This window comes from Hevea brasiliensis, chromosome 7 (assembly GCF_030052815.1).
Source record: "Hevea brasiliensis isolate MT/VB/25A 57/8 chromosome 7, ASM3005281v1, whole genome shotgun sequence".
NCBI lineage: Eukaryota > Viridiplantae > Streptophyta > Magnoliopsida > Malpighiales > Euphorbiaceae > Hevea > Hevea brasiliensis.
In genome coordinates this window covers 8,938,696-9,065,702 of record NC_079499.1, presented here as the reverse complement: position 1 = coordinate 9,065,702, position 127,007 = coordinate 8,938,696, and the positions used below count along the sequence as shown (strand labels likewise).

Genomic DNA, 127,007 nt, shown 5'->3' with positions numbered 1-127,007 from the left:
GTGCCTGTACGACACCGTTTTGGTCGGAAAAGTGGTTTTGTAGGGTTTTGTGAAGAGATCTCCATAAGCGTAGTCATTTTCTAGCGATGTTTAGAAATCCTTAGGCTAGAGCTTATATTGGGGTGAAGAGACATGAGGATAGTTCTTCAACCCGTATGGAACGAATGAATTCACAAAATTTGGTGGAATTAATTTTTAAATTCAAAATTTTACATTTAAAAATTAAAAAAAAATAATAATTAAATGTAAAAAAGAAAAACAAAATCCTTAACGTTAATTAAAGGAATCTGGAGTTGATTAAAAATGAATAATTTTTATAAAAAATGGCTATTTTTTTATATACAAAATGACTACTCTTAATATTTTTGGTGTTGTCCTTTCCTTTTATTTTGTTATTTATTATATAATAAATATAAATAAATAAAATCTCTCTTTTAAATTAATTTTTAGTCATACAAGTATTTATACATATAATTTTATTATTTGTATATTTTAATTATTATTTTCATAAATTTAGTGAATTATTTTTGTATTTATCTGCATATATATAATAGTGTGCTTTTTAATTTTAAATTATTAATAAATATTGATAATTAATTTAAATTCAATGTATATAAATTATGTAAGCCAAATCTTGATAATAAAACTCATAAGTCAATTTTTAAAATTTCGATTTTATTTTTTTAATTAATAAATTTTTTAATTAATTATTTTATTTTATATAATAAAATAATTTTACTTTAATGTAATAATAATAATAATAATAATAATAATAAAAGAGCGTTTAGATTTCAGACGTTAACTGGGCTAGCGCCCATGGACTTCAAGCCCAAATTGGCCTGCACTATTAGCGATTAAAAGTGTCATGTGAGAGTAAGAAAGAGCTTGGCTGTGAAGTTTTTGCCAACGCTCAACTAAACCCAAATTTTTATAATATATGGAAATTAATGTTTATTTTCATTATCAACTTATTGGATTAAATTAAGCTGAAAAATTCAAAATAATTTGTAATAAATTCTAGGGATAACTGCTAAAAAAAATCTTATATTTTTAAATTTTTTATAATTTTATTTTATATTATAAAAATTACCAATTAAATTTTGAACTTTTTAATTTTTACTAATTCTATCTACCATTAAGAAAATTATTATATTATTAACAAAAAAGCCACGTAAAACACAATGTAAGCATGATATAGTTGCAGTCAATATAGAAGAGAAAGATATACCTTTGAAAGAAATAAAAAAATCTATATATATTTAATTAAATATAAGTATCTTATATTAATATATATTTGACAAGTATGCATTTTAACAATTCTTTAATATTAACGAATGAAACCGTTTATGGCATTTGAAGAGATTGAGAATATGTATTTTAAGGTAAAAAATATATTATTTAAGTATACTAATATAAAAGTACGCTTATTATTAAAGTTGCATTTTTACGTAGTTCTTATATTACATATAAAATAACAGTTTTTCGGTGTGATAGAATTGATAAGTGTTAAAAAATTTAGATTTTAATGGGTAATTTTTATAATATAAGATAGAATTATAAAAATTTAAAAAGTACATGATTTTGTTGACTGTTTTTCCTAAATTCTAAATCAATTTTCAGCTTAATTAATTAAACGATAACTTGTAAAGTTCTATCCAACACAAGGCCTAGTTCTCGTCCTGCTAACACTATGCTTTATAGGGTGTAGAATCTGGCATGTCTCTGTGGCTGTGATCCCACTCCAACTCAGCAGTAGCTTTCTTCACTTGAAAGGTAAGCTTAGCTAGGTTTGCTTTGACACACACATGTTGGCCATTTTCCATGCATTTAATATGGCCCCAACCGTGGGTTAAAACCAAATACTTTACAAAAAAAAAATCCCTTGGAAGAATTTTCAAACAGGATAATTAGCTCAATTACCTCCTTATACTTATTAGAAAGTTCAATTTAGTAGACTTTTAACTTTTTCAACTTATCTATGGAGAAAGCACCGAGGCATTGGAGAGTGGAAGAGAGGAATCACGTATGGGTTCTCATCATAATCTTCTTCTTCTCAGCTTCTTTCATCTTCCTCTGTAGCTAGCCATTGGTTCAGCTCGATCAAAGCAGCAAACAAAGTTCAGTGGATATGAAGGATGTGGATGGATCTGCCCGGCTCCTTGGATGCCAACTAAGATATTTGTCGATAGGAGTTAGAAAAATTATTCAATAAAACTTATGTATATATAATGGTTTCATTATAATCGTTGATTATAGTAGGTCCCACGTAGATCCCACCATAATAAGTGATTATAATTAAACTGTTGTATTTACAACATTCGTACTAATGTAGTCGTGTCCATAAAAGGAAGCTTTATAATTAAGTTCTAATTTGTTTGCTTTCTCATCCCCAATTATTACCCCTTTTTCCTCCGTCGACTGCAAATTTGGGGAAATTGGAAAAATTTTAGTAATCCTTTTATGTTATTTTGGAATTGTTATGATTTTAGTATCCATTTATATTATTAGTCAAAAATGCTGATATTCACTTTATTTTAAACTTGGATTTCCTATTAAACATGTAAAAATATAGCATCCCTGATGGAGTAAGGAATCACAAAACAGTAATTTAACTAATGAAAACAGAACAAGAAATGGTAGCAGGATGAAGAAGAGAATTCTATTCAAAGAACCCAAAGGATCCAGGTGGAACAAGATACAAACTAATCCCTCACACCCCAGCAGTATACAAACTGCTCCCAAGCTTACTAAGCTGGAAAGAAATACAAATTTCCATTTCATACCCACCCCTCACTCTTCTACTCAATTATATAGAACTTTAAGCACCAATATTTGTGTTTCCTTCAAACATGCGTTGCTTCAAAAGCACCAATATTTGCTGCTTCAAGCCTATGTAAGCAGGACTCACATTGTATAGAGAAAATACCATTACTTTGTGTCAGCTACATTTCTTTATACAGTTGGCCTTGAACTGGCTAATAGCATGCACAGGAGAATGTAGTTTGAATCCCAGGAGCCAAAACTGCAGAACAGGCCAAGGAATTTGCTTATGCACTTGGGTGGAGACTCATAAGTGAAGAGATCAATGAGCTGTGATCAATGGCATTGGAGATACAACTTGTTATTAGCTTCCTTATTGAAAAGTAATAAATTTTATTCATGCATTTAAATAAATGCAAGTCTCGCAATTCTCTGTTAACTCATTGATCTCCGACATGACTTTCTTATAAAATAAGAAGAAGAAAAAGAAAAAGAAGAAGTATTAACAGTGGCGTAGGCAAAAACTGACATTAGGAAGTGATTTGTAATTTTTTTTTTCTTTCAAAAAAATAAGTGATACTTTCAATTAGAGTTGAAATAATACCTTCTAAATCTTCAGAACCCTTTTTCATAAAAGATGTATCAATAATTTTATTTTTCTCATTATGTCAACTTCTTAATTTTATTAACTTAAAAATTTTATTAGTTAATAATTCAAACAAATACATTATTATAAAAGTAATAATTTAAAATTTCATGAAAAATTTTATAAGTTACATATATATATATATATATATATATATATATATATATATATATATATATATATATATATATATATATATATATGTAATTACAGAAAAGAAACATAAGTTGATAAAAATTAATAAAACTTTTTAACAAAATTTTTTTTTCATCTATATTAAATATCAAAGCTTAATAAAACCCTATAAATGAAATATCGATTTTAATTATGAAATAAAATAAAAAGAAAAAAAATTAGAAAACAGTAATAGAGAATGGATAAAAAAAGAAAGTTGAGCAATGACAAAGAGGAGGTCGCTGCAAGTTTGTAGCAACAATAAAATTCTCCTTAATTTTGTATTAATTATGACGAGTTTAGAAATATTGAACTTTTAAATTTTTAAGAATGTATATATATATAAGTATAACCAAAATAGACTTGAATATATGTTAGTTACAGCCAACTAAGCTGTGTTTGTTGGTAAAGGAAACCACTCTGGCAGGACCATAGCCAAGTAAAAGCTATATAAATGCAGATCTTGCAATATTAGTAGTTAGTACATCACATTTGTTGAAGACTTGAAGCTTGATATTGATTTTATGATAAGGCAAGTCTATATCAAAGGCATCTGCAGTCTGCATAGTTACAATTAAAAAATTAATATTGAAAGCTCTCTTACATAAACTGATAAAAGGTTACGTATATATAGTTTTTAAATATATAAAATCAGATTTCAAAACGAGCTGTCTTCCTCTTGCACTTAGGTTCAAGTCTACAGGTGTCGGGCTGGTGTCCATGAATGGGTCGAGTTTTGAGTTGGCCAAGGAGATTTTACTGAGACTCAAATTTAGTCGTGCATCTGCTTTTTTTTTTATTTTTTTATTCAAAACTAATCCACACTAAAGCTTTATTTATTTTATGAAAAATATTTTTTAAAAATATTTTACTTTGGAGAAATAATTTTCTTGAGTACGAGAAAATGTTTTTACAGTTTGGGAAAATAACTTTATTTTATTTTTTTCAATGTTTATTTGACTGTCTTTAGTTTTGTTTTTTGAGCCCACTTAGGCTTTTAGATCATCACGACCAGTGACCAATTAATATCTTTATTTTTTTTCCTTTTTATTTAGTTTTTTAACGATGAATTTAATTTTTTTTCCAATTAATTTTCAATGTTATATCAAATAATAAAAAATAATCATTTTTTCAAAAATATATTTAACAAACAATTTTTTTTTTTGAAATAAACAAAATCTAAATTGATTAGTAAACAAAGCTTTGACAATATCCGGTAATAATATCAATCCAAGATGAATACTAGAAGGAAAGTAATCGAAGAGGAAGGGAAGTAACTGGATAAGGAGGGGAGGGGTCGTGGGTAGGGGTGGCCACGGTCTGGTTTTGAACCGAAATAGAATCAGAATTGGTTCGATCAAAATTGAACTAAAATCGGTTTAAATCAGAATCGGCTTCGAATCGGACCGAAATAGTCATTCTGCGGTTTGGTTCAGGTTCATATTTTTTAAGAATTGTGAACTTGTGGTTTCAAATCGGATTGAACTGACGATTTCGAACCGGATTAAACTGGCGATTTAAATATAAAAAAATTCAATAAATATGTTACGTCACTTCTAATTCATTTATATATATCATTAATTCTCTACACAATTATTCTCTGCATTTTCTTCAATTCTTAATATTTTTTTAATTTTTCTCAAATTCTCTAAATAATTATTTTCTACATTCATTCTAATTTCCAATACTCTCTCAATTTTCCTACTTTATTATTTTATGTACTTACTGAAATTTTTAATACTACCTCAATTACTTTATTATTACTTTAAATCATCAATAAAATTCTCAATACCCTCTATTTTAATTTTTTTTTCTCTTTTATAATTTTTAATTATCAATTATTATATAATTTTTTAAAAAAGGCAAGTAATATAACTAGAAATTTTTATTCCTCTAAATCCTAAAGGGATATATAGGCAAAATTAAGTTCATATACTTTTTGCTAATTTCTTTCAAAAACAATTAATTTCATCTCTAGTTTTTTAATCAGGGTCAAGTCTTTATTTATTAAATTTTTCTTAAAGATAAATTATTTTCTTTCTTTTTTTTTCTTATTTTATTTGGATTGAAAGATTTCTAAGAAAAATTAAAATACTTTTATAAATATAACTTAAATTTTGAATCAATAAAATTTTTCTCTAATTTTTTTTTTAAGCTACCCTTAAACTATCCCTAAACCTCTTCCAAACCGTCCTCCAAACTATTTTGAACCGTTTTTTTTCGAGCTGCCCTTCAAACCGTTTTAAACCTAGGCTCAAATCAAACCAATGTTCGAGAATCATTCAAACCGTCCCCTGGCGGTTTGGTTCAGGTTCATGATTTCATTGAACCTAAATCGGTGGTTCAAGAACCGTAACCAGCAATTCCTGAAGCGTGGTCACCCCTGGTCGTGGGGACAGAATAAGGGCGACACATAAGGGTAAAGAGAGAAATTTTTAAAAGAAATAAATCTTGAGTACGTTAGAGCTCATTTAAAAAAAATGACAAAAAAAAATTTGAACAAAAATTTTGATATTAAGCTTTAATAAGGCTTGAATTGAAAGCAGATAAAAGTTTGAATATTGGATAAATTTTAACAATTGATGTTGAACTTATATGATTGTAATACTATAGTCATTCAAATTTAAAATGTAACATAAAACCCCTTAAATTTTTAAATTTTACACAGTAAAATCTATCTAACTTTTAATTATTAATTTTTCAGTTAGAAACTGACGTGAACAGCTTTCACATGGTGCTTAGTTAATATTTCTCTCTTCTCTCTTATGTAAAGTGTAAAATTATTCTCGCTACACGTAAAAAATTATTCTGTCTATAGAGAATAAAATGATTCAATTTACACATGGCTTGAGAGAAAAGAAAAATACTGATTAACTCCATGCTGAAATTGTTCAGATCAATCTCTAGCTGAAAAACTGGTAATTAGATATTAGAGAGATTTTACTGTGCAAAATATGAAAGTTGATAGGGTTTTATGTTACATTTTCAAGTTAAGAGAGACTGTAATATTATAACTAGATAAGTTCATGGATGATTATTAAAATTTATCCCTTGAATATTACACAAGGATGTTAATTCAAGGATGTTACACAACTATTTTGGGTAAGATTACAGCCAATCACATTCATTTGGAGTTTTCTTATATAGGATACAAGAAAATACCACCTTTTCCGCGTACAAATAAAGGCAATTTATACAATACACCAGACTTGAATTTAGGAGGTGGGGTCTACATATTAGTGAAGGTGCACATGCATCGGAAGCACACAATAATTTGCCTAGCTTTCTGATGCATACATTTTGCATAATCATTGAGGTTTAATTTCATAGCCATTTTATTTGATTATTAGTCATTTTTAGCTAATTTCATTAGTTAATTAGTTAGTTTTTCATAATTGTCGATTTTGGATTAATTTGTAATTTTTACTTTGTTTTGTAGGAAAAATGGTGTTTTTGAAGGACTGAAGAGAATTTTGCCATTGAGGAGTGTCTTCTACAGCCAAAGATGTCAAAAACAAGTTTTCAAGCTGAAATATGCATTGACCAAATTGTGCATAACTTGCCGCATAAGCTATGCAGATTTGCATAAGGAGAAACGTCTAAGAAAGAGATTTGCTACTAAAACTTCCTGTCTGGAAAAACGAAAGGAGTTTGCAACGCTGGTAAGTGTAGAGGAGATCAAGAAGCCACCACCAAAACCACCTGAACCCCCAGCCAAAGATAAGCCTAAGCCGCCCGGGCCAGTGTGTGGGCAATGTGGGTGCTGCATGCCATGTCCATGCGGACCATGCCGTCGTCCTATGTATGTGTGTGTGGAGGAATATCCCAAGTACTGCTCCAAAGACTGCGATACTTGCTCAATCATGTGACAAATATGTCTCTCCAGTCCATGCTCCGTGTCACAACGGTTTAGCCCATGAATAAGAGAATAAGATAAAAGAAAAAAAAAAGAAAAAAGAAAAAAAAAAAATATATATATATATATAATAATGGTAAATTGAAAGCTGACATATATCCACGGTCAATTCTCCATGTCCAGCCTTCCAAGTTATTGCTTTTTTTTTTTTTTTTTTCATGAAGTGCTTTGTAATTTAAGGATTTAGTTTGTAATCAAACTATACAAATATTTAAGTTCGGGATTGTTATAATGTGGCCTGAATCAAATGCAAATATTCAACGGCGGAGTGGACATTTTCAACGCAAGTTGTGCTCGAAGGTGATTTTATGCAAAATTAATTCAACTGAAAAATAAAATGAAGAAATGAATAGCTAAATAATAAAGCAATACAGCAGACCCTCAATTTAGGAGTTTGAAATTTGTCCTAGCCGAGAATTAAAGAAAAGGCCAGTAGCTGTGCCCGTACGACGCCGTTTTGGTTCGGAAAAGTGGTTTTGTGGGGTTTTGTGAAGAGATCTCCATAAGCGTAGTCATTTTCTGGCGATGTTTAGAAATCCTTAGGCTAGAGCTTATATTGGGGTGAAGAGATATGAGGGTAGTTCATCAACCCGTATGGAACGAATGAATTCACAAAATTTGGTGGAATTAATTTTTAAATTCAAAATTTTGCATTTAAAAATTAAAAAAATAATAATTAAATGTAAAAAAGAAAAACAGAATCCTTAACGTTAATTAACGAAATCTGGAGTTGATTAAAAATGAATAATTTTTATAAAAAATGGCTATTTTTTTATATACAAAATGACTACTCTTAATATTTTTGGTGTTGTTATATCCTTTTATTTTGTTATTTATTACATAATAAATATAAATAAATAAAATCTCTCTTTTAAATTAATTTTTAGTCATTCAAGTATTTATACATATAATTTTATTATTTGTATATTTTAATTATTATTTTCATAAATTTAGTGAATTTTTTTTGTATTTATCTGCATATATATAATAGTGTGCTTTTTAGTTTTAAATTATTAATAAATACTGATAATTAATTTAAATTCAATTTATATAAATTATGTAAGCCAAATCTTGATAATAAAACTCATAAGTCAATTTTTAAAATTTTGATTTTATTTTTTTAATTAATAAATTTTTTAATTAATTATTTTACAAAAATATTATTTTATAAAAATTTAATAGGATAAATTATAAATTTTTTTAAATTATTTTATTTTCTATAATAAAATAATTTTACTTTAGTGTACTAATAATAATAATAATAATAATAATAATAATAATAATAATAATAAAAGAGCCTTTAGATTTCAGACGTTAACTGGGCTAGCGCCCATGAACTTCAAGCCCAAATTGGCCTGCACTATTAGCGATTAAAAGTGTCATGTGAGAGTAAGAAAGAGCTTGGCTGTGAAGTTTTTGCCAACGCTCAACTAAACCCAAATTTTTATAATATATGGAAATTAATGTTTATTTTCATTATCAACTTATTGGATTAAATTAAGCTGAAAAATTCAAAATAATTTGTAATAAATTCTAGGGATAACTGCTAAAAAAATCTTATATTTTTAAATTTTTTATAATTTTACTTTATATTATAAAAATTAACGATTAAATTTTAAACTTTTTAATTCTTACTAATTATATCCACCATTAAAAAAATTATTATATTATTAACAAAAAAAAGCCGCTTAAAACGCTATGTAAGCATGATATAGTTGCAGTCAATAGAGAAGAGAAAGATATACCTTTGAAAGAAATAAAAAAAAAATATATTTAATTAAATATAAGTATCTTATATTAATATATATTTGACAAGTATGCATTTTAACAATTCTTTAATATTAACAACAGTTCTTTAATATTAACAAATGAAACGGTTTATGGTATTTTAAGGTAAAAAATATATTATTTCAGTATACTAATATACAAAGTACTGCTTATTATTAAAGTTGCGTTCTTACGTGGTGCTTACATTGCATAGAAAATAATATTTTTTCAGTGTGATAGAATTGATAAGTGTTAAAAAAATTTAGATTTTAATGAGTAATTTTTATAATATGAGATAGGATTATAAAAATTTAAAAAGTACATGATTTTGTTGACTGTTTTTCTTAAATTCTAAATCAATTTTCAGCTTAATTAATTAAACGATAACTTGTAAAGTTCTATCCAACACAAGGCCTAGTTCTCGTCCTGCTAACACTATGCTTTATAGGATGTAGAATCTGGCATGCCCCTGTGGCTGTGATCCCACTCCAACTCAGCCGTAGCTTTCTTCACTTGAAAGGTAAGCTTAGCTAGGTTTGCTTTGACAAACACAAGTCGGCCATTTTCCATGCATTTAATATGGCCCCAACCCTCTTCGAACCCAAATACTTTAAAAAAAAAAAAAATCCCTTGGAAGAATTTTCAAACAGGATAATTAGCTCAATTACCTCTTTATACTTATTAGAAAGTTAAATTTAGTAGACTTTTAACTTTTTCAACTCATCTATGGAGAAAGCACTGAGGCATTGGAGAGTGGAAGAGAGGAATCACGAATGGGTTCTCATCATAATCTTCTTCTTCTCAGCTTCTTTCATCTTCCTCTGCAGTTAGCCGTTGGTTCAGCTCGATCAAAGCAGCAAACAAAGTGCAGTGGATATGGAGGATGTGGATGGATCTGACCGGCTCCTTGGATGCCAACTAAGATATTTGTCGATAGGAGTTAGAAAAATTATTCAATAAAACCGATGTATATATAATGGTTTCATTATAATCATTGATTATAGTAGGTCCCGCGTAGATCTCACCATAATAATGATTATAATTAAATTGTTGTATTTACAACATTCGTACCAATGTAGTCGTGTCCATAAAAGGAAGCTTTATAATTAAGTTCTAATTTGTTTGCTTTCTCGTCCCCAATTATTACCCATTTTTCCCTCCATCGACTGCAAATTTGGGGAAATTGGAAAAATTTTAGTAAACCTTTTCTGTTATTTGGAATTGTTATGATTTTAGTATCCATTTATATTATTAGTCAAAAATGTTGATATTCACTTTATTTTAAACTTGGATTTCCTATTAAACATGTAAAAATATAGCATCCCTGATGGAGTAAGGAATCACAAAACAGTAATTTAACTAATGAAAACAGAACAAGAAATGGTAGCGGGATGAAGAAGAGAATTCTATTCAAAGAACCAAAGGATCCAGGTGGAACAAGATACAAACTAATCCCTCACACCCCAGCAGTATACAAACTGCTCCCAAGCTTACTAAGCTGGAAAGAAATACAAATTTCCATTTCATACCCACTCCTCACTCTTCTACTCAATTATATAGAACTTTAAGCACCAATATTTGTATTTCCTTCAAACATGCGTTGCTTCAAAAGCACCAATATTTGCTGCTTCAAGCCTATGTAAGCACGACTCACTTTGAATAGAGAAAATACCAGTACTTTGTGTCAGCTACATTTCTCTATACAGTTGGCCTTGAACTGGCTAATAGCATGCACAGGAGAATGTAGTTCCAATCCCAGGAGCCAAAACTGCAGAACAGGCCAAGGAATTTGCATGTGCACTTGGGTGGAGACTCATAAGTGAAGAGATCAATGAGCTGTGATCAATGGCATTGGAGATACAACTTGTTATTAGCTTCCTTATTGAAAAGTTATAAATTTTATTCATGCATTTAAATAAATGCAAGTCTCTCAATTCTCTGTTAACTCATTGATCTCCGACATGACTTTCCTATAAAATAAGAAGAAAAAGAAGAAGAAGTATTAACAGTGGCGTAGGCAAAAACTGACATTAGAAAGTGATTTGTAATTTTTTTTTTCTTTCAGAACCCTTTTTCATAAAAGATGTATCAATAATTTTACTTTTTCTCATTATGTTAACTTCTTAATTTTATTAACTTAAAAATTTTATTAGTTAATAATTCAAACAAATACATTATTATAAAAGTAATAATTTAAAATTTCATGAAAAATTTTATAAGTTATATATATATATATATATAATTACAGAAAAGAAACACAAGTTGATAAAAATTAATAAAACTTTTTAACAAAATTTTTTTCATCTATATTAAATATCAAAGCTTAATAAAACCCTATAAATGAAATATCAATTTTAATTATGAAATAAAATAAAAAGGAAAAATTAGAAAACAGTAATAGAGAATGGATAAAAAAAGAAAGTTGAGCAATGACAAAGAAGAGGTCGCTGCACATTTGTAGCAACAATAAAATTCTCCTTAATTCTGTATTAATCATGACGAATTTCGAAATATTGAACTTTCAAATTTTTAAGAATGTATATATATAAGTATAACCAAAATAGACTTGAATATATGTTAGTTAGAGCCAACAAAGCTGTGTTTGTTGGTAAAGGAGACCACTCTGGCAGGACCATAGCCAAGTAAAAGCTATATAAATGCAGATCTTGCAATATTAGTAGTTAGTACGTCACATTTGTTGAAGACTTGAAGCTTGATATTGATTTTATGATAAGGCAAATCTATATCAAAGGCATCTGCAGTCTACATAATTACGATTAAAGAATTAATATTGAAAGCTCTCTTACATAAACTGATAAAAGGGTACGTATATATAGTTTTTAAATATGTAAAATCAGATTTCAAAACGAGCTGTCTTCCTCTTGCACTTAGGTTCAAGTCTACAGGTGTCGGGCTGGTGTCCCTGAATGGGTCGAGTTTTAAGTTGGCTAAGGAGATTTTACTAAGACTCAAATTTAGTCGTGCATCTGTTTTTTTTTTTTTTTTTTTTAATTCAAAACTAATCCACACTAAAGCTTCATTTATTTTATGAAAAATATTTTTTAAAAATATTTTACTTTAGAGAAATAATTTTCTTGAGTACGAGAAAATGTTTTTAAAGTTTGGGAAAATAACTTTATTTCATTTTTTTCAATGTTTATTTGATTGTCTTTAGTTTTGTTTTTTGAGCCCACTCAGGCTTTTAGATCATCACGACTAGTGACCAATTAATATCTTTATTTTTTTCCTTTTTATTTAGTTTTTTTAACGATGAATTTAATTTTTTTTTCAATTAATTTTTAATGTTATATCAAATAATAAAAATAATCATTTTTTCAAAAATATATTTAACAAACAATTTTTTTTTTGAAATAAACAAAATCTAAATTGAAGTCTTATCCATTAGTAAACAAAGCGTTGACAATTTCCGATAATAATATCAATCCAAGATGAATACTAGAAGGAAAGTAATCGAAGAGGAAGGGAAGTAACTGGATAAGGAGGGGAGGGGTCGTGGGTAGGGGTGGCCATGGTCCGGTTTTGAACCGGAACTGAATTGGAATTGGTTCGATCAAAACCGAACTAAAATAGGTCAAAATTGGAATCGGCTTCGAATCAGACCGAAATCGTCATTCTGCGATTTGGTTCAGGTTCATATTTTTTAAGAATTGTGAATCGATGGTTTCAAATCGGATTGAACTGACGATTTCGAACCGGATTAAACTGGCGATTTAAATATAAAAAAATTCAATAAATATGTTACGTCACTCCTAATTCATTTATATATATTATTAATTCTCTATACAATTATTCTCTGTATTTTCTTCAATTCTTAACATTTTTTTAATTTTTCTCAAATTCTCTAAATAATTATTTTCTACACTCATTCTAATTTCCAATACTCTCTCAATTTTCCTACTTTATTACTTTATATACTTACTGAAATTTTTAATATTATCTCAATTACTTTGTTATTACTTTAAATCCTCAATAAAATTTTCAATACCCTCTATTTTATTTTTTTTTTCTCTTTTATAATTTTTAATTATCAATTATTATATAATTTTTAAAAAAAGGCAAGTAATATAATTAGAAATTTTTATTCCTCTAAATCCTAAAAGGATATATAGGCAAAATTAAGTTCATATACTTTTTGCTAATTTCTTTAAAAAAAAATTAATTTCATCTCTAGTTTTTTAATTAGGGTCAAGTCTTTATTTATTAAATTTTTTTTAAATATAAATTATTTTCTTTCTTTTTTTTTCTTATTTTATTTTGATTGAAAGATTTCTAAGAAAAATTAAAATATTTTTATAAATATAACTTAAATTTTGAATCAATAAAATTTTTCTATAATTTTTTTTATCTAAGCTACCCTTAAACCATCCTTAAACCGCTTCCAAACTGTCCTCTAAACTGTTTTGAGTAGTTCTTTTTCGAACCGCTCTTCAAACCGTTTTAAACCGGGGCTCAAACCTGAACCAGCGGTTTAGGAATCGTCTTCCAAACCGTCCCTTGGCGGTTTGGTTTAGGTTCATGATTTCATTGAACCTGAACTGGCGGTTCCTGAACTGTGGCCACCCCTAGTCGTGGGGACAGAATAAGGGCGACACATAAGGGCAAAGAGAGAAATTTTAAAAGAAATAAATCTTGAGTACGTTAGAGCTCATTTAAAAAAATGACAAAAAAAAAATTTGAACAAAAATTTTGATATTAAGCTTTAATAAGGCTTGAATGGAAAGCGAATAAAAGTTTGAATATTGGATAAATTTTAACAATTTTCCCTGAACTTATATGATTATAATACTATAGTCCTTCAAATTTAAAATGTAACATAAAACCTCCTAAATTTTTAAATTTTACACAGTAAAATCTATCTGGCTTTTAATTATTAATTTTTCAGTTAGAAACTGACGTGAACAGCTTTCACATGGTACTTAGTTAATATTTCTCTCTTCTCTCTTATGTAAAGTGTAAAATTATTCTCGCTACACGTAAAAAATTATTCTGTCTATAGATAAGAAAATGATTCAATTTACATATGACTTGAGAGAAAAGAAAAATACTGATTAAACTCCATGCTGAAACTGTTCAGATCAGTCTCTAACTGAAAAACTGGTAATTAGATATTAGAGAGATTTTATTGTGCAAAATATGAAAGTTGATAGAGTTTTATATTACATTTTTAAGTTGAGAGATGCTGTAATATTATAACTAGATAAATTCAGGGATGATTATTAAAATTTATCCCTTGAATATTACACAAGGATGTTACACAGCTATTTTGGGTAAGATTACAGCCCTACTCACACATTCAGGCAGAACAAGATAATATGATATTTCCTCCATATGCTATGGCATGAATGGCGTTGAATTGTGAATGCAGTCAAAGTCTTGCTAGTTCCAAGCTTACAACTTGCAAATTACAATTCTATGCTTCCCCTCAAAGTCCAAACCCATGACGAGGATCCTTATACACCATATATACATGACTGGCTGGATTACATTGGTCACCACCTGGATGGACTGTGTATGTATGCTCTTGGAGCATACGCTCCTTCTATATAAAATCATGGTTTCAATATCTATAAATATAAAAAAAAAAATGAAAAATCATATTTAAAAAAACACTAAAAATCAGTGCTATCAGTGTATTGTATAATTAACTCTCATATATATATATATATATAAACTATTCTCATTAATTTGATTCTTTCATAATCTCTTTTGAATATTATAGAGAGTATGGATACCCATATTCAAGATCTCTAATTCAAAAATTAATATAATGACATTTTTCTGTGACCAAAATTATAAAAGGGAGATGCATACTCCTTTATATAAAAGAAAATTTATTATTTAGTCTTAATATTTTGATGAAATTAACTACTTAACTTATTTATTTTAAAAATTATACTATTTGCTCCTCTTATTTCTAATTCATTAAATTGTGTATTCCCCCGTCAATTATTCTATTGGTTGATAAATTTTAGTATCAGTCAAACTACTATCATTTTTATTTTAGTGAAACTAATTAGTTGATTCTTATATTTTAAAAAATACTACTATTTGATTCATCTATTTTAGTGATTAGTCCCTATATTTTGAAAAACGGATTTTTAAATGAAAATAGAAATTATTTTGTGTGAAGACTAAATATAAATCTATATATTTTTTTTCAATTATTCAAGTATTTTTATTTAACTCTTTGATCCTATTTTTGTTTTATTTTTTCTTTTAGAAAATAATAGTTGATCAAGTATTACTTGATATAAATCTCTACATAATCAAGATGATTATTCTGCAACAAAGAGAACACAAAATAAGTAAGTTATATTATTATCCTTAAGCAAATAAGGATTTAATTCTTGAAATTTTACAAAAGTAATAAGATATTATATTTTTTGAAGAATTTTTAACATATATATATCAAAGAAAATATTTTTAAAAAATATTTTTGTTGTTGAATATTATGAATATTTATTAACTTTAATTTTGAATTTTAAGGTGAGATTAATAGAGACAATAATGAGTTGACAATATTTTTTATTTTACAATAATTTTATTTTAATTTTTAATTAAATTTTATTTTATGTTATTATTATAATTTTTTTAAATATATGAGACAGAGTAAAAAGGTAGAAAGTATTGATAGAGATTTAGCCAAATTTAATTATATCTTTTATCCCATAGATCTCACGTCACTTACTTGCATAGTATATGCCGATCCAAGCGCATCAAATAAGAAGAAAGCTCTCGATGGACCCACCCAAGTCCGCATTTTCGGTGATTTCATAGACGGTAGCATACCCGCAATGGCAAATTAATAATAAATAATATATATATATATATATATATATATATATATATATATATATATATATATATAATTTTACTTGTATAATAAAATTTATTTATTAAATATATAAATTTTATATATTTATAATTTAAATTTATAATAAAACGAATTTATATAAATTTTTTTTAATAAAGTTTAAAAATTAAATTATTATTATTTTTGAATTTCATTTATATATTTATTTATTATTTATTGCTTTATTATTCTATGTATTGTGCTGACATGAGTTATCGTTTTACTATTTATTCTACAGTGATGAAGTAGCGTCAATTCATGATTGGCCAATTAGGCCATCCTCTCCTGTCTTACTGAATCTTCGCACCTTCCAATCAACAGAAATATATGGCGTCAAAATGAAGACCTTTAGGCTCACTGTTTGGCATTTTTTTAATACTTTTTTAAAGCTAATAGAAAGGTTAAATCTGGAAACTGAGTAATGCTTTTAGCATTGCGCCTTACGAGGAGGAGAGTTATCAATCCAAGTTCTATTCCATGCGAATGGCAACGGTATGGGCGACACTGATAATCGCTCCACTCATTCTCACCCCACAGAAATTTGAATCGGGACTATGAATTTCTCACCAGAGTGCAGAGTGGGGCAAGTTTTCTCGTTGGAGATTTTTTTTTACTTTTTTTTTATTTTAATATATTAATGTGTAATATAAATTTATTTATTAAAAAATAAAATATAATTAAAAATATAAATTTTACATATTATTATAATAATATATTTATATATTTTATTAAAAATATAATAATTAAATAATAAATATATAAAAATAAATTATTTTTTAATAAAAAATTATCATATATTATTGTGCGAAGCGAGTTACGAAATTTCGAGATGAAGAGAAAGTCCTCACGTCCTTGCCTCACACAAATTAGGTTCGGGGCAAGGTCGGAAAAAATTGATCTGGTTTAGCGGTGGGGCGAGGCGGGACGGGGCAAGTTAAGTTCGAGAATTAAGATGGCAACAAGGCAAGTAAGGACGCAAGGATCGCTTCTCCCATCTCCACCCGTAAAAGTTAGATATCGGGACGAGGTATTCTCTACTAGGTATTGGCAGGATTAATTTATCTACAGAGAATTTTTTTTATTTTTTATTTTAATTTATTAATATATAATATAAATTTATTTATTAAAAGTAAAAAATAATTAGAAACATAAGTTTTACATATTATTTTAATAATATATTTATATATTTTATTAAAATTATAATATTTAATAATAAAAAATAATAATATATTATTGTGTTGAGCAGATTTTGGAGTGGATAGAAGCTCTTTCCATCTTGCTGCACATAAATCGAGATTGGAAAGAGATTGAGAAAAATTGATCCGATTTGGCGGGGCGGGGCGGGACGGGACGGGACGGGTTCGGAACTTTTACCACCCCTACTATTCCATTATTGTATACAGAAGGGAAGGCCCCTGCAAAAACAGAGGAACAAGCAGAGTTGTTTGCACATTATTTACTAAAACAGGCAGCAAGAAATGAGGCTACTAAATCCTACCATTTTCTTCTTATCATTTATTATTCTCACCTCACTGCACAGACCAACCTTTGCTTTCAAAAAGGCAAGCATTCAATCTTTCTTCCAATTAACAAGATAATTTTTTATGCTTGCACCTTTCCTCTTTCTTGTAATGTGAGCAGATATAATTTTGGTTCCTCTGTGTATGATGTTTCTGTAGTCATATGTTGTGTACTTGGGAGCACATTCACATGGCCAGGAATTTACTTCGATTGATCAAAGTCTTGTGACAGATTCTCACTATGATCTTCTTGGATCATTCTTGGGAAGGTTAATGGATTTTTGAGTTGTATAAATTCTGATTTTCAATTATCTAGTTCCTTATATGATTGCTTTTCCTTCTTTTATCTCGTTCTGGAACAGCCGAAAGTTCGCACAAGATGCCATATTTTACTCTTATACAAGGCACATCAATGGCTTTGCTGCAACTATAGAAGATGAAGTTGCTGCACAAATAGCTAGTTAAAACTATTCTCATTCTCATACTCCTCTGTTCTTGCTCTGTTTTCTCTCAGTTTCTTTTATATTGAACTTCTCAATTTGCTAATTATTGGGCTAATCCTTATCCGATATTGCAGAACATCCAAAAGTAGTTTCAGTCTTCTTGAACACAGGAAAGAAGTTGCACACAACTCATTCATGGAGCTTCCTCGGACTCGAGCAAAACGGATTAGTTCCTTCCGACTCAATCTGGAAGAAAGCAAGATTTGGGCAAGATATAATTATCGGAAACCTTGATACTGGTAAATTATTTATTTGATTATAAATTCAATTTGCACAGATTAGATCTAGCTTTAATTTCCTGTTTTTAGCATTGAGGGAGGGAGGGTAATTTGCCATTGATGAAATGTAGAATCATTGAATTAACCCTGCAATAGAAAATGAATATTACAACGAGTCCATGACATTTATGAAGGACAATGATGTTCAAGTAAATGTCATGATCACGAGTGACTTGAATTGATAGTAACCTGAGAGTTGAATTTGTACTAAATTATGGGCCAATATGACCATGAAACATTTATGTGGCTACAACTTGGAAGAATAGTTTGCAGAATTACAGGAAGAGGATGTGAGGACCAGTAAATAAAGAGAAAATGGTCCAAAAAAAAATATAATTCTGCAATCTGTAAACTATTTTAATATGCATTTTTGTTCATCATCTTTGGAATGATGTTTGTGATTTATTTTCATTTTTACTTTTATCTTTAACTTTCTTGTGAAATGGGTAGGCGTCTGGCCTGAATCCAAAAGCTTCAATGATGAAGGGTTGGGACCGATTCCATCAAAGTGGAAAGGAATATGTCAAAATGGTTCAGATCCTGGTTTCCACTGCAATAGGTCTGCTCTGTTACCTACTCTCTTCATTATATCAGTAGATTCAGTACACTCTACAAAAGGGACTTTCTTTTTCAAACTCCGATAATATTAAAGATAATTATGCCTCTGTAGTCAACTCTTTGTTTCACATTGATTGAGTCCTGATTCCTGAATCCAGATCCTCAGGTTTTATATATTTATAAAAATATATTCAATGCCTTAATTTTTCTGCTGTTGTGATGGAATTTGAGAGTGTTCTTGATGTCCTTGCATATATTCTTAGTCCATTAATCTCCAGAGAAGATCAGATTATCCACTTCTAACATTATGCATAACTGTTTTAAGTGTTCATTTCTATAGAAAACAGAAAGGACAGAAAGGTACACTTTTCTAAACCTGCCAATCAAGGTCCAAACTGGGTGGGGATCATCCAGAAGGCCGACTTTATGGAATCTATGCTGCCATATTTGATTTCCATAAAGTTAGATATTCCATTTTCATTGACAATAGTAAAGGTTAGTATTCATAAAGCACATTCATTTGGAGTTTTCTTATATAGGATACAAGAAAATACCACCTTTTCCGCGTACAAGTAAAGGCAATTTGTACAATACACCAGACTTGAATATAGGAGGTGGGGATTGCATATTAGTGAAGGTGCACATGCATCGGAAGCACACAATAAGTTGCCTAGCTTTCTTAATGAAAAGGCAAACTCGCTAGTGGTCGATGAGTTCATGTACAAATGCGATGAGATTAAAATAAAAACAGTAATTGCAGGACTAATTTCAATGCACAGATTAAGCTGGAAATTGAGCCTAGGGTTTACAATCAGCTATAGAATTTTTAATTAGGACATTGAATTTGTCGTCTGAAAGCAGCAGGAAAAGAGTGCTACCCATTTGGCCATACTCATAACTTAGATTAGAATATTGATTTTCCAGTTCCCCAATTACCACTCTTTTTGATACTGTGCAGCCTGTACTCCAAAGCTAGGACAGTATACAATTTTTTAACCATTGCAAAATTAATTAATGGTTGCCCTAGATCTAGCTTCCCCTTCTCCAGCATTTTCCTCTGTAGACATGCAAGGGTTCAGCATATATTAGTTTAAAAGGGGAACTATTTTTTTAATTGTTAATTTATGTTATCTTGTTTGAGTTTGCACTTCATATATTAGTGTCTTCTTATAGTTTCCATGTTATAAAGTAGGATTTTGGACTGATTCTTGAGCCCTTCATACAGATTTGAGTAAATTATTCCAATGATAATGAATTTTGCTTCACAAAATTTTAAATTAATTGCCATAATTTGGTCATTTTTATTGCAATTAAAATACCCAATTCCAGTGAGAAACCCACCAGGAATCTGATGTAACATTCAATTTACTGTAGAATTTTATTAAGAAAATTGAAGATTATAGTTTTTTTCAGTTGAAAAGCTGTTAGATTAGTTTTTGAGGTTTTTCCTTTTGGTATTGGATTCATTTTCTTTTGAAAATTTCGTATGAATATATGAAGGAAGCTTATTGGGGCAAGATACTTCAACAAAGGGTATGCCTCAGTGGCTGGTCCTCTGAATTCCACCTTCGATTCGCCTCGTGATAAAGAGGGTCATGGAACTCATACCTTGTCGACAGCAGGTGGAAATTTTGTAGCAGGAGCCAGTGTCTTTGGGTTAGGCAATGGATCAGCGAAAGGTGGTTCACCAAAAGCACGAGTTGCAGCTTACAAGGTCTGTTATCCCCCAGTTGGTGGAAATGAGTGCTTTGATGCAGATATCTTAGCAGCATTTGATACTGCAATAAGTGATGGGGTTGATGTCCTGTCCGTGTCACTGGGAGGGGATCCTACACCATTCTTTAATGACAGTGTTTCCATTGGGTCTTTCCATGCTGTAAAGAACGGGATTGTCGTCGTTTGTTCTGCTGGTAATTCTGGTCCTAATGATGCTACTGCCTCCAATCTTGCACCCTGGCAGATCACTGTTGGTGCCAGTACCATGGACAGGGAGTTCCCCAGTTATGTTACGCTTGGCAACAACATGACCTTCAAGGTTTTTTTTAAATTGGTTTCCCTTTCCTGCTAAATTAATATGTTTAGTCTTAGGAACTAATACGAATGTGTTTGATTTTGAAGGGAGAAAGTTTATCAAGAACAGCCCTGCCAAAGGATAAGTACTTCCCAATTATAAGTGCTTCAGATGCTAGAGCAGCTAATGCAGCTGTGGAAGACGCGTAAGGATTGAACAAATTATGTTCGTAGTTTTCCTGATTTTCTTTCTGTGGCACCATCTGCACTGACATGCAATAATGCTGCAGGCTGCTGTGCAAAGCTGGAACACTTGATCCCAAGAAGGCAGAGGGGAAGATCTTGGTCTGTCTCCGAGGGGGAAATGCAAGAGTGGACAAGGGTGAGCAAGCTGCTCTGGCTGGTGCTGTTGGGATGGTTCTTGCCAATGATAAGGATTCTGGCAATGAAATTATTGCTGACCCTCACATCCTTCCTGCTTCTCATCTCAATTACACCAATGGTGTCGCTATCTTCGCTTACATTAACTCCACTAAGTGAGATGAAATCTCTGTAGTCTCTTATGTTTCTTGTACAAGGCCCACGTGTATTTCTTAATTGCAATTAAATCTACAGGTCTCCCATTGCTTATATCACACCTTCAACAACGCAAATCGGCACAAAGCCAGCTCCCTTCATGGCAGCATTTTCCTCTAAAGGTCCCAACACCATTGCTCCAGAGATCCTCAAGGTTTCCCTACCCATTTAGTCTTCTTTCTCTTCAAACACAACAATTTATTTAGATACTAATTAAATAATCATTTCTCTATGTATTTTCAGCCTGATATCACCGCACCAGGAGTGAGTATCATAGCAGCCTACACAGAAGCAGAAGGACCTACAAATGAAGATTTCGATACCCGACGAGTTCTGTTTAACTCGGTATCAGGCACTTCAATGTCATGTCCTCATGTTTCAGGCATTGCTGGCCTTCTAAGAACTCTGCATCCGACCTGGAGTCCTGCAGCAATTAAATCAGCAATTATGACTACCGGTGAGTGGTGAACACTGGACCTTTATTACCTTTTAGATTCAATGATTTGTTGGTTTCACATGAAAGACGCATACTAGAAAGACATTAATCATTACAATGCCTATATATACTTCTCCCTGTACTTGGCAGCAATGACGCAGGACAATAACAGGGAGCCAATTCTGAATGCATCCTACACCAAGGCAACTCCATTCAGCTATGGAGCAGGACACATCAGACCAAACCAAGCTATGGATCCAGGGCTGGTTTATGACTTGTCTGTTTATGATCACCTCAACTTTCTATGCGCCATGGGGTATAACGCAACCCAAATTTTATCATTCTCTGAGACTCCCTACAGATGCCCCTCCAAGGCCATTAATCTTGCCAATTTCAATTACCCTTCCATCACCATCCCTAAATTCAATCGCACGGTCACATTCACTCGAAGAGTTAAAAATGTTGGCAGTAGTCCAAGTACTTACAAAGCTCGTATCATAAAACCAAGTGGGTTTTCCATTTCTGTTGAGCCAGAGGTGTTAAAGTTCAACAAGGTTGGGGAAGAGAAGAGCTTTAGAGTTACCCTGAAAAGCAAACAATTGTCTGCAAGAAAGGATTATGTCTTTGGAGAGTTGATTTGGTCTGATAATCAGCATTATGTTAGGAGTCCTATTGTAGTGAAGTGGTGAAAAGCAGCCAGTGATTTATGAAAATAGCTGATTAATTAACTATTACCATTCAATCCTGCTTAGAGGATATGATTATTCTTAGGAATTGCTAATGTTCCTTGGATAAGAGTAATGAATGAAAGAAGCAAAATATTATCCATTAGCTAAATATTTAATGCATGTTTAGCATTAAAATTGGAAAGTTAGAACTGTTTAAAATAAAAAAAAAATAAAAAAAAACTAGATACTTTTAGAAAAAGTTATTTGAAAAAAAAAATTATTTTTTTATTTTAATATTTTTATAACTTATATTTATCAAATTTTATTTTAAATTATTTTTTTAATATTTTTAATTAATATATTTAAAAATGTGTTTTTCTTAACACTTCTTTGACTTTTTCAATATATAAAATCCTTAAAATTGATTGAGAATTTTCCTTTTTCAGAGGCGACATGCTTAGTCAGCTAAGATGAATATGCTTTTGAATTAGATGAAACCAAATGTTTGGCAATCCATTTATAAAGTAGAATTTAAGAGCAAATTGACTTTATATATAAAAAAAAAATATGAAGAATAAATATAAGTTGAAAATGAATATAAAGAATAAATCATAAGATACCAATAAAATGTGTATAAGTAAATTTTAATAAGATAAAAATTACCTTAATAATATTTATGTAGATTATTTTTCATCTTCTTCTAATGTCTTGGTTAATAAAATATTATTTGACAAGTTTGAGAGAAATCTTAATTGAACATTGTATCTTCTAAGAAGGTAACAAATTTGATTTTTTATTTGTGATGTTGATTTATATAGTTTATGACTATAACTTTTAATTTTTCTAGTATTAATTAAATTGTAATTATTGTTATAATTTTTTTATTATTTTTAAATGCCTTATAGGTCTCTCTCTCTCTTTATATATATATATATATATATAAAGTAGGAAAGTATTACAAAGGGTAGGGGTGGCCACGGTTCAGGAATCGCCGGTTACGGTTCTTGAACCGCCGGTTTAGGTTCAATAAAATCATGAACCTGAACCAAACTGTCAGGGGACGGTTTGGAAGATGGTTCCTGAACTGTCGGTTCCGGCTTGAGCCTCGGTTTAAAACTGTTTAAAGGGCGGTTCGAAAAAGAACGGTTCAAGACAGTTTTGAAGTAGTTTAGGGATGGTTTAAGGGTAGCTTAGACAAAAAAAATTAGAGAAAAATTTTATTGATTCAAAATTTAAGTTATATTTGTAAAAATATTTTAATTTTTCTTAGAAATCTTTCAATCAAAATAAAATAAGAAAAAAAAAAAGAAAGAAAATAATTTATCTTTAAGAAAAATTTAATAAATAAAGAATTGAACCTGATTAAAAAACTATAGATGAAATTAATTTTTTTTAAAGAAATTAGCAAAAAGTGTATGAACTTAATTTTGGCTAAATATCCCTTTAGGATTTAGAGGAATAAAAATTTCTAGTTCTATTACTTGCCTTTTTTTAAAAAATTATATAATAATTTATAATTAAAAAGTATAAAACAGAAAAAAAAATTAAAATAAAGGGTATTCAAATGATATAAACGTTGGGGCGTCCTCTACTAACGACGCGCTACATCGGAGCCCGGGTGTAGTGAGAAATATGCAAGGGTGTAGGGCGTTCACCGAAAACGACACGCTATGCCGGCGCCCGGGTGTGGTGTTAAGTGAGCAAGGGTTCCCACATCATGGACGAGTGTGGGTAAAGAAGTTAGTCCATAGGACAGATAGTAGAATAAATAGTGGAACATAACACAAGATAGACATAGAAAACAATAGAAGATATCATAGAAGGAGACCAATTAGGAAGGAGCAGGACAGGAGGAGGATTAGGGTTGGTACTTAGAATGTTGGATCACTTACAGGAAAATTAATGGAGCTTGTGGATACCTTGGAAAGGAGAAAGCTGAATATTGCTTGCATTCAGGAGACTAAATGGGTAGGAGAGAAAAGTAAGGAAGTGGGTAATTCAAGGTGCAAACTGTGGTTTACCGGAAATGAGAGAAATAAGAACGGAGTGGGCATAATCATAGACAGGACATTGAAAGACACAGTAATAGCTGTGAGAAGAGTAGGAGATAGAATTATACTAGTAAAGCTAGTACTAGAAGGAGAAACAATAAATATAGTTAGTGCTTATGCCCCACAAATAGGACTAGACAGTGAGAGTAAACAAAGGTTCTTGGAAGATATGGATGATTTAATGCAAAGTATACCGAATGAAGAGAATGTTTTCATTGGTGGAGATTTGAATGGGCATGTAGGAAGTCGTAGACAAGGTTATGAGAATGTTCATAGAGGTTTTGGTTTTGGCAGTCGAAATGAGAAGGAAAAAAGCATCCTGGATTTTGCTATGGCATACGACCTAATACTAGCAAATACCTACTTTATAAAAAGAGAGTCACATTTAGTGACTTTCAAAAGTGGGCAACATAGAAGCCAAATCGACTTCCTCTTAACTAGGAAGACAAATAGAGCTCTATGCAAGGATTTGGCTTTAACAATTCAACATCGGTTGGTGGTCTTGGATGTCAAGTTTAGGAACAATTCAAGTAAGGTCAGAAGAAATAGTGTAGCTCGAACAAAGTGGTGGGAGTTCAAAGGAGTAAAGCAAGTGAAGTTCAAAAATGAGCTTCTCGAGTCCGAAGTATGGAAGCTGGATATGGAGGCCAATGATATGTGGATACAAATGGCATTAAAGATTAGAGAAGTAGCTAGAAAAGTACTTGGACAGTCTAAAGGACATGGACCACCCTCAAAAGAGAGATAGTGGTGGAATGAGGAAGTACAAAAGGCAGTGAAGAGAAAAAGGGAATGGTATAAGAAATTACCTAAATGTGATAATAATGAGGCATATGAACAGTACAAGTTAGCAAAGAAAGAGGCAAAAAAGACAGTTAGTCAAGCAAGAGCACAGGCCTTTGAAAAGTTATATGAGAAACTTGGAACTAAAGAAGGGGAGAAAGATATTTATAAATTAGCAAGGAGGAGAGAAAGGAAATATCAAGATCTCAATCAAGTTAGGTGCATTAAGGATAAAGAAGGAAAAGTGTTGGTGAAAGATGAGGACATTAAAGAAAGATGGAGAAATTATTTTAATACAACTCAACTCAACTAAGCCTTTATCCCAAAAATTTGGGGTCGGCTATATGGATTCGCTTTTTCCACTCTGAACGATTTTGGGTTAAATCCTCAAAAATGTGTAATACTTCTAAGTCATGTTGTACTACTCTCCTCCAAGTCAATTTAGGTCTACCCCTTTTTTTCTTTCTATCCTCTAACCTAATGTTCTCTACTTGTCTAATTGGAGCCTCTGTATGTCTACGCTTCACATGACCAAACTACCTCAATCTCCCTTCTCTCAACTTATCTTCAATTGGCACCACTCCTACCTTTTCTCTAATACTCTCATTATGGACTTTATCTAGTTTAGTATGGCCACTCATCCACCTTAACATTCCCATCTCTGCAACTCTTATCTTAGATGCATACGACTCTTTCAGTGCCCAACACTCACTACCATATAACATAGCCGGTCGTATAGCTGTACCGTAAAATTTTCCTTTTAATTTATTGAGAATCTTACGATCATATAAAACTCCCGTGGCACGTCTCCACTTCAACCATCCGGCTTTAATCCTATGACTAACATCCTCCTCACATCCCTCATCTACTTGAAGACTGAGCCTAGATATTTAAAGTGATTACTTTGGGGCAGTGATATTTAAAGTGATACTGCCCCAAAGTAATCACTTTAAATATCTAGGCTCAGTCCTTCAAGTAGATGGGGGATGTGAGGAGGATGTTAGTCATAGGATTAAAGCCGGATGGTTGAAGTGGAGACGTGCCACGGGAGTTTTATGTGATCGTAAGATTCCCAATAAATTAAAAGGAAAATTTTACGGTACAGCTATACGACCGGCTATGTTATATGGTAGTGAGTGTTGGGCACTGAAAGAGTCGTATGCATCTAAGATAAGAGTTGCAGAGATGGGAATGTTAAGGTGGATGAGTGGCCATACTAAACTAGATAAAGTCCGTAATGAGAGTATTAGAGAAAAGGTAGGAGTAGTGCCAATTGAAGATAAGTTGAGAGAAGGGAGATTGAGGTGGTTTGGTCATGTGAAGCGTAGATAAACGGAGGCTCCAGTTAGACAAGTAGAGCACATTAGGTTAGAGAATAGAAAGAAAAAAAGGGGTAGACCTAAATTAACTTGGAGGAGAGTAGTACAAAATGACCTTGAAGCATTACACATTTCTGAGGATTTGACCCAAAATCGTTCAGAGTGGAGAAAGCGAATCCATATAGCCGATCCCAAATTTTGGGAATAAAGGCTTAGTTGAGTTGAGTTGAGTTGAGTATTTAAAATAATAACAAAGTAATTGAGATAGTATTGAAAATTTCAGTAAGTATATAAAATGATAAGGTAGGAAAATTGAGAGAGTATTGGAAATTAAAATGAGTGTAGAAAATAATTATTTAGAGAATTTGAGAAAAATTGAAAAAATATTAAGAATTGAAGAAAATGCAAAGAATAATTGTGTAGAGAATTAATGATATATATAAATGAATTAGGAGTGAGGTAACATATTTATTGAATTTTTTATATTTAAATCGCCGGTTTAATCCGGTTTGAAATCGTCGATTCAATCCTATTCGAAACCACCGGTTCACGGTTCTTAAAAAATATGAACTTGAACCAAACCGCAAAGGACGATTTCGATCCGGTTCGAAGCCGGTTCCGGTTTTGATCGGTTTTGGTCTGGTTTTGACTGAACCGATTCCGGTTCAAAACCGGACCGTGGCCACCCCTAACAAAGGGAATGCTATGTAGCACTTTCTTTATAAAGCTTAACCTTCTATAAATAACTCTTTTTTATACTAATTATTATTCAATTTTTTTTATTTTATTTTAATTATCATTATTATTTATAACAATACCTTAACATTTATTATTTAAATTATTATTTTCTTTAAAATGTGATTTTTAAAAATTAAGACATTTCATGATTAAAAGCAATATTTAAAAATTATTTATATAATTTTTTTTTATAAATTTATTTATGCAAAAATATTATTTACAACATATCATTCTCCATCATAATAATAATAATAATAATAATAATAATAATAATAATAATAATAATAATAATAAATAATAATTATAATAATAATTTAAAATTAAAAATAATTTAGTAGATAACAACTGTAACATCCCCGTTGTATAGCCTAGTATATTTCACTATTCCGGTGACCGGTGTCGGTCCGGACAATTAATGGGATTAGGGTCACACTTAAGACAACTTGAGAAGCCATAAACACAAATAATTAGTAATGTTTAATTAGTTGACTATAAATAAGAAAAACAGAACATAAGAGGTTTAACCAGCCGAGAGTCACAGCGATGAGTGACCTCATCGGGAACGACTGCGAAGTCATTTTAAACTCAAATTTTGAACCGTAAAAAGTGACGCTACGGTCCTTAGGACCCTTATGAACACAGTGGAAAAGAGAAAATCACGAAAAAGAACTGTTAAGTCAGTCAAATAATTAGGTCAGGGAGCCGGAAGAAATATTGGATTATTTGCAAACCGGGATGAACTTCGAGGGGCAATTTGGTCAATTGACCCGAGAGTCGACTTCGACCTAATCACAAATAAAATCGGAGAAAAGAAAATTTCGGAATCGACAATAGAATTAAAGAACTAATAGAAAAATAAATAAAAAAAAAAGAAAAGGAAAGAGGTTGGAAAAGTCAAAGTTGATGACATCACTAATGATATCATAAACAAATTTGTTAAATATTTATTAAAATTGATATTTATGGTCTTCCAAAGCAAAAACGTGTAAAGGAAAAACAAAAGAAAACAAAATAGAAAATCTCTTCTTCTTTCATCTTCCTTGCCGCCCCATTTTCCTCCCAAGTTCCTCCATGAGTGGTCTTCCATGTAAGCTTACTTTTAAGCTTAATTTTCTTCACTTAATTCAAATAACTCCCTTAAAAACCTCCCTAGAGCTTATTGTTACAACTTGAGAAGAGGATTACAAGAAGAAAGAAGAGTTAAAGATAGGGTTTTGAAGCTTTAACAAAAGGTTAGTATGTTAAATTGTTACTTTTCCATTCAAATGCATGTTTAGGTAATTAAGTGAGCTAATAACTTGATTTAAATGAAACAAATATGGGGAAAGAATTAAATTGAAATTTTGGGCAGCTTGAGAGGAGTGTGGTTTGCATGAATATGATGCAATTGAGTGAGTTTAGAAGCTTTACTTAGTGAAATGATTAACATTAAAATTATTAGAATTAGTTAAATGCAAGAGTTAGTGAGATTAGGGTTTCAATGCTAGGGTTTATGAACCAAAATTTGGAGAAATGCATAAATGGCATGTTTAACCTATTGTGACATGAATTAATGGTCAATTATGACCAAATAAGTTGTGTGGGAATGGTGGAAAATTTAGCTAAATTCGTAGGTCAATGGTCATGCTGCTGGCAGCATGACCAAACCTACTTTGAAGGACCAAAACTCAAATTTTACAAGCCTAATGGATATGCCACTAATTGGAGGTGAAAATAGACATAAAAGAGCACAACTTTCATTAAGGAACCATGACCAAAAACTGACCAAAACTTGGTGAAACAATTGACCAAAGTGAGTTGATAGCAGTCGTCAAGATTAAACTGACCAAATGAACAGTGTAACTATTCATTTGGCCATAACTCGAGTTAGACAGGTCAAATTGACCTGAAATTTGGCCAGGGGTTAGAGGGCATATAGATCTAAAACTTTCATGGAGAACATCACCCCAAATTATGCCATTAACCCATTCAAATAATTGAGCAAAGTTAGGGTACCAAACCTGCACCTCTGCAGAAATTTCATTGAGCAGCAATGTTTGGATGGCTATAACTCTCTCTAGGAAACTCAGATTTAGGCGATTCTTAAACCGATGGAAACCTAAGACATAGTAGAACATTTCATATGAAGAAAGTTAGACCAAATTATGAACTTAACTTAATCAAATTATTGACCAAAGTTGGATCAAAATCTGCCAGAACCCAAAAGTGCAGTATGAACAGTGCACGTGAACAGTAAACTTATTTTGGCCATAACTTGAGCTACAAAACTCCGATTGAGGTGATCCAAAAATGAGAATACACTTAAGACAATAAGGAACATTTTCTATGAAGGAAGTTTTGTCAAATTCCAACAGTAGATCGATCAATGGAATAGTGCAACTTCGGAGCACAAAACCGAAAATTGGCAATTTTGCCAAAATGACCTATGCTTTGAAAAAGTGACCAAAACCAACAAGTTTAATGAACAAAATGTGGTATGTGGGTGAAGTTGGAGTTCCCATACCTATTAATCCTTAGAAAGTCAATTATTTGACTTAAATAGTGCAGTGAATAGTAACCCGAAACACAAAATTTCGATAACGTCGAATTTAACACGTTAGAAATAGGTAAATGTGAAGTTAAAATTTATTTTGGGATTTATGTTAAGTTCTAGTACTGAAACATTGTAAAATTTTGTGTTTCAGTTGAAAAGAATATCGGGAAGGAACCCGAGGAAACGAGTCGAGGTTAAGGGACGACTCGCTTGAGGTTTGTGCACAATAAACCCTATTTAAGCATTTTATCCTTGAAAAATTGATTTATTACGCATTATGAATTTATGAACTTTTGTGTTGCCACCTTGTGATCAAATTGTAACTTTGGAAATGGATTTGATTTTTGTATGCAATATTTGAATGAAATGTTTGAAACGAATTTTTGATTCACACTTAGCATGACAGTTACTTATTATTCCTCCTCCATTTATGGGGTTGAGATCGTTTATTTTCCTCCCTCTCTGGCTTGCTAGTTGAGGTTGTAGATCGGATGAGTACTCATTAGCTAGCTAGCCACCTCCCTCATTGGTTTCGATTAATGGGGTTGAGATTACTTAGTCCTGGTGTACAACACGGCATTGATCGGAAATTTTGTGTCATGGCTTAAGTTGTGTACGACTTTGGCAACACTGTGTTTATGCAATTGTTTGACTAAACTGTTGTTTAATATATTATTTGACAAAATGAGTTGTTATGAGCTTTGATATTTGCGAAATGTGATTGTGAAGTATTCAAATTATGTTTCATCAATAAATGATTTATGTATCGCATTTTAAATCTTTATTGTGCACCACTGAGTATGTTTATACTCAGCGATAGTTTAATTTACTGTCGCAGATAAAAGCAAGGAGAAAGCAGCAGAGTGAGCTGCGAGATTGACAATATCTTTTTGATCCCTTTTTGTACGGGTATTGTTTTATACCCTTATGGTTATTTTGATGTAAATACTGTAATGTCATAAGTATCAATGTAAATTGAGCAGTTGTAAATAAACTATAATAATATTATTTTAGATTTTCTTCTGTAAATTTGATATTTGTACATATGGATTTTCTGCCTTATGTTTTGTGAATGGAATTATTGAACATACTGAGTTGACAAATTTGACTTGGATTGTGAAACTGTTTTGAAATGGATTGGCTTGAGTTGAATTGTGAATTATTGGAGGTTGGGAGTTGTAAAATAGTTTTGGAAGTGCTTTTTACAGGTATTTGAAGAACTGGTTTCTCAAAATACAGAGGGAACTCTGTCAAAATTTTTATAAAATTTGCGACAAAATTTGAATGGACAAAAATTTTCACTAGTATTTAAACTCTGAATATATGGTTTTTAATTCTTATCAAAATGCTCACCACTTCCAAAATGTAAGAAAATTGTTTTAAAATCCCTTGTAGGGTACTTAATGAGTTATCGGTAGGTGAAGTTCGGTAGTTCATTAAGTATTCTACGGGAGCATGTTATGCCTTACTGAGGGGTAAGGTGTGACAACAACAACAACAATACTCCCCTTATTCATAAATAATAGCTATATTTGGAGTTTTTACAGTAATTAAGAAAACGATTGAATAACCTCATTTTCATAAAAAAAAATAATAATAATTTACTTAATTGTCATTTCGTGGAAATCTAAAGAAATGAATATCAACGTGACAAACAACTGGTTTAATTAAGAATGAGGTGATAATATTAATTCTAGAAAATTGTATAAATATTTATCATATTTTATAGAGATAAATGATAAGATTAGAAAAAAATAATAATTAATTCTCCTTGGTCTTTTACATCTGGCAGATAATTTTAGATAAAATAAAAAGCCAAATGTGACTATTATTTATATACAGATGGAGTAATAGTAATAAAAAGGTTATTGATGGCTATTAATATAAAAAAAAAAATAACTATTAGTTTGTAATCTCATAATCAATTATCATATAATTTAGTCATTCTTAAATTATTTCATATCTTTAATGTAACAACCCAAACCAGGGACGATTACTAGCGCTAGGAATCAAGTCAACTTAAGGCCGTCGGAACCCGTAGCAAGCCTGAAACCTGTGAAACATATATACATTCCTACATCTCACCATCTTAACATATATTAAACCATTACACCTTGATTTTTTATCCATAAATAAACATTTATAACATAGTAATGGTTCATAATTTAAATCTTAACATACATAAGATTCAAAGTGTAATAGTTCAACATGCATAACCTCAAAAGGGTTTACACAATATAAACATCATTATACAACAATCATTACATTTTTTCTTAAATCACCAATACAGTACTATCCATTTATAAGTTACAAGTCCATCTACCTATAATCATACATAAAGAAGGGCTAAGACAATCCCTGAAACTCTCTCTTTGAAGAACTCTTCTAGTCCTGCAACTTTGCACCTAGGGGTTAGGGGAATGGGGTAAGCATATGCAAGCTTAGTAAGTAAACTAACCATCATTAATTGTAGCATTCATTCAGACATGTGTAATGCATCATTCACATGGAAGTAAACTAACCATCATTAATTGTAGCATTCATTCAGACATGTGTAATGCATCATTCACATGGATTTTCACATCACAAACATTTCACATAAAATGGACATTATCACCAATAACTCTCCAAACTTTTCTTTTAAACATGACCTGTGTCATGTACCCAGGGCAACTATCAGATCTCCCTTGAAGGGCAATGTCAAGATCTCCCCTTAGTATTTATTTATGGATCCATAACATATGTAACATTACATAACATAACATGGGGGGAGTAATGGGTCATCCAATAACCATCAATACATCAATAGCAATTTATGCAATTATGCAATATCTTCATGTTCTAGATATATACATCTTAAATATATATGACATGATGCATAAGGATGCTCATTAATTACCTATAAATGGTTTTATTTTATTAAGGTTAGAGTTACTCACCTCTTGTAGCCTATCAACCTCCTTACTTGAACGGGAGCTATCCTTGGATCCTTACCCTTCCGAATCCCCCAAGCCCGATCCTATAAAATCAAACCCTAGAGTGTTATACAAGGCTCTAAAACTCTATACATAAACATCCTATTCTAGGCCCTTAGGATCCATGAAATTAGGTTTTAAAACTTTGAAATCAAAGGAGAAAATAAGTGGGCAGAACCAAGTTCGACTACTGGAGCCTTGGATTTCGACTGTCGAACCTTGAAACGTTAGGTGCCCATTTTGGGCAATAGCCACTGTGATTGCCGAAGTCTGGGACTTTAGCTATTGAACCTGGAAATTTCTAGATTTTCTTAGAAAATGCAAGTTTCGGCTATCAAACTTTTGGCTTTCGGCAACCGAACTTGGGAATTTCTAAAATTTCTAAGTCAAAAACCTGCAGATCCCTTCTTACATTAATATCTAAACTTATTTCAAAGTTTCAAAACATAACTCCATCACATATATACATCTCTAGGGCTTAAAACAACTAGAAAACATGCTTAATACCCACATACATTTATCAATACTCAAATCTTAGATTTTTCCCAAACCTAACATATATAGCATAAACTTTCAAAAAACTGAACTTGAAACAACTTTTCATGGAATTAAAGCTTTAAAAACCTAATTTCTCATCAACTCTCTTAGATCTATCTGTTAGATCAAGAAAAAAAGAATTTTACCTTCTTTCTTGGAGCTTGGAGGCAGGAGAATCAAAACTTCCAAACTGAAATCTACTCTTTCACACTTCTAAATGGAAAGAATCTACCTCTAGATCTTCAAAACCCAAAGGAATCCCTTCAAAGAACTCCTTGCATGCCTCAATAGTTGAGAGAGAGAGGAAAGAAGAAAATCCTAAGTGTTTTGAGTAGGAATTGAACTGAGTTTCCTTTTATACCTTCTTTATCGAGGGACTTCCGGCTGCCGAAAATTGAACTTTCGGTTGCCGGAGTTAGTTCTGCCCAAATGGACAATTGAACTATAAAAAGGACTTCGGCTGCTGAAAGTCTGTCATTCGGCTGCCGAAACTCCTTTTGCCCAAAACAACCACTTTAAAACTTTTAAAGAATAAAACTCTTAAAATATTTTTTTATTCTTAAATACATTTTGAATACACATACATGAACCTATTTTTACATCTTATCGCCACTCCCTTGTTAGTCAAGTCTCACTCTTCACCATAATATTCTATCAAAGACAAATATTCTGACATCAAAAATGAGGGGTGTTATATTTAATAAATATTTTTATTATATTATTATATTTTTCATTATTTTTATTGTGAAATCTTTGTTAAAAAATTTTAGAAACAAAAGTAAAATCTACATAAAAAGTTATAAAAATAAAATATAGAGATTTGACTTATTTATAATTAGTATGTATTGCTTTTTATGTTAATATTATTTTTATTTCACTTTCCTAATATTAATTAATACTTATTATTATTATTATTATTATTATTATTATTATTATTATTATTATTATTATAGTCAACTTATGGACATTGAATTAAAATGACCAAGTAATTGAGAAATATTTTACTATTATAAAAATTAAATTTAAATGTTTTTGCTATCTTTTTTGAATTAAATAATATTTAATTATAAAATTAAATTTTTATTTAAATGGTATCTTTTTTTTTATCTATATATAGTACATCATATGAAACATTTTATATACATTAAGCACTCTTCTCTCACTAAGTATTTTTATTTTACCTAAGTGCTCTCAAATTTTTTTTATTTGCTCTATTTTTTTATTATTTTCTTTTAAAATTATTAGTTTTCATTCTCAAATTTATTTATTTAAATATATTTAATTAATATTTATTTTATTATTAAATTTTTTATAAATTTCTTATTTAATATTTCTTAAACTTTTTAACATTTTATTTCATTATAATTATATAGCTAATATTTTAATTATTAATTGTCAATAGCATTATTTTCAAATTTTAATTAAGTATCTAAATTTTTAATTAAATATCTAAATATCTAAATTTCAAATATATATTGCAAATATAATTACATAAAAAATTTAACTACATGTAAAAATGATGAAAAAAATTAAAGTTATAATATCAAAATTTTGGAGTCTGCATTTTGAAAAATAGTTTATATTTTTAATATTTATTATATTAATAGAAAATGATAATATTTTAAAATTTTTATTTTATGAAATGTATTTATTTTATATTAAAAATGTATGTAGAATGATAATTATTTTTGTGAAAAAATTATTTTCTAAAAAATATATCAGATTAATAAAAAAATTTCATTTTACAAAAATTTGAAGATATAGTATTTTTAAAAAATGATATAATAAAATGTTATTTTTAATTAATAATAATAATGTGATATATTTTCATTATTATTAAAATTAAATAGTTTAATTCATTATTGGTATTTTAATATATATTTTTTATTATATTAATAACAAAAAAAATTATATTTATATATTTTTAAAATAATATTATTTTCCCATTAATCTAAAATATTTTCTGGAATCTTATAAAAATAAATATCGATTTATATAAATTATGAGATAAAATATAAAAATTTCATGAAATTAAAAATTTTTTTTTGAATAAAGTAATTTTATTACATTTTAAACAAAGTAATCATAGAAACTACTATTAATATATGTATAAAAAAAATAAATAGGTATTTTAATTAATTATACCATAAATTAATTATTATAACAGGTAAAAATTTATTCAAATAAAATTAAATAAAGAAGAAAGTTTTGTTGAAAATTAATTTAATAATAATAATTTATCCGTGAAATAAATAAAATCTAAAATTTTAAAACTTTTAAATTAGGCCGATTCCAATTCAAAACCGCTAGTTACACTACTGATTGAAAGAACAAAGAACCACAACCAACCCCTTAAACCGATTACAGCCTAATTCAAGGACTGGAACCATTAGTCCAATTTAGTCTCACATTTAACCTAAGTCAATCTCAGTTTGGTTTACGATCTAAACCAATACTATCTTATATGTAAATTTTATAAAAAAAAAAAAAAAAAAAATCTTGTGACACTCTTAACTTTTAAAATGTCTCATGACACTCTTTAATTACTGTAAAATAAAATTAAAAGTATCCTAAAGATCCTTAAATTAAAGGGTGTAAACTCTAATTGCACTGACATAATAATATACTAATTAAGATCGGAAAAATATTTTAATTTCAATTTATAAGAGTTAAGATATATTATAGGATGTTTGAAAATTTGAAAAATTTAAAGTATCATAAATTTTTTTTTAATAAAGTTCAGAGGTAATCTTATGTATTCTGCTAATTAATTTATGATTAATCATACCATTATAACGATATATGCAAGCTTAAAAAATAAGGTCAATCTCAAAAGAATAAAAAGCTAGAAAAAGTGTTTAGAAATGGCAGATCAAAATTCTTTGAAATTATATATAATATTGATTTTCTTATATTGTTTTGATTTTCTAGGGAAAAGAAATATTTGGATTGGAGGTAGATGGGATGAGGGTATTCATTAATATATATATATATATATATATATATATATATATATAAGACTATAAAATAATTTACATGCATTCCACTCTGATCATTTTTTGCTCTATGCTGGTATCCAATGAAACTAGCAAATTCTAACTCCACCCTGTTTTTGTTGTCATTAGAGCTGATATATTTTCACTCAATTTTAAATTTAACGATTTAGTTTTTTCCTTTAATTGTAATTAATTTTTATCAAATAAATTAATTTTTTTTCCATTTTGTAAAAAAATTCAAGAAAAATTTTTTATAAAAACAAAATTAATAAAAAAAATAAATTTTAATAATTTTAGCAATTATCAAATGAGATAAATACAAAAATCAAATCGTTCAATTTCTAAAATATAGAGATTGAGTTGTGATATTAGTCCAAATTTAAGGATTAAATAGTAAATTTTTCTTAATTGAATTAAAGGGTATATTTATCTCTTCACTCAAACTAACAATAATATTGAATAGAATGACCTTTAATTTTAACGAAGCATAAATAAAAGATTAAATTATTTATAAAATATAAAAATCAAATCATAATATCAATCAAAATTGAGAGACCAAATAATAAATTACCAAATTACTTAACCGGTAAAAGACAGCAGACGCCACTTTTACCATTTACCAATTACAACCCTACGACTTCTACCTCCCTTTTGTTCTTAAACCAAAGGAAATAAATATGGGATTTTCTCCCTAATGTTGGAGTCTCGTTTCTTCTTATTATTGAGATTTTATTTGTTTATTTATTTTAATATTTAAATGGATTAATTGATAATTTGAAATACAGCGTAAGTCATTTATTTTTTTTTTGTTTGAAACTCAAATATAGGTAATGCTCTTTTAATAGTACAGCCTATTCTTTAATTAACATTTGGTGGTTTAATATATTCTATGGCCACACAGATAATAAATTTTTAAAAAGGACAATATTACAGAAGTTTTCTTTGATTTTCTAGAATCAAGATAAATCAAGCTATGAATAAAATATTTTAATTATCTATATTTATATTTTTTTCTATTATGAAAATATTATAATGTACTCAATTTATTATTCTTATTAATAAATTATCAAACTTTATCTAAAAAAATAAGTCTAATAATCTTTGCCTTGCAGCCTTTAGATCATGTTAATAGCAAATATTATTGAAATGTCATAGGGATGGCAATTATTTTTAATCTTGATACGATGCGCTTTATACCCGGATCAATGTTTTTAGCGTCATTTTGCTTTCAATATTGCACGGGTGAAAAAGTCTCCTAATTTTGAATTTCAAAATTCACTTGAAAATAATATATTATTATTTTTATTAAAAATAATTTATTTTTATGTATTTAAATATTATAATTTTAACAAAAAATTATATATTATTAAGATTATGTTTTAAACTTATATTTCTAATAACTTATTTTTTAATATATAAATTTATATTATTTAATAATAAATTAAAATTAAAAAAAAAAATACCTGCAAGGAAATCTGTCCTGCCCACACCATGGTGAGCAATTTTTCATCATAACCCCTAATCCTTCACGGGATGAGGACAGGAAAGTGATCTCCTCCCTCTTTGCTCCATTCAAATCAACTCAACTCAAATCAATTAAATCTTTATCTAAAAATTTTGGAGTCGATTATATAGATTCTCTTTCTTCACTCTAAACGATATTGGGTTAAATTCTAGGAAATGTGTAATGTTTCTAGGTCATGTTGTACTACTCTCCTCCAAGTCAGTTTAGGTTTACCCCTTCTTTTCTTTTTATCCTCTACCCTAAGCTCTCCTTGTCTAACTAAAACCTCAGTATGTTTACGTTTCACATGACCAAACCACCTCAATCTCCCCAGTTTGCTCTATTGACATCCCTAAAACAATACAATATTAATAAATCGACAAATTAGCAGGTACAGAGTACATCAGAAGTAGGCCTAATAGGAACGCTATGTGGAGTCATGGATCGATGGATTATACATATTTGGATCGTTAGCAGATATCAACAGGGTAATATAGTGGAGTTTTTTTGAGTAAAGACGAATATATTTACTGAATTCTTAATATTTTCTTAAAAATTTTAGCCAATTAAAATGTAATTTAAATTTTAAAATTTAAGTAATAGAGTGCAACTTAAATAAGAAAACTTTAAATAAAAGCAAACTTATTCTAATTGAATAAACTTTATAGAAAAAAAAATTTTTAAGGTAACTAAATATTACAAATCACTGGCTAACTTTCTATTTAAATAGAATCGCCGCATGAAAGAGAAAATTTTGAACGAGAAAATTTTGATCGTTCAATTTTACTTTTTGATAAGCAAAACGTATCATGTTTTGAAACATCAATCGAAATAAATTATTAGAGACTCTCGATATATGTACATTCTCGTTCACAGAATTATGAGTCCCATACTCTTAAATTTAGAAAATAATTAGTTTTTTTTTGTACGTAATTAGTACACTATCTTTTAATACATCTGCCACACCCTATAATTTGCCCACTATGCCACCCCCTAGAAAAGTATTTTACAGATTTTTAGTTTTTACAAGATAAGCACAGATAATCCATTAATTATAAAAATGAGCAATAGCATTACTATTTAATCTACCCAATATTTGATTGAGCGTTATCCAACATTCCTGAAAAGAATTTGAAAAACAAAATCAACAAAAATGTAATCCATTATATATCAATCGACTGAGGGAATTTTCCTGTCTTTCAGAGAGTAACCCATTACATTCCCTCCAAATTTGTAACTGCTCTAAAAAAATTAGTCGAGAGGGATCAAAAGAAACTTATTTATCCCCTTTACTATTGAAAGAAGAGCATGCCACAATGCCGTAACAACCATTTTTAAAGATTTTAGCATCAATTCTTATGTGAATTCATAGAATAACAACACTTGAACTGGGTGTCACTGACTCAAAATTTACGATGAGATAAGACAATTGAGAAGAGAATGATTATGGATTTGTATTTAAATTTTTTTAAAATGAAGACAGAAACCTTTTCCTGTAATTTTTCTTCAAATTGCTCTGATTAAAACTCAAACTCATTAAAGACATTTTAATACCACTAAACTGTTACTCATTCCTTGTCGCTCATGTGAGCGTTAATAAGAATGAGTTCTACTACTTTATTGATCACACTTCTAAAAACACTTTAGAAGAATGCATATATATTTCAAGGACCTACTATAGACTAGCACTTCCATATGACTGTTGTTTTGACCATTAACAAGCGGGGAAGCCCAAAAGCAAATGCACAGACATATATTGGTGATGTAACACTAGCCCTACCCTTTCCCCAGGGGCAAACGAGCCTCAAAGACAACAAACATAGCAATTCCTCACCCTGCTTCATAATTCACTTTAAATAGCAATTCAATTCTCAAGATAGCATACCTCTATGAAGTATCAATGCATAATTTAGCAACTGAAATGTAGTGTAATTCTACTTCACACGACAGTCAAATTTCAGCAGCATCTGCTGATAATATCATCAGCCCATGATGGTAAACTAAGCATTTCTCTTTGATTTTCTCATGCACATAAAATTAGCTACATCCAGATATGCAAGAAAGTTAACAAGGATCCATACAGTATAGAACATTCAGTTCTACACTTGCGATCACTTCCTTTTTGTTTTGAAGTGCTCTCCACCTATACACTAATTGGTATTGAAATCTGATACAAACTGAAATGTACATGATTAGCGACCTCGGCCACGTCCACGGCCACGTCCTCGCCCCCGACCACGTCCCAAAGGCTTCCCTGAATTCATGATTGGTAAATAAGAATAATGAGCTAAAAATACACCATAATTACATATCAAATAATATGATGGAAAGGTAAAAACAGATGAGTATACAATACCAGCAGTTGCCTTCTTGGGCTTAACCCTTGGTGTTTCTTCCACAAGTAGAGTTTCCAAGTTCAAGCTATCAGGAAGGATATAGTAGCGGATGTTGTTTCCTCTCACGCTTAAATGATCAAGAGTAACTGGATTTTTACCCTTCAATGTCAATTTCACTGTCCTCAAGTGTGTATTCATACTGACATCGACACCTACAAGATTTCAGTAAAACCACCACTTGAAAAACCATTTTCATACAACCACACATTTTCTTAGTAATTCAAGGAAAACCAATGGTAAGAAAATATCATAACAAGGGAAACAAGGGAACTAAATTTATCATATGAGAAAAATGAGGTTCAATACAAAATGTGCTATGCAATACAGTTCACATGTCTACATCCTAAATTACTTATCATTCCTGTTGCAACCCACGCTTTACTAACCCTATTATTGTCAACAAAAGATACCCTTCTGAATCACTTATAAAGGTGAAAATGAATGATTTGGCAGGATAAGACAAAGAAAGATCATGTGGGGTATGATAATGAAAAGTTTACAGTGGCATGACCAATATTCAGAGGGCAATCCACACAGCTTGGATGCACAGTATTAAAAATAAATGGATAAAAGACATGGGGAATGTTGAGGCACAGTCATTATAAAAATGGAGAATGCTTTTACATTTTCCCAAACTTCTTACTGGGTCATCTTACACAAAGTGATTTTTTTGGGAGACCCGGCTTAACAGTGGCTATTGAATTAAATATTCAGAATAACAAAAATGTAGGACAAGAACTTAACAAATTCCTTAAGCCAAGCTCAGGTACATATTTCTTTTCTCAACATGGATATAGGCAGATATTCAACTTTGAAGTTTGAACGTTGCACAAGATTTATTAGCTTTGAAAGTGTTTTAAATTTTAAAATATAAGTAGTAAACTGGTACTTAAATGGGAAAACTTTAAGTAAAAGGAAACCTGTTATAATTAAATAAACTTTGTGGATAAAGACATAGAGTTTTAAGATAACTAAATACCATAAATCACCAACTAATTTCCTATTTAAATAGAATCAGCGTATCAAATAGATAAAATTTAGATTGGCCATTTTGACACTTTGGTACATGAACTGTGCGTTCTTGAATGCCATTTGTAGGGGGGCAACTATTTACCTAACCGTTCCACAGAAAAATGAAGGACCAGTCCGTTGGTCATCTTCCCCATAGGAAAATTTAAAAATAATAAAAATAAAAGCAAAACAGGAGTATGCAACAACTAAAACAAAACCAACAGGAAAACTTGGTGACTGTAATATTTCTGGCAATTAATTAAAAAAAATTGCTAAACTGGTGCATCTTGGAAAGAAAATTAGACTTGAGCCCAATTCCGAGAACACCACCATAATCTCTTCCAAATAATCTTGCCCTCATAATGCATCAAAGGTACTTCTCAAACAATAATCTATCACAAACCTTAGCAAACAAAAAGTTACAAATCACTCATTCATACCACCAAATTCCCAGCACAAGTGTTCCTAATTCCTATTAAGAGCTACATAATCCATTGAAACAAACAAAATCCAATTAAACACAAAACAGAGAATATTGCATCCAGAAAATTCATAGTTGTCTACAACATTAAAATTATATTTTCAAAAGAAAAAAGGGAAATTAGGTAGAGGAACCTGTGATAGTGCCATGAACAATACTACCGTTTTTGAGCTCAATCGATATTGTCTCGTTGTTTAATTTCATCAAAAACCTAAACATTTGCATTCAAAATACAGAGAGACCATCAAGTTCAAATTTCTGTAAGCGTAACACCATATTTTAGATTTTCTTCTCCAAAAATATTGAAAAATTAAAAACAGAGTAATATTACCTGACGAGCTTCATCTTGAGCACAGAGATGGAGAGAGCTCTCGGTGGAATCGGTTGGTACACAGAGATTGAGACGGTTTTGCTTAAACCCTATGCGTTCGGGTATTTATTGCTAAGTTATGGGCTGACCCACTATAAGAGGACCGGGTCATTGGATATGTATTTGTGAGTTATGGGCAGACCCGATTACAAGAGGACCGGGTTTATGACCGCTTCTCCAATTCCGTGTAATTCAACGGTGATAGAAATTCTAATTTATTTGACTAAATAAATTTAAATATTTATGTTAATTATTAATTATATTTAAAATTTAATTTTTATCTAAAATTAAAAATTCAATTTAAAATTTTTAATTTTTTACACTTAAATTGTCATTTTATATGTCATATTGCATTTTTCAATTTTTTTATTTTATTAATTTGTTTTTTTCCTTCTCTCTCTTTTTCGATGTTTAATTTTAAAAATTATTATTAAATTATATAACTCTCACTCCATCTTTCTATTTTTTAATTTTAAAAATTATAATTAAATTATATAAAATTAAAAATTTTGGACTCAACAATCAATGTAAAGGCATAAATTTATTTGGCTGTTTGTCACGACCCAACCTATGGGCCGGACTGGCACTAGGACCTAGGCCAGCCTAAAACCCCCGAAGCCCGTAGTAAGCCTAACTATTCACTTAACCCAACTCTAAGGCCCATTTGGGCTCAATTTCAATAAATCAATCAGACAGAGTCCGGCCATAAAATGGACCTTTCAACGGGGAGTTTTTGACTCACCCGACCTGTAAATACAATAAATACTCAATTGGGGAGCTCAGCTCACCCTCCACATACTCATCAGCATAAAAATAAATGGGAGCTCAGCTCCCTCATCCAATCCATCAAATATGTATAGAATATTAAGTTTACAGGTCTAAAATAATAATTTAGTTTACAGACCCATATCAAATAAACATTTCTAACACATGCGGAAATTCTAAAATTTAACAAGTTTATACAAACGTTAATAATCGACCTGCGAGGAAGAAAGCAGGTTAATCTCAAAAATATCCTCCTGTGGCCTGAAAAAATATTGAACAGGAGTGAGCGTTCGACTCAGAGAATAAAATATCAATTTTAACCATAATCTCTATAACTATCTAAAACTAATGCACCCTGTAGAGTGAAATACAACCTCAACAACATTTTTACATCATAACATCCAAAAGGTAATTTGGAGCACTCACACACCCAGTGATATCAATCATAATATATGGGAACTGATCCCCTATACAGCTCTCTTAAATCCAACCTGGTGCCAGCAAAGAACTCAAGCCGGACTTTCGCTTAATAAACCAAAACGGGGGTTCCAGCGAAGAACTCAAGCCGTGACTACCCCCTGAAGGATCGGGTCCCAGCGAAGATCTCAAGCCGTGACTACCCGTCCTATCCATAGTCCACACCACATCACACGCACGCCAACGCACGCACATTGCTCCAAATTACCACAGCAACATACATGGCACTTTCACAATTATGAATGCAACATAAATCGTGCCTAAAGTTTATCTACATAGATATATGCATATAAGTGATGCATGGGCATGTTTAAACATATAATAATAGTGAAATTATAATTAAAATTAATATTTTACTCACAGACTTGACAACGGTCACTGGGGCGACTGGGCGGAGGAAGAAGGCTGTCCCAGCTCACCTGACAATTACATTACAATTATTTAACACAATTGACTCAATACAAATCATGAAAAAACCAAATACGTCCTAAGTCGTGCCGAAAATCCGGCAGAGTCTCCCCTATACCTAGGACCTACCCAACCTGCAAAAGGGCTCAAAACACACTTCTATATTCACAATCCATATATCCACAACTCAATCACATCACACAACCCCTTCTGGGCCCATCAAATCAGTCATCCATCACAATATGTAAAATTTCAATTTAGTCCTTATAATTGATCATTTTTCCAAAAACTACCCAAAAGAGCTCTAAAAATTCTAAAACTTTGCCCCGCGGTCCTTAGCAATATTACTAGGCTATTGCAAAAAGAATCATAATTTTTTGAGCTACCACGAATATTTTATGAATTTTTAATCCTATTTAAGCACTAGAAAATTATGAAAAAGCAAGGTTCGGGTTTACCTTTGCCGATTCCGACTTTGGGAACGCGCTCGGGACGTCTGACAATGGGGGGTTAGCCAAAACCTAGGTCCAATTCGGAGACTTTTCCGGTAACGGGTTTGTTTGGCTGGAAATTCATAGACCTGGTCAACTGTTGAATTTCCACGAATTGAGGATACCTACATGAAGCCCACAACACGGGGGTTAGTACATAAATTTTTTAGAATTTTCTAAGCTCATTTAATGCTCGGAAAAATACTGCGAAGTTCCGTGGGACCCATCGAAAAACGGTGTTGGAAAAATTCGAAATTTATGTCGTCGCGAAGCTCTCGACAAGTGGAGCGCTCTGGTACTCTCGGTTTTCTCGTGGGATTCACGGTTTGCGAGAAATCTAGCCCGAAAGTCAAAATGGGCTAAAACTTCCCGGGCAAAAATTGGACAAACTGCTTATTGGATTTCGGTGTTCTTAGTGTCTATGGAAAGCTCTCGACGAGTAGATGATTTTAGACACAAGACCCGGTCCGATTGGTGGCCGGATCGGCTGGATTTTGGCCGGGAAAGTGAACGGTCGCATACGCTCGCTGCCGCTCGAGCCGCTTTCCGGCGTTCCAGCGCGCCGCCGTGGGGAGGGTGAGGCGCACGCCGAGGTGAGGAGGCAGGCGAGGTGGCGGTGCGGCAAGGGGAGGAGGGAGGAGAGAGAAAAGAGAGAGAGAAGGGGAGGAGGTCGGACGCGCGCGGGGAAGGGAAGAAGAAAAAGAAAAGGCCGGTCTGGTCCGATCCGGTTCGATTCGATTCATGATACAAAATTTTAAATTTTTACTCTGCCTCGGGACCGAAAACGAGGTCCAAAAATTCCGAAAAAATTTCAGAAAACTCAGAAAAATTCGTAGACTCCAAATATATTTTTAGTTTTTCCACGTGGTCTTTAAATTAATTTTTAAAAATCATCAAAGTTTATATTTTCGGAAAATCGAACCCGATTTTTAAAATCCAAAAAATCTCAAAAAAATTCCTAAAATTTAAATAAAATTAAAATACCAAAAATGCTCATAAAATAATAAAATTTAAAATTTTGGGGTGTTACATTCTTTCCCCCTTACAGAAAATTCGTCCTCAAATTTTACACAAGGCAGAATAAAGCACATGATTATACATTGAACAGATAAGGGTACTTGCTACGCATGTCCCGTTCTGACTCCCAAGTGCACTCTTCCACTGACTGGCTCCTCCACAAAACCTTAACCATAGGAATCTGTTTTGATCTTAGCTGTCTCACTTGATAGTCCACTATGGCTACAGGTTACTCCTCAAATGTCAAATTCTCTTTTAGCTCTATTACATCTGGCTGTAGTACATGAGAAGGATCTGGAATGTATTTCCTGAGCATGGAGATGTGAAATACGGGATGAACGTGAGAAAGGTTGGGTGGTAGCTCCAACCGGTAGGCAACTGCTCCAACTCTATCCGTAACCTCAAAAGGTCCGATATACCGAGGTGCCAACTTGCCCTTCTTTCCAAATCTCATGACTCCCTTCATCGGAGAAACCTTCAGGAATACATAGTCGCCTACTGCAAACTCCACATCCCTCCGTCTGGGGTCTGCATAACTCTTCTGCCTACTGAAAGCTGTTTTCAATCGTTCCCTGATTAAAGGAACTACCTCTAAAGTGTACTGCACTAGGTCTACATCATGCACCTTCGCTTCTCCCATTTCTGTCCAACACAGAGGAAACCTACACTTTCTTCCATATAGTGCCTCATAGGGTGCCATCCCTATGCTGGAATGGTAACTGTTGTTGTAGGCAAACTCCACCAAAGCTAGCTGATCATCCCATTGACCTCCAAAATCCAAAACACTCATGCGAAGCATGTCTTCCAGTGTTTGGATTGTCCTTTTGGACTGTCCGTCTGTCTGAGGGTGGAAGGCCATACTGAAGTTCAACTGTGTGCCAAGTGCCTCCTGTAACTTTCTCCAAAACCGAGAAGTGAACTGGGGCCCTCTGTCAGATATTATGGAAGCTGGAACTCCATGCAATCTGACTATTTCTCGAATGTAGAGTCGGGCGTACTGTGCCACCGAATACGTAGTCTTCACAGGCAAAAAGTGAGCTGATTTGGTTAGATGGTCCACAATTACCCATATCGAATCATATCCTCACGTGGTACGAGGCAACCCAGTCACAAAATCCATAGTGATCATTTCCCACTTCCATTCTGGGATAGGGAGCTCTTGCAGCTTCCCTGACGGTCTCTGGTGTTCAAACTTCACCTTCTGACAAGTCAAGCACTTGGACACAAAGTCTGCTATGTCTCTCTTCATGCCATTCCACCAGTAGCTATCTTTCACATCATGGTACATCTTGGTGGAACCTGGGTGGACATTGTACAGGGTATAGTGTGCCTCTTGCATGATTTCATTTCTGAGATTGTCCACATCGGGCACACATATCCTAGAACCATGCACTAGGGCGCCATCATTAGCAAATCCAAACTCACCACCTTCACCTTGCTGTACTCTTTCTATGATCTTCATCAATTGTTGGTCTCTGTGCTGGGAAACTCTAACTCTGTCCCGCAAGTCTGGCCTCACTGAAAAATGAGCCAACAATACCCCCTCATCTGAAAGATCTAGGATTAAACCTTGATCCATTAACTCATGTACTTCTCGAATCAACGGTCTTTTCCCTGTTGAAATGTGCGCCAAACTGCCAGAAGATTTTCTGCTCAATGCATCTGCCACTACATTGGCCTTCCCAGGGTGGTACTGGATAGTGCAATCATAGTCTTTCAGAAGCTCCATCCATCTCCTCTGTCTCAAATTTAAATCCCTCTGTTGGAAGATGTACTTCAAACTCTTGTGGTCGGTGTATATCTCGCACACTTCACCATACAGGTAGTGTCTCCAGATTTTTAGTGCAAAGATTACAGCCGCCATTTCCAAATCATGGGTGGGGTAGTTCTGCTCATGCCTCTTCAGCTGTCTTGAAGCATAAGCCACTACTTTTCCATTCTGCATCAAAACACACCCTAGGCCAACTCTGGAGGCGTCACAGTACACGGTATATCCTTCACCACTCATAGGTAGTGTCAACACAGGGGCGGTGGTTAGACACTCCTTAAGCTTCTGGAAACTCCTCTCACAGTCATCTGTCCAAATGAATGGAACATTCTTCTGAGTTAATTTAGTTAGGGGAGCCACTATCCTGGAAAAATCTTGCACAAAACGCCTATGGTAGCCAGCTAAGCCCAGAAAACTTCGCACCTCGTTGGATCATTGTAGGCCTAAGCCAATCGATTCTGACTTCAATTTTCTTGGGATCCACTTGAATGCCATCACTAGAAACCACGTGTCCCAAGAATGAGATGCTTTCTAGCCAAAATTCACATTTTGAAAATTTGGCATATAGCTGGTGCTCCCTCAACGTCTGCAACACCATCCTCAAGTGCCACACGTGTTCTTCCTCGGTCCGAGAGTATACCAAAATGTCATCTATGAATACGATGACAAAACGGTCCAAAAATGGCTTGAACACCCGGTTCATCAAGTCCATGAAGGCTGCTGGTGCATTAGTGAGTCCAAAAGACATCACCAAGAACTCATAATGACCGTATCTTGTCCTGAATGCCGTTTTGGACACGTCCTGATTCCTGATTCTCAACTGATGGTAGCCTGATCGCAGGTCTATCTTGAAAAAGAATCTAGCCCCTTGGAGCTGATCAAACAGATCGTCGATCCGAGGAAGTGGATACTTGTTCTTCACAGTCACCTTGTTCAGCTGTCTATAGTCAATGCACAACCTCAATGACCCATCCTTCTTTCTCACAAATAGAACAGGAGCACCCCAGGGTGAAGTGCTCGGACGTATGAAACCTTTGTCCAACAGCTCCTGTAGTTGCTCCTTTAACTCTTTTAATTCTGCTGGGGCCATCCTGTAAGGTGGCATGGATATGGGGTTTGTACCCGGAACAACATCAATGCAGAACTCTATTCCCCTTTCTGGTGGCAACCCTGGAAGCTCTTCAGGGAAGACATCCATGAATTCTCTGACAACAGGAACATTTTCCATGTTGACACCTTCTACAGATGTATCTCTCACCAATGCCAAATACCCTTGGCATCCATGCCTCAACATTTTTCTAGCACTAATTGCTGACACCAAGTTATATGGAGCCACGCTTTTGTCACCATCAAAGCTAAACTCATCCACACCAGGTATGTGGAAATGCACCTTTTTGTTCCTGCAGTCTAAAGTGGCATACTGAGTTGCCAACCAATCCATCCCCAAAATTACATCAAAATCCATTACTGGTAGAGGAACCAAGTCTACTGGGAGGATCTTTCCATCCACTACTACTGGGCTACCCGGAAAAACCATATCTACATCTATGTTGTCACTAAGTGGGGTAGCTACCGACAAAGGACATTCTAAGGTTGTAGGGTTTCTACCCAACCTCAAGGCAAACACAGGGGAGACAAATGAGTGCGTAGCACCCGGATCTATTAAAACACGAGCCTCATAGGAACAGACCAGAAGAATACCTGCCACAACTGCATTTGAAGCTTGAGCATCCTGGTGGGTCAGGGTGAAAACCCGAGCTTGACCCCTACCCTGAGTGGCAGAACCCTGATACTAACTTCTACCTCCTGATCTGCCTCCAAATCCATGTCCCCCTTGTCCTCGGCCCTGTTGGCCACTAAACTGACTGCCTGCCATGCTGGAAGCACCCGGATACAACTGGCGAGGAACATTTGCAACAGAACCCTATGACCCCATCTGTGGCTCACTGAACACAGGACATTCCCTAGCAAAGTGACTTGGTTGGCCACACCTGAAGCATACTTCTGAACCCATCAAACAAGGTCCTGAATGTCCTCTTCCACACTGTGCACAAGGTGCCAAGGAGGATCCTGAACCAGACCCAGAACTGCTGTACCCTGAACTGTGACCACTGTTGGATCCGTATCCTGGTCTGAACCCTCGAGGTTTGTGTCTAAAACCACTCTTTTTGTTCCTACTTTTTCCTTTGTAATTACTCTGGCCACCACTGTCTGGAGTACCCATTTGGGGAACATTGGTAGAACCCTCTGCTCTGTTTTTCTTTGCTCTTCCGCTGTCATTCACAGCATAGCTAATCTCAATCTGTCTGGCTCGATCAACCACCACATCAAAAGACTGATCAGACATCATGGCTAGGTTCGCATACCTTCTGTCAAGCCCCTTTAAGAATCTTTTCACCTTCATAGTTTCTGTAGCTACTGCTGTAGGGGCATATCTGTTCAATTCCAGAAATTCTGTAGCATATTCATCTACAGACCTGCCATTCTGTCTTAAGGCCTCAAAGGCCCACTGCTTTTGATCCCTGAAGCTTTCTGGCACAAACCGATTGATGAACAGTTCCACAAACTGAGTCCACGACAAACACTCCATCCGAGGTAATATGTAGTCATTCATCCATTGTCTAGGCATAGGCCCCATGACATGCTGCATACACTCTATGAGTCTTCTCGATCAATCGCAATTGCTCCTGCCGTCAGGAATCCAAAAACCGATACGCATCGTCTGACACATCATAAATACCAGGCACCAACTTCTTGAAATTTATAATCTGTTTGTAAGGTTCCCCTCTTGATGCGGTGGACTGCTGCTGTTGTGGAGGGTGGACCATATACTGCGCCATCATATCGATGGTCCTCTGCAAACCAGCTAGAGTAGCTGCCATGGAGTCCATGGGACTCTGTGCCATGAAAGACTGATCCTGAACTGTTGGCAGCTGCTCTTCTACTTGAGCTGCTCTTCTACTTGAGCAGCTCTAGGCCTCCTACCCCGCCTCCTCGGGGCAGGCCCCTCATCTTGTGCTGACACCTCGTCAGGCACATCTGGTTCTGGTGCAGTGGCAGCTCTCCTGCTTCTACGCATTTTCCTGAAATTCAACAGCATTAGCCCACAAAATTCAAAACTGCACATTACATAGCTCTATAGACTCATATTTACACACAATATATGAAGCAGAAACTAGAAGCAAAGATGACAATGCAAGACGAATGTGGACCCTATTTTTCCACATGTGACTCCTAGTAGACTCTTCCCAACACTTAGACAATTTTTCCCTAAGAATCTGGAGCTTAAGCTCTGATACCACATTTGTCACGACCCAACCTATGGGCCGACTCCAAGACTAGGACACAGGCCAGCCTAAAGCCCCCGAGGCCCGTAGTAAGCCTAATTATTCACTTAACCCAACTCTAAGGCCCATTTGGGCCCAATTTCAATAAATCAACCGGACAGAGTCCGGCCATAAAATGGACCTTTCAACGGGGAGTTTTTGACTCACCCGACCTGTAAACACAATAAATACTCAATTGGGGAGCTCAGCTCACCCTCCACATACTCATCAAAGATAAAATAAATGGGAGCTCAGCTCCCTCATCCAATCCATCAAACATGCATAGAATATTAAGTTTACAGGTCCAAAATAATAATTTAGTTTACAGACTCATATCAAATAAACATTTCTAACACATGCGAAAATTCTAAAATTTAACAAGTTTATACAAACGTTAATAATCGACCTGCTAGGAAAAAAGCAGGTTAATCTAAAAAATATCCTCCTGTGGCCTGAAAAAATATTGAACAGGAGTGAGTGTTCGACTCAGAGAGTAAAATATCAATTTTAACCATAATCTCTATAACTATCTAAAACTAATGCACCCTGTAGAGTGAAATGCAACATCAACAACATTTTTACATCATAACATCAAAAAGGTAATTTGGAGCACTCACACACCCAGTGATATCAATCATAATATATGGGAGCTGATCTCCTATACAGCTCTCTTAAATCCAACCTGGTGCCAGCAAAGAACTCAAGCCGGACTTTCGCTTAATAAACCAAATCGGGGGTCCCAGCGAAGAACTCAAGCCGTGACTACCCCCCGAAGGATCGGGTCCCAGCGAAGATCTCAAGCCGTGACTACCCGTCCTATCCATAGTCCACACCACATCACACACACGTCAACGCACGCACATTGCTCCAAATTACCACAGCAACATACATGGCACTTTCACAGTTATGAATGCAACATAAATCGTGCCTAAAGTTTATCTACATAGATATATGCATATAAGTGATGCATGGGCATGCTTGAACATGTAATGATAGTGAAATTACAATTAAAATTAATATTTTACTCACAGACTTGACAACGGTCATCAAGTGCGGCGGAGGAAGAAGGTCATCCGGCTCACCTGACAATTACATTACAATTATTTAACACAATTGACTCAATACAAATCATGAAAAGACCAAATACGTCCTAAGTCGTGCCGAAAATCTGGCAGAGTCTCCCCTATACCTAGGACCTACCCAACCTGCAAAAGGGCTCAAAACACACTTCTATATTCACAATCCATATATTCACAACTCAATCACATCACACAGCCCCTCCTGGGCCCATCAAATCAGTCATCCATTACAATATGTAAAATTTCAATTTAGTCCTTATAATTGATCATTTTTCCAAAAACTACCCAAACAAGCTCTAAAAATTCTAAAACTTTGCCCCGCGGTCCTTAGCAATATTACTAGGCTATTGCAAAAGGAATCATAATTTTCTGAGCTACCACGAATATTTTATAAATTTTTAATCCTATTTAAGCACTAGAAAATTACGAAAAAGCAAGGTTCGGGTTTACCTTTGCCGATTCCGACTTCGGGAACGCGCTCGGGACGTCTGACAATGGGGGGTAGCCAAAACCTCGGTCCAATTCGGAGACTTTTCCGGTAACGGGTCTGTCTGGCCGGAAATTCACAGACCTGGTCAACTGTTGAATTTCCGCGAATTGAGGATACCTACACGAAGCTCACAACACGGGGGTTAGTACATAAATTTTTCAGAATTTTCTAAGCTCATTTAATGCTCGGAAAAACACTGCGAAGTTCCGTGGGAGCCACCCAAAAACGGTGTCGAAAAAATTCAAAATTTATGTCGCCGTGAAGCTTTCGACAAGTGGAGAGCTCTGGTACTCTCGGTTTTCTCGTGGGATTCACGGTTTGCGAGAAATCTAGCCCGAAAGTCAAAATTGGCTAAAACTTCTTGGGCAAAAATTGGACAAACCGCTCGATGGGTTTCGGTGTTCTTGGTGTCTATGGAAAGCTCTCAACGAGTAGATGAGTTTAGACACAAGACCCGGTCCGATTGGTGGCCAGATCGGCAGGATTTTGGCCGGGAAGGTGAACGGTCGCGCACGCGCTGCGCATCACTTCTGGAGCCGTTTTCCGGCGTTCCAGGCGGCGGCCGGCCGTGGGGGAGGGCTGAGGCGGCGCGCCGGCGAGGTGGGGAGGCAGGGGAGGTGGCAGCGCGGCAAGGGGAGGAGGGAGGAGAGAGAAAAGAGAGAGAGAAGGGGAGGAGGTTGGACGCTCGCGGGGAAGGGAAGAAGAAAAAGAAAAGGCCGGTCCGATTCGACCGGTCCGATCCGGTTCGGTTCGATTCAGCCGGTTCGATTCAGGATACAAAATTTTAAATTTTTACTCTGTCTCGGGACCGAAAACGAGGTCCAAAAATTTCGAAAAAATTCCAAAAAACTCAGAAAAATTCGTAGACTCCAAATATATTTTTAGTTTTGCCACGTGGTCTTTAAATTAATTTTTAAAAATCATCAAAGTTTATATTTTTGGAAAATCGAATCCGATTTTTAAAATCCGAAAAATCTCAAAAAAATTCCTAAAATTTAAACAAAATTAAAATACCAAAAATGCTCATAAAATAATAAAATTTAAAATTTTGGGGTGTTACACTGTTATTGTTATTATTATTCATTAGTTTACATAACAGTAAATATAAATTTTTTAATTAATTTTCAATTATCAATTTTACTATTTCAACCATTAAAGAGCAAGCATTGAATGAAACACTTTTTAAATCATAAATTAATCTCAATTATTTGGATCAAAGATAATTTACTATTTCACGACTAATCTTGTTAAGAACGATTTTGGATTAATTTAATTTGAAAATTAACAATAAATTAAAATTATTTCAAAGAAATTGAAATTCAACTAAAATTGGATTTATAAAACTTGAATGTTGAAATCTTTTATATATATATATATATAATTACGTAATATCGAATTTAAGGTAAAAGAAAAATCTTTCCTTATGTAACTCATACTGTCACGACCCGATTTTTGGACCAAACTGACAGTAAGACTTGGGTCAGTATAAGGCTTCCGAAGTCTGCAATAAGCCTAACTATCTCTAGCCCGACCATAAAACACAATAAGTTAGCCAAATTTCAAGAAAACAAACAGACAGAGTTTGCCTATAAATTAAACTATTAAATGGGGAGTATAAATTCACCCAACTATTAATAATATGGAGAGTTCAGCTCACCCTCATAATTCTCAAATCACATGAATAAATATTCGGGAGCTCAACTCCCTCCATCAACAGCAATAAACATCACATAGTTAATTTTACAACTCTAAAATTTAAGTTATTACAACCCAAATAAAAATTATAACTATTGGTCCATGTAGATTTATAGATCTAATTAAAAGATAATAACGACAAAACAAAATATTTTTTGTTGAACAGATGTAAGCGTTTGACTCAGAAAGTAAGATATTGATTTTAAATATAATTTTTATAACTAACTAAATCTAATGCGTTCCTATGTATGAAATACAACATATTCATATAGTTCAAACAATTCAATCAATATTTACACAAAAGATAATTTGGAGCACACATATACTCATATATTATATCAATACATATATGAGAGCTGATATCCTATACAGTTCTTTTAATCAAATATCTGCTAACAAAGTCAACTCGAATCAGATTTTCGCTTAATAATCCATACGCGGGGCTAGCGAGATCAACTTAAAACCGTACTCACTTCGACTTATCCATATATAAGGATCAAGTCTCAGTAAGTCAAGTTCCAGCCGTGACTACCTACCCTACCTATATCCATATCCATATCCACACCATACGCACACCAACACATACACAGAGCTCCAAGTTATCTTAAGGCAATATCTATAAATAAATTCAATAATATATGTAGTGAAGGGACATGCCTAGCATTTAACTAAGTATATATATACATATAAGTGAATGCATGAGCATACTTTGAATAAAACTAACAATATTGAAATTACAAATAAAATCAATATCAAACTCACAGATTATCCAAATGTCACTGGGACAGCTGAGAGGATGAGGAAGGTTGACTCTGATCACCTAAACAATTATATTCAAGAAATTTATTAATAATGAATCGAACAAAGATTTAAAGAGTCAGAGACACCCAAAATTTATGCTGAAAATTCGACAGAGTTTCTCCTGTACCTAGGACATATCCATCTTGTAAAACAACTCAACTAACACTTTCAAAATTACGATCTCGGGCCTACCACACAATAACAACACAATGTCCTTCCTGGCCCTATCAAACCAGCCAATTCTCATATAAATACACAATTTAGCTAATAAGTATAAAACTAATATTTTACAAAAACTATCCAAATTAACTCTAAAAATTTTATAATTATTCCTTGCAGTCCTTAACAATACGATTATATTATTGTAATAAGAATCATAATTTTTTAACTACTCATGAATATTTTATTGATTTTTATTCTAAGCTCAACATTAGGTAAAAAGAGGAATTTAGAGTTTAGATTTACCTACGCCAATTCTGACACCTAGAACACATTTAGAGTGTCTGAAAATAGTAGAAAACATTGTAATATTGACCCACTTTTAAAGTGGGCCCAACAACCCGCGTGTCTGGCTCAAAATCGCAGTCTCGGTTGCTGATGAAATTTTTTAGAAATGAAAATACTTATGCAAAACCTACAACACCATGAGTTAGAATATAATTTTTATTTAATTAAAAAGATTCATTAAAGACCCAAAAAATCACTGGCTAGCTTGTGAAACCCACCAAATTTTATGTGTTGGAAAAATTTTAAAAGTGGTCTCGGATTTTTAATAGGATTTATGGTATGAGAGAAATCTGGCCTATAAGTCGAAAATGGCTGAAATGAAATTTCTCGGGTTCTATTCTCACAAACCACCCAATGAAAATTTGTAAAATTAGTGTCTATAGTAAGCTTATGAGGTATAAAATAAAATGAAGACAAGACCCTGTTCAATTGGTGGTCGGAATCACCAAAAACAGTGAGAGAAGATGAAACGGCACGCATGAAGAAACGGAGAGTTTGGGCACGTTTCCTAGCTGGAAAAAGAGGCGACAGCGGCTAGGGAGGGGTGCAAGAGGAGCGCCGACGAGAGAGGAATGCGGGGGAGGTGGTGGCCAGTGATGGGGGAAGAGGAGGAGAGAGAAAAGGAGGAGTGATCGGGCACACAAGGAAGAGGGAAGGAAAAAAAAGAAAAGGCTAGTTCGATTCAGTCGGTTTGATCAGAACCGATTTGATTCATCTGGTCTGATTCAGGATATCCGAAATTTAATTTTTGCCTTGTCTTAAACGAAGCCTGAAAATTCCGAAAAATTGTAGAAAATTCAAAAAATTTTATGGAGTTGAAAAATATTTTCAAACTTACCATGTGGTCTTTAAATTAATTTTTAAAAATTATTGAAATTAATTACATTGAAAAATAAAAGCTCAATTTTTAAAATCCAAAAAATTCAAATTAAAATACTACAATATTTAATACATTAAAATATCAAAATTTATATATAAAATAATTATTTAAAAATTCAGTCGTTACACATACAAACCAAATCCAATGTTTTTTTTTAAGCCAAATCAAATGAATTTATAATATATATATATATATATATAAAAGAAAGTTCTAAAATCAATTGGAAGATTCATTGAATTTTTAAAAAGAAAATTAAAACTTTCTTAATTAAAAAAAATTAATAAAAAAATTATAATATCCTAATTGAAATTAAATTTGTCATTTATTAATTTTGTTTTCATATTATTATCTTCCTTAATGGAAAATATATTATCCATAATCTCACCACCATCACCTTGGTCCATAGAAAAAGGTTTTCTTTTTTCTTTGGATTTTCTAGGATTTTTTTTATTATACACTTATTAAAATTTAAATTTAAAATCTTCTAAATTATAAATATTTAGAATATATAATATAAAATAAATTTAAAAAATTATTATTTTATTCTTCTATTTTTAATGAAATTAATTAATTAGTTATTTATTTTAAAAATATATTAATTAGTCTTATATTTAATTAATTAATCATTTAATTTTAAAATTACATTAATTAATTTTTATATTTTTATGTTGTTTACTTTTTAGTTCCTCCAAATATTTTAACATTAATTTAAATTTTATTCGGTTTGTATAATTTAAATATTATTTATTTATTTTATAGACATAAATTATTTAGTCTCTATAATATCTAGTAATTTTTAAGTTCTTTAAATGTATTGATTAACAAAAAATCAATAACAGCTCTAGAAAAAAATTATATCCAGAGTAAATATATAATAAATATATAATAAAATATTATATATTATCTTACAATTAGACTCGATAAAATCTAATACTCCAAAATTATAAAAATTTACACCATTATTAATGCTATTAAATATATATCTCTATATGAATAATTAAAAATTATTTATTAATTTATCACGTATATAATTATAATAAATTATTTTGATAAAGTTTATTATTGAAAAAGTTATAGTAAAATTTAAAAGTTTATAAACTTTTAAATACATAGCATGTGTTTTGGTCTCGACCATTTTTAATTTTTATAAAAAAAAATTAATGACTAATTTTTTGAGTGGTCAACATCTATAAATATGTATATATACAAAGGAATTTTAAAAAATAAGATTTTCCTAAATATATTTACCACTGTAGGAAACTTAATTTAAATTAACTAATAAATTAAAAGATAAATGGAGTAAAAATATAAAAATTATTTTTTTAATAAAATATAGGTGTTAATTAATATATTTTTCAAAATAATTTCTCTAATGAGTGCAACATTGTATTTGTTAAGTTAAATTAAATATGTTTAGTTATTACTATTTTTGAATTGGTAGTATAGGAAATTTAATCTTTTAAGTGATATTATATTTTTTATGTAATATTAAATATTTCTATGTAATATTTATAATTTTAGATTAAAATTAATAATAAATAAACATATATAATGAATTTTATCTCAGCGAATATAACACTGCATTCGCTAAAAAGATCGCAAAATAATATAAGAAAACTAATTAATTTATTTTATTAAAATATAAAATTTAAATAATATATTTTTAATAGATTTTCAAAATAAATTATTATGCAAATGTTAATAGTAGAGCCATCATTGTTAGGGATGAGGCTATGCAGCTCTAATTTCGGTTTAGTTTATCGTTAGAATTTAAATCATAATCAAATTTTAGTTCTTTTATTTTTGGAACTAAAAGAAAAATAAAATTCCTCTTTCAGTTCCAGTTTAGTTTTAAGTGTTTGCGGTTTCAATTTTTGATTATAATTTTAATTATAATTTTGATTTAAATTTTAATTTTAATTCAATTCGATTCAAAAAATATCAATAAATATAACAATGCTGATATTAAAATAACAATACCAACATCAAAATAAAATATTAACAAAATAATATAAACATATTAATTTACTCAAAAGAAATATTAAAATCAAACAAACAATTCTCCTATAAAAATATAAAATAAAACAAAATATTTTTCATAAGTCATATAATATTTTTATAATAATTATAAAATAATAGCAAATCAAAGCATAACCTAAGCTAAAAGCATAAAATTACGTAGCTTTTGGACTTTAGATAAATTTTTTTATTATATTTTTATTTTACTGTTTAAAATTAAAATTTTATTGGATAATATATAATTTTTACTTTAAATTTTGATTTACAATAATAAGTATTAAAAATAAATTTAATTTTTAATATAATATATATTTATAAAAATTTCATAGATTATAAATAATATTTTTTCAAAGTAAAAATATGATAGCTAATGTAATATTAAATTTTATGAATTTAATTATTAATATTCACTTATAAATACTATTTTACTGTATATTATTCATTATTACCATAGGCTTCATAAAATATTTTATTCGAAATGTATCGTTGATATTTTGAGTAAACCATAATTCAATCTCATAGAATAACATATCAATAAATAAAGTCAGTTTATAAAATACATCTTAATAAATATATTATACTATTATATATATATTTTTTTAATTATATAAATTTTAACTAAAAGGTATAAAACGTAATTAAAAAATAATTTAATCATATAATTAATGATCATAAAATGATTAATATATTTATAATTAAAAATAATAAAAATTGATATTAAGTTACATATATACATTAATATTTAATGATAAATTAAGACATATATATATAATTGATTCTTTATTTAATTTGATTTCATTTTTTTAGTGGAGAAGTAAAATTAAATTAAAATAATAAAATAAATTTATTTTAATGTTTATAATAATTACCTTTTCGATTTTAATTCAGTTTTTCAATACTGTGCAAAGTCTGTAAATTACATATAGACCACTTTTGTACAGAAATCACACTAAAAATAAAAAAAAAAATGTAAGCCGATTTTGTCGTGGAAGGAAGCGTACATACTTGGTATCATGAGTGTTATGGCGATTACCTTCACATACGCTCGTGAATCGTGAACGTCTCTTCGCTTCACGTGGTGGAAAGAAAAGCAGTCGCTCACCCCACAATAAAAAGAAAACTGACGGTGCTAAAAATCCTAAAAAATTAAAAAATGATAATAACGGCAAAGCCCATGTGACAGTTGTTTCCTCATCCAATCCTCAAGTGGCAGCCACCAAACTTATTGTTTGCAAACCGCTGATTTTTTCTCCAGTAAAAACACCGTAAATAAATCCTTTTCCCATAATGCCCCTGCTTCCATCTCTCTCTGCCGCGCCAAATCACGCCAACCACTCCCGTAAATTCATGCAAAAGGAATGGGCAAAACGGTTCCCCAACACTCATCATATATCAGATCCTCCATGTAAATTAAACGTAACACTCCACATTTTGCTGCTCTTCTTCAGCGAAGAGAGTGAGCCAGAGAAGCTCTAGGCTTTTTGTTTTTGGAAATCTGAACTTGCAAATGGCGAGTATGGCGGCGATCGGAGTTCCGAGAGTACCGTCGTCTTCGACTTCCTCTTCTTCATCGTCTAATTCGTCGAATCTCCTCCGGAAAACGCCTGTGAGAAGCCTTTCCTTCTCATCGTCTGACCTCTCTGGTGATAAGATTTATTCCAAGGTTTTTTCTGCTCGCCGAGGAATTGCTTATAATGAGAGGACTCCTACGATCGTTTCTCCTAAGGCTGTTTCCGATTCCAGGAATTCGCAAACTTGTCTTGACCCTGACGCTAGCAGAGTGAGTTTTCTTCCTTCATTTCTTTCTTTTGATCGAAGTTTCAATTGTTTTGTTCAAAGTTTGAGTTCGGTATGATGCTTGGATCCCAGTTTCCACGTAGTAATCAGGATATGAGTTGATAATTGATGCCTTTGGTGTGGTTGGATTGGATTGGATTCGTTGTTGATGGGACATTACTTTCTTCTAGATTTGATTTTACTGTATAACGATCAACCAGAAAAAACTCCAGACTGTGAATACTTAGATTCAACGTCAGTAATCAGCGAACAGATTGTTGGTTTTTGTTTGAATTGCTTGAACGTCTTACTCTATTTTATATACGCTTATACTTCAGTCAATGACTTAATTTTTACTGTTACATCATGTCATATGCCGCTTTTTTCATTTTACTTTTGATGTTGTTATAAGTTGCATTTATGGTCTACGACTACCTGCTAGTTTGTTGATTTGTATTTGATTGTGCTTGTTAACAATTTCCAGTCAACCGCACTTGGGTCCATAAGGAATTAGTTGGCCTCTGGCTGACATTGATCTGCACTCGATTACGAGGAGATGAAGGACAAGAGAGAAAAGGATTGAAATTAAAATTAATTTAATAGTCCAGATAATTGGAATTTAATTTGCCTGATTGTTCGAATTTTGCTGGTGTCTTTCTTCCTTACCTGATGACTAGTAGGTTGTGCTTTTGTTGTTAATTGTTGTCATCTTTGCGATCATTGCATTTGTTTTTGTGTAATTTCTTGATATTACTTGTGTATCCTATTGATTGATTTTGTAGACCGATATCCATCAGCCCTTAACTCCACCTTTAATCAACACAATGACTGGAAACAAAAGGCCTTAGAAATTATAGGATAATGGTTATTTTAATTAATAACTATGCCCTCTACTCTACCTAATATTCAGCTCTTTCTGTCTTTGGTTTCATTCATAAAGTGAAGGATTATACTAACATTTTGCTATTTGAGTCCTAACAGAGTGTCTTGGGAATTATTCTTGGAGGTGGTGCTGGGACCCGCCTTTACCCACTTACCAAGAAGAGGGCAAAACCTGCTGTTCCTTTAGGAGCAAATTACAGGCTGATTGATATTCCTGTTAGCAACTGCTTGAACAGTAATATATCAAAGATTTATGTTCTTACACAATTCAACTCTGCATCTCTTAATCGTCACCTTTCTCGGGCATATGCAAGCAACATGGGTGGCTACAAGAATGAAGGTTTTGTTGAAGTTCTTGCAGCTCAGCAGAGCCCAGAGAACCCAAATTGGTTCCAGGTACTTATTGGTTTGATAAAATCTGTTAAGGGGAATTCTGATAGGGGTTTTGAAATTGAAGTATCTGTTAAGAGTTTTTAGTTCAAAATTGTGCAATTCTAATTTAGGCTGGTGAAGTAGAATAAGAAAAATATGTTCAAATCAAATATGAAATGGTGCGGTTGACCTTAATTTTGCTCAAGATTATGATATGAAAATAATGACAATGCTTACCTAACCAAAGGCAACCTTACTTCTTTTAAATAAGTGATCTTATATTGCGGGCTTTTTTCTTCTTTTTTTTTGGTTGTCATTTACTATTTTCTCTCATGAAATTTTTAATTGAACAATTTACAGGGCACAGCTGATGCTGTCAGACAGTATTTGTGGTTATTTGAGGAGCACAATGTTCTGGAATTCTTGATTCTTGCAGGGGATCATTTATATCGGATGGATTATGAAAGGTTTATCCAAGCACACAGAGAAACTGATGCTGATATAACTGTAGCTGCTCTACCAATGGATGAAAAACGTGCAACTGCCTTTGGTCTGATGAAAATTGATGAAGAAGGGCGCATAATTGAATTTGCTGAGAAACCAAAAGGGGAGCAATTGAAAGCTATGAAGGTAGGTTCTTTCTTACAAAAAAGAACTTACTTGTGAATATGCTTTTATGTTTGATTATTTGATAAAGCTTTGAGGGAGATGATTTTATTTTTTTGAATTTTGTTACTTGTTATTTTCTTCTAGGTTGATACTACAATATTAGGTCTTGATGATGAGAGAGCAAAAGAGTTGCCTTATATTGCTAGTATGGGGATATATGTGGTCAGCAAAAATGTGATGTTAGATCTTCTAAGAGATAAGTTTCCTGGAGCCAATGATTTTGGAAGTGAAGTTATTCCTGGTGCTACTTCCATTGGGATGAGAGTAAGTATTCTTTCATTCAGTCATCTCCCTTTATACTTCTAATAAGTTTGTATCAAGAATAGTTGGTTATTCTTGGGGCATATAGACATAGCCTATTTGTGTAAATTTAGTCTGAATGCGGAAATCATAATACAAAACATTAATTTTTATCTATTTTGAAGCCATATTGCCCAAACTCTTGCAGCATCTATGGGCTTTATGATGCATCTTGTAGTGTATTAACTTGCAAAGAATGTCTGAGAAGGAGTTGTGTTCATGAGTGTGCGGTAGTCCCAATTTCCTACTCATTTTTGAATCTGTAATGTTATTTCCTAAGTCTGATTACTTCTGTCCTTTTTATATATTAGCATCTTGATTCTTGAACAAACTTTCTTCTTTATCCCTTTTGGTATACCAAGTAGATTCATTAGGCTAAAGGTTTTCCATTACAAACTGCTGCAGTTTGTTTGCTATAGGTTTCAGCGTCAAACTTGTCTTTTTAGTGCTCTCATCATCTCTGGAATCCTAATTGCTTAATAACCTTTGTAGGTGCAAGCTTACTTATATGATGGCTACTGGGAAGATATTGGTACAATCGAGGCATTTTACAATGCCAATCTTGGTATAACTAAAAAGCCAGTGCCAGATTTCAGGTATTTTTGGTTCTAATTTCAGTTCTACTCCATGTGCCATGCTTCCAGCTTGATCATTAATTTGATATGTTTTTATATTTTTTTAATATTCTTTGGCAGCTTCTATGATCGTTCATCTCCAATCTATACTCAACCTCGCTATTTGCCTCCATCCAAGATGCTTGATGCTGATGTTACAGATAGTGTTATTGGTGAGGGTTGTGTTATTAAGGTAAGTTCTTGGTCTGAAAGCTTGGCAAAAGGTCTTTTAGTTGGCTCTAGGCAATACTGTTTCTCTGTAGTATATCCTAGCCCCTTTATCTCTTCCATTTGATGTTGAAATTGTTTTTATATCCTGTAATGAGACCATTGTGAATAATGTGCATAAAAGTTTATTCCTAGACATTAATGTCTCTCTTTCTTGTTTGTCCTCCTCAGAACTGTAAAATTCACCACTCAGTGGTTGGGCTTCGATCCTGCATATCAGAAGGTGCAATCATAGAGGACACATTATTAATGGGAGCAGATTATTATGAGGTACAAGCTTCTGAGAATTAACATTTTGCTGTCTGTTATCTTTTAGTTCTGTGTGAATTGACCATTTGGGATTGAATTAGTGGAAGTGATGATTTTACTTTTCTTCCATTTTCAATTTGTATTGATTGTCCTTTTTTCAAAATGTCTTGTCCCAGACTGATGCTGACAGGAGGTTTCTGGCAGCAAAGGGTAGTGTTCCAATTGGTATTGGCAAGAATTCTCATATTAAGAGAGCCATTATTGACAAAAATGCTCGAATTGGAGCCGATGTGAAGGTAATAAATAGAATTGCAGCTTTGAAGAATTATTAATTTTAGTTCTCTCTCTCTCTTTTTTTTTTTTTCCTGAGATGATCACCACAATCCATTTCTTCCTGAAAGTTTAACAAAGATGGATGATTTGTTTTTAATACTTTTTTCTACAATAGTTTTCCATATGTTTTGTAACTCAGAGACTATTTGATTGTCATTTCAAATGCTGTGAAACTAATCTCTTAAATAGTTTTTAGTTGCTGTGAACGTATTGCATGCGTCCTTGTTCTGGTAGAACCGTTGTCTTGACCTGTAGTAAAGGTATATCTTTGTTTATGTATCAGATCATTAATGGTGACAATGTGCAAGAAGCAGCGAGAGAAACTGATGGATATTTCATAAAGAGTGGAATTGTTACTGTAATCAAGGACGCATTGATTCCAAGCGGCACTGTAATCTAGATGATCCACAGTTCTTGCATATCTTGGGACGTAATGGCAAGTCTAAATTTCATTTCAAGCCCTGTTCTTGTTTTAATGCATGATGTATATGCCCTGGTTGTATAATGTTTTAATCAATCAATAGACTAAGAGAAAGAACCCGGGTAATTAATCTGTATAGGTTTTCCTGCTTGATTTAATCATGGTCTTGTTTATTAATAAATAGAATTCGAATTTTAATATAAAACATGTTAACAAATTATAATTTTAATTGTAAGAGAATATGTAATCCAAAAATTATATATACTCATTAAATCGAGCATTTATTTAATAGCTTAATATGTAATTTAGACTTGAACTTTGCCTAAAAAATTTATTAAAATCTTATATTTTTATTTCAATTTATAGGAATTACAGCAAATATTTTTAAAGTTTTTATATATTTGATTAGAAACAACAGAAAACCTAATTGAAAATTAAATTATTGTTTCCCCATGATAGCAAATAAAAATACTTTCCATTTATATAAAAAGCCAAAAATCTTTAGCTGAAGATCAATTGTATATAGGGTTTGTAAATTGAGATTTGAAAATGTTGAAGCAGCATGCATACGTATAGCAAAGTCCAATTAAAGATATTCTGATAATAAGTAAATTAAGTTTGTTCGTTGCAATTCAAATTTGTCCAAACATTAAAAGGAAAATATCCCAACATTATTATTATTATTATTATTATTATTATTATTATTATTATTTTTCCGAGTAGGGAATATTATTAGTTTTTTTAAGTAGAGAATGGGAATGTGGGATTCAAATATGGATTTACCAGATAACTAATATGCTTTTAGTTACTAAATTAAATTAGTTCACATAGATTATTTTGTGGAAAAATCCTAATTTGTTTAGGAATTTCCATTACTTTTCTTTGCATTTTTCTATTCCATTGAATGAAATCTATATACTTTTTCTTCTTTTACAAAATGAAATCCAAATTGAAGCGTTTAGAAATTCCTAATCGTCATAATAAATTTATTGAATGGTGAGTTGGTCAATCTATGTGAGAGAGACTAATTTTATTGTTCATATTTTATTTAAGTGAAAAATTCTACTTAGATTTAATTTATGATAAATTTAAATTATAATAAATAAGTTAAACTCAAATAAGGAAAACTCATATATTTATATCTTCACTTTATTATATTTACACATAATTTTTCCTATTCTTCTAACTATTCAGTTTATTCCTCACCTTAACCTTTGATTGATTTGTTAGCTTCTGTTCGCACTTTTTAATGTTTGAACCACTTAAAAAAAAATATCTAACGAAAGATATTTTTTTGATTAAAAGAAAATTTAAATTATTTTTAAAGAAAATCATTTTTTTTCTTTTAAATGTTAAAGTTATTTTTCAAATTTTAATAATTTTATCAAAATATAAAAATATTTATAAATATATGACATAAATATATACTTATTAATTTAACATCGTAACTAACAAAATAAAAAAAAATTCATAAAAAATGTCTTTTTAAAAAAATATTTTTAATATATAAGTTATTTTTTAAAACAAATGAAGCCCAATTTTTTTTTTTTACTATTTTTCCTTTCTATTTATTATTTTTCATTGTGTCGATCAGTTTAAATTAAAATTAAATTTTGATATTTTATTTTAAATTATTGCAAACATAATATTATTTTACAGTTTAAAATTTGAATGAGAAATATGAAATATTAGGATTAAATTTAGGGGTGGCCACGGTCCGGTTTTGAACCGGAATCGAATCAGAATCGGTTAGGTTAAAATTAGAATCGAATCGGAAGCGGTTCGGTCAAAATCGAAACCAGTTCGATTAAAACTGAAACCGACTTCGAACTGGACTGAAACCATCATTTTGCGGTTTAGTTCAGGTTCATATTTTTCAGGAACCGTGAACCGATGGTTTCGAACGTGATTGAACCGACGGTATTGAACCAGACCAAACCGATAATTTAAATAAAAAAATTCAATAAATATCTCACCTCACTCCTAATTCATTTATATACATCATTAATTCTCTACACAATTATTTTCTACGCTCTCTTTAATTTTTTATACTTTTTTAATTTCTCTCAAATTCTCTAAATAATTATTTTCTACACTTCTTTTAATTCACTGTACTCTTTTAATGTTTCTATTTTATTATTTTATATACTCACTAAAATTTTCAATACTATCTCAATTACTTTGTTGTTATTTTATATCATTACTAAAATTTTCAATACCCTCTATTTTAATTTTTTCTCTTTTATACTTTTTTAATTATCAATTATCATATAATTTTTTAAAAAAGGCAAGCAATAGAACTATAAATTTTGATTCCTCTAAATCCTAAAGTGTTACATAGGTAAAATTAAGTTCATACACTTTTTGCTAATTTCTTAAAAAAAAATTATTTTACCTATAATTTTTTAATTAAGTTTAAGTCTTTACTTATTAAATTTTTTTTAAAGATAAATTATTTTCATTCTCTTTTTTCTTATTTTATTTTGATTGAAAGATTTATACGAAAAAAGAAAATATTTTTACAAATATTACTTAAATTCTGAATTAATAAAATTTTTCTCTAATTTTTTTAGTCTAAGTCACACTTAAATCGCTTCTAAACCGCTCTTAAATCATTATCTAAACCGTTTTGAACTGTCTTTTTTCGAACCGCCCTTCAAACTGTTTTAAATTAAGGCTCGAACAGGAACCGGCGATTCAGAAACCGTCTTCCAAACCGTCCTCTAATGGTTTAATTCAGGTTCATGATTTCATTGAACCTGAACCGACAGTTCCTGGACTGTGGCCACCCCTAATTAAATTTAATGAATACATAAATTTTTAATTAATTAATTAATTAATAATGAATAACAAATCATCTTTACCGGATGAAAGTAACTCTCTTGGAATAATTAAGAATCAAAAAGGAACCTGCCTCCAAACATCCACATTATAATATTGTGCTTTTATTTCATATTTTTTCACTCAACACTCTCATTTTAAGGGCAATTACGTGGTTATTATTTAATAATTAATTAATAAATATTTTAACTCGATATAGAATTATACATTCACAATCCAGTATAGGCTCTATACCATATTAAATTTAGAGAGAGTATTATTTAATTTACAACTTAATTCATTTTAATTCAGGCTTATTTAAATGATTAAATTACTCTACACATCAAAATAACTTAATATTGTAATCTAACCACTTATATATTACTCTTTTATTTTATATTTTTTCAATGTGAGATCCACGTGATAGATTTGTTTAAAATATTTTCTAGAGTTATTCAATTTTATATTATATATAACTCAAGATTTTGCATGCAAAATCAACAATATTTTGTCATGCATGGATAGATAAAATAGAAATAAGTTAATGTCAAATATTGTATATTCGAAACTACAATATATAGAAGAGAGTTGAAACATTATAAGTAGGGCAAATTCAATTTCTAGTTCCTATTCCTCAATTCTGTTGTTAAAAAAAAAAAAAATCACCAATAATATTGTAATCTGAGATTTTCATATCATGAAATAATTAAGAAGAGAAATAACAGTTTAATTCAGTAACTGATATGAGAGTCAGGTTGATGGAGTGAAAGGCATGCTGAGACCGTTTTAGCCGTGGCCACGTTGGGGATTTGCTGCTGGAGGATATATATTTTGAGGAGGAATTTCCCTTGTACTCCGGCCGTGCATTAGTCTCCCTGTCATTCAAGTCTCATAAATATGTGGGTTAGCCTATTTTTAATTAGGATCATGTGGCTAATTAATTAATTTTGATAGAAAAGTAAAGTGGATTTGGTATCAAAATAAAAATTTTAACTAACTAAACAAATAGCTGAAATTCTTGCAAACCTTCAATAGCTGAGAAACTTGAAATTCTTGCTTCTATCAGCAGAGGCCACAAGAGGAGTAGTAAGCAAGCTACAAGCCGAACCCAGAAACCACCATTGCTGAGAAGGCAGTGCATCTTGGGATTCTTTAAAATGTGAGTTTATGAGTTCTTTCACTGGAATACGTAAAAGCTTGTCAACTTTTAACGAGTCCTTTGCTTCCTATAATTTTGAACCGCGTTCTCAATTCATCGCCGCCGCGTTTTCAACTTTTAACGAGTCTTTCACTTTTAGGTTTCGTTTGATCAGTGCAAAAATATTTTTTTTTATCATTTTTTATCGTTTGGAGCACTCTAGAAATAAATTAATAAAAAATATTTTATTGGTTAAAATTAAATTTAATTTTTTTTTAAAAAAAAATGACTTATTTTTTAAAAGAATAAATAATTTTTTAACTTTGATAATTTTATTAAAATATAAAAATACTTTTATTTATATATATATATATTATTTATTTAATATTATAATATATAGCATTTATTTAATATTACAATCAAATAATTAAAAATATTTTAATGAAAGATATTTTTTTAATAAAAAAATAATTTCTATATACAAGAAGTACCCATTTCAATTTCATACTCATTTTTCATATAATTTGTGTGAATGTTACACTTATTGTGGAAAATTATGACTTTGTAACAATTTATTCCAATTGATTTTTTTTAAAAAATTTTTAGGATGGAAGAATTATATAAACATTTGAAATTAGAAAGGAAATTAACAAGAGATGAAGCACAACATAGACTGACCCACCCATTCCAATTTCATACTCATTTCTCTTCTGACTGAGGACACAAATTTTTTCTAACTTCCAAGGCAAGAAACAATGAGAATGAAAAGTCAAAGTCTACTTTCAAACTTACTTTTTGGGGATTTTCAAAATAATAATAATGATAATATATACTTTTTTAACCTCAATAATAACTTGTTATTATATGAGCATATGCTTTGAAATGAGGCAGCAATTTCCTGGCTAACACCGCCACTCTATCTTGGCTAACACCGCCACTCTATCTTGGTGCTCTTGTTGACTGGTTCAGCATCTTTATCTTCTTTCTGGAGCCAAAATTATCTACAATTTCTAAAGTATTAGGAAGAATCAAAATACAAAAACATTGTTCCTGTATAATATGTCTTAAATACATTATGAATCAGGTTTAAATAGAAATTTCTTATGAATTAGAGCAATAAAAGAGTGTGATATCAACATCATGTGAAAGGTCAGAGGAGATTTTATCTTTATACATAAGTTGGATAGTGATGTGCTTGACATTAAGTAAAAAAAAAAAAAGAAAAAAAAAATTTTTTTTGACGGTGTATTTTTCTTTTTTTTTTTTTTTAATAAAGAATTGAAAGAGTAGAGATTTAGAATATAAACCTATTAAATAAGTAATATGACTTTAACCACTAGACCAAATTAGGCTACGATGGGCGTGTAAGTCAAAATTCATCAACAAAATAGGGTTGTGAATTCTTGGAGAGCACAAGTATTTAATGAGATAGTCATATCCTCAGAGGGAACACAAGCAGAAGCAAAGGTTTTTAGCTTTCATATGGGCTGGGCTCGATTAGGTCCAATAAGGGATGTGAGCCCTCTTTTGATAGGTCCTATACATAAGTCCTGAAGGACCTGAACCCACGAAGCTGAAAATCATTGGCCAGCCCATGGGTTAACATTAGGGCTCTGTCCATCAACTTAAAATTAAAGAAATAAAAAAATATATATAGACTGTTAAAAATTAAATTACTAACTTTTTATATTACTATACAGAAAACATCATCTTAAATGTGAAAAAAATATTTTTTTATTTGATTTGTATTACTAAAATATATTAAATTTAAATTTAAATTAATTTTTAATAATTTTAATGGATAAAAAATTTAAATATTTACACGATAATAACTAATTATTTTTATTTTTTTCTTTTATGATCTAATTATTTTGATTTGTTACGATTATAGTCAAAAGATTAAACTAATCCAATGATAAAACATAATATAGTCTTAAAATAAAATAATTTATTAATATAAATTTTATACTTAAATTTTATTCATTTATTATATAAAATATTTATTATATTATATTTATTTTCAATTAAAATTTTATTTTAATTTAGATAATAATTTAATAGATGTAATTAAATATATATATATATATATATATGTGTGTGTGTGCGCGCGCGAAATAAAAATTAATACATTATTATTTAATTTATAGCTTAATTTATAATCAATAATATTCTATTTAATTTCTAGTCTTAATTAATTTAACAGGAAGCGCATTGTCTTTTTAATTAATTATTAATTTATTTAATAATATTATTATTATTTTATAAACATTTGTTTATTAAAAATGATACTTCATTAAAAAAAATAATTACTATACTTCTTTAAGAACAATAAATTGTTTTTACTGCTTTCAAAAAATATAAATAATTTAAAAAATTAAAATTATTTTTATCCGTTATAAATTTACTCTCTTATTCATACTTATAAATTATTATAAATTTTCTTAATATCATATAATTTTTAATTGATTTTGATGTATTATAAAATTTTCTCTTAGTTTGCATTCAAAATAATTATACTAAATTACATTTCCTAATTTCCCCTTATTTTTACAATTTAAATGCATTTATTTACTAAAATAAATAATTTGAAAATGTAGAATTTGTTAATATATTTTTTAAGGTAAATTATAATTTAATCCTTAAATTTTAATAAAACTTATAATTTAATTAATTTGTTTAATTTTTTATCTAATTAGCTGTTAATTATAACCAAAATTACGAAATGCCCTTAAGTCTATATTTTTAACCAAAATGATTTAGTTGTTAAGGTTTTGTATGATAAACAAAATAGTTTCTTAATTTATATTTTTTAAATAAAATAGCCCCTTAACTTAAATTAATTTATTTATAATAAAAAAATTTCATAGAAGAAATTATTTAAGTTAAAAAAATATAGAGTTAGTAGCATTTTAGTAATTTTTTTATATAATTAATGATAAATTAGATAAATAGATTAAATTATAAATTTTATCGGATATCACAAATTAAATTATTTAATTTTAAAATATAAAGAATTAAATTATAATTTTTGCCAAATTTTATTAGCTAAATTATAATTTATCTTATTTTTTATGAGATAGCTTTTTAGGGTTTGGATTCGGAGTCTCAGTAAAAAGCAAAAAACTAAATAAACCCATATATATTTCTAGTTGGGGTTAAATAAATCAAAATTAAGTTTTGCATCAAATAAATTTTTTTATTTTTTAATTAAAATCAAGTTTTTTTAATAATAGTATTTTATTATTAAAAAATATTTTATTAAGTTATTGACTCATTTTAGAATTATTTTTCCTCAATTGGAAAAAGACGAAATATATATATTATTTTGGTTAGTTCGTTGCTGTGACAACTTACTCCCGTAGAAATGGAGGCGAAAAAAAGAAAATCAATGCATCCCATTTTCCCTGGCATTCTCTGAGAATAGAAATGAGAAATATCGGCTACAATGGCGCTATCGTAGTGGTTAAAATTGATGAAGAGGGTATCTTTCCTTTCAAACCGTTAATGCTTTGATCACCCATTTTCATATTCTTGTTTTTCGGGTTCAGTCTTATTCTTGAACCTAAAATATCAACCATTGACTTGTATTCACTTGTTCACTTTCTGGGAAATTTCCCTGCTTGCCAGAAAAGTCGTTCTTTTCTGCTTGTTTTCATTGCCCTTAGTTTCCCAGTTCGGCGGATACAAAAGGCAATATGAATTAGCAATCATGCCTGTGCTTGGTGATGGAATTTTTGTTGCTTTTCTTTCTTAGAAACGCACCATGGATATCCACAAGACCAACGAGCCTCATGTCTCTCGATTTCATTCCAATCTTGAGGTTTGTATCTTCTTTTGTTTATATAAAATATTATTTTATTGATTTTGTTAAGAATTCAAAATACAATTACAACTTCAATAATTAAATTTTAATTGAATGGCTATATAAATTACTTTTCGTTTAGTTTTATTTTCAAATTAATATTGAAAAATTATAAATTCTTTAATAATCAAAAGCTTAGAATTTTTTTTTATCAAGTATTATGCATATATTTTGGATGTGTTATTGCTGGTGAAATTATTAATAAATTAAAATAATAATGAAATATAAAAAAGAAATTAATAACATTAATTAAATTGAGCACAAATATCTTGTTTTTTTTTAGACAAAATTCATAAACCAATACAATGAACTCTTTTTTTTTTTAATTTACACTCTTTAAGATATAATAGTTTGATAATTCTATCATGGGATTCAAATAAACTCTTTACTAATTATTGAATCTAAAGCTTTACTAAGAAATGCATTTTCTTTAACTTTACACTCTTTAAAAACTTTATTTTCTTAGTTGCATAAGAATGATAAAAACTTATTTATATATAAAAAAAACGTTTTAGTGCAAATATAAATAAATAAACTGAAGTTACTTTAATAAATAAGCTTAATAAATTATGGTATTTAAGACTAAAATGTTACAAAAGTTATTTTTGTGGTATGGTATTTGATGAAGTGGGTTTTGCTGCAACAGATGGCATCATTAGAAAATAAATCAATGCTTGAGTTTGAGAATGAGATTCAAGAAGGTAAAGGCTCAAGTGTTAATAGGAAACAATGGATTGCTGATGATTTGATCGATGGTATTGATGTGCCAAGGAATAGTGTACTTAATAGCATAAAGATTGTGGTATTCTCTGCCAAAATCAACATACTTATGCCTTTTGGTCCTTTAGCAATCCTGGTTGATCAGATTTCTGGCAATCATGTAAGTTAGCATCTTTTATTGTTTAGCATCTTTTATTGTTTTGTTTTTTGGTGGTTGGTCCAATGATTGTACCTATGTTTCCTTTGTTCATTCATTTGGTTGAGTGTGTTTCAGGGTTGGATCTTTCTTCTCAGCTTATTGGGCATTATTCCTATGGCTGAGCGCCTGGGTTTTGCTACAGAGTAAGGTTTCAAGCATTTTTTCCACAACCTTTTCTATATTATTTTAATTCAGCGAAGGGGGGATGCAGGGCTTTCTAAAGGCTGAAAGGTTTTATTCAGCATAGCATGGAAGACTTGACAGTCTATTTTTTGCTTAAATATCTAAACTTAAATGAATTGAAAAGCTGGGAATGCACCTCAATGTTAAATGCATTTGTTTGTTATAGCATTTATGTGGATTCAAGAGTAGCTAATGCATTTTTGGCTTACTTTTGATGTAGGCAGCTAGCTTTCTATACTGGACCTACAGGTATGTTACTGTATAAAAGAATGTCAGCTTCATTATCATCTTTTCCGCATGCACATCTTTAGATTTTTCATGAAGCACTGAAATTTTTGTTAACAAAATATTTGATGCCAGATTTCATGTGAGTTATTAATTCTTTAATTCTCTTTTTCTTGCATCATCCGACCGCCCGTTTCTTGAAGATATTTCCTCCTCTACATGTTCTGCTTTAATAAGCTTCATGGATTCATAGCATACCTGCATATGAATACGCAAGATACAAGATATTGCTAATAGAAATCTTTCAAAAACAATCAAAATTTTGTTATGTTTTGTAACGTAATGTGCAATTGCCAAATAGGTATATATTTGAAAACTCCTACCTTTCCTCCCTGCCTCAGCCTCACTTTCTCCTACTAGGAAATTCCCCCTAGTGACCCCCATCCCACCAGTGGTGCCTGGGTACCCCTAAAAAAATGTGTCTACAATGGAACTGCAATATGTGAATATTTTGATTGAAACAGTTCAAATTTTAAGCGATTGGTAGCAGTAGCTGTAGTCAACCATCAATTTGTTACTTTCTAAAGTTTTTATCTTTCCCTGTGAAACTTGCAGTTGGAGGTCTTTTAAATGCCACTTTTGGAAATGCAACTGAACTGATAATATCAATTTATGCATTGAAAAGTGGGATGATCCGTGTTGTTCAACAGTCATTACTTGGATCAATCTTGTCAAACATGTTGCTGGTGCTTGGATGTGCATTCTTCTGTGGTGGACTTGTGGTTGTTGAGAGGGAACAAGTGTTTGATAAGGTATATTCACCCTAAGCATGGTATAAAAGAAGCTGGTGTTTTCTTTACTTACTATTTTCTCCCTATGTTGTCACCCTTCATAAATTTATTGATGAAGAGTTTCAAGTTGTTTAATCTCATTTTTTAGGGAACTGCTGCAGTGAATTCTGGTTTGCTGTTGATGGCAGTCATGGGCCTTCTATTCCCTGCTGTTCTCCACTCCACAAGAACAGAATTGCATTTTGGGAAGTCTGAGTTAGCTCTTTCAAGGTTTAGTAGTTGCATCATGCTGGTTGCATATGCTGCATTTCTCTATTTTCAGCTGAAGAGCCAGAAAAATCTTTATGTTCCAGTGAATGAGGTCAGTAGCTTCATTTTCTAAAGAAAATAGATGACATGGTTGTTTTCTGTAATGCATTACTTATATCTACTCTTCAATATTGGATAAAGTGTTCCTCGCCTTTCCTGCAAATGTGGAAATATAATTCAATTAATAACCAATTAATGATATAAATCTTTTACTACTTTCACAAGGCAGGACAACTTTTTTTAGTTCTAATGTTGGCTGAGGACCATCAAAAGAGAAGCTATAATCATTCTCTAGATAAAATGTTCATGTTCTCTTGGAGATAAATTTCAATTTCTGAGCATATGGCTATTAGCAGAATATGAGAGTTAACATCCTCTTGAATCATTTGAAATTTCACCTCATGGGAAAACAGTCTATTAGTATTTGTCAATAAAAGGACTCTATTCCATTGGTCATACTTATAAACAGAAAGACAGTATTAAGTAATGCACTTACTGTTATTTGTCAGTTCATCTCTCTTACCTCGATTTGTTATCTAATTGGTATAAAGCATGTTGAAATGATGTTATACTTAATTCCACTTTCTTAGATCTGATATTAATAGCCTAAAACCAGGGAGAGAGTCCAAGTTGGAAGACAGATGATGAGGAAGCTCCGGAGATCTCAAAGTGGGAAGCAATCATATGGCTATTTCTTTTAACCGGATGGATTTCAGTCCTCTCAGAATATTTAGTCGATGCCATAGAGGTATTTTTGTCTTATTAATTTATGCCATTCTTTATTGTTATTGCTGTTTTATTTTTGCTACATTCCTTTATATCTTTTACCAAAAAAATGTGGCACAGGCAATTTGTGAAGATGAAGGTCTTTTTTTGTTAAAGATGTAATTTTTTTTCACTTTTGTTCCTTATTCACCACCATTGGCTTGTGATTGGAGTTTGTGCTGAACCATAAAAACTTTGTAGTTAGAGTCTTATATTTGCCAAAACTTCTACTTATTCTCATTTAACTTATATATGTTAGAAGATTGAAAGTTCTAATTTCATATTTGCTGAGACCTTATAGTGGAAGATTATCTTCTGTCTGGAGTCTATTTTTGCATGTTCTTACAACCCATGCAATACACTTTCAGGGAGCATCTACTGAATGGAAAATACCAGTAGCATTTATAAGTGTTATCCTACTTCCTATTGTTGGAAATGCTGCGGAGCATGCAGGTGCTATTATGTTTGCCATGAAAGACAAGCTTGTAAGTCCTTTTTATCCTCTCAGTTTTATGAAATATTTATTACCCATGGCTAATCAGCTCTTTCCCAAACTAATGCTTCTTTCTTATTCAATCTATTTGATGTAGGATATCTCTTTGGGAGTGGCAATAGGCTCATCAACACAGATATCAATGTTTGGGGTAAGTACCAAAAACTCAATGAATTGTAGCCTTTAACATTTATATAATTTCATATCAACCTTTGTCTTCTAGAATTGCTTATGTATGTATATGTTTCCTGAATTTGAGAAAAATGTGTACACATGTAAAGGAACTTGTTTTTTTTTTTTTTTTGTACTACATATTTTTGTCATTCTCTGATCACGAATTTGCAAGAATGTTGCTTTCGTTTCACCTTTTGTTGCCTATTTACCCTATAACACCTTTATTTTGGCTGATGACTGCAGATACCTTTCCTTGTCGTTGTTGGCTGGATCACGGGGCGTCCCATGGACTTAAATTTTCAACTTTTTGAGACAGCAACACTTTTTATAACTGTTCTAGTGGTAGCCTTTATGTTGAAGGTTTGTTCTTGGAAAATTTAGTCTTTTTATTGTTTTGCCAAGAATTTTGCATCAAAGATCGATGCTAAAGAAGATAGTTCTGCAGTGGTTTTATATCTATAGAAACTTGATATTAAAATTTGTCAGCTGTAAATGGATCAAACTTCAAATCTACATTCTCTGATTATAGAGTTCATATTGTAAATTCAAGAGTATTAATGCATGATGCATTTGATACACACTCACAGAAGGGAACTCCTATATTTTTCTTAAAATTTATGTTATGCTGTGGCAACTCGTTTACATATTTGTTTCACTGAGCTTGCAGGAGGGAACTTCTAATTACTTTAAAGGATTAATGCTCATCCTCTGCTACCTAATAGTTGCTGCAAGTTTCTTTGTACATATGGACCCTTCTTCGATAGGTATGGCAGTCGACTGCAATCTCATATAGTTTCTTTGAGCTCACTAATTGCAAACGAGTTTTCACCAAATTTTTATTTACCTTATATTGATCCACATATCTTCTCTTGGTGATGTCATATACATTAATTTATGCAGAGTTGCATACATCGACTTTCGATGATACTTAACAGAATGTCATTCGTGTGAATGTGCAGGGGATCCGCCAAAACCGAGCGAATAAAGAAAATGGATTAATCAAGAGAATACACTTGAGCTTGAGGACTTTGATTACACATCTGTTTGAAGATGAGCAGATACAGGCTTTAGCTTGCAACTTGAAACTTAGTGTAGGACTAATAGTGAAAGTGAAGCAAGAAATACATGTAAAAAAAAAATTGCTAACCCTTGTAACTTCCTTTACTCTTTTGCTTATATTTTACATTATTGAATCTATTATGTTATATCAGTGAAATTTTAGGTTAGCCTATCTTTTTTGTAAGAGGGATAGCCTATCTTTGCTATTTGGAATTTTTTATTTTTTAATATTAATTATTAATAATATATTATAATTGTAATTTTTATATTTAATTTAATAGTATTGAAATCATTCTAAAACTGTGAGAATATAAGTTTGAACTTTAATTGGAGCTCAATCAAATGAAGAAAATATTAGTAATCTTGAAAGGAACTATTGAGTAACTTTTGAAGAAATAAGAAAAAAAATGTAAAAAAAAAAAGTCTAATATGACCTAGTATTATTTTTTAGATACAATGGAATCTCAATGGACCGAATAACAATTGATGGATTACATGATATTCGAATTTGAGATTTATTCACTTTTTACACCTTAAAGATAAAAGAAAAATTAATTAGATTATTACTGATTAGTAAATTCGATCTTATTTAAGAAAAAAATAATTTTATAACTGTTAAATTAAATATTTATATTATACATAATTAATTAAAAATCAAAATATAAATATTTAATTTACCCTTTGTTTGGATTGATGGAAATGGAGAGAAGAGAAAAGAAATGAAATTTGGTTTCCATCAATTCTCGTATATGGACATCAATTTGAAGAGAGAAAAGAGGAGAAAGGGGGAGAAAATACATTTCTCCTCTCCATTGCATCTGCCTCAAAAAATTTCTCTTCAAATTGGAGGAAAATGGAGGAAAATTGTGTTATTTATGTGAAAAGTATTTCAATACCATCAAATACTTTCATAGAAAAATCATCTCCCTTTTATTCCATATCTGCTCCTCTCTATTGTAGAAAGTGCCTTTCATCTTTCATCATTTTTGCTCTTCTTTTTATAGCAGAAAGTTATGTAAAAATGCTTCATTCATTATTTTCTTCAATAATACTTTCAATAAATTTTATAGTATAATTTAGCCATGAATTTTACCATGTGAAATTTGTTTAATATTAAAAGTTGATTGAATTCATATCAGAATTTCAATATTAAAATTAAACAAATTTAAAATCATCATGATTTATAAGTCTTCACGACTTCACCCTATTTCTTTCTCTCATCATTTCATGACTATTTTATTGCTATTTTTAGTAAACGCTGTGTTCAACAGAATTTAACTTTTTAAATATCTTTCTCACAATTTAATATTTTATATGTAATTTAAGTACGGATAAATGTGATTAATTGTCATTTTTTTCATGACATAAAAAATAAATAAGGATATAAAAAATATTTTTTATTTAATTTTATTTTAATAATCTATCCAAATATTACGGAGAAAATTAAAATTTTTTTTTCTTTTCCTTTTTTCTTCGTTTCCCTTGCTTAATTTCTCTCCTAACAAAGGGTTAAGGATGGTTGAAGAGTCGACTACTCTTTATCGACTACTAATTAATTTTCTCTTTCTCTTGCATGTGCAGAGAAAATCGGACACAAGAAGATTTCAACCTTGACGTAGCCGTCCAGCCATTGGGAAAGAAAAACTATGAAGCTTTTCTTTTCCTTGATAAATAAAATACTGACTTTTAGAAATGGAAATTTTGAAGTGAATTCCTTTTTTTTTTTTTTTAAAAAAATAAATATTCTTTTTTTTGAACAATTACTTAGATAAGCGAGAGCAAAGAGGCGCAGTAGAAGCGCTGCCACCAACTCCATGAGCTTATTCTTCTGTTCTTGCAGCTCCCTTTCCACTGATTCAGCTCCTTTCGGCTGATTATCTGATGTAAGGAGCCGTCTATGATGGCGGCCTAAAGAGATAAGTTTCGGGTTAACTCATTTAGACCTAGGGCTCCAAGATGTATGGGTTTTGGGCCTTTATTGTCTGGGCTTCCGTGGATTTTAACAATAAATCATGCATCTGAGCTTGTGGGACTTGTATAATTTTTAAAATAAAGAATCGATTGGCGAGTGAATATCAGCAAATTGTGGGGAATAAATAATTTTTTTTCCTAAAATATGAATATTGTGCACAATTTTAATATTAAATATTTAATAGAAATAAAATTAATGCCATTAAATTTAATATTTATTTGCGTAAATTAAATATATTTTCCTTATTACAAAATTCATGGAATTCTTTACCACTTGCTATTAATTTTTATAAATTTTTTCATTTTCACAATTAAATTAATACTTAATTCACTTAATTAAATATTTAAGAGTTTAAAACAAATAAAAATTTTAAATGACATTCAATATTGTTAGGAAGTGTTATTTGAATTGCCTTAAAAAAAGTATTTTTTTAAATATATTAATTAGAGGATATTAAAAATTAATTTAAATTTAAATTTAACATATTTTATTCATAAAAATAATAAAATAACATTTTCAAACAGATTTTTTAAACATCATTTAAAATATATACTTTTTCTTAAATACATTTTTATTTTTAAAATTCAATACCCAAATATTATTTATTAAATTCGAAATAAAATTACAACGAAAAAGAAATATAGAGATTATTTAGTTTGACTATTTATTATTGACTTAAATATATCTTTTAATTTATAAGTCAAATTAAAATAATTAATTAATTATTTAATAAAATTACTTAAAAATAATTTTAATAATTTAAGTATTTGATTAAAAAATATTTTAATTTATTAAAATTACTAAAAAAATTATATAATTAAGTATTATAATTATTAAAATAAGATTAATATTAATATTTTTAAAGATTATTAAGATATTATATTATTTTATTTAGTTAAAAAATAATTTTAAAATAAATAGATAAATCAGAAATAAAATTAAATACTTATAATTTATTTATTTATTTAAAGTAATTTTTTTAATTTATAAATTAAATTAAATATTAATTTATTTATAATTTTATACTCATAAATCACTTTGATTGATTTATAATTTAAATTAAATAATTATCCTTCATACTAAAAAAAAAAAAAGAAAATATAGTTATAAATATTCTCATCAAGTGTGCTCCTTTTTATTAAAAGAAAGTTTTACCTTTTTAATGTGCCCAAAAAGCTTAAAAAAACATATGACAATTACATAGAGAAAAATTGTTAACTTTTTTAGCTCAATGTTTAATTTCATTTATAAAGATAATCAATTTAATTTATTTTTAATTTTTTTAAATTAATTTAAAATTTTAATTTAAATTAATCTTAAAAATAAAATAAAATAAAATAATTAAACATCTTATTTTTGAGTTAAATCCATAAAATTAACAAAATTTAATTAAAAATTAAAAAATTAAAAATTTTTAATTTTAGTCTAAATTAAAAAAATTAATTTTTAATTTTAATATTAAACTAAATTAAATTTAAATTAAAATTTCTACATTAATTTAAAAGAAATTAAAAATAATTTAAATTGAACATTCATAATAAATGCACAGGTGAAATCAAATATTTATTTTTTTTTCTTCCTTTTACACCCACGAGATTAATACAAATAAAACAATTTATGCGAAAGAAATACTATAATATTCAAAGTTACCGATAACAGCTCAATCCTGCAAACCCTAAAATAAAAAATCGTAAATTTGTTTGCGTTCCTCCGCCACAACTAACGAGTCTGATAGGATTCCAAATTCTTATCTCAATCTCTCTTGCTCTTTAACTTCCATTCCATTGCTGCCTGGCTCTTCGCATATTGCTTCTCACTGATCAAATTCCACTTTCGCAGCCACAACACTGCCGCCAATCGCCATGGTAAGTTTTCCTCCACTCTTCTCCACAAAATCTCGAATTCCACGCTCCTCTACTCGCTAACACTTCAAATTTCTTTGTTTCTTTATGATTTTTAGGCTAGCCGAGGAGGCAGCGGTGGTAGAGACCGATTTCGCAGAGATTTTGGGTCTTCACGTTACGAAGACAGTACTAGTAGTAATAGCAGTAGTAAGCGAGGCAATAATCCCCCTTCAAGGCACCTATGGGTTGGGAATTTGTCGCACAGTTTGGTGGAGAATGAATTGACCGATCACTTTTTGCAGTATGGGGAGTTGGACACAGTAGCTTTCCAGGCAGGGCGGAGCTACGCATTTATTAATTTTAAGAGGGAAGATGATGCGATTGTAGCCATGAAGGATCTCCAGGGTTTTCCACTTGCTGGCAACCCGCTTAGGATTGAGTTTGCCAAGGCGGTTAGTTTTGCCCCACCTTTTTCTGTTATTTTTGACATGTCTACTTTTATCTTTCTTGTAGTATCTGTGTCTATGTATTTGTTCCTTGAGTTTAATTCAATTGATTGTTTTCTATCATAATTGCAGCTTAATTATTCAATGTTAAAAGATTAGAGCTTGAGCTTAATCCCTATTAATGAAGAAGGGTGAAAATTTTAACTGATCTGGACACTTAATTTTTAATAAAAATAATAATAAGAAAATACTTAATTTTGTATATATTACACTCCATAATTTATGCTCAGTTGCAAGGATAAGCTCCTTATCATCATAATTCAGAACTTGTACTCGAAATTTCATTGAGAAGTGACGGCAAAAACTTTAGGATTTATCTATTATGCCCAAAAGCAGTACAGGTTTTACATGATGTCGACATTAAGAAATAAGGTGCTCAAGTTAAAAAGATGTGCTACTGTGAAAAGGAACACCACTTAGCAAACACAGTGGTGTACCAATTAGAGTTTCCAATTTGCTTAAGTGACTGCAGTTAAGGCTCTTGCCAAATTTTTTCCACTAGCAGTTAATTTTCAATTTCACGCCAATGCAACATCACTACAGCATTGTATTCCATCACTTCAGCATTTTGTTTGTTCTTTGGATGTTAAATATTAGTTGTTAATTTGACAGGTTTTTTAACTTCTTTGCTGAGGCTTGATTTGGTCTCTGGTATTTAATGGAGCAGAAGCTCATAAATTTTCCAGGCTTGCCACTTTTCTTTTGTGCTTATCCCTGGACTTCCATGTGTCATTTGATTTAAGAAACTCAAGTAATTTCACAAATTATACAGTATAAAATATATTAAATCTATGTTGGAAAAGTAATTTAATTAAACAGCAAAAATTTTACTGTAATTAATGAAGTTAAACTCCCAACAGAATGTGAGCTATCTAATAAATCAAGTGATTGGCAAATAAACACGTGGCTCAAAGTGAAGGTTTCTCTCTTTCGGCAGATTTTACCCATCTTTCCATTTCTAAATTCAGCATATTCAAAATTTTTTGGCCCAATGGAATACTGAACTAGTGCATGTTGTGTTTTAATAATATTGATTGTTAATTGTGAGCCAACTGTTATTGAATTCCATCCTATGCATAATGAAATCAATGACACTTCCTTTCCAGCAGACAAGTTATTTATTGTTCAATTTCTCACTTTTGCATTTCACACTTAGTGTACAATTATTCTTGGATTTGTCAAAAATTGTGAGATAAAAAAAATTATTGCTGATCAATTTAATTTCCGGGTTAAAGATTTGTTGCCATTCTCATCTTAGTCCCCTTTCTCAGCCTCTTATCTGAAGCAAAGCAAGCTAAATATCACCAATAACTGCCCTTTTACTTTCCACCTTCAGATGAGGGTGATTGCAATTTGCAAATCTGGCAAGCCTATAGACCAAGCAAATAACAAAACAGTAGTAGGGTTCTTTCCTCACAGGGCAGGTAACACAAGCATTATAGTTACAACAGTCTTCCAAAATACCTTAAATGCTCATGTGATGAGAAATACTGTGAAGCCACAATTTCAAGTAGCAGGCTGTAGGGGAACATGTGAATTATAGATGCTTCCTGAATAGTTTACTGGATCTATTGTGTGCTCAATCTTTTCCTTCAGCTAGATGTGCCACTACAGCTCAAATGGCAGTTGTTAAGGAGGGGGGTGGGGGTGGGGGTGGGGGAAGAGATTCCTATCAACCTGGAAAATGAAGTCACAAGGGAAGCAATAACTTTAAAAGAAAACCTGATCTTTTGCTTGTATCAGCTGTTCATATCCATTATAACTTACCTGCAAACTTGTCAACATTCATGCCTTGTTAACATTATTGAGACAATTGTTCTAAAAGGAAGAGATGATACAAAATAATAGTCAATTGGTTACCATTAAAGTTTTACGTGCAACATTTTAATTCAGTCTAACTTAATGGCAACTCAAAAAGATGTGTGAATTGTGCCTGGTGGGAGAGATAAATATTGTAGAATTGTACACAGGTTGTATGCCTCATTATATTGACTATTATAGCTAATCCTTCAGTTTGGTCACAAGTGCATACAATGCAATCCCAGCATACCAACAACATTTATGATTTAATATTTAATGTCTAGCAGGACAAAGAGCCGGATAGGCTAACAGCTCTTTCCACAATTGTATCTCTGGGCACCTTCGTCGACATCTTTTAATAAGAAAGCATATTGCAGAAAGGAATGTATTTTAACAAAGCTGAGAAGATCAGTCTTTAACCAAAGCTTTTGGGTTTTATTAGCTTATCTACTAGTTCATAATCAATCAACTACTCACCAGATGTGATAGAAAACAGCAGGTTAGATGCCTTGGTAATAGGTTTCAGTTGCCAATTGTAAGAGATCCATCTCCACAGGTGCTGCATTTATGTTAACTTGGTTTGCTATCAAACTTTGTTGGGTCTTAGGAAAAAGAAATTCTGTGGATATCATATTGCATTATTTTGAAATAGAGGGAATTCATGTGTGTGCAAGGAATTCAAATGATATGAGCTATGAAGCACAAAAAGTGAGAGCCATACAGAGCAGAACTTTTATTTTCTTACCTCTTCTTTCCACTATTTGTCAAATTATGTTGTCCTTATTTTGTGTAGCACTTGGAAATATCATTCATGTGCATATTTTTGAAAAGTCGTGCTAGTGTGTGTGTGTGTGTGTGTGTGTGTGTGAGAGAGAGAGAGAGAGAGAGAGAGAGAGAGAGAGATACAAAGCTTGGTTTGACGCCTGTTGAGTAGTTTGCCTTTCTAATTATCAAATAATTTTGCTGATTGTTTTTATTTCTTGTTATGGGGAGAAAAGTCTGGAGGGGTTTAGAAATTGCTCCTGATTAACCAGTTGGCTTGATGAAATTTGTCATGGTGGAAGTAAGTGCAAGTGCTTGCTTACCATTTGTAAGCTCATCACAGTGTTAGGTTTATGATGTTGGTGAGATGTCGATCATCTAGACTCATATCATTTATATACAGAGTTTAGATCGGTTCATATTGAAATTCCCATTATTTTCTGCAATATGCAGACCTTGGATTTGGTGCTTTACGCTTACATATTACTAGTTCTTGTAACCATTTTAGACAGTATCCTGTTTGGTAACACAGATTTACGATTAAAAAAATCCGATCTACACTGTATTCCTGATTTAATGTTTGTAATCTAGTTTTAGTGATAATATTCTCTAAACCTGTGAATTTAATTTGTGAAACAGTTCTTTAAGTATAAAAGTACTGGCATAGCTTTATTGGTCACTATAATCAGCTCTAAGCATTCAGAGGGCACAGTTATAGTTTTAGGTTATGTCAGTTTGTCCAAATCCTAGACTTTTGTTTTTTTACTTTCAGCTTTGTCATCAGTCACTGTTCTAAGTCTTCCTATTTATTTAATCAGCTTAAATTTGAAGATGAGAATTTTGTACAATTAAAGAGAAGTATAAAATTGATGTTCAAAGAAAGTGCAACTATGAAGTATGAAGCTTCAAAATAAATAAATAAATAATAAGCTGTGAAATTTATCTTCCTAAGCGGCAAGCCATACAATTGGGCAAGCACTCTGAGATACTGATGCATTGGCTGGCCATCATTCATTACGGCACATTGATCAAGAAGATCGGCTTACCTATTATTTGAACTGTCATTACAGTTTGTAGAAGTGAGGTCTATTCATGAGCAGAAGTTTGATGGCATTTTACTTTTTAATCTTTTCTTGATGAATGTGGTAGTGCCTGTAGTTCAATGAGCAATTCACATGCAATAAAACCTAGTTTTCTTTTATTTTATTCCAAATAACATTTGACTACTTAAAATGAGGATTGGTTTTCTCTCATCTTGATGAGATTCTTATCTCAGGAGAAGTCATCTGTACCATCACGTGATGAAGATTACTTGCAACGGCGAGATGAACAGCGCTCTGGATTAAAAGGAGGCCCTTTCTCTCAGAGGGACTCTAGACTTCGTAATGCTAGTCCTGACCCATATTATGTTGACAAATCCAAGATAAATGATAGGAGTGCTGAACCTAGTGAGGTGTTATGGATAGGTTTTCCAGCCTTGTTGAAGGTAGATGAAATGATCTTAAGAAAGGCTTTTTCACCATTTGGTGAGATTGAAAAGATTACCGTATTTCCAGGCCGTAGTTATGCTTTTGTTCGCTTTAGGAGCTTAACGTCAGCATGCAGGGCAAAAGAAACCCTTCAGGGAAAATTATTTGGAAATCCTCGTGTACATATTTGTTTTGCTAAGAGTGAAGCTGGCTCATCTAGTAGTGGGAGGACACCTCTCTCTCCATATTATAAGTCAAATGGTCACTCAGGAGCTTCTGAGAACTTTCGGCAGGATAGGAATTTTGGAAGCTTAATGTCAGATACCAGCATTAGATCTCCTCGTTATATGTCAAATTTAGATTCAGACTCTGATGTCCATGGCTTCAACAGGAAGGGTATGTTGTATCCTGGTGGAAGCAATACGTTTGATAATTGGAGGTTTGGGGAAGAACTAGGACCACCACCAGATGTGTATGAACGCCGTGGGAGTCCTACAAGAGAAAGGGGCCCTAACTTTGACGAATTTGCCCAGAAATTTCCTCAGAAGTCTTCATATTATGAAGAACCTTGGGACTTGCCTGAAGATTCCTATATGTTCCGTGGAGCCAAAAAATTGAAGACAGGCTCCTTTCCTCCTGACAAAGAGCTTCCAGAATATCCTTTCTCTGACCTAGAAGAGGAGAAACAAGCTTTTCCAAGAGCATTCTCTGATTTTCCCCAACCTGAGTCATTTGAAAAGAACTATGGATATAAGCCAAACTCTGACCGCCTAAGTTCTTTATCTCTTCCTCTTGAAGAAAGGAGTGATCACTGGAAAGCTTCTTATGACAATTTCCGGAATGGCTCTGGTTCTGTGCCTTCAGACCCTGTTGAGAGGAAAAGATTCACTCCTGAGCCGGAACAATCCTCTTTGAACCTATGGAAATGGGAAGGAACTATAGCAAAGGGTGGAACTCCTGTCTGTCATGCCCGTGGCTTTCCTGTAGGAAAGTCCCTGGACATCATGTTGTAAGTAGTGAATGCTTCTTCTTTTGCTTTTGATTAGTCACCGTTTGCTTTAACACCAGCTAAGTGATCCCTTCCATAAGCTAACTTTGTTTATCCGCAGCAATTAAGATAACAATTTGACAGGTGTACCACTTCTTTACATGAATGCGTTGTTTTCTCATTGTTTTTTTCTGTTCTTGTGAGTGGTTTATTCCCAAAAATAAAAAAAATGCATCAAGATGACTGGGTATCCAGGAAGCAAAATGCTTCCATTTTGTTCTCCGTGACCATAGCATATGAGGACACTTAATATTATCAGTTGCATTGAGGCATATCATGCATTTTGTCCAGAAATTTTGGCCACCCTTGCTTAGTTATGATCGTCTTTTGATGCCAGGCCATGATTGAATAATGACATACCATTAATTTTTATTACTTGAACAATTTTGGTGAAAGTTTTTTAATTGCCTCAACTTTCAATTGAGAAAGTATAGGTTTTATATTGGACTTCTCATTTGATTCTGTCGTGCTACCTTGCTAGCACATGCTAATTTTGAGGCTAAATTTTTCCTGATATCTAATTTTGTTCATGGATTTAATCTGACCATGAACTTCTCTTGATGTTACAAATTAATGTTACAAAGAACAAATATTTGCCAAATATGATATTTAAATGTGTGAATTAGAGAGTTTAGTTTAGAAAATCATATGCAACAATGATGAATGGGGTTGAGCTTCGGTGCAAACAGTAAGGTTCAGGTCATGGAAACATCTTTTGACCCTTTATAGGGGTAAGCCTCATGCACTGTGGACACCCAGCTTTGTGATTACTGATAATTTGATGAACCACCTTGTATTATTCTGCCTTTTCTTTTCTATCTTCTTCTCTTTTTTTCCCCTAATTGGACTTGCATTCTGAAATTATTGAATAACAATGACATTTATGCTTCAGACCTGAATTTCTGGATTGCACTGCAAGGACTGGTCTAGACATGCTTGCAAAGCACTACTATCAAGCAGCTTCTGCTTGGGTTGTTTTCTTTGCCCCTGCTAGTGATGCTGACATTGGGTACTACAATGAATTCATGCATTATCTTGAGGAGAAGCAGCGAGCTGCAGTTGCTAAATTGGATGATAAAACCACCTTGTTTCTTGTACCCCCATCTGATTTCGCAGAGAAAGTACTGAGAGTACCTGGGAAACTATGTATTTCTGGTGTTGTTTTGAGATTAGAGCTCCCTGGTTCAAATTTTGGGTCTCTTATCCATCCAAATGAGAAAAGGGAAACATTGTCTTTTCATGGGGACGCACAATACACAAAGCCACCCACACCTTCAGGTCATTTTCATCCAATGGGTTCTTTTACAGATTTGGCCAGGTCGGGTGGTGATCCATCCTTTTTGAGGGATGTGTCTACATCAGGTCCACCCACAGCATTTTCAGGTTCAGCCCATCTTGTTGGAAGGATGTCTGATTCTTACAACGATGGTAGGAATGATTATCCACTTCAACAGCGGAACCCCATGCCTGGACCCAACTTGTCTCCTCACCATCGACAGAACTCTCTTTCTGGTAACAGAAATACACCTTCACAAGCATCCAATACTGTTATTGATACAGCCCAGGAGCATCACTTAGTCATAGCAAGGGCTGTGCAAGAGGAAGGCTTAGCTCTTCATGCAGCTGGCATGTCAAGTAACCTAGCATCTGGAACCAGCAAGCCATTCCTTCAGGAAAATAAATCCTCGGTTCCTCTGTCTCTGCCTGCTGCTGGCTTGCAACCGCAACAACTTGCACAACTAGCTTCATCTCTTCTTGGGCAGCAAAGACAACCAGGGAGCAATGCAAATGTATCCATGGGAGAAGATATTAGGCACGCAAACACAATGAATCAGTTGGAGAACCAGTTTAGAACAGCACACACACATGCTATACAGAATAATCGGGTAGGTTCTGAGATTCCAACATCTCAATTTGGTCAACCACAACAGTTGCAGCAGCAGCAGGCATCAAATGTGCCTAAAGCAGTACAAGCCCCACTTCCAAGGGAGGTTCAGCCAGGGACTTCAACGAATCCTCAGATGCCAAGTACTGGTACACAAGAAGCAGAAGATGGAGATCCGCAGAAACGCCTGCAAGCAACATTACAGCTGGCAGCAGCTCTTCTTCAACAGATTCAACAAGGAAAAGGAACTTGACTGGTGCCCGCCCAATTATCAGATATATTGGTTTCATCCATACCCATTCCCATGTGGGTGGAGTGGGCCACAATGGTTAGTCTTCAGAGAATGGATCAGAATATCCTTGCAAGTAGTGCTATGTATTAAAAGAGTATCACTACACTTCATTAGTTGGGGTTCGCTGGTTGCAATTTGCTGTGTCTAAGGCAGTGACCTGTGTCTAAGGCAGTGACCTGTGCTACTTTGTTTACTTTCTTTTTATTCACTCAAGTGGGAACTAGCCAGTCTTTGTCACTTTGTCAAAATACCAGAAAATTTAAGCTATCAGATAGTCTCCTAGCCCTTTATTTTTGAGAGTTAAATTTGGCCCTGTGTTCTTAAAGATATTTGCTGGGTCAATCTTTATAGGATTTCAGGTAAGCTACACAAACATCAGAAACCAAGTTATTCAAACCGGCTTGGTTATTGAACTAGTGAAAGTAAGGGGCTATGAATTTTAGGTTCAATTGAGTTGCATTAGCGTTTAACAAATATATTAAATATAGATAATTATACATTATAATATTAACAATCTCTTAAAATACTAATTGTAATATGTAATATTTTTAAAATTTTAATTGAATTTCATATTTTAAATTATAATGTTTTATAATGAAAAATATTTAGAATAAAATTTTTAAAATGATAAATTTATTTATTTTAAAAACCAAATATTGACATATTAAAATTCTATAGCATGATAGATAGAGAAATATAAAAGATTATCAAATGAAAAATATCAATAAATCAAACTAATATACTAATGAAATATTCATGTCATAAGTTAACAAAATGAATAAATTTTCATTTCTTTATGATTATTGCAAGTTATTAGTTAATATTTGAATACTACAATTTCAAAATAAAGAATTTAGTTTTTAATTTTAGTATAAATTATTAATAAATTGTGAATTTTAAATTTTACTTTTTTACTTATTAAGAACTTTTTAGAGTGAATTTGAAATAGTACCATTTTATACATTATTTCAAATAACACACCCAAATAACATTTAATATATGTTCATGTTTCTAATGAATAGATCGTAATGTATATTTTTATCAATTTCAAATCTTAGATTTCAAATTCCTTCTTATAAACACAAGGTAATAATTTGAATGATAATAGCATTGATAATGCATTAGAAGGCTTGGGGTTCATACCTGCTCCCCAATTAATTTCAAATTTCTTTTCAATCTTGAGCCTTAAAAAAATTAGGTTAATGTTTAAATCGAATTGATTATCGATCTGATTTCTAATTAAATCGATTTAATAAGTCAGTTTAATCCGATTCTGGCAACCATGCTTGAAACAGCTTGCAACTAACACCTAGTATTGGTCTCTATGCATCCAAAGCAATGAAAAATTTTTATTTTTTGGCCCTTGAACTTATTATTATTTTTATTTGGTCACCTTAAACTTTTATTATTTTTTTACTAGCTCAATTTTAACAACAATTAAGCGCATGGAAGGCACGATATCAAAGTCGCATGAATATATCATTATCCTTTAAAAAGCTAAAATTTAAAGAATTTTGCCCATTTCCATTCTCTCTCTTTCTCCTAATCTTTAGCCTTATTAATTTTTCAAAATTCAGTATTAAAGTGTAATATAGAGTAAAATTCATGGACCAAATTGTAAACTTTTCTAATAAAAAGAAACATGGATGTCGAGATAAAAGATGCATTTTAACTTGTTGAAATTTTATTCTTTAGCAAAAAACAAAATTACAAACAATTTCAATATTACACAGATTGCAGGGATGATTATATACAAAAAAGAATGTAATGAAATTTGATTGCTGAAAGGTGTATCATTGGTATGCCACTTATGCTAAAAGCATGTATAACTATTAAAAAAATGTGAGTTGACACTGGTTCTGGGGAAGACTCATCCACTAAACGTAGAAGTACGTAGATGTATCAGCTGCATTTGTTGCATCTCTGCAAAGAATAGATCGAGCTTCGATTACTGATCGAGGGGGCTCTAGATCCTTGTCTTGAAGTGAATTTCCAAGTAGTCTCTGCATTTCTGAAGCGAAGGTGTCGTCCAGTATCTATAAAAGAAAATTAAAGAAAAGAACAAATTTTTGATAATATAAAAATGGAATTCTATAATTGGCAAGAACATATTGGGATAAATTTCAATAACTGTCCTTGAACTTATACAGTTATAACACTACGATCCTTTAACTTTAAAATGTAACATAAAACCCCATAAACTTTCAAATTTTACACAGTAAAATCCCTCTAACTTTCAATTACCGATTTTTCAATTAGAAACTGATATGAATAGCTCCCTTTAACTTTAAAATGTAACATAAAACCCCATAAACTTTCAAATTTTACACAGTAAAATCCCTCTAACTTTCAATTACTGATTTTTCAATTAGAAACTGATATGAATAGCTCCCGCATGGTACTTAGTCAATATTTCTCTCTTCTCTTTTATGCAAAGTGTAAAATTATTCTCTTTACGCATGAAAAATTATTTTTTCTATAGAGAGAAAAATGATTCAATTTACACATGGCTTGAGAGAGAAAAGAGAAATACTGACTAAGTTCAATGCTGGAACTGTCCAGGTTAGCGTCTAGCTGAAAAACTAGTAATTGGAGGTTAGAGAGATTTTACTGTGCAAAATTTGAAAGTTGATGGGGTTTTATGTTACATTTTTAAGTTGAGAGACTGTAATGTTACAACTAAATAAATTGAAGGACAGTTGTCAAAATTTATCCCAGTTCATGTTGAGAACAAGATCTAACATTGATACTTACCCCTAAAGCATAACAAGAGCCATTATACCAAACCCTGTTCTCCTTCCTTCCTTCTAGAAACTTCAAAACAATCTAGGATAATGGGAAAATGAATTAAGACCTTTGTAAACTAAAATGGGAGGAGGAGTTTTCCCTCTCTCCAGTACCAATGAGTTTTAACTTAGTTGTACTGGAATCATCTTCACTCCAACTCCATTCATCAAGAGACAATCCAGTACCATTGAATTAAAGTTAAAGTTTGTTGGTTATTATTATGAAAATAATAATATGTTTGTACCTGTCCCATCCTGTCCCATAACCCACGACATGCTGCAACAAATATCCTACCGGTGAAGACCTCATGCAAGTTAGATATAGAGTCAGTAAGCTGTGAACTCAGCATGTGCATTCTTTCACGAACCTCAGCCTCTCCATCTTCTTCCTTTATTTCCTCCAAAATTCTTTTTAGTCGTGTGCTCCTGTTAGCTTGCATCTGGAACAATTTTTTTATTCAAATTATGGTTATACAAGTTCTGTTTACTACAGTTTATGCAGTCTAAATGTCAAAATTGAATCTGTACTGGAAATTTTATTATCAAATTATTTAAAAGACACAAAAATCTATGATATTTGAAGTAAGGGCATGTAGAGTTGAATCTGAGAGTACCCAAGCTTGTTTCAAAATTTTACACCATATTTTTTTTTTATGTAGATATTACTCAGAAAGCAGATAAGTTTTCTCTAGACCTTTTATGTATCCTAAATATATTGCTCAAATGGATTGTTGAATAAGACAGCAATCATGATTGCTATAATCTTTGCTAGAATATTTTTCTCAGTAACTTGATACAAAGAATATTTTCTCAGTAACTTGTGAAAGTGACTTAAAATAGAAGGGGAACTGGTTTAAGGTAGAGGGCTTACATTGTGGACAAGCTGTTCAACTGTTGCCTGCAGATAATTTTTGTATTTTGTTCTCAACAGAACTGTGATTCCATTCATCTGCTCCCCAAAGAGTGACTTTCTATCTCCCACGACAGGCAGATAGGATGCCCAAGACTTCAAGATGTCCTCCAATCTACAATGTAAGACATCTAGAATTCTCTTGATGGTATTCAGAAAAATCCCCAACTGGCACAAGAGAGTCATGTTAAGGTCTATAAGCATATATGGAGTGCAAAAACTTCACACATACACACAACACAAAAGCTGCTCACTTGATTAGGTGCAGAATAGAGTGCTGTTGATTGTCTTCTTGTCAGTTTCTGAACATGCATATTAAGCCTCTTCGGAATGCTATCTTTCAAAGGGGTTAAGATGTCATTGTATTGCTTCTCCAAAGCCTTAATGATTGCTCTTTCCGCATCAGCAACAGCCTTCCAGAAGGTTAATTAAAAAAAAAAGAGTGAGATTTTGCATTATCACAAAATTAGCATAACAGTGCAATACAACTGAGGGCCTATAAGTACATCGGTGGATGGTTTTTGCTGTCAACATTATATTTATAATAGACAAACTTACATTTTCCAAAATCAATGAATATTGGGGCCACCGATTGATAACCACTTCATACTCAATAAGGGAATCCTTGATTTTCTCATACATTTCTTCAGCAAATGAAGAGGTGGTATGATTTGTTGTTACTCCAGCCCATGGCACCTGAAGAGGTAGTTGTAGTTATTATTAATCAGAGAAAGAGGTTTAATTGAAAGCATGGTAGGAAAATCCACATAATTAAGAGCACAGGAAAGAGAGGTTTACTTTTTCAGCTTTGCACTGGTCAAGCAAGTTAAGTTGCATATCCTGTACCCACACCATTATGTAACTGTGGAACAAGCCCCTTGAGTCTACACCACCCTGCACTGGACTGAAACAAACAGAATATGGTATGTCAGAAAGACAGCTTCAATTTTTACATGTTCCTTTCATTTTTAGTATACGAAAAAGTGATTCTCTTTAGGTCAGGATGGAGTATGGATTATGTTTGTATCATAAACCTGATATTCCAGAGATCAAGATTCCGCTCAAAATCAGCAACTGCTATTAGAAGTTCATTTACATGTGGCTGTGGGCTAGATGGAGGCCAGGCACAAAGGAAACTTCTAAGCCTATTGCACAACTCAGTGCTGTAGACAGCAGCAGTGATGTTTGACAAGTCAATTGAACTGAAAGTAGACAAAATATGTATCAGAACTCAGAAAATATGAAAAATTATCTATTTATTTAATAAATTCCCAGAAAGTAATATTAGTATTAGTACTTACATTAATGAAATATTTAAATGTGAAATTTCTGAAGAAACCAAAAAAAAAAAGGTACAAAATTTTGCTTATCTAATTGCAATACTTTTGGGTTTAGAGGTTTAAATTTATTTGTTGAAGTCATTATGTAGGTCTCACGAGTTAAACATAACAATTTAAAACTTCAAATGATTTTGTGTTGTATGTGCTGATTGTGGATTTTGATGTCTGCCTGAATTTCTCTCCTGAGAACATACCTTGGGAATATGTGCTGATTGTGGATTTTGATGTCTGCCTGAATTTCTTTTCCAATACTCGTACACAGATTCTTCATTTTCAAATAAGCTGTTGAGATAGTAATGGAATCCATGAGGAAACCTTCAGAGTTGTTAGACACAAACTCATCAGTCTCAATCATGTGCTTCCGACACCTTTTCTTAGCTGCTGTCTGTAAATAATTACCATTTGATTAGAATGTACTATCATGAATTTAATAAAAAATAATAGAGTGGTAACTAGAATGGCATGCTACTATCTTACATAATGAGAAAATATAATGAAATAAACCAAGTCCAAACACCTTTTGGTGAACCATGGATACCCTTTTCTAAATCAACCGACTGTAAATTGGTTTCCATGACTAAGGCTTATATATGCATGTATGCATGTAGATATATAACTTGGCAAATCAAAGAGGGTAAAGATTGTATATTAAAGGTCCACATGTTCTAATTGGTAGGCTTGTGGAAAACAATATCTCACGTTTGGCTAACCTGCAAATAGTTTCTCAGCATAGTCTGTGCATCTTGAGATAGTATGTCATGAAGAAAGGCGTAGACTTCAACAGCAGGAGCTAAAGCTGGTGCAGCAGATTCCTGCACTGGACCAAACAGATCTGCCAACCCAGTGTGAGAGTTTTCATCCAGAGACTTGTAGTTCTCGAAAACGTTTGCCAACAGACTCTCAATTTGTGTTTCACAATCTAATAATAAACTTTTCTGTGGCAGTATAATACACACATTAAATACTTTCCGATGTACCAAAAAAATATACATAACATTAAAAGCCATTCTCTTAAACTACTAAAGTATTAAAAATAGAATAACATATCAATCTAAAGATGGATAATGTGCGTATTATTTTCTCTTTGATCTCAAACTACAAAATACTTTCATTTTCTGCTTTGATCTCAAACTCAAAGTTAGTAAAAAGAAGAAAATCTTATTCAACAGATTATTCATCTGTCATTATCTGCACTAAAGAGCCTCTAACTATGGTTCATACTCATGCCCAAGATCAACTACATTGCTACAGTCATTCATGACAAGATTTCTAGAAATAGTCAAGTTGTTCACAGGTAAAAATTCAATATTTCTAGCCGCATGAAATAACAGAAAAAGCAGTAGGTGGCATTTATGTGAGAATCGAGATAAAAAGTGCCTTTAATTTGTACTTGGAGATGCTAACCAGCTATTTAATAAAAATTTCATCTGTCATTTTCTGCTTTGATCTCAAACTCAAAGTTAGTAAAAGCACAAAATCTTATTCAACAGATTCATAGGAAGATTGCATCCACAATTTGGGAGGTCTACCTCTTGTCTAGTCAAACTTTTGTCTCCCCTAGCCTTTATGATGGGTACAAGAAATTCGTTTACCAGCTCTAAGCAGTCTCTAGTTGGAGTGGCCACATTCATGACATGCCAAAGATATCTGTAAAAAATTTACACAAGGGAAGGTATTCTGAGGAAAAAATAGAAAGGGTAAAATGTAAAATGAAGTATTAGGCTGTATTGAATAAATTTGTTGCAAGTACCTCAATTTTGTATATGAATCAGAAACACCATAATAGTCTGCAAATTCAGTCAGCAGCCACTTCCAAGGTCCATGCAATCGTAGGTTTTGAGATTGAAAATGTTGTGCACGCATAGCAGCCTCCAACAGTAGATTATAAGCTAGAGTTTCCACAACAGGACCACTCTGGATAATAGCATGACATAAATATTGAAACAAGGGATATAAATGCACATAATAATAACAATAAAACATGCAATCACGCAAAGAAGCAAATACTCCACATACCCCACACGCAAGCAAAGTTATCCAAAATTCAAACTACAAAGTTATCCAAAAATCAGCCTATCCATCATGTGGATTATGAGTTGGACTCTGGGCACCATCTACATAAAGGTTTGATTACAAATCAAATCAAATAATCCTAATTTGTAATGTTTTTGAACATTTGTTATCCAAAATTCAAACTACAAAGTTATCCAAAAATCAGCCTATCCATCATGTGGATTATGAGTTGGACTCTGGGCACCATGTACACAAAGGTTTGACTACAAATCAAATCAAATAATCCTATAATCTAACCAATAAGTTCTAAGCTTTATTAAAAGGAAAGGGTTGCAGTCAGTTGAAAACCAACATAACACCAGTTACAGCTTCACAGCTTTATCATGGTATGAATACTAATTAAAGAATGGAGAAAAAAGATTATGTAGCTAACCTAACCTATTTGAAATTGAGACCTAGTTAAGTAGTTTCTAGGGCGTTAGTGTAAAAGAAGAAAATAACATCTGACAGACAGTAAATAGCTGAATTTGGTGCTTATATTCAAGATACTTTGAGATAATGGAAAAGGAAAATATCACAAAATCAGTCTCTAATGCCGACATATACAAAACAAACTCAGTTATCACACTCAATTTGCCTTCAGGTTAAAATAGCATGCAGTTACTAATTTATACAAGGGGAAACATGAGACCATACAATTTCAACTAATTTTGAGCTGGAAGAAATAGAACCTTTATATTATTATTCTCGTCACATGTAATTGTACTACCAATTGAGAGTTGTATCTTCCCAACACATTCTTGATCATCATGGAATAAAGGCCACCACCGAATTCTGTCACTCTGCAAAATTTGGACAATCACATCACATAGCAGGTAGTCATTAGAAAGCATTGTATATATTCCTATAAATATTGGATACTGGAAAATACAAGAAACTTTACGTACAAGATTATCATTCAATGATGAAATCTGAATTGTAGCTCGACCTTGGACTGATTGTTTTGCATCCTGGACTTCTACTAAAAGAGCATCTGCTTCGCTTTCTGGGAAACTGATTTAAAGTTGCAAGTAAGATTTTCCCATCCGTCTATTCCTTAGCAATTAATAAGTATATATAAATCTGTAACTCCCCATTTTGGGCATTGATGTATGATTTGATTTTGCCAATCACATGTTGTAGTATTAAGTATAACATTCAAAAGCAGATATGAGTAAAAAAAAGGCATCACTTGTTCTTATATGGTTACATCACTTAATTAAATGCCGTATTGACCCAGTCTATGATTTATTAAAAAAAGATAACATTAATATGGTTTATAATCTAGATTTTAAGAATATAAGATACAACTTCATATTGTTGTAACCTTATGATATGACAAAAATTCGTTAGCAGCCAACTGCATACCAGTAGAACAAGTTGAACCATAAGATAGGAACTTACAACACATGGTACTCCCCACTTCCAGGGCGTAAGGAAATGGTAGAACCTTGTTCAAGTTGAGCATCTTCACTGGTGCTTTTCAGTTGGAATAAGCACGACAGTTGCTCTGCAAACGTGAAAAAGGTTTCTAATTGTCAAAAGAAAGAATGTAGCAGGAAAAGTTTTCAAAATTTTTCAATAGAAAAAAATTACTGAGTCAATACTCATGATTTACATGAGGTTTAAAACAGTTACGCCAAGCAATAGTTAGCAAAGTTTCTATTGTAACACACACTTAAACTGATAAATCTAGCAACTTTTTTGTTGTTTAAAAGCACATACCTTCTGATGTCACTGAAAATGAAGCTAGTTTAAGAGAATTCATGCCAGTTTTCACTAACGATGAAAAATGCTGAGCATACTCTTTCCCCATTTGCATGTAGATTGCACTGCGCTGAGAGTATGTGCTCTTCAGTTTTCGCCTAGGTATTATTCGAAGTTTCCTTACTGCCAATGCCAAGAAGTAAACCAAAATTAAATTACTGAAAAATTTTTGAAGAGAATCTCAAATTTGATGGATAGTTAATCATTCTCTATTTGGTCTGTCCATGCATTCAGCACAATTGTACAAATCATACCTAAGTGTAAACATACATAATTTCACACAACTGAAACAAGAAGAAAGCAGGTCGATCAGTCAGTTCAAGAAATATTTGAAGTAAAAACATGGTGACAAAATCTACATTTAGCATGAAATGCAATTGTATCATTCTAACTCTTCGTTTCTAAATGTCGTGCAAGTGCAGATATTCCTTGAAAATCTTACCCTCAACTCTTATCTTCCCAGCAACCTTCTTTATCTTCGAAGGGAATATTTGTTCTGCATTCTTCATAGTTCTGACTTCTATTGGTTGTACACCTCGCGGTTGCAACAAAAATTTGTGTAATCTATATGCAAGGGAAAATACCATTCAGAGCTGTAAACTAGCCATAAAACTAAAAAGCAATTCACAATTTTCCGGTGGCTATGTTAGAATTTATAAGCGTACAAGGATGAAGGAAGCCTACCCAAAGGCACTTCGAAGAAGCAGACACTCATTAAGCAGAAATTCCGGAGCCTCTGTACATCCCCTAGCCCATGCATGGAGACATAAGCGGATACATGCATCATAAGTTATTAAAGTTTGCCAAGCATATTGACCACTGCAACAATGAATAGACAAGCCATAAGAAAATAATCTATGCAAAAGGTTGCAAACAGAGACGCTCATTTTAGTACATTTGAGTCAAATTTTACATTTAGTTCCTGGGAACATTAATAACAGCTTCATTGAACAACTCTAAATTTCACTATTCCACATCAACATGGAGTCCTCATTCCTTCATTCTAAAATTTATAAGATTATTCAAAGAGTAAATAGGAGAATGAAAATTCAGTGCATTGATTAGAAATTACTAAACACGTATAATTACTATAAAAAAAAGTTCTAGTATCAAAAAATTGAATTTAGCTCAAGTCATACCTGGCATTATAATCCAATGAGCTTGTCTGCCAATAAGGCATCGTTTCTTCTTTTTCTCCAGCCATGGTCTTCTCTAGTCTGCATGAGAAATTTTTCAACAAACTACAATTTGTATAACCAAAAAGAGGGAGGAGAAAAAAAGATAATGAAGTGGATAACAGCGAAATGTGGGGTGTAATACTGCCTAATGGGCAAAGAATTCAAAACCTTTCAACAAATTCAGTGCTGTGCATTGATTGGGATGTTCCATCTACTAGACCTTCTCTACTTCCATCAAAAGGATCTGTTTCTCTTGACTCGGAAACTTCAACTCTAGTTTTCTGAATTTCAGCTTCAACTACAAAACTCTTTTCTTCTCCCCCAGTTTCCACAATTGGAGGTGCACTTGGAGTCCCCAAATCTCCGGCTTCTTTAAACACGTTTGTTTTGTGACTATAATTCCCCTACAATCATGACGACCAACTTCAATACCCAGAATGAAAAGGTTTTTGCCTTAATTAAAAAAAAAAAAAAGATAAACCGATCAAGATACCAACAAAAACCATATTTCCATATATCATATCAAACGTAAAATTCATATCAAATGCTACACATATCCTACAATCAATGCCAACATTAATTACCAATAAACTTACATCAAATATTGCATGTGCATTGCGCATCTGGACTCTCTCTCGAAGTGGACAACTTCCAGCTGGGGTCGAATTCTTAAGGACAGTTTTTCTACTGGCCAGGTCACAGTCGCTGAACCTTCCAAAATTGTCCGGAACAACAATTTTCAAATCTTCTTTCAACAACCCCCTATTCAACCTCGTTTTAGGCCTGTTCCCATGTATCTCCTCCTCATCATAGCATTGCAAATCTGGCTTCCCCAAGTAGTCGATATCAGTAACACCCACGTCCTCTTCCTCCTCCTCTGAGTAGTTTCCGCCCATATAATCCGTAACTGATGCCACGCTCTCATTATCATTGTCGTCTAGGCATGGGGCTACTAAGTTGCGAGGAGTAAGTAAACCAGAGTGGAATTTCAGAGGAGGTAACAAATGGGAAGAACTAAAATTATTGGAATTATATAAAAGTGGAGATTTCTGGATTGGGTCTGTAGGAGATTTTGGAAATGGGTTGTGAGAGCACAGCTCCTCTGACAATGGAGACAAAGGAGAACGAATACGGGGTTCTTGAACATCTGATCCCTGTGGGCAAATGATGCAATTTACAAGTCAAGTTCTAAAAAACTAAAATTCTATGAAGTACACTACAAATTTAACCAGACAAAGTTAAACGGAGAATCTAAAAAAGAATTCAAAAGATAAAAGGCGAAAAAAAAGAATGATAAGCACCTGCTTGATCCAGTTGATTGCGCTTTCATCTAGACCTTCAGTAAACATCTTTCTATGTGAGAGAAATGGTTGAGTTGTGAGGAAAAAGAGAGATAAAACTTTCAAGAAGGGAGCGGAGACCGCTGAGCTTTTAAAAGGTAACGGCTAGTTTGACATTATTTAATTCCCTTGTTAACATGACCAGTGCTAAAGCAAGGGGTGGCAATTTCGTAATATATTACATGCAAACGCCCATTTTCATAAGCTCTGATCATCAAAGACTCAAAAGGCTTCTGTATGATTCATTTATAGCCCTACCTTAACCTCTCTTTCTTCAAAACTCAAAACTGAGTAATTTCTTTCTACTTGATATTTGCGTTGAAATTCAATTTTGAAATGGATCTTGTATGAATTAAAGACAGAACATTGCAGAAATCAGCGGAGCTAGAAAATTTTTATTACGAGCAAATAATAATTTATAGGTCACTTTTTTTTAAATAATAATTTATTTACTAATTTATTAACATGATCTTTTTTTTCTTTCGAGGCATTCACGTATCCATGATCGAAATGAAATTTATTAAAATCATCATAATTTTAGTAAGATCTTTATTATCATCACATACACGCTATCCACAGTCGACGTGAGTCTCAAAGGACTAGTCCCTGGACATATTTGACTTACTCGCGAACTTCAATCAAGGCCACACCGACACATTCAATTTCAGAGCGCCTTTTTTGTTTTTTAGTTAAAGATAAACATATACAAAATAGTGATCGAAATGGACATTTATTAAAATTATGATAATTTTTACAAGATACTCGTTCCATATAAACTACACTGGTATATTCAATATGCATTAAAAAGAAGTTTATTATCCCTTCCTATTAGTGAGAGAAATTTTCTCTCAAAACCATTTTTGTTTCCCTTGTTTTCTTGGATGAAGCTAAGCGTCTCCTTTCTACCTCCCCTGCCCAAAAGGCAAGGGAAGATGTTTGATAGAGTTTTCGGCCTGGCTTTGGACAGCTCTTTCTCACCTGGATTGGGTGTACATGGTTGTTTTGAGTTGTGATTTTACAAGTTATGTTGAATATGGTGAGAGCTCTTGTGAACTTGGGATCTAAGATGCACAGACACGCCGGCGAGATGTTTCCGGGCCGTTTCCTTAAATTTTGAGAATCACAAACGCGTTTCTGGTCAGGACAGGCGCGTCTTTGACTATTGTTTTTATTTGGCTTATGGGCAGTTGTGGGAGAGGTTAGAAGTGGAAAAGGATGAGAAAGTTAAAATATTTTGTGCAGAAACCAAAGTGATGGAATCAATATATTATAAATATATTTAACAGGATACGGGCTTGGGGTTCTGGAGCTCATCCTTCGGCACTACAATTAAAGAACGTAGAAACTTCAGATTGAATACCTTTCATATATATATATATATATATATATATGCGTTTTTTTCCGTTTCTTATATTTTTTAAAATACCATTTTGCTATGTTCTCTGTGCTACATAACTTGAAATAGCGGTGAACTTGGAAAGACTCTTTGAGTTTTAGGAGAGAGTTTGGTATACTAGACAGTTCACTAGCAAGATTGCCTTTTGGCCAACTCAAGTTATAACAAATTGAAATCGTCTTGGACCTTAGTGTGTTAAGCCTTCTTTCCTTGCCACGGGTGTATTTTTGGCGACCTTACTAGCTGCGAGGTTCGATGGAAGGTTGAGGTCTTCGCTTCTTTGGTGGTTGGAAGTTAGCAAGTGGTTTTTCTCGCCTTGTTTTGCTTATGTTTCATTTCCTTACACTATATTTAGATAAATTTTAGGAGAGAAAGGAAAATAAAAGAAAGAAAATATTTTTATTTTTTTATTCTTTATTTTCTCTTTTTACTTTTGAATGAGTAGAAAATAAAGAAGAGAAAGTAAAAGTTAGTAATAAAGTCTTTTTTTTTTCTTTGATTTCTTATTTTTTTGTCAATTTGGAGAGAAAATAACTAGAGAAAAATAAGATTTATTTTCCTCTCTTCCTTTATTTTCTTTCTCTTATCCAAATAAAGAAAATATCTTTTTAAAATTATTTTTTCTACTTATTTTTTTTCCTCTCTTTTTACCACCGATCCAAACATGGTGTTAGTCTATACACCAGTGTTCGACCTTGGAACGCTTGGCAATGTTGCAATGGTGTCTTAGGTGGTTGGATTGCATGTGTGCTCCAACATTACCAGCAATGCTGTTTTGGTAGCTAAGTGGTTACGATTCCTCTGTGCCCTGTGGCTTACAGGTGGTATTACTGTTTAAGGGGTGGGTTATCATTGGGTTTGGGTATTTACCGAGGCTGGTTTTGGACCTCATTTCTTTGTCAATTTATGTGATCTTGCCCTTCTAGACCTTGGTAATGCAATATTTAGAAAAAAAAAAAAATAGTAACACAAATTATTTAATTTCTAATGAAACAATATGAGTGAAAAGTATATTAAGAAAAAAGTTAAATATAATTTATTATTTTAATTATATTTTCTTAAATCATATATAAAAAAAAATAAATCTATCTATATGTGACTAATGGAGTAACAAAATATATTATAAACTCTAAAAGCCAACGTAGTTCACAAAATAGGGTCAAAGGGCAAATTAAATAGAAATAGGAATTTGATATATATATAAAGAGTAGGAGAAAAAATCTAAATTAAAAAAATTTCTTTTGATTTGGGATGATGAAATATGCATTATTAAATTGTGTTGATTTTTTTTTTATATATCAAAGAAATTGTGTTGTATTTAACTTTCAAACAATAATTACCATTTAATTTTTAATTTGAAAATATAAAAATTTAAATAATTAATTTTTAGTTTACTTTTGAAATTAAAGGATGGGCTACTTTATCAGTTCAATTTTTATACGTATTTAATAACAATCAATTAATTTTAGTTAACGTTGAATATTGTTTAATTATAACAAAAAAATTAAACTGAACTGATTAATTTAATTTTTCAATATATCACCTCAACTTTTATTAATATTTTTTAAAAATTTAATTTTTTAATTTAATTAATTTAATAAAAAAAATCCAACTAACCAAACCAAAATATACACAATTCTTAATTTTTTTGCCTCACCCTCTCACATCAACTTTCACGTTGTCTCTATTCTTTTACCTTGCCTTTTCTTCTTCTTCTTCTTCTTCTTCTTTTTTCTTCTCCTCCTCCTTATTTTGTTGGTTGTTACCCTCAAGCCAAAAATCAGTGAAGATGATAATGTCGTCACCATCAACACTTAGACCATATTTGGTATGGCGTAATCAAAGTTGTAATTTAATCGTAATTATATTGCATATTTTATTACGTTTGGTAACACAAAAAAATTTAACGTAATTGAATAATAATTAAGTAAAGTAATTAATTATACTTAAATTAACGCAATGGTCATTGCATATAAAAATGAATGTAATCATAATGACTTGTTTTTATTTTTGTATTTATTGTTAATACTATCACCATAACCATTGCTACTAATGCCACTACTCTTATTTTGTCACTACTACCACCACCATTACCATTATCATCCTATTGCCACCATCGCTATTACCATCCTTGACTACCATCATCACCACTTGCTATTGTTACCTCTACCACCACCTAGCTACTACCATCTAACTACCGTTTTTACCACAACCATCACCACTACCACTCGACCATCAATCACTGTAACTATTATCACTTATTATTAACATTATAAATAAATTAAATATATAAAAAAAGTTATCATTACATTACACTACTTATATTTTTATTTTGCAACCAAATAAAGTAATGTAATGACAATTAAATTACATTATAATTTTTATTGCATTAAATAATTGATTATATTATATTATACCAAATCCAAGGTTCAATTGTAAGCCCTTGCCTTTTTACATTAGTTTTAGATGAATTGATGAAACATATACAAGAGAGTATCCCTTGGTGTATGATATTTGCGGATGATATAGTTTTGATAGATGAGACGCGAGAAGGAGTCAATAGAAAGTTAGAGCTTTGGAGAAGTACTCTAGAGTCAAAGGACTTTAAGTTAAGTAGAACGAAGACAAAATACATGCATTACAAGTTCAGTGAAGGCCGAACTAGTATTAGGGAAGGAGTTAGTTTGGATGAAGTGATATTGTCCCAAAGTAATCACTTTAAATATCTCGGCTCAGTTCTTCAAGTAGCTGAGAGATGTGAGGAGAATGTTAGTCATAGGATTAAAGCCGGATGGTTAAAGTAGAGACGTGCCACAGGAGTTTTATGTGATCGCAAGATTCCCAATAAGTTGAAAGGAAAATTTTACCGTACAGCCATACGACCGGCCATGTTATATGGTAGTGAGTGTTGGGCACTGAAGGAGTCTTATGTGTCTAAAATAAGAATTGTGGAGATGAGAATGTTAAAGTGGATGAGTGGCCATACTAGACTAGATAAAGTCAGTAACAAGAGTATTAGAGAAAAGGTAGGAGTGATGCCAATTGATGATAAGTTAAGAGAAGGAAGATTGAGGTAGTTTGGTCATGTGAAGCGTAGACATACGGAGGCTCCAGTTAGACAAGTAGAGCACATTAGATTAGATAATAGAAAGAAAAGAAAGGGTAGATCTAAACAGACCTAGAAGAGAGTAGTACAACATGATTTAGAAGCATTACATATTTCTGAGGATTTAACTTAAAATAGTTTAGAGTGGAGAAAGAAAATCCATATAGCTGACCCCAAATTTTTTGGATAAATGCTTCGTTGAGTTGAGTATATTATACCAAATGTAACCTTAAGTTATCATCGTTGTCCCTCAAACCACTGTGGCTGCACTAGTATGATTAGGATGCAAAAAACCTAGTCGATTTAAATTAGGGATTCAATTTGAGGATGTATTATTTTGTGTGTGCTTTGGAGCACATGCTTCCTCTATATAAAATTATGTGTCCGATTACCTATAAACATGAAAAATGTAGAAAATTATGTCTAAAAGAACACTAAAAACTAGTACTTTGAATGTATAATATAATTAGTCGAATTTGAGTTGATCGAAGTAATTTGGGAGGGTACAATTATTCAATTTCAATTAAATTATGTTTTTTTTACTTAAAAGAATAAAAAATTTCTCATCTAACATTTAAAAAATAAGTAAATAAATAAATAAAACATGACTGTCTCATTTATAAAATAACGTTATTTTGAGGTTTAGCATAAATTTTTCTAATGGCATTATTCACATGACATTGAAATGTATCAAAGTAAATCACAACTTCCATTTATAATATATATATATATATATATATATATATATATATATGTATATGTATATTTTTTTTCCTATTTTCCCTTAAATTTGCACACATAAAAGATGAGCTAAAAAAATTTTAGATTAAAATTTGCTATTTATGAGTTCTAAATTTTCGACAAATTAATATAAATCTAAGCTAGTTTCAACTTTCTTAGTAAGTTTTAATAAATGTATAATAGAAGTTATGCATGAAATTGTGTCAATTTTACGAATTTGGTAACCCTATCAAATTTATAAGATCATTTATCACAAAGTTTTCATACAACAACAACTAAGCTTAAAAACTAAACAAGTCAGTTTTAATCGTTTAGATAGATTATTTTTTGCCATTTAGCTGTATTTGAGATTAATCTCGTATTAATATTGAAAAACTGTAAATCTTTGGATGCTATTTCCTTCATGTTATTTAGATGTCTTCCTCTGTCTTGCTGCTCTTTCCATAAAAAATCTAACGTGTAATTTATCAATAACCAAAGAAAGTATTAAAATCATATTACCAAAAGTGTAAATTTTTATATAATAATAAAAAAAATAAAAAATACAAAAGAAACACCTTAATCTGACTTTCAATAAACTGTGTAGTTGATGAAATGGAAGAAAGGATAATGTTGAAATGAAAAGGCTAATAGGACTAGATTTATCAAAAAGAATTTGATATGTAAAAATATTAAAAATTAAGTATAACTAATGAATGGATAAATAAATAAATAAAGTTTGGGTACTTAATAGTAACATATTGTGCTAAAATAAGTTAGTTGTATCATATCATTTTTGTACAAAATTGTACATTTGAGTTAAAATAAAATCCTTGTCATATCAATATTGTTGAAACAAATTTGTTTAAATATCATAAAATATAAAACTCTGTAAATATTCATAATATGCTTCCTGTAGATATTGGTAGCATCTCAGGCACAATAAAATAAAAATAGTAGCATTGCAATGTTGGCATCTTGGGTGCAATGAGAACGTTGATGGCTCAAGAACAAAATGATGGTCACATGTATGCGCAGAATTATCTCAAAGAGCAACCACCTGATATACTCTCTAAATGCTACTTGTATATTAAGCACTGTCCTAGAGACAATATAAATATATTTTGTGTTGAAAAATAAATTACATGTCATCAAGTTACTATTTATTTGGTATATATCTAAAGTGTTGTTAGAAGAAAGAATACAAGTAATGAAGAAAAGGATTGTGTATTTGTCTGTGTCTCATTTACAGAGATATTACATCTATTTATACATGAAAATATGAACTAATTTGAACAAGAATAATAATTGCTGTAATTATGTTACACAAATCTCCTATAATCATGCTAATTGCTGTAATTATGCTAACACCCCCCCCCCCCTTAAACTCAAGGTGGTAGCACAGGTGCCAACTTGAGTTTGCTTAAGAGATCCTGAAAGCGAGCGGGAGGATGCGTTTTGGTGAATATATCAGTGGTTTGGCTGACAGAGGAGACAGGAATCAAACATATGGTGCCATGAGCAACATGATGACGTACAAAATGACAATCAATTTCGATGTGTTTGGTACGCTCATGAAATACATCATTATGAGAAATCTGTATGGCACTTCTATTATCACAATGAAGCATTGTGGCAGAAGAATGAGTGACACCCAAATCAGTTAATAACCACCGTAACCAAAGTAATTCAGATGTAGCATCAGCAAGAGCACGATATTCAGATTTTGTGCTAGAACATGCAACAACAGTTTGCTTTTTGCTACGCTAAGAGATAAGAGAATTACCCAAGAAGAAATAATAACCAGTTGTAGAGCGACGATCCGGATCACCACCAATCAAGATCGAGTAGCCGATAATACTAGGGAGGAGGTAGCGGAAAAGTGCAAACCATGAAAAAGAGTGCCTTTGATATAACGAAGGATCTGGCATCGCAGAGAAATGAGTTGAGCGAGGAGCGACATAAACCGCCGACGGATGAACAAAGATATGAACTATCAGGTCGAGTAACTGTGAGATAAACAAGACTCCTGACAAGCTGTCTATATAAAGTATGATCATCAAGAGGAGTGCCATCAAGAGGTGTAAGTTTGCAATTGAGCTCCAATGGGGTTGATATTGTTTTGCTATCAGTGATGCCAGCTCGAGAAAGTAAGTCGAATGCATACTTGGCTTGAGATAGATAATAGCCTTAAGAATTTTGAGAAACTTCAAGACCCAAAAATAGCCAGAGAACCTGTGTCTTTCATTTCAAAATGTTGATTGAGATAATGTTGTAACTCTAGAATACCAGATGAATCATCTCCTGTTATTATCATATCATTAACATAAAGCAACAAAAGAACAATACCACCGCTACCGACAAGTGAATAATGCGTAATCATGTGGACTAGAGAGAAACCAAGTTGAGCAAGAGTGGAACTAAATTTGGCAAACCAGGCCACAGGAGCTTGTTTTAATCCATATAAGGCTCGTCGAAGTTTGCAAACCTTATGAGGAGAATGATAACCAGTGGAGGATGCATATAAACCTCTTCATTAAATCACCATGAAGAAAAGCATTTTTGACATCCATCCGAAAAGTTTCCATTTACGAACTGCAACAATAGCTAAGAGATCGCGAATAGATGTTAATCGGGCCACCGAGCAAAAGTTTCTTCATAGTCAATACCATACTCTTGAGTGTACCCTTTGGCTACTAAGCGAGCTTTGTAGCGTTCAATAGTTCCATCAGAATGGGTCTTGATTTTGTAAATCCATTTGTAACCAATAGGGGTCTTGTTTGGTGGAAGATCAACTACATCCCAAGTATGAGTTTTCTCTAAAGCCTGAAGTTCGCTACCATAGCTTGTCGCCAAAGAGGGTCAAGATTGTCTCACGATAAGAACGAGGCTCATGAAAGGTTGCAATAGTAGAGTAACAATGAAAATCGTAAAGATAATGAGGAGTTTCTCTTACACGTACAACGATGAAGAGTAGTGCTATGAGTAGATGCAGTGTGCAGTCTTGGATCAACAATCGTGCCGATTCAACAGGCGTGTAGTTGGGCTAATATTGAGCACATCACAATCACCGGATCAGACTTGGAAACAAACTCTTTGGAGGAGTCGGTGAAAAGAGAGAGTCGATGACAGAGTGATAAAATTTGGAAAGAGAAGAGAACATAGTATTTTCCCAAAAGGTAACATGACGAGAGATGCGTAACTTATTAGAAACAGGATCCCAACAACGATACCCTTTGTGTTCAATGCCATAACCAAGAAAACAACATAGACGAGTACGGGGTTCTAATTTTGTATGTTCATGAGGTTGTAAAAGAACAAAAGAAACACATCCAAAAGGTTTAAGGATGGAATAGTCAGGAGGTTGTCCAAACAACTTTTCAAAAGGAGATAAATTATGAAGAACCAAGGTAGGAAGACGATTAATAATATAAACAGCATGAAAAGCTACTTCTCCTTAAAATTTTTCTGGACATGAGGCAGAAAGAAGAAGAGTACGTACAGAATCAAGAATATGGCGATGCTTGCGTTCGGCTCGCCCATTCTGTTGAGAGGTGTGAGGACAAGAACGTTGAACAATGGTGCCTTGTTGACTAAGAAACTGAAGTAAAGAAGAATCCCGATATTCCATGGCATTGTCTGTTCGGAGAATTTTAATGTCACAAGAGAACTGAGTTTTAATCATTTTTGCAAATGTGATGTAAATTTGTGATAACTCATATCGATGTTTCAAAAAATATATCCAAGTAAACCAAGAATAATCATCAATAAATATTACAAAATAACGAAAACCATTTATTGAAGAAATAGGAGAAGGACCCCAAATGTCAGAATGAATTAAACCAAAAGGAGTGTCTGAAGTAGTATTATTATGAAAAAAAGATAATGCAGGTTGTTTTGCAAGCTGACAATTTAAACAATTTAAAAAAAAATGGTATAATAATAGGTATGAAAGAATGAACCAGAACAGGTTGTAGAGAGAGCAGAGAGACCCCAAAAACTATAAATAAAAGCTTTATGGCTCTGATACCATGTTAGAAGAAAGAATACAAGTAATGAAGAAAAGGATTGTGTATTTGTCTGTGTCTCATTTACAGAGATATTACATCTATTTATACATGAAAATATGAACTAATTTGGACAAGAATAATAATTGCTATAATTATGCTATACAAATCTCCTATAATCATGCTAATTGCTGTAATTATGCTACACAAATCTCCTATAATCATGCTAATTGCTGTAATTATGCTAACAAGTGTATTGAGTCATTTATTCAACAGTGATTCCAAGTCTCGTTTTCTTTATTTAGAAAACACCTATGTACCATTATTTGTTCCCATTTTGCATGGAGAAAACAACATACATAATATATATTTAACAAAAACACCATTATCATATATTTATTCACCAACCTGTATTAAACAAAATGAAGCCTAGATAGATGGAGTATCCCTAAAATCTACAACTAGAGTTGGATCCTCTCCTAAAGTTAATGAAAAAGAAAGAGTACTTATGATGTGCCCTGGTTGGGTTAAGGTTAATTTGAGCAAGATGAGTTAATTTGATTTAGGCAGAATTTAGAAGGATGAATGGCAAGTTGATGACTAGGGTTTGCTTGAAAACTACGAATATGTTTGCTTTTAATGGATGTTGTTCGAATTAGAGAGGTTATGAATCAAGGGATATTACCTAGAATAAAGGTGAATGGAAGGATTGAATTACGTTTACAAGGTTTCTGCTAGGTTCTGATTGTAGGATAACTTCAATTAACAAAAGTAAAAATAAAAAGAATCCAATTTGCATCCGTTTCATAACAACTTGGTTTGAATTGTCAGAGACTAATTTGTTAATGGAATTTAAATTTGAGAATCAAACTTGTGGGTTTTGTTATACTTAAGGATTTAATTATAATTTATGCAAAATTTAAGTATGTGATAAATTTTTTTTTATTATTTTAATGTATTAAATAGCTGGTTATATTAGAAATGATTTTTATAATCGGTGCAACTTGTTAAGATTCATTAAATATATTTATCTATTAATAATTTTACATTGGTAACATAAGAAATTATATTTTTATGTGATATTATATCCCATTTAATATAATATTACACATTTTTGTGTAATATGGATAATTCTCGATGCAAATGTAGTAATAAATTAATTGTTTTGTTTGCACATTGCATGAATTATTTATTTTTTTAAGAATATAATTTAATATATATATTTTTATATTTTGTATTTTTCACAATCATATTATAAATTTTAATTAATTATAATTTTATTTCAAATATTAATAATAAATTAATTAATTAATAGATTATTATTATTATTATTAAGTTAATATGTAAAAATAAAATAAAATAATATAAAATAATAAATAAAGTAGAGAAAGCTGTTGCACTCATTTCATATAGGCATTTTAGGGTAATTTTGCATCCATTTTGCTCTTATATTTTAGTATATTTTATGCTTTTAGCTTTATTTTAACTTATTTATTAACTTTAATTACTTAATATTTGATTTTTGTAATTTTGTTGTTTTTAATCGGTTTTGTGGTAAATTGAAGGTCAATGAATGCACTAGGAGGTGATTTGAATAAATTTGAAGCCCTTTAGGCATAGAGAAAAGTTAAAGAAATTAAGCTTTGAAAAATTAAGTTAGCATAGATTTACTTGAGATATTGCTTAGGGTATGTTATACTACTTAACCTAAAGCCTTGGGCAAGTCGCAGGTCAAGCGCCACTTAATTCCAACATATTCAGAGTTTTATTCTCCAAACCTACCAAGATTTGCTTGGGGTCTTGCTTGAGATCCTGCTTAGGGTAAGTGGCAGTGCTTAAGGTGCAACTCAGGTTAAGCTGAAAGTCAAGCATGAGCAGAAAAACTCATTTTAACACAAATCTGTAGAAATTTTCTGAGGGTCTACTTAACCTTAAGCAGACAGGGCATACAGAGGCAGAAATTTGATGAAGATGTTACTTAGAGTAAGCAATACCCTAAGCAGACTGCCCAAAATATAGAAAACTCTACTGACCTAGACATTTTTATACCTAATTTCCTATCTATTCGTTGGCTCTTATCCATTTTTAAGGCAACTTTTAGAACCATATAAAAACATCATTTTTCCAGTTTTTTCGATAAGAAGTAACAACAAGAAAGAAAAGAAAGAAAATCAAGGAGGACGCCATCAATTCTGAAGAAAAGGAGGTCCTGTTGCCATTTCTTGAAGCTCCAGGATTCAGAGTTTTGGGTTCTTCTACTTGGGATTTTCTATTTTTAGTCCCCTTATCATGTTTTTCTCTACTTTTTCATCAATTTCTCTTATAAATACCAACATGAATGAGTAGAATCTTTAGATTTTAGAGTTGAAAAATATGTTTTAGATTAATTTACAGATTTGGACTGGTTATTTCCATATTTTATAGAAATATGAGTTTTGATTCTTTCCTTGTGTGCCTAATTTACTTGCCTAATATTGGTACCCATTGGGTATTGTGTTAATCTTTGATTGAAAGACCAAAAGGTAAAAATCATTGATAGATAATCAATGATTAGAACTTGAAATCACTTAGATTTAGAAATAAACTAGGATTTTAAGATGATTCATTGATTGGTTATAAAATTTAATGAGTTTTAAGTTAATCTAGCACACTTTCTTGAGATCAGTGATATATTGAAGATACAAAAAAGTTTCTGATGATGTAATTTGACTTAGATGATTCCCTTTCTCTTTGAAGGACCGAGCTAGAGAGTGGTTACATTCTTTGCCATCGGGTTCTATCACAACATGGGATGAACTTTCTCAAGCATTTTTAGCTTAATATTTTCCACCAAGCAAGATAGCTAAACTAAGAAATGAGTTGACTTCTTTAAACCTAGAGATGATGAGAGCTTGTATGAAGTATGGGAGAGATACAAGGATTTACAAAGGAGATGTCCACACCATGGGATTCCTAAGTGGATGCTTATTCAACACTTTTACATTGGAGTTTCACCAGCTATTATAAGTACAATTGATGCATCTTCTAGAGCTGATCTTATGGAGAAATCTAAAGATGAAGCTTTTTCTGCTCTCAATAAAATTGCTTATAACAACTACCAGTGGAATTATGGGAGGAATGAGATCAAGAAACCAGCTGGTATGTTTGAGCTTAATGCCATGAATATGATTAATGCTAAGTTTAATGCTTTGACAAGGAAGATGGACAAGCTAAGCATAAAAGTAGATTCTTCAGTTGGAGGTTCAAGTAATTCAGTAAATGTTGGAGCTGTAAATGTCAATTGTGCAACTGATTTTCCTGTATGTGGTCAAGACTTTTCAAGTGAATAAGTGGATTATGCAGGGAACTACAATCAAAGACTAGGTGGTAACCCATTTCCTACAACTTATGATCTAGTATGGAGAAACCACCCTAATTTCTCTTGGGTAGGTAGATAAGAATAACACTAGAATTTTCAGCAACCCTCTGGGTATCAACAACATCAGAATTTTCAGCTGAATAGAGGTCCTCTTCTTGGAATTCGTAAACCTCAAAATGCACCTGCTCCACCACAACCACAATAACCTCCACCACAATAAGCACAACTAGACAAGACAGTTAGATTGGAAGCCATGATTGAAACTCTAATAGCAAGCCATCAAAGTCAACAAGATATGATTTCTCAATTAGCATCTAATGTGGATCAAATGGCAACACACAACAAGATGTTAGAGAATCAAATAGCTCAATAGGCTAGCTCCTCAAACAACAAAGCATTTGGAAAGCTTCCTAGCTAACCAAAAAATTCAAGGGAGTATTGCAAGGCTATTATATTGAGAAGTGGAAAAATATTAGAGAGTGGAGATAAAAAGATCGAAGAGAAAGTTGAAGAATAGAAAAATAGAGAAGGAGATGAAAAAGCTAAAGTTGAGGTTATAGTTGAAGTTGAAAAAGAGAGTTTAGTGGAAGAAAAAGGAAGTAAAGAGAAAGAGAGTAAAGAGGAAGAACCTGAATATGTAACACCTAAGGCTTACATGCCACCTTTACCATTCCCACAATTTGGAAAGTTTTTGAAGGTGTTAAAGTCTTTGCATGTGACTATTCCTTTCACTGATGCCTTAGCGCAAATGCCTTCATATGCTAAATTTTCTAAGGAGATTTTGTCTAACAAGAAGAAGTTGAAAGAATTGGAAACAGTAGCTCTTACAGAAGAAAGCAGTGATATCTTACAAAATAAGCTTTCACCCAAACTGAAAGATCCTGGTATTTTTCAATATCATATCACATTGGAGATAGCAGTATAGATAAAGCTTTATGTGATCTTGGAGCCAATGTTAGTCTAATGCCTTTGTCTATTTATGAGAAGATGAAGATTTGAGAAATGAAACCTACCGCCATTTCATTATAGTTAGTAGATAGGTCTATTAAATTTCCAATTGGGGTGATTGAGAATGTTCCTTTGATAGTTGGAAAATTTTTCACACCAGTAGACTTTGTAGTATTAGAAATGGAAGGGGATGTACACATTCCTATTATTCTTGGTAGACCTTTCCTTGCTACTGCTAGAGCTGTGATTGATGTAAAGAATGGAAGGCTTACATTAGAAGTTGTGGAAGAAAAAGTTAAATTTAATTTGTTTCAAGCAATGAAAAAGAAAGATGATTAAGATTCATGTTTGAGATTTGATGTGGTAGATGAGTTGGTCAAAGAAGTGTTTAAAAAGCAACATCCTGAAGATCCCTTAGAAGCTTGTTTGGTTCACAACATCAAAAGGGGGGATGAGATTGAAGAAACTGTAGAATATGCTCAAATTTTAAAAGGAAATTCACCTTTGCCTATGGCTAGTGCTAAGAAGATTGAAGATTTGAAGCAAGATACTACTTCACCGCCAATTCTTAAAACAAGTGAAGCACCAAAGGTAGAGTTAAAACCTCTTCTAACAAATCTCAGGTATGCTTTTCTTGGTCAAAATTCTACATATCCTGTGATTGTTTGTGCTAAATTAAATGATTGTGAAGTTGAAAAATTATTAAGAGTTCTTAGAGAGCATAGGAGGATAATTGGTTATACCATTGATGCTATTAAAGGAATACATCCTTCTGCATGCATGCATAGAATTTTGTTGGAAAATTATCATAAAGCCTCTAGAGAGTCACAAAGAAAATTGAATCCAAATATGAAAGAGGTTGTGAAAAAAGAGACCTTAAAATTGCTTGATGCAGGTATCATTTACCTTATTTCTGATAGCAATTGGGTAAGTCCAGTTCATGTTGTACCCAAGAAAGTAGGCATCACAGTAGTAAATAATGAAAATGATGAACTAATACCTATTAGGACTGTAATTGGATGGAGAATGTACATAGATTATAGGAAATTGAACAATGCAACTAGAAAGGACCATTTTCTATTCCATTTATAGATCGGATGCTTGAGAGATTAGCTCATTATTCTTATTTTTGCGATTTGGATGGCTATTCAGGGTTCTTTCAGATCCTTATTCACCCCAATGATCAGAATAAAACTACCTTCAAATGTCCCTATGGTACCTTAGCATATCGAAGGATGCCATTTGGACTATGTAATGCTCCAGCTACATTTCAAAGATGTATGATGTCTATTTTTTCAAATTTCATTGAGGATATTATGAAAGTGTTCATGGATGATTTCTTTATGTATGGTAAATCTTTTAATGAATGCTTATCTAACTTGTCTAAAATTTTGCAGAGATGTGAAGAGTTTAATTTAGTTTTGAATTGGAAAAAGTGTCATTTTATGGTACAAGAAGGAATTGTTTTGGAACATCTTGTGTCAAATAGGGGTATTGACATAGACATAGCAAAGGTAAAATTATTGAGAAAATGTCACCCCCAACATCTGTGAAAGGAGTGAGGAGTTTCTTGGGGCATGCTAGATTTTACAGAAGATTCATCAATGATTTTTCTAAGATTTTTAAACCTCTTACTAATTTATTAAGTAAAGACGTGGAATTTCATTTTGATACTGATTGTGTGAATTCTTTTTGCAGGATAAAAGAAGCTTTGATATCTGCTCTTATTATGCAGCCACCTGATTAGTCATTACTAATTGAAGTGTGATGCAAGTAATTATGCCATCGAGGCTGTTTTAGGATAAAGGAAAGATAAGAAGATGTGTAAAATCTATTATGCAAGTAGGACCTTAGATGATGCTTAAATAAATTATTCTACTATAGAAAAAGAATTTTTTTGCAGTAGATAAATTCAGGTTCTATCTTGTAGGGCCCAAAGTAATAGTATACACAGATTGGAACACCCCTCACCCGTCTACAGTGTAGCCGAGCAAGGAATGCACATTCGGTGCTGAAACACCCTATCTTATGCTGTCCTGTTCACTATTAATTTCAAAACTTTATTTTTTCAAAAATGGTTTAGGCACTAACGTTATTTATTAAAGTCTGACTAATGTGGTAAAAACCATATGGTCTCAATAATCATAATTACAATCTCATTCATAATCACACTCAGCTCTTATATCGAAATTCTCAATTTCATCAATATACATAATTTGTAACTAATTGCATAAAATCACAGTCTACATGTTATATAATTTAATTAAATCACAGACTTATTTAATACAATTTCTTAGTTTGAATTACAACATAAGAAATAATTAAAATATACAAAACATTATATGCTTAATGTGAGCCCTATCTACATGCATTGCTGAGGAAGTGACAACCTTTGAGTTCTTCTGACACTTCTGCAGATCTGGACTCCAAAAATCTCAGTCAACTGTCTACTTGTTTTACCTTCAGTACCTGCACGAGGAAACAATTCCATTGCGCTAAGCATTTCTGCTTAGTGGTACAATAATATAATAATGAAATAATATATACAAATAAAGAAATAAATAAATCATAATTCGGATACTCAGAAATCAACTTAATTTGGTATGCTATTTCTAGTATCAACTATCTTATATACTAGTTTGTTCCTCTTTAGAAGTGCTAAGTTTATAACCTTTCAGTAATAATACCCAGTATACAAATTATTCTAACTATATTGTATTTTAAGTCTCTAGGGTTCTACAAATTGTATTTTTATTATGTTTCTATTGCTAATCTCTTTTACTCATTTCATTCAATACTTAATTTAATTGTACTAAAATTTCATTATACTTAACTTAACTGCCTAAATGAATTAATTTTTTAATTGACTGCCTGTGTAGCCTCTATACACTGACCAGACTGGATAAATGGATAAAATAACACTAAGTACCTAGTACCTCGCTTCATCACACCATCAGTCACAAAGTATCCACTGGTGTGCAAACAGTGGATGAAATAGCACTGGGTACCTAGTACCTCGGGCCGTCACACCATCGGTCACAAAGAATCTCTCGATGTGCAAACAGTGGATGAAATAGCACTGGGCACCTAGTACCTCAGGCCGTCACACCATCGGTCACAAAGTATCTCCCGCTGTGCAAACAGTGGAGCTAAGAAGCCATATAATCAATCAGGCAATAAGTCGAGTATAATAACACAATCCGTATAGCCATAGGCTATTAAAATTATAGTATAGCATAATAAGCCATAAAATACAATATGGCATGATGCCATTTACAATACAGCTGTTAGAACCCTATTGGCATGCCAACCTATCCAAACTAGTCAACTAAGCAAACTAGGGCATATTACAAGATTATATATTTAATTCTTTATTTTTAGGGTTTATACGTCATTATGCCTTTCACTGGTCAACGAACATGCTGACCTTTTTATACATCATGGATAAGTTGATTCTAGTATCAACATGTTACAATTTATATTTCAATATGATGCCAATATAGTACATTGTACATTTCTCATAAGTTGGCATTTATTTCCAATTTATTTCTAGGCTTTATTGTATAGTATTGTCAATTTTTCAGTTTTGGTATGCTAGATTGATTTAGCTAAATGTCCTATTTTCATTGGTTTGTAGCTTCTGGTCAAAGAAGCAAATTTATAACTCTATCTCTTATTGAACTTTTAGCACTAATTTCATGTCATTCTGAGTTGTATAGGCCAAGATATAGTCAATTTACTAAAGCTAGACCGATTGCATTTTTAATGCAATTTTAGGTCAAATTCAATTCTGGCAGATTTAGTACCCTAAGTTGGGCAAGCAGTTTGACTTGATTCTGGTCATTTCTGAGCTTTGGTGTCTTCATAAGAGTTGTAGCTCTATGTCTAAGCTTTCCATTGATATAAGTTTCAGGTCATTTGGACTTGTTTACAGTGAGTTATGGCCAAATGAGTGACTACTGCTCCTATGGTCAAATTCTAGGTTGCAATGCTTCCGAACAGTTTTGATATCTTAATTTATGCAATCAAATTGACTTAGTAAATGACATTTCTGAGTTCTGTAATCTTCACCAAAATTGTAGCCCTATGTCTAAGCTTTCTATTGGTATAAATTTCAGGTCATTTGAACCAGTTTTAAGAGAGTTAGGGTCATTTTAGTGACTAATGATCATATGATAAAAAAATCTGGATTTCAATCTACCAATTCCGGATTAGGTCACTTTTTGAGTCACTTTCTGGATAGATTTTTGGTAAGGCTTCTGCATGAAAGTTGGTTCATTATAAGTCTAATTTTTCCTCCAATTGGCATCATACCTATTGGGATCATACATTTAGGTTTATAAGCTCAAATGTATACTGCCCTTAACAATTTCCCAAACACAAATCACATACACATTCAACTTGCTCTATGTTAACTTCTTATACCTAATTCTAATTTTGTACCAACCATATTCATTCATCATTTCACATTATAGTCAATTTGGGCAGAATACAAACATTCGCAATGTACAATTACGATTCTAATTCACACAGCCCCAAAATCAACATAAAATACATAAATATACCTATCAATTACATGGAATTTCATCTAAAATTTTACCATACACTTCTATCAATCACCAATACCATAATTTACCAATTTAATTCATGAAATCTCACATTCTTCTTAGTTCATCAAGGCTGTCAAAGATCACCACTTCCTTCAAACCCCAAATCACATGCCCAATCACCACTTATACATGAAATTAGTTCACTAACATAATCAATTACTTTAATTAACACTAATTCTCATTAAATACCATCAAATTCATGTAAGAACAATTCACTTACCTTCCATTTCCATGGCTGTCAAATTTGCTCACATCCAATACTCAATTAATTCCTCAAATTCCTTAACCCAATTACTTACCATAACATCAATTCCAACTTTACCTAAGCAAAAGGAAGAAATAGAACACTTGCACATGAAATCAATTTACTAAACCATCTAATTACCACAATCAATGTCATTACCCATCCATTACATATCAAAATAAATTAGAACTCCTTAAATCCCATGGCTGCTGAATTTTTGACTTCCTAATACTCAACCATTTCTTCATTTTTTTCTTAACCATTCAATTTGTTTCAACCTTAATACAAAGTTTAATTAAGGAAGATAAAAAAACTAGCACTAACCTTTTGTGGAGCTTGATCAAACCTCAGCTAATCCTCTTCAAATTACCATCAATCTCTTCCTTGTGATGTGGGGATCAAAATTAGTGAAGTGAACCTTGGGTTTTAAGTTGAAAATGGTGGAGTTTAAGAAGGTTGCATGAAACGGCCATGGAAGGAAAGCTTGGGAGAGCATTCGGCCATGGAAGAGAATTTGAGGTTGAAGATGATGAAGTGCTGCCCTCTTTATCCTCAAGTGAGCTTTTATAGTCCACTAAATCCTCCACTAACTTAGATTAAATATTAAACTAATTCAAGGTTTTCCTTAATTACAATTATGCCCTCATTTTTCACTATTTACATTATATGTCAATTTTTTTATTTTCATGGCATTTTCAAATTTTAATACTACTTATTTTTAATGAACATTTAGGTCAAAAGCCCACTCTAGGTGTCAAATGACCAAAATGTCCCTCTTCGGGTTGAATTTCAAAATTTTCGGTGCTACCGATTAATTTCTTGACCCGCTGATTTCTTTAATTTTTGTTTTTATTTATATTGACTTACTAAATTTTTTTTGACTTTTTCAATGTCAATTACACCTCTGTAAACCTTTAATTTTGTCCCGAAAATATTTTTCAGGGTTCCCCGCAGTCCAGGGCTAGTCAACGATCCTCGCTGTAAATTTCTGGTGCGGTCACCCATCGCTACGGTGCTGGCTCGTTTAACCTAGTTTCATTTTCTCTTTTTTATTTTTCCTTAATTTTTCTTGTATTTTCTTATTGTTTATTTCATCATTTTATGCCTGTTCACTCTCACCGAAGTGTAGTTCCAGACATTCTGACTTGTCTGGACAGACATCAGTTGTCAGAACAGCAGAACGTACGGACTACCGATGGTAAGGGTGTTACAATTCTTTCCCTCTAAATAAAATTTTGTTTTCAAAATTTATCCAGTGTAAATAATCGAGAAACCGCTATCTCTTAGTCTTTTCGCATTTTCATGTTATAATATTTTACTTTCTCTTTAATATGTCTTACTCGTCTTAGTTTTACAATTTTTATCCTTATCTCTATTTACTATCGAAAATTCGTAGCTCTACACAATAGTCTCAAGTCGGTACTGTAATTTGCAGCTTACAGCACAAACATCGAGAACATTACGTAGTTACCACGGTATATCCTAATAGATCCTTTTCGAATTTATGACTTTCTGTGGATCGGAATCCATTCCTCAACCTAAAATAACTAGAGAAAACAGATCTGCATAGTGTCACCTCAACTCTTATGAATGCAATGCATGTATGTACACTAGTTCTTTCTACTTATTTGTGCCTAGGAATGCCTAAACTGTGCTCTGATACCACTAAATAACACCCCTCACCCGTCTACAATGTAGCCGAGCAAGGAATGCACATTCGGTGTCGGAGTACCCTATCTTATGCTGTCCTATTCACTGTTAATTTCAAAACTTTATTGTTCAAAAATGGTTTAAGCACTAACGTTATTTATTAAAGTCTAACTAACTTGGTAAATACCATATGGTCTCAATAATCATAATCAAAATCTCATTCATAATCATGCTCAGCTCTTATATCGAAAGTCTCAATTTCATCAATATACATAATTTGCGACTAATTGCATAAAATCACAGTCCACATGTTATATAGATTAATTAAATCACAGACTTATTTAATACAATTTCTTAGTTTGAATTACAACATAAGAAATAATTAAAATATACAAAATATATTATATGCTTAATGTGAGCCCTATCTACATGCATTACTGAGGAGGTGATAACCTTGAACTCTTCTGACACTTTTACAGATCTAGACTCCAAAAATCTTAGTCAACTGTCTACTGGTTTTACCTTCAGTACTTGCGCGAGGAAACAATTCCATCGCGCTAAGCATTTCTGCTTAGTGATGTAATAATACAACAATGAAATAATATATACAGATAAAGAAGGAACTAAATCATAATTCGGATACTCAGGAATCAATTTAATTTAGTATGATATTTCTAGTATCAACTATCTTATACACTAGTTTGTACCTTTTTGGAAGTGCTAAGTTTATAACCTTTCAGTATTAATACCTAGTATACAAATTATTCTAACTGTATTGTATTTTAAGTCTCTAGGATTCTGCAAATTGTATTTTTATTATGTTTCTATTGCTAATCTCTTTTACTCATTTCATTCAATACTTAATTTAATTGTACTGAAATTTCATTATACTTAACTTAACTGCCTGAATGAAATAATATTTTAATTGACTGCCTGTGTAGCCTATATACTGACTAGACTGGATAAATGGATAAAATAGCACTGGGTATTTAGTACCTTGGGCCGTCACACCATCGGTCACAAAGTATTTCCCGGTGTGCAAATAGTGGATGAAATAGCACTGGGTACCTAGTACCTCGGGCCATCACACCATCGGTCACAAAGTATCTCCCGGTGTGCAAATAGTGGGGCTAAGAAGCCATATAATCAATCAGGCAATAAGCTGAGTATAATAACACAATCCGTATAGTCATAGGCTATTAAAATCATAGTGTGGCATAATAAGCCATAAAACACAATATGGCATGATGCCATTTACAATACAGCTGTTAGAACCCTATTGGCATGCCAACCTATCCAAACTAGTCAACTAGGCAAACTAGGGCATATTACAAGATTACATATTTAATTCTTTATTTTTAAGGTTTATATGTCATTATGCCTTTCACTGGTCAACGAATATGTTGACCTTTTTATATCATGGATAAGTTTATTCTAGTATCAACATGTCACAATTTGCATTTCAATATGATGCCAATATAGTACATTATACATTTCTCATAAGTTGACATTTATTGTCAATTTATTTCTAGGCTTTATTGTATAGTATTGTCAATTTTTCAATTTTGGTATGCTAGATTGATCTAGCTAAATGTCCTATTTTCATTGGTTTTTAGCTTCTGGTCAAAAAAACAAATTTGTAGCTCTATGTCTTATTGAACTTTTGGCACTGATTTTAGGTCATTTTGAGTTGTATAGATCAAGATATAGTCAATTTACTAAAGCTAGACAGATTACATTTTCATTGCAATTTTAGGTAAAATTCAATTCTGGTAGATTTAGTACCTTAAGCTAGGCAAGCAATTTGACTTGATTCTGGTCATTTCTGGGCTTTGGTGTCTTCATAAGAGTTGTAGCTCTATGTCTAAGCTTTCCATTGATGACTTGTTTACAGTGAGTTATGGCCAAATGAGTGACTACTGCTCATATGGTCAAATTCTGGGTTGCTATGGTTCTGAACAGTTTTGATATCTCAATTTATGCAAGCAAATTGACTTAGTAAATGACATTTCTGGGTTCTGTAATCTTCACCAAGATTGAAGCACAATGTCTATGCTTTCTATCAGTATAAATTTCAGATCATTTGGACCTGTTTTGAGTGAGTTATGGTCATTTTAGTGACTATTGTTCATATGGTAAAAAATCTGGCTTTCAATCTACCAATTCTGGATTAGGTCACTTTTTGAGTCACTTTCTGGACAGATTTTTGGTAAGGCTTCTACATGAAAGTTGGTTCATTATATGTCTAATTTTGCCTCCAATTGGCCTCATACCAATTGGGGTCATGCATTTAGGTTTATAAGCTCAAATGTATACTGCCCTTAATAATTTCCCAAACACAAATCACATGCACATTCAACTTGCTCTTTATTAACTTCTCATACCTAATTCTGATTTTGTACCATACCATATTCATTCATCATTTCACATTATAGTTAATTTGGGCAGAATACAAACATCCTCAATGTACAATTACAATTCTAATTCACATAGTCCCAAAATCAACATAAAATACATAAATATACCTATCAATTACATGGAATTTCATATAAAATTTTACCATACACTTCCGTCAATCACCAATACCATAATTTACCAATTTAATTCATGAAATCTCACACTCTTCTTAGTTTATCAAGGCTACCAAAGATCACCACTTACTTCAAACCCCAAATCACATGCCCAATCACCACTTATACATGAAATTAGTTCACTAACATAATCAATTACTTTAATTAACACTAATTCTCATTAAATACCATCAAATTCATGTAAGAACAATTCACTTACCTTCCCTTTCCATGGTTGCCAAATTTGCTCACATCCAATACTCAATTAATTCCTCAAATTCCTTAACCCAATTACTTACCATAACATCAATTCCAACTTTACCTGAGCAAAAGGAAGAAATTGAACACTTGCACATGAAATCAATTTACTAAACCATCTAATTACCATAATAAATGTCATTTCCTATCCATTACATATCAAAATAAATTAAAACTCCTTAAATCCCATGGCTGCTGAATTTTTGACTTCCCAATACTCAACCATTTCTTCACTTTTTCTTATCCATTCAATTTGTTTCAACCTTAATTCAAAGTTTAATTAAGGAAGATAAGAAAACTAGCACTAACCTTTTGTGGAGCTTGATCAAACCTCAACTAATCCTCTTCAAATTACCATCAATCTCTTCCTTGTGATGTGGGGATTAAAATTAGTGAAGTGAACCTTGGGTTTTAAGTTGAAAATGGTGGAGTTTAAGAAGGTTGCATGAAACGGCCATGAAAGGAAAGCTTGGGAGAGCATTCGGCCATTGAAGAGAATTTGAGGTTGAAGATGATGAAGTGCTGCCCTCTTTATCCTCAAGTGAGCTTTTATAGTCCACTAAATCCTCCACTAACTTAGATTAAATATTAAACTAATTCAAGGTTTCCCTTAATTGCTATTATGTCCTCATTCTTCACTATTTATATTATATGTCAATTTCTTATTTTCATGGCATTTTCAAAATTTAATACTACTTATTTTTAATAGACATTTAGGTCCAAAGCCCACTCTAGGTGTCAAATGACCAAAATGCCTCTCTTCGGGTTGCATTTCGAATTTTTCGATGCTACCGATTAACTTCTTGACCCATCGATTTCTTTAATTTTTTTTTTTTATATTGACTTACAAAATTTTCTTTGACATTTTCAATGTCAATTACACCTTTGTAGACCTTTAATTTGGTCTCGAAAATATTTCTTAGGGTTCCCCGTAATTCAAGGCTAGTGAACGATCCTCGCCGTAACTTCCCGATGCAATCACCCATCGCTATGGTGCCAGCTCGTTTAACTTAGTTTCACTTTCTCTCTTGTATTTTTCCTTAATTTTTCTTGTATTTTCTTATTGTTTATTTCATCATTTTATGCCTGTTTACTATCATCGAAGTATAGTTCCAGACATCCTAGCTTGTCCGGATAGACATCAATCGTCGAAATAGTAAAATGTACAGACTATCGATGGTGAAGGTGTTACACAAATCATGCAGCTATCAAGTATCTTCTTCAAAAAAAAGAGGCTAAACCTAGGTTGATAAGATGGATATTACTCCTTCAAGAGTTTGATTTGGAAATTAAGGACAAGGAAAGAGTAGAAAATGTAGCAGCAGATCATTTATCTAGATTGAGCCAAGAACAAGGACAAAATTTAGGGAAAGAGCTTTCAATAGATAATTATTTTCCTAATGAGCAACTTTTGGCTATCATTAGTGCAAAAATCCCTTGGTATGCAGATGTTGTGAACTATTTGGTGTGTAGAATCCTTTCACCTGATTTGACATGGTAACAAAAGAAGAAATTTCTTTTTGATGTGAAGGATTATGATTGGGAAGAGCCATTCTTGTTTAAGAGATGTGGAGATGGGCTGATTATGAGATGTTTAGCTGATGAGAAGATGGAGGATGTCATTAGATATTGCCATTCTCCACCTTATGGGGTCATATAAGTGTTACAAAAACTACAGCAAAAGTTCTTCAAGTAGGGTTCTTTTGGCCACATATTTTTAGAGATGTGAGAAATCTTGTGAATGCATGTGATAGGTGTCAAAGGATAGGAAATATCTCAAAAAGAGATGAGATGCCCCTCCAAAACATATTGGAAGTAGAACTATTTGATGTGTGGGGTATTGACTTTATGAGGCCTTTTCCATCATCCTTTATGAATAAGTAAATCTTATTTGGAGTAGATTATGTGAGCAAATGGGTTGAAGCTATACCATCTTCAACTAATGATGTTAGAGTTGTGGTCAAATTTCTTAAGAAATTCATTTTTACAAGATTTGGAGCTTCACGTGCCATTATAAGTGATGGAGGTTGTCACTTTTGCAACCATCAATTTCAGAGACTATTATAAAAATATGGAGTTAAGCATAAGGTTGCAACACCCTACCATCCACAAACTAATGGTCAAGTAGAGATTTCAAATAGAGAGCTGAAAAGGATTTTTGAGAAAACAGTGAATAGTTCAAGAAAAGATTAGTAATTAAAGTTGGATGATGCTCTCTAGGCTTATAGGACAGCTTTTAAAACTCCCATTGACACAACTCCTTTTAGATTGATTTATGGAAAAGCTTGTCATTTGCCTTTGGAATTGGAACATAGAGCATATTGGGCCACAAGGACATTGAATTTTGACTTAAAGGCTGCTGGAGAAAAGATAATGTTGTAATTAAATGAACTTGAGGAACTTAGACTTGATGCTTATGACAATGCCAAGCTTTATAAGGAAAGAACTAAGAGATGACATGATAAGCACATTAAGAGGAGAGAATTTAAAAAGGGAGATGCTATTCTCTTGTATAATCTAGGTTAAGGTTATTTCCTGAAAAATTGAAGTTAAGATGGTTAGGACCTTACACAGTTACAAAGGTATATCCATATGGAGCTATTGAGATAGGGAATGAAACCTCAGGTACTTTCAAAGTAAATGGGAAAAGGCTAAAGACTATATTATTGGAGAGTCCACATAAAAAGTTATAGAGATTTCATGGCTTACTTCCCCAACTGGGGATGTTTAGGTGATTTGGAGTGGAAGGTCAAGCTTAAGACCTTAAATAAGCGATTCTTGGGAGGCAACCCATGCGTATCCTTTATAGTTTATTAACTTTCTATTTCATTTCATTTGAGTTTTTATCCTCATTAAACTCAAAGGTGACATTTATTTATCTTTTATAGGTATTTCATGAAGATTGGATAAAATTTGGATTTGTAGCAAAAAGGGAAATAATTGAGAGGAAGCAAGTATAAGGCAAATAAGGCAAATTTCTGTAATTTTTTAGGTCCTGTGAATAGTAACACTTTTAAACTTGTGTTAAATTGTTGATATTGAAAATCTACTTGATAACACATGTTTAATTTTGTGTTTTGTGAACTTTTGTGAAATGCAACTTGAATAAGGATCAATTTTGATATTTAGGACTGATGTGAGCTTTATTGAAGTGCAAAAATTATGTTTGTTATAGTTTATCTTTTAGTGTATATATAGTTTTTATTGTTTGTTGAAATTTGTATGTTTTTGTTCAAATTACTTTTCATGCTACTATTTATAGTACTGTTCATGTTATTTTAGTAGCCAATTTTCATGTCTTTTATGCAAATTTTGAGTGCTTAGCATATATCTTAGATGCTGCTAATAAAGTTGTTTTGAGTTTAAGTTTAAGCTTAAGTTCACTCACTTAGGTTGCAAGGGTAACTGCAAATTTGTGCTTAAATTTGAGCTTATTGTCTTCAATTTCTACATGTTTATGGGATGCTTGATGTATTTTTGAGAGTTAATATGTTAAATTCTTCAATTTTCTAGAGTTAGTGTGTAATTGGTTATGGCTAAGGGTCAAGATAGCATTCCATAGCATTTGGACTATTTTTGGTAAGTGAAATCATAATTTTTTCCAAAACCTACCGAAACTTGCTGATGATATTACTTACCTTAAGCTGTACCCTATGCAAGTCATGCTTAATCTTAAGCAATTTTGTGCTTACCATAAGCATTACCCTAAGCCACTAGTTGTTTGTCCTAAATTTTAAAATCCTAAGTTTCCACCCTTTATCCCATTTTTTCACTCGAAAAACCAGAGTCCACTACCACTCTGCTCACCATCTCTTTAAGTAGTTTCTAAGGAATTTTAGAGAAAATTCTTTCTATTTAATTAGACTTCTAAGATTTGGTCCACCTATAGACCCCGAAAATCTAAAATTTTTGCCAAATCAAAATGGCAAAACCATCTTCACCTTCAATCGACCCTAACCCTAACCTAAAACCACCACCACCACCACAATCACTACCACATTCACCACCATTACCCCAAGACCAAACGCCTTCCCTCATTCCACCAACGCCTCTCACACCACAATAAGAAACTCCCATAGAAACCACTATTCTTACCCCATTCATCGAAACCCCTATTGAGACACCCATTGCCAAAACCCCAGTTCAAGAAACAACATAACCAATACTTGAACCTGCACCAGCTCAAGGCAAATGTAAAACCAAAACCAAAATGGCTGTGGGTAGAACCAAGAAAGCTCTGTTGCGAAAAGGAAAGGGTTATCCCCTGCTCCTATGGATTTAGGATCTTTACCTAGGGTTTCTTCAGAGCCAGTCAGTAAGAGAACAAGGTCAGCCTCATGGTTTTCATCACCAGTAGCTCCAGTGCCTGCTTTTCAGTCACCATTGACATCTTCTCAGCCTGCTAGTGTTTCAGCAGCACCATCAGCATTTGTAGATGACATAAAGGAGGTAACTTCTTCATTACCTTGGGCTTTTAAGGATGTAGATATGAAAAATGCATGTG

At 32.0% G+C, this 127,007-nt stretch overlaps 6 protein-coding genes, 1 long non-coding RNA gene and 1 other non-coding gene across 8 annotated transcripts; 4 read left to right on the top strand and 4 right to left on the bottom strand.

Annotated features, from left to right (window-relative positions):
- The first annotated feature begins 17,495 nt into the window (after positions 1–17,495).
- LOC110665798 (subtilisin-like protease SBT5.3) lies at positions 17,496–22,855 on the top strand. The gene is made up of 11 exons (XM_021826057.2): positions 17,496–17,699; positions 17,817–17,926; positions 18,020–18,117; positions 18,235–18,399; positions 18,889–18,997; positions 20,497–21,031; positions 21,115–21,212; positions 21,297–21,542; positions 21,622–21,736; positions 21,826–22,039; positions 22,169–22,855. Exons 1-11 carry the CDS (start codon positions 17,616–17,618, stop codon positions 22,705–22,707), a joined length of 2,313 nt encoding a protein of 770 aa, XP_021681749.2. The 5' UTR covers positions 17,496–17,615; the 3' UTR covers positions 22,708–22,855.
- A 17,087-nt stretch (positions 22,856–39,942) lies between these two features.
- Positions 39,943–42,471, bottom strand: LOC110665797 (small nuclear ribonucleoprotein SmD1a). The gene is made up of 4 exons (XM_021826056.2): positions 42,342–42,471; positions 42,145–42,221; positions 40,479–40,670; positions 39,943–40,376 (listed from the first exon to the last, which is right to left on the bottom strand). The coding sequence occupies exons 1-4, from the start codon at positions 42,353–42,355 to the stop codon at positions 40,315–40,317; spliced, it is 345 nt and encodes a 114-aa protein (XP_021681748.1). The 5' UTR covers positions 42,356–42,471; the 3' UTR covers positions 39,943–40,314.
- Positions 42,472–59,503: 17,032 nt separating this feature from the next.
- On the top strand, positions 59,504–64,083 carry LOC110665796 (glucose-1-phosphate adenylyltransferase small subunit 2, chloroplastic). The gene is made up of 9 exons (XM_021826055.2): positions 59,504–59,883; positions 60,861–61,157; positions 61,494–61,763; positions 61,887–62,066; positions 62,595–62,698; positions 62,798–62,909; positions 63,116–63,214; positions 63,370–63,489; positions 63,810–64,083. Exons 1-9 carry the CDS (start codon positions 59,611–59,613, stop codon positions 63,924–63,926), a joined length of 1,572 nt encoding a protein of 523 aa, XP_021681747.2. The 5' UTR covers positions 59,504–59,610; the 3' UTR covers positions 63,927–64,083.
- Positions 64,084–67,289: 3,206 nt separating this feature from the next.
- On the bottom strand, positions 67,290–68,053 carry LOC131181648 (uncharacterized). Its single transcript, XR_009150149.1, has 2 exons — positions 67,794–68,053; positions 67,290–67,642 (listed from the first exon to the last, which is right to left on the bottom strand). It is a non-coding gene; the product is annotated as an uncharacterized LOC131181648 (long non-coding RNA).
- Positions 68,054–71,299: 3,246 nt separating this feature from the next.
- Positions 71,300–76,931, top strand: LOC110665795 (vacuolar cation/proton exchanger 5). The gene is made up of 12 exons (XM_058149959.1): positions 71,300–71,725; positions 72,414–72,647; positions 72,762–72,829; positions 73,090–73,118; positions 73,710–73,906; positions 74,034–74,246; positions 74,811–74,942; positions 75,328–75,444; positions 75,550–75,603; positions 75,870–75,986; positions 76,294–76,390; positions 76,586–76,931. Exons 1-12 carry the CDS (start codon positions 71,669–71,671, stop codon positions 76,609–76,611), a joined length of 1,341 nt encoding a protein of 446 aa, XP_058005942.1. The 5' UTR covers positions 71,300–71,668; the 3' UTR covers positions 76,612–76,931.
- A 3,356-nt stretch (positions 76,932–80,287) lies between these two features.
- Positions 80,288–88,568, top strand: LOC110665794 (flowering time control protein FPA). The gene is made up of 4 exons (XM_021826051.2): positions 80,288–80,522; positions 80,618–80,953; positions 84,846–86,047; positions 86,979–88,568. Exons 1-4 carry the CDS (start codon positions 80,520–80,522, stop codon positions 88,222–88,224), a joined length of 2,787 nt encoding a protein of 928 aa, XP_021681743.2. The 5' UTR covers positions 80,288–80,519; the 3' UTR covers positions 88,225–88,568.
- A 1,357-nt stretch (positions 88,569–89,925) lies between these two features.
- LOC110665793 (uncharacterized) lies at positions 89,926–99,754 on the bottom strand. The gene is made up of 22 exons (XM_021826050.2): positions 99,598–99,754; positions 98,893–99,450; positions 98,465–98,700; positions 98,258–98,335; positions 97,803–97,937; positions 97,561–97,682; positions 97,077–97,241; positions 96,756–96,861; positions 96,260–96,365; positions 96,044–96,154; positions 95,050–95,213; positions 94,829–94,946; positions 94,010–94,234; positions 93,494–93,684; positions 92,994–93,161; positions 92,758–92,863; positions 92,518–92,655; positions 92,214–92,372; positions 91,921–92,127; positions 91,295–91,489; positions 91,018–91,089; positions 89,926–90,299 (listed from the first exon to the last, which is right to left on the bottom strand). Exons 1-22 carry the CDS (start codon positions 99,643–99,645, stop codon positions 90,141–90,143), a joined length of 3,567 nt encoding a protein of 1,188 aa, XP_021681742.2. The 5' UTR covers positions 99,646–99,754; the 3' UTR covers positions 89,926–90,140.
- An 11,955-nt stretch (positions 99,755–111,709) lies between these two features.
- On the bottom strand, positions 111,710–111,815 carry LOC131181952 (small nucleolar RNA R71). Its single transcript, XR_009150422.1, has one exon. It is a non-coding gene; the product is annotated as a small nucleolar RNA R71 (small nucleolar RNA).
- Between the last annotated feature and the right edge of the window lie 15,192 nt (positions 111,816–127,007).

What these genes read in the sequence shown, in the direction of transcription:
- LOC110665798 (XM_021826057.2), top strand. Translation starts at nt 17,616, where the DNA reads ATGAGGCTACTAAATCCTACCATTTTCTTCTTATCATTTATTATTCTC. An exon ending in GCAACAACATGACCTTCAAG is followed by an intron (nt 21,032 to 21,114) that starts GTTTTTTTTAAA and finishes TTGATTTTGAAG; the next exon opens with GGAGAAAGTTTATCAAGAAC. An exon ending in ATCAGCAATTATGACTACCG is followed by an intron (nt 22,040 to 22,168) that starts GTGAGTGGTGAA and finishes TGTACTTGGCAG; the next exon opens with CAATGACGCAGGACAATAAC.
- LOC110665797 (XM_021826056.2), bottom strand. An exon ending in TGTTCATGGCACTATCACAG is followed by an intron (nt 40,671 to 42,144) that starts GTTCCTCTACCT and finishes GAAATCTTGTAG; the next exon opens with GTGTCGATGTCAGTATGAAT. An exon ending in GCCCAAGAAGGCAACTGCTG is followed by an intron (nt 40,377 to 40,478) that starts GTATTGTATACT and finishes TCATGAATTCAG; the next exon opens with GGAAGCCTTTGGGACGTGGT.
- LOC110665796 (XM_021826055.2), top strand. Translation starts at nt 59,611, where the DNA reads ATGGCGAGTATGGCGGCGATCGGAGTTCCGAGAGTACCGTCGTCTTCG. An exon ending in TTGACCCTGACGCTAGCAGA is followed by an intron (nt 59,884 to 60,860) that starts GTGAGTTTTCTT and finishes GAGTCCTAACAG; the next exon opens with AGTGTCTTGGGAATTATTCT. An exon ending in TGGGAGCAGATTATTATGAG is followed by an intron (nt 63,215 to 63,369) that starts GTACAAGCTTCT and finishes GTCTTGTCCCAG; the next exon opens with ACTGATGCTGACAGGAGGTT.
- LOC110665795 (XM_058149959.1), top strand. Translation starts at nt 71,669, where the DNA reads ATGGATATCCACAAGACCAACGAGCCTCATGTCTCTCGATTTCATTCC. An exon ending in ATTTAGTCGATGCCATAGAG is followed by an intron (nt 74,943 to 75,327) that starts GTATTTTTGTCT and finishes ATACACTTTCAG; the next exon opens with GGAGCATCTACTGAATGGAA. An exon ending in TATGGACCCTTCTTCGATAG is followed by an intron (nt 76,391 to 76,585) that starts GTATGGCAGTCG and finishes GTGAATGTGCAG; the next exon opens with GGGATCCGCCAAAACCGAGC.
- LOC110665794 (XM_021826051.2), top strand. An exon ending in GGATTGAGTTTGCCAAGGCG is followed by an intron (nt 80,954 to 84,845) that starts GTTAGTTTTGCC and finishes TTCTTATCTCAG; the next exon opens with GAGAAGTCATCTGTACCATC. An exon ending in AAGTCCCTGGACATCATGTT is followed by an intron (nt 86,048 to 86,978) that starts GTAAGTAGTGAA and finishes TTTATGCTTCAG; the next exon opens with ACCTGAATTTCTGGATTGCA.
- LOC110665793 (XM_021826050.2), bottom strand. Translation starts at nt 99,645, where the DNA reads ATGTTTACTGAAGGTCTAGATGAAAGCGCAATCAACTGGATCAAGCAG. An exon ending in AAAGTTTGACTAGACAAGAG is followed by an intron (nt 94,235 to 94,828) that starts GTAGACCTCCCA and finishes ATACTGCCACAG; the next exon opens with AAAAGTTTATTATTAGATTG. An exon ending in TCTATTCTGCACCTAATCAA is followed by an intron (nt 92,128 to 92,213) that starts GTGAGCAGCTTT and finishes CTCTTGTGCCAG; the next exon opens with TTGGGGATTTTTCTGAATAC.